General features: G+C 39.6%; 3 protein-coding genes across 4 annotated transcripts; 2 read left to right on the top strand and 1 right to left on the bottom strand.

The window, feature by feature from the left end:
* Window positions 1–60,516: 60,516 nt before the first annotated feature.
* Window positions 60,517–62,396, bottom strand: RBMXL2 (RBMX like 2). The gene has a single exon (XM_027580095.2). It carries the CDS (start codon window positions 62,307–62,309, stop codon window positions 61,128–61,130), a length of 1,182 nt encoding a protein of 393 aa, XP_027435896.1. The 5' UTR covers window positions 62,310–62,396; the 3' UTR covers window positions 60,517–61,127.
* On the top strand, window positions 61,452–94,090 carry LOC113914671 (60S ribosomal protein L39-like). Its single transcript, XM_035722959.1, has 3 exons — window positions 61,452–61,580; window positions 89,513–89,624; window positions 93,684–94,090. Exon 3 carries the CDS (start codon window positions 93,736–93,738, stop codon window positions 93,889–93,891), a length of 156 nt encoding a protein of 51 aa, XP_035578852.1. The 5' UTR covers window positions 61,452–61,580; window positions 89,513–89,624; window positions 93,684–93,735; the 3' UTR covers window positions 93,892–94,090.
* Window positions 94,091–125,993: 31,903 nt separating this feature from the next.
* Window positions 125,994–143,275, top strand: ZNF214 (zinc finger protein 214). Of its 2 annotated transcripts, XM_027580093.2 has the most exons (5): window positions 125,994–126,226; window positions 126,591–126,649; window positions 127,249–127,337; window positions 138,320–138,481; window positions 139,613–143,275. In XM_027580093.2, the coding sequence occupies exons 2-5, from the start codon at window positions 126,633–126,635 to the stop codon at window positions 141,292–141,294; spliced, it is 1,950 nt and encodes a 649-aa protein (XP_027435894.1). In that variant the 5' UTR covers window positions 125,994–126,226; window positions 126,591–126,632; the 3' UTR covers window positions 141,295–143,275. The 2 variants fall into 2 exon arrangements, with proteins under 2 accessions (XP_027435894.1, XP_027435895.1); XM_027580094.2 differs by lacking the exon at window positions 126,591–126,649.
* The last annotated feature ends 904 nt before the right edge of the window (window positions 143,276–144,179 follow it).

Raw genomic sequence — 144,179 nt, 5'->3', positions numbered from 1 at the left:
TAAAGCTGATGTAACACTGATATCAAAACTGGACAATGATGCACTGAAAAGGATGCTACAAACTAGTACAGTGTATGACTAATGATTCAAAAACCCTACATAGAGTGGGGCACCTGGCTGGCTCAATAGAGCCTGCAGCTCTTGATCTCAAGGTTGTATGTTCAAGACCCATATTTGGTGTAGAGATTACTTAAAAATAAAATCTTAGGGGTGCCTGGGTGGCTCAGTCATTAAGCGTCTGCCTTTGGCTCAGGTCATGATCCCAGGGTCCTGGGATCGAGCCCCGCATCGGGCTCCCTGCTCCACGGGAAGCCTGCTTCTCCCTCTCCCACTCCCCCTGCTTGTGTCCCCTCTCTCGCTGTGTCTCTCTTTGTCAAATAAATAAATAAATAATCTTAAAAAAAATAAATATAAAAATAAAATCTTAAAAAATGAAACAAAAACAAACAAAAAACCCCTACATGAGGAAAATCAGGTAAAATCTAAACAAAGAGTGGAGTTTAAATAGTACCAATTTACCAGTGTTAGCTCCTCCATTGTGACAAACGTAGCAGAGTAATGTAAGATACTCATTATAGGGGAAAATGGGTGAGGAGTATATGGGAACTTTCTGTAGTATCTTTGCAACATTTCTGCAAATAAAATATTCTTATAAAATTTAAAGTTTATTTAAAAATGTTTAAAACCAGGGCGCCTGGGCGGCTCAGTCGTTAAGCATCTGCCTTCGGCTCAGGTCATAGTCCCAGGGTCCTGGGATCAAGCCCCACATCGGGCTCCCTGCTCCACGGGGAGCCTGCTTCTTACTCTCCCACTCTCCCTGCTTGTGTTCCTGCTCTCGCTGTGTCTCTCTCTGTCAAATGAATAAAATCTTTAAAAAAAAATAAAATAAATAAAAATGTTTAAAACCTACTTAAAAGTCAATCATGCCACTCTTGCCTAGGGAGGGCCCAAGTTCATGCTCAGATGCATAGGCAAGTGAAACATACTAAAAGGATCCTATGACAGTCGTTCTCACTGTTGTCATGAGTCCTATTTGGCTTCCTGCTGGACCACGGCTAAAACTGAGGGATGTATACCCCTGCCTGACGTTTCTTTCTTGGATTTCTAACTACCATTGGCGCCTTTTCATCCTTACATTTTAAAATAAGTACCAAAACCCAGTGTGGGTGATAACCAGTGACTATGTCACTTGGAGTCATGGAGACACTTCCTCAAAGGACTACAGACCTCATGACAGCAAGTTCTGACTCCCTGGTCTCAGAGCAACAGAGGCATATCAGAAAGCCAGAGAGATCCAAACTCTATGTTCCAGATAGTCAGATCCACCAAACAGATGCCGGTTCCCACAGGCCTGAAAACTGGAACAACAGATGCCATCCTACCTGATTTTCCCGCCCAAGAAAATTTTTCCTGGGCTCATTTTGACTGAGCAAGAGGATCAGGCAGGAACAACAAGCATAAGCCTGTCCTCTGCAGTGGGGAGGGCCTCCTGCTCCAAGCGGCAGGTGCGCCTTCCACGTAGACACAGGGACTCTGCTACAACTTCATCCCACCAACCACTTTAGATAATACGAGGATGTGTTGTGGCTATAAATCTGGCCTGGTGCCCTGTAATTCATTTCTGCCTATGACATATATGCTTGAGTCAAAAATAGACTTGAAAGACACCAGAAAGTTCCTGGGACAAACACTGCGATTACATAATGGACCCCACTATCAATCATAGGATTGGGAACAACGGGTATGGTATCAACAGTTTCCTCCTCAATGATTATAGACACCAAAACCAATACTTGATTTCTCTTTTGGAATCTTCAGTGCTAGGCAAGGTTCTTGACACATAATATGTGTTTAATAAATGTTGTTAAATATATTTGTTTAATTTCTGGACAGAAAATGAATTGAGACCAATATTACAATAAACTTTGTATCCTTTGGACCATACAACTTGTCTTGGTAAATGAGTACTTTAACATAATGGTATTATCACAGTTGAATGAGTTGGTCTTCCCCAAGCCATGATCTCCTTAAATCTGATGACAGGGCTTGAAGGCCTTTCCGGCCATGGGTTCCTCTTACAGACAGTTCTCAGGGATCTTGTCTTGAAATTAATAAAATTCCAATCTGTATCACCTTTTGTTTAAAATAAATGAGAACAAGTGTGAATGTCCCCACTCCCCTACTTCTTCAGATGATTAGTGACCCTGGGAAAATGTTGCCATGCAGGAACACTCAGAAAAAGATCAAACAAATTTTGGAGAGAGAGGTCTACCAATCGTGACCTGAGATCCCTGAGATATCAAAGGAGTATGAAGTGGTTTAATTGGTTCCTCGAGAAGACAGCAGTTGGATCAGACATTGGCCCTCCAAACCACCTGCCATTGTTTTGGCTCACAGAGGCACCAATGATCTGAACAGGGAACTTCCTTCAATCAGCCCCTGCAGTCAGTGTGAGAACCAGTCACCCCCGTTGTTCTATCAGGTGCAGGCCGCATTTATTCCGGGCTTGCTCTTTTAATCCTCTGTGAGCCATGTGCATGGGTAAGGCCTCTGGTCTATTATCGGAGTGTAATCTTTCCACTTTTCAAAATAGCTTCTCTCCGGAGCCAGAAAGCTTAAATAGGGCACCGGAGTGCTAATCAGCTCCTGTTCGTGTGTGGAAATGACAAGCCATCTGTATAATAGCCAAAACAGAGAAGCAAAGCTGGATGCTCTTGGTGTGACCCAGGGATGCAGTAATGCTACCCTCAGCCCCTATGCCAAAGACACTTACCTGGGTTCCAGTTAGTGGAAAAGGGGGGAAAGCAGGGGTAGGGCAGAGGAGATGCACTTCAGCTGTGGATAAATAAACACAATTTCTCTGTTGCCATTAGATTACTGCTAGAATCAGAAGTTTCTGGGCTAAATTCATTACCACAACATGAAGGAAAAGATTTCTTCTGAATCATCTGTCTTTTGACTTGATATAGAAACACAAGTTTATTTTCCTAGGACATTTTCCTCCTTTAGTCAGGATTTATGCACCCATTTTCATTTTATAATCACCCAAACATTGATTCTTTTTTAAGATTTTATTTATTTATTTGACAGAGAGAGACACAGCGAGAGAGGGAACACAAGCAGGGGGAGTGGGAGAGGGAGAAGCAGGCTTCCCGCGGAGCAGGAAGCCCGATGCGGGGCTCGATCCCAGGACCCTGGGACCATGACCTGAGCTGAAGGCAGATGCTTAACAACTGAGCCACCCAGGTGCCCCCAAACATTGATTCTTTAATTAGGAAAAAAGAAAATAAAATAATAAATTTTCATACATAGTTAATCCTATTTTTCCTTAGATTGATTTCCTTAAGTTTCGTACATAGTTAATCCTATTTTCCTTAGATTTCCTATTTTTCTGGTGTGTCCTTTAGGACACACCAGAAGCCATTTCAATTCATTTTTGTTTTGTTTTGTTTTCAATTTGAGGGAAGAAAACACCTTTCTAATCCTCCTTCAGGAGTTGGAGCAAGCCCGGTAGGAGCACTTGGCAGGGGAGGCCAATGCCAGAACTGGGTGCCGGCATTCTCAATGAGGGTAGAAAGAGTTGGCCACAGAAGGACCTAAAAGTGGGTAACATCAGAAGGTGAGAATAAGCCATGTCTTGGAGAACAATAATGACCAAAGCCAGGAATATGCCATCTCCAATACTCCACATACCCAACATCCAATCCAAGAGCAAACTTTTTCAGTCATACCCTCAAAATATGTTGAGAATTCCATTACTTCTTCCTGCCTCTACGATTGCAACCTTGTCCAGGCCATCATCACTCTCTCCCACGTAATTCTGATAGACTCCTAACTGCTCTCCCTTCTTCTGATTTTACCTTCACCGCCTGAGCCTATTCTCCATATGACAGTCCAAGTTATTCTTTCAAAACATGTCAGATGATGGCACTTCCCTGCTCAAAACCCTTCAAGAGTCATAGTTTCAGGATAAAGCCAAAGTCTTGACCATGGCTGGAAAGGCCCTACATTCTATGCTCCCCTTGCCCTCACTACTGCTATGACCTTACCTCTTACCAGTCTCCTTCCACCCACTCTGTTCCAGGCTTTACACTAGCATTTCACTCTACTGAGATGTTCTTCCCACCAGACAAAGCATGATTCTCACTCTTAATTCCTTCCAATCTCTGTTCAAGTGTCACCTTATTCGAGAAGCCTTCCCTGATCATACTACATAAAACAGTAACTCCTAGTACTCCTTGTCTCTCTCATGTTGATATATTTTTCTTCATACATATATATATGTATGTAGATAGCCACATATATCTATATAGATATTTATAGATATATATTTGTTTATATTTCATCTCCACCCCCATAATCAGTATCAAAAAATAAGTTCCATTAGGTCAGGGACTTTGTTTTAGTCACTGATATATCCCTACCACCTAAAACAGAGTCTGGCATATGCTAGACATTCAATCAGTATTTGTTGAATAAATAAATGAATGAATGCCACATTTGGTATTTTATTCAGCAAGAAAGGACAGAATTATAACCAAGAGACAAAGCTAAGGACCAGAAGCCAGGAGGACACAGTCACAGAAGGACTAGGAGCTAGAGCAGAATCGAAGCGAGAAGGGCCTATGGTTCTGAAGCCTGAAAGTCACTTTTATTGCCCACCAGATGCTTAATAATGGAGTATGTCAACCTGATTTGAAGCCTGAGTGTCCGAGAACCAGGAAACTGCTGGTTTGAGGATTCTACTTCCTATTCTCTTTGGGTAAATGAGAACATTTTCTGATCTCTGGAATCTGCTCCATTCTCTGGAATTCCTCAGGCTCCAAGGAGACTACTTTGCATTGTTTCCATCTCTATATTTTGAGTGTCTGACCTACCGCCAGGCACAAGACGTGTGCTTGATAACGAATGTTGAATGACCGAACTGTGAGTGTATCAAGAATCCCCTCTGCAAACTCGTGGAAGGTGGGATGAGTCCTGGATCTGGAGATGAGCTGGGATCTCTGATGTCCATCCCAGTATCTACTGTCCCCTCTCTCCAGAGTCCCTGTGACCCTTCTCACCCTAATATGATATCTTAAAAGGCAAGACAGAACCAAATCAGGACTGCGACATCTGCTTTAGACTATGGTCTTCAAGCAGGGTCTGTTCCTTCTTAGAACAGCATCTGTTCTTTCCTGGCCTGTGGCTAAACATAAAGCCACCTTCCCCTTCTTTGCCCCACAGCAATTTTTGCAATTCTAGCAAATTTGAATGTAGTTTTTCTGGACACAATTCTCTTTGTCCTTCATTTCAATCTTATTCATACAAATGTTTATTAAGTAACTCCTCCGTGAACAGTGCACACAAGGCAGTCTTCGAGCCTCTTGGAAGTGTCCTTAGGTATCTGAGCTGAGGAGACAGCACCCTCTACAGTCTCCTCGGCATATTCATGTGCCTCTTCCTTTACCTTCTTGGCTAGTGTATTTTAGATTTGTTTTAAGGCAGAATTGTCCAATTCTCTTAAGGCCAACATTCCATTTAAAGTCTCCCACTGCAGAAATACAATCTTCCTGTCTTCTCATCTTTAGAATATCTACCACTTTCAAATCGAATACTACCCTTTCTCTTTTTCTCAATTTTTCCTTCACTGACAAATCCCTCCTTATTGGTTAGAATTAGGCCTTGTACTAGTCAGGATTCTCCAGAGAAACAGAGTATAAATATCCTAATTATTATTCTTTATGTATATATATATACACACACACACACACATAAATAAATATATTTATCATTTTTAAAAGAGTAAATATAATATTTCCCCTCTAAGTTATATATAATATTACGTAAATGATAAATATTTTTATTTCTTGAAATAAATATATATATATATGATAGAGAGTGAGAGAGGAAGAGACTGATATATCGTAAAAAATTGACTCACATGATTATGGATCCTGAGACGTTCCAAGATCGGCAGTAGGCAAGCTGGAGATCCAGGAGAGCTGACGGTATAGTTTCAGTCCAAAAGCCAGAACAGCTGATGGTTCAGTATGAGTCTGAAGAAAAAGAACAATGTTCTAGCTCAAGCAATCAGGCAGGAGGAACTCCCTTTTACTTGGGGAGGGGGGAGGGGGGTCAGGCTTTTTGGTCTATTCAGGCCATCAACTGACTGGATGAGGCCCACCCACATTAAGGATGCCATCTGCTCTACTCAGTCTGGTGATTCGTGATTCAAATGTTAATCCCATCCAAAACAGCCTCACAGACACACCCAGAACAACGTTTGACCAAACATCCGAGCATCCTGTGGCCCAGAGAAGTTGACACACAAAATTAACCATCGCTGGCCCTTAGTTGCCAGGTCCCCTAATTCTTTCTCTACTTTCAGAAAATAAAATTTCAGAGAGGAATCAAGGTCTTTTCTAACTCTTTCAGCCAGGGGTTTCCTCCAGATAACTAGTTGATTCTTATTCCCTTTCATGATGATATCCTGTCTCTGCCAGGTTCATGCTTTGCAGGAAGTATCATTCAGTCACTTATTCCAAAGCAAACATTCTGTACTGATCACCCATTAGGCACCAAGCACTGTGCCAGGAATCATGTGCTCATTTCATCTCGCCCAGGGGCCTAGGGCCGACCATGATTATTTCACTCCAGGTCCTTTTTCTTGCCCACATGGTCTGTGGAGAAGGTCCATGCTCATTCTCTGTGTTTTCTGCAGGCACATACCTTCTTCATATATAAACAGTATTTTTCTTCACTTCATGTCAGATTATTTATTTATTATTATTTTGCACTTCTGTTATGGCTTATAACTCATAGGCAAAGCTAGTGGCTGACTCACAGCAAGATAAATGGAGAGAAGAAACAAAGTCACAACCTGGCAATAGATTCACCCACCTGGACAGGGCAGAGAGGGACTAAGAGACACTCCTGGCTCATAGCGGTTGTCAAGCCATGTCCACAACTAATGGAATCTGAGCAATACTGAGTTTTGGGCAAAAAGAACCGAAAGAGCTGCCAGACCAGCAGGACGTGGAGTGCAGTGATGGAGAGTCCATGGTGGGCAGAACCTGAAAGATGGCAGAGAGGCAGCCTGTACCCAAGACAGTCATTCATGTTTGGTTGGCTGCACTCAAGTTCAGAGACAAGACCAAAGCTTCTGGAAAGAGAGTTGGCAAGACAAAGGCCTGACCTTGGTGGTTCAGAGCACAGACTTTGAAGCAAGAATGTCTCATTTTATACCCACTTTGCAGTTGAAAAATCTTGGGTAAGTTAATAAATCTCACTTTACCTTGGTCCTTTCAACTGGGAAATGGAAAAACTAACAGGACTGTTGTGAAGTCTACGTGAATATATGTAAATGAGAATACATAAAGCTGAGCACGAAGTAAGCACTTAGTTGTTATTTTATACATTGTCTCAACAGGGACTAATGCAGAAGACGAATTATAGCAAGTAAATGGGGGTGAGAATTGAAAGTGTTCTCAGGTTCAAAAATTTAGTAAAGAATGTTCAAATCAGAATAGCAGATTGCCATGGTTATACATGTGGCAGTGAAAAAGTCACCCTGCTGCACTTGGCCCAGGCCTGGAAGGCCTTGCCGAGCTGCAAGCATGGCCTTCTAAATAAGTCCAACTTCATGAGGCAGATGTCTTAGCATCTCCAGGCGGGAGGAAGCTGCTCCATCTTGGGGATTCATGCAGGGCAATCTTGAAATGTATTTAATCTATTTATCTATCAATTATTTTGTTATTTTCATTATAAAATATATCATATACTAAAGAATATATAGCGCATATGTATATATCAAATAATAATAATAAAACATACACCTAGACTACCAACCAGCAAAGATACAGAACACTAGGAATCTTCGAAACCCCCTATGTAATCTTCCTTAATAATAACCCTTTCCCTTCCCCTAAGTTACCCCTAGTTATTCCTAGCCTGGATTTTCTTATAGGTTTTTATCATCTATACCATGTATGTCTAAACACATTGTTCCGTCTTTCAGGGTTCTGAATTTTATGCACATGGAAATAATTGTATGCCGGTACTCCTCTGTAATTTGCATGTTTTTCTCAGACTTGTCTTTGACATTTATCCATGTGGATGCATGTAACTATAGATCTTTCATTTTCATTGTTACCTGCCGCTGTTAATTAATAAAAGTTACAATGCACTGGGAAGACATAAAAAATTTAAATTGTAGGTACTTAACAACATAACTTTAAAACATGAAGCAAAAGTTATTGAAACTACAAGGAAAACAAACAAGCCCACGATCGCAAGGGAGATTTTAATCTAACTCTATTAAGACAATAAATTAGGCAGAGAAAAAATCAGTAATCATGGAAGAGGCAGAAATGAACAGTTTTGTAAGTAACAAGGAGGACCTGGTGTACAGTTGAGTAAAGTATCATCAGGAGAATAATGACATGGTTTAGAGTGACAACATTATAAAAAACAGGCATTCACCAGAATATCCTTTGTATCTGTGCCTCTTGCCAGACTGGGAATAGAACCTTAAAGACAATTATAAAATCTTCTCATACTACTCCTGCCTTTCTTAATTCTTCCTAAGGAGGGACATGGTTTTCATTAGTTGGGGCCACATTCTAGTTTAGTCTAGTCTGCTTCCTATTTTTTAGTCTTCCTTGCATGTAGATATTTGACAAGGATTTATAGCTATTGTCTGGGTGCAAATTCAACGATTCCTGGGTCCCCTGAAAATTACTATAGTAATACCTATAGTTCACCAAATGTCACCAATTTTTTTTCTGACAAGGATACATTCCTTATTCTGAGTTTTCTCCCCCAGAATCTGTCTTCCTCTCCATGGGGATCACGCTGATTGTGTATCTTCAGTTGTTCATAGTTTGTTCTGCATCATCACCACCTCTAGGCACCTTTGTCCACACTTCTATCTCTTGATCAGGTTTTAATTCTTCCTCAGGTCATTAGAACCCTTTACTTTCAGATTTACTATTTGCAGTATTTCCTCAATTCTGAGAACTCTTCCTCTTCCCCATAAATAAGAGAGCAGAGGAGCTTTTCTTAAAGCCCTTTACTTCCATGAAACAGAATGACCATCCTGATATACATGTATAAAAACTGGCCCCTAGAACCCTCCTACACTGTTGGTGGAAATGCAAGCTGGCTGTATCAGCCACTCTGGAAACAGTATGGAGGTTCCTCAAAAAGTTGAAAATAGAGCTACCCTATGACCCAGCAATTGCACTACTGGGTATTTACCCCAAAGATACAAATGTAGTGATCCGAAGGGGCACATACACCCCAATGTTTATAGCAGCAATGTCCACAATAGCCAAACTAGGCTTTTTAGCCTAGCTGTCCATCAACAGATGAATGGAAAAAGAAGATGTGATATATATATATATATATATATATATATATGTACACACACACACACACACACACACACACACACACACACAATGGAATATTATGCAGCCATCAAAAAAACCCTGAAGTCTTGCCATTTGCAACAACATGGGTGGAACTGGAGGGTATTATGCTAAGGGAAATAAGTCAATCAAAGAAAGACAAGTATCATATGATCTCACTGATATGAGGAATTTTTTTAAAATTTTTTATTGTTATGTTAATCACCATACATTACATCATTAGCTTTTGATGTAGTGTTCCATGATTCACTGTTTGTGCATAACACCCAGTGCTCCACGCAGAATGTGCCCTCTTTAATACCCATCACCAGGCTAACCCATCCCCCCACCCCCCTCCCCTCTAGAACCCTCAGTTTGTTTTTCAGAGTCCATCGTCTCTCATGGCTCATCTCCCCCTCCGACTCACTCCCCTTCATTCTTCCCCTCCTGCTATCTTCTTCTTCTTTTTTTTTTAAACATATAATGTATTATTTGTTTCAGAGGTATAGATCTGTGATTCAACAGTCTTGCACAATTCACAGCGCTCACCATAGCACATACCCTCCCCAATGTCCATCACCCAGCCACCCCCTCCCTCCCACCCCCCACCACTCCAGCAACCCTCAGTTTGTTTCCTGAGATTAAGAATTAATCTCAGGAGGGGGTGGCTGGGTGATGCACATTGGGGAGGGTATGTGCTATGGTGAGCGCTGTGAATTGTGCAAGACTGTTGAATCACAGATCTGTACCTCTGAAACAAATAATACATTATATGTTAAAAAAAAAAAAGAAGGTAGTAGGAAGGGAAAAATGAAGGGGGAAATTGGAGGGGGAGACGAACCATGAGAGACTATGGGCTGTGAGAAACAAACTGAAGGTTTTAGAGGGGAGGGGGGTAGGGGGATGGGTTAGCCTGGTGATGGGTATTAAGGAGGGCATGTATTGAATGAAGCACTGGGTGTTATACGCAAACAATGAATCATGGAACACTACATTAAAACCTAATGATGTGGGGCACCTGGATGGCTCAGTTGGTTAAGCAACTGCCTTCAGCTTAGGTCATGATCCTAGAGTCCCAGGATCGAGTCCCACATCGGGCTCCCTGCTCGGCAGGGCATCTGCTTCTCCCTCTGACCCTCCCCCCTCTCATGTGCTCTCTCTCTCTCTCTCTCTCAAATAAAAAAATAAAATCTTTAAAAAAATAAAATAAAAACTAATGATGTAATACATGGTGACTAACATAACAACAACAACAAAAAAACCCCAAAAAACAAAAAACTGGCCCTAGCTGAGGGAACAACTCACCTGTTACCGCTTGTGGATAACCCAGTTGTAAGGATAGTGTGTTTGCTGTTTGCATGATTGTGAGAGGGTTAAACTTTGCAGAATGCAATATAAAGCCATGGGTCTGGGGACAGGGAGCTGGGCCAAAGTTTCACCCGAAAGTCATTCCTGGTGTCAGTCACATGAAGAATAAGCCCATTTCTTCAGATTGAAAATCAGAATTGAAAAAGTGGACAACAGATATGCAAAGTCTCTCTTTTAGACTGCACTGAAAAGTGACAAGACTTTTATGGAGCTCACCAGTGAGGGGTGAGAACAAGGTAGTCAAAATTAAAACTGATACAGAAAACTAGGAAGGAAAGGACGCAGATTTCAATGAAGTAGGGCCAAATAGAGAAATCTTAACAAAGCAGATACAATGGGATTGGACCCCTGGATTTTGATGAATGAAGTGTTTTGACATTCTATCTTTTACTGATTATTTTCCTGTGTTTTTCCTTAATATCTAACAAAAGCTTTGGGATTTTCCATCTGCCTTAGACTTGCTACAAGCAAAACCCTGGTGATCCCCAAGCCCACAGTGGTGGGAAGCTGGATGAGAGTGTCTCCAAGGAGTGGATGAGACTCGGGGCACAGGATCAACACTATTTTTAAGCAGACCCTACATTCCTAGTAATTCCTCTTCCAGAAATAAGCCATACAAGGCTTACAAATCTAAGTCTGGATTTTGTTCTATTTAATAGGAAGAAAAGCACAGCATTACATGGATTTTGGCATTTTCCCCAGGTCTCTGGTGAAATTGAAGTCCTCCAGTTCTTGAGTTCCTGACCTGTGACCTGTCTCATCCTCCATTTCCTTTCTGGAACTGAGGATCTGTCCTACTCTTGATAAGCTCAATACTGGAGTTACTTCCCTAGATGAATCCCCAGATTGGGACCCTACCTCTGTGACTGGACTTCCAAATGTTGAAAACACATGCCGAGATACCTCTGAATATCATTTGCATTGTATTCTTCCCTACTATACTTTGTCTGCATGTTAAGATGCACTACTTTCTTGGATTCGTCCCTGGCTGCTCACATGAAATACACATTTTTGGGGTCAATATTGTAATAACTAAAGACTCAGACTTTAATTAAGATACTCAAACTTTTAAATTATGACTGTTGTTTATCAATATGCTACACATAGAAAAGAGGAATTACACATAGTTCACACGTGGACGGCACCACTATCAGAAATTCAAAATATTGGGATGCCTGGCTGGTTCAGTTGGTGGAGCATATGGCTCTTGATCTTGAGGTCTTGAGTTCAAGCCCCACATTGAGTGTAGAGGTTGCTTAAATAAATAAACTTTTAAAAAAAGAGAAATTCAAAATATCAAAGTGGGAGTTGTTATTTCCTAACTTTGATGTGAATCAAATATACAGAGTTAGTTTGGGAACTTGGACAGCTATCAGGAGTCTCTTTTCCAGAACTGCCTTTCTCTGTGGTTTAGAGAGGCAGAAGCAGGGGGTTCTTTTATTCCAAGAACTATGCTTTCTTTTTCTATACTCCAGGATTTCTTGTGATATAATCATCTATGGGAAGGAGTTTCTTATGGCCCAGGAAGATTGTGGATATTTTCAGCAGAAGAAATGTGAATGGAGTCTTCGTCCCTCATCATACTCACTTTCTTGCTAATCTTAGCACTTTCTCTCCAGCCCCATTTGGTATAGCTTACTAGAGTTCTATGTCACCAGATCGTTTCTAACCAGAACTTTCCTAGAGGTCTATATGACACCAGACAAGAGAGGATCATTTGTTCATAAGACTGGGATTCATAAACTACCTGTGATTGTTTGGGGTGGGGAGGGTGGGGTGGGTAAACGTTGGAGAGAATGGAGATAACCTGGAGAGAAAACAGTGACCTCATTGGCAGGGCTAGACAAAGAGTAAATGAAGGGGTACAATGGTTCCAGAGACCTTTTAGGAAAAAACACATAATAACAGTAACCTGCTTGAGATCTTTCAAAGTGAAGTGTTGTATAATGAATGAATGGAATACAGGATGCTACACAGAGGACTTCTGGTTCAAGATGGCAGACTGAGCATACTTTGCCTTTCCCAATTCCTAAATCCCACTAAAATATTAACAACAACAACAAAAAAAACACTTTTTAAACAGTGTAAACAACAGCAAAGACAACATAAAGTAGAGGGAAGTGCGAGGATGCAGCCCCAGCAGACAAAATATTTCAACATATATCTGGAAGCAGATTGAAGAATGCTGACAAATGCAATAAACTGGAAGAAGTGATAGCCCTAACAGAGTTGTAAGGTACCATGAGGTAGAGGAAACCATATACCTGGCAAAACTCTATAATTAGAAGGTGAAAGGGGTTCTGGGAAAGATGGCAGAGTAAGAAGATCCTAAACTCACCTTGTCCCACAGATACAACTAGATAACATACACATCAGTGTAAATAACCCAGAAAATGACCTGAGGACTGGCATAATAGACTCTCTACAGCTAAATATAGAGAAAAGGGTACATCAAATAGGACAGGAAGGGCAGAGACACAGTTGGGAGCTAAGCAGACCTATGCGATTGTCACAGGAGGGAAGGACGCCACAGGCACAGACAGGGGAGAGGGTCAGACCCCCACACCAGGCACCCAGGCACAGTGAACCTGCATGATGAAGACAAATCCCCATAACATTTGGCTTTGAAAACCAGAGGGGCTGAATTTTGTGAGTTCTTACAACCAGCAGTACTTAAAACCGAGAATTTTAAAAATCAGCAGGCTTGGCTCTGGGAGAGCTGGGAAGGTGACAGGAAACTGAGTCCTCACCCTTAGAGACAGCATAACAAACAACCTCACAGAGATACAGCATAGAAGCAGCAGTTAGAAAAATGCCTGAGGTATATGGGAAGATTTATTTTCTGATCTCAGAGCGCTTCCTGGAGGACTAGGGAGCTTTAGGATCTTTAGGGGACCTGTCCGGGAACAACCGAGATGGCAGGCGCTATTTCCCTCTCCCACCCCCCAATAGACTCATAGTTACCTCAGGAACCAGTGCAGCAGCCAACACTCTCCACTTAACTTTCGAACAGCCTGCCCCACCCCATTGTTCTCCTATGGACACACCCCCTCCAGCCAGGTTTTGGCCCCAGGTCCCCTCCCACAGAAGACCCAGGTAAACCTTGCTAATACCACATGCCTCACCCCCCTCACCCCTTCCTGCACTCCTCTGCACACCTGCCCCCTCCAATAAGCTCTTGGCTGGAGTCCATCCAAAGTGATGCCACAGCCTGACAGGGTGCAAGAAGCCCTGACAGGGGCCAGCACCACTCCAAAGTGACTCCCACTCTGGGGAGAGGAAAAGATAACCACACACACCAGTCCAGCTGTGGCCCCAGCAGTGGGCTGGGGTCAGACATCTGGTCTGCCTGCAGGCCCTACTCATCAGCAAAAGCTTCTCAGGGACAACAGAGCAAAAGGACCCTGCAGGTCGGTGCTGAATCTCTGGCAAATGGCTGGTCTGACTTACACCAAACCCACAGCAGCCTCAGACTGGCACTAACAACACTGGGACCAAACCCTGTCCACAATAGGCAAAGAGAGCCATTGCAGACAATGGGATTAAAGGCAAAATCAGCTCAGCCGCAATAGCAGATGCACACAACACACATAGGAGACATTCTAGAAGTGCCAGGTTCTGGTGAAGAGGGGACACTGCAACGCAGGGCACTACAGGACCTCTTCTGGTTTTGTTGTTGTTCTTGTTGTCATTTTAGAGAGAGAGGGAGAGTGTGTGCGTGCACACATGTGAGAGTGGGGGGAAGAGGCCAGAAGGAGAGACAGAGAATCTTAAGCAGGCTCCAGCACAGAGCCTAAAATAATAACTGAAATATAAATTTAAAACATTTTTCAGTAAAATTAAAAATATATTAGATGGCATACACAGTAGACTACAGGAAGCAGAAGAATGGATCAGCAACTTAGAGGACAAAGTAATAGAGAGCAATCAAGATGAACAGGAGAAAAAATAATAATAATAAATGAAAATAGCTTGGGGAGGTACATGGGTGGCTCAGCCATTAAGCATCTGCCTTCAGCTCAGGTCATGATCCCAAGGTCCTGGGATTGAGCCCCACATTGGGCTCCCATCTCGGTGGGAAGCCTGCTTCTCCCTCTCCCACTCTCTCTGCTTGTGTTCCTGCTCTTGCTATCTCTCTCTCTCTCTGTCAAATAAATAAATAAAATCTTTAAAAAAGAAAATAGACTTGGGGAACTCATCAAGCATAATAACATTCACACCCTAGGATCCCAGAAGGAGAAGAGAGAGTAAAGGGGGCAGAAAATTTATTTGAAGAAATAATAACCGAAAACTCCCAAATCTGGGGAAGGAAATAGAAATCCAGATCCAGGAGGCACAGAGAGACCCAATAAAATCAACACAAGGAGGTCCACACCAAGACACATAGTAATTAAAGTGGCAAAAAGTAGGGATGAAGAGAGCATTTTAATAGCAAGAGAAAAGAAAACAGTTACAAGGGAAATCCAATAAGGTTATATGCTGATTTTTCAGTAAAAACTTTGCAGGCCAGAAAGCATGATTTATTTAAAGTACTGAAAAAAAAAAAAAAAAAAAAAAACCCTGCAGCCAAGATTACTCTATCCAGCAAGGCTCTCATTCAGAATAGGCCACAAAAAAAAAAAAAAAAAAAAAAAAATCTCAACAAATTCAAAAACACTGAAGTCATACCATGCATCTTTTCTGACCACAACACTATGAAACTAAAAATCAACGACAAGGAAACCTCTGGGAAGAACACAAATACACAGAGGTTAAATAACATGCTACTAAACAATGAATGGGTCAACGAGGAAATCAAAGAAGAAATAAAAAAAACGCATGGATAGAAATTAAAATGAAAACACAAAGGTCTAAAATCTTTGGGATGCAGCAAAAGCTGTTTTAAGAGGGAAGTTTATAGCAATACAGGCCTACCTCAAGAAGCAAGAAAAATATCAAAAAATCAACCTACTCTTATACCTAAAGGAGTCAGAAAAGGAACAAACAAAGCCCAAACCCAGTAGAAGGAAGGAAATAATAAGATTAGAGCAGAAAGAAACAAAAGAGAAACTAAAAAAAAAACAACAGATCAATGAAACCAGGAACTGGTTTTTTGAAAAGATCAATAATATTAATAAACTTTTAGCCAGACTCATCAGAGAGAGAGAGAGAGAAAGGACTCAAATAAATGAAATCAGAATGAAAGAGGAGAAATAGCAACTGACACAACAGAAATATAAAGGATTATAAAAGCATATTATGAAAAATTATATGCCAACAAACTAGAAAACCTAGAAGAAATAGATAGATTCTTAGGAACATATAACCTCCAAAAACTGAATCAGGAATAAATAGAAAATTTGAACAGACTGATTACCAGCAATGAAATTGAAAAAGTAACCCAAGAAACCTCCAACAACAACAACAACAACAAAATTCCCAACAAACCAAAGTCCAGGACCAGATGGCTTCATAGGTCTATTCTACCAGACATTTAAAGAAGAGTTAATACCTATTCTTCTCAAATTATTACAAAAAGTAGAAGAGGAAGGAAAGCTTCAAAATTCATTCTATGAAGCAAGAATCACCCTGATACCAAAGTCAGATAAGGACACTACAAAAAAAAAGAGAACTACAGGCCAATATCTCTGATGAACATAGATGCAAAAATCCTCAACAAAATATTAGCAAACTGAATCACAATACATTAAAAAATCATGCACCACAATCAAGTATGATTTATTCTTGGGATGCAAGGGCAGTTCAATGTTTTCAAATCAATTAACATGCTACGTCACATCAAGAGGAAAGATAAGAACAATATGATCATTTCAATAGATGCAGAAAAAAGCATTTCACAAAGTACAACATCCATTCAGAATAAAACCCTCAACAAAGTAGGTTCAGAGGGAGCACAACTCAACATAATAACGGCCATTTATGAAAAACCCACAGTGAACATCATACCCAATGGTGAAAAACTGACAGCTTTTCTCTTAAGATCAGGAACAAGACAAGGATGTCCACTCTCATCCCTTGTATTCAACATAGTACTGGAAGTCCTAAACACAGCAATCAGACAACAAAAAATAAATAAATAAAAGGCATCCAAATCAGCAAGGAAGAAGCTAAACTCTCACTATCTGCAGATGACATGATACTATATAGAGAAAATCCTAAAGACTCCACCAAAAAACTACTAGAACTGATAAATGAATTTAGTAAGGTTGTATAATATATAATCAATATATATATAAATCCACTGCATTTCTATACACTAAAAATGAAGTAGCAGAAAGGGAAATTAAGAAAACAATCCTATTTACAATTTCACCAAAAGGAATAAAATACCTAGCAATAGACTTAACCAAAGAGATGAAAGACCTGTACTCTGAAAACTATAAAACATTGATGAAAGAATTTGAAAACAACACAAACAAATGGAGAGTCCATGCTCATGGATTGCAAGAACAAATATTGTTAAAATGTCCATACTACCCAAAGCAAACTACAGATTTAACACAATCTCTATCAAAATACCTGCAGCATTTTTCACAGAACTAGAACAAATAGTCCTAAAATTTCTATGGAACCATAAAATACCTTGAAGAGCCAAAGCAATGTGGAAAAGAAGAACAAAACTAGGGGTATCACAATCCCAGATTTCAAGTTATACTAAAATTGGAGTAATCAAACAATATGGTATTGGCACAAAAACAGACACACAGATTAATGTAACAGAATAGAGAGCCTGGAAATAAACCCTTGATTATATGGTCAATTAATCTTCAACAAAGGAGGCAAGAATATACAGTGGAAGAAATATAGACTCTTCAAAAAGTGATGTTGGGAAAACCGGACAGCTACACGCAAAAGAATGAAACTGGACCTCTTACACCATACACAAAAATAAACACAAATGGATTAAGGACTTAAATGTGAGACCTGAAACCATAAAAATTCTTGAAGACAACACAGGCAGTAATTTCTCTCACATCAGCCATAGCAACATTTTTCTAGTAATGTTTTGTGAGGCAACAAAATAAAAGCAAAAATAAACTAACAGGACTACATCAAAATAAAGAGCCTTTGCACAGCAAAGAAAAAACCAACAAAAATAAAAAACAACCTACTGAATGGGAGAAGATATTTGCAAATGACATATCTAATAAAGGGTTAGTATCCAAAATATATAAAGATCTTATAAAACTCAATACCAAAAAAACAAACCATTCTATTAAAATATGGGCAGAAGACATGAACTGACATTTCTCTAAAGAAGACATACAGATGGCCAACAGACACATGAAAAGATGCTCAACATCACTAATCATCAGGGAAATACAAATAAAACCCACAATAAGATATCACCTCACGAATTCTTAATCTCAGGAAATAAACTGAGGGTTGCTGGAGTGGTGGGGGGTGGGAGGGATGGGGTGGCTGGGAGATAGACATTGGGGAGGGTATGTGCTATGGTGAGCGCTGTGAATTGTGCAAGACTGTTGAATCACAGATCTGTACCTTGGAAACAAATAATACAATATATGTTAAAAAAAAAAAAAGAAGAAGATAGCAGCAGGGGAAGAACGAAGGGGGGGAAATCGGAGGGGGAGACGAGCCATGAGAGACGATGGACTCTGAAAAACAAACTGAGGGTTTTAGAGGGGAGAGGGGTGGGAGGATGGGTTAGCCTGGTGATGGGTATTAAAGAGGGCACATGCTGCATGGAGCACTGGGTGTTATACACAAACAATGAATCATGGAACACTACATCAAAAACTAATGATGTAATGTATGGTGATTAACATAACAATAAAAATTTTAAAAAAAAGATATCACCTCACACCTGTCAGAATGGCTAAAATCAAAAACACAAGAAACAATGGTGTTGGTAAGGATGTGAAGAAAAAGGAACCCTCATGTACTGTTAGTGGGAATGTAAGCTGGTGCAACCACTGTGAAAAACAATGTAGGTTCCTCAAATAATTAAAAATAGAATTACTACACGATCCAGTAATTCCACTACTGGGTATTTACCAAAAAAAATACAAAAACACTAATTAAAAAAAAATGTACCCCTATGTTTATTGCAGCATTACTTACAAAGGGGAAATTATAGAAGCAGCCCCAGTGTCCACAACAGATGAATAGATAAAGAAGAGGTGGTACATACATATATTGAAATATTATTCAGCCATAATAAAGAATGAAATCTTGCCAGGGTGCCTGGGTGGCTCAGTTGGTTAAGCATCCAACTCTTGATTTTGGCTCAGGTCATGATCTCAGGGTCATGAGATAGAACCCTATGTCAGGATCCATGCTCAGCGGGGAATCTGCTTGAGATTCTCTTTCCCTCTTCTTCTGCCCTTCCACCCATTCTCTCTCTCTTCTCTCTCTAAAATAAATAAATAAGTCTTTAAAAAAAAAAAGAATGAAATCTTGCCATTTGCAACAACTTGGATGGATCTAGAGGGTATAATGCTAAGCGAAATAAATTAGAGAGAGACAAATACCATATGATCTCACTTATATGTGGAATTTAAGAATCAAAACAAACAAAGAAAAAGAAAAGACAAACCAAAAAGCAGACTCTTAACTATAGAGAACAAACAGATGGTTACCAAAGGGGCAGTGGGTGGGGCAATGGGTGAAATAGATAAAGAGAATTAAGAGTAGACTTAGCGTGGTGAGCACTGAGTAATCTGTAGAATTGTTGAATCACTATATTGCACACCTGAAACGAATATAACACTGTATATTAACTATACTGAAATTAAAATTAAAATAAAATTAAGTAAGTAATTTAAAAAATAAGGTGAAGGTTAAAAGTGAGGTGGAAAACAAAAAGGTCAATTGAAGATCTATATACAGAACAGACTATTCCAACCTTACTACCACAAGAAGAGCCTAAGCAGCCCAGCATTTGTCACTGGAAAAAAAGTTAATTGAACTACTAAGGGAGAAGTAGGGTGTTTAATGAGACTGCTATTTTTCACTAAGTTTTCTAAGAATTCATTTTAAGTAAAATAAGCACATCTACATGCATAGAACTCCTACTTGACACCTTCTATTCCCTCCATTCTTAAATATCAATAGTTTTTATCTACTGCTGTGTTATAAATTACTCCAGTACTTAGTAGCTTAAAATAACTAACATTTTACCTCACATAGTTTCTGAGGGTCAGAAATTCAAATGTGGCTTAGCTGGGTCATTCTAGCTCAGGGTCTCTCATAAGATTGCAGTACAGATTTTGGCGGGGGCTATAGTTATCTGGAGCCTTGATGGAGACTCAAGGAACCACTCCCAAACTCACTGGTACGGCTGTTATCCAGAGGCTTTGGTTTCTTGCTATGTGGACCTCTCCTTGTGTTATTGTAGTTAGCTTCCTCCAGGGGGAGTAATCCAAGAGAGGGCAAAACAGGAAGCAGGAAGTCAGTCACAGAGCTTTCTAAGCCCCAAACTGTGAAATTGTATACCATCAGGTCAGCCATATTCTACGAGTCACACAGACCAATCTTGATACAGAGGCGGAGAGAACAGGACAAGAGTATCAGAAGGTGACACCACTGGAGACCGTCTTGGAGGCTGGCTGCCCACAGTAGGCAAAAAAAGAATTACCAGACATGTGGAGAAGACCCACGGCATGAAAGAAAAAGACGAAGGTAATAAAAATGTGACTCCAGAGAAGCTCAAGAGGGTGCAGGAGAGAACGTTTAAAAACAAAGCAAAAGAAACAAGTTTTTAGAAACATGGATTGGTATCCTTAGATATATTTTACAAGCAGCAAAAAGGGGTGATGGGCCAAAAGAAGATGGAAGATGGCACAAAAGAAGAAGAGGCTTTCAAAAATAGCATTGCATTAGATGAAGGTATGTACAGGAGCTCTTTTCTATTTCAAGGTGCCCTGGAGAGTGGGGCACCACTGACTTAGCTCTAAGAACTGACTAGAGCTCTGAGCATAACTGCTGGAAGGCAGTGTAAGAGATGCTGGCTTCTTGTGTCTTAGAATTATTGTCTGTGTCTGAGGGTGTTTGCTCTAAGCCCCTCCCTGGAGGTCCTGCAAAACTGCAATTCAAATTGCTATTCATTTTGTTCTCATTAGCTGTGGGTATTATGGGAGTACAAAAGCATGCTTGCTCCACTTCTGAACTTGTAAATATGTATTACACAACCAAGGGTTAAACATTGAGGATATCTCACTGCTTTTCAGATTAAAGCTGCTATTCCTTTTTCTGAAAATCTATTAACATTTGAACTCCACTTCAAAGTCTTTCTATTTCTACTCTTTCTTTGTACAAATTCTGAAAACTAATGTGTACTAGGCATGGCACTAGGTGCTGCGGATATAATAATGAACACAGATTTGGAGCTTACAATATACAGAGTAGGTAGGCAATTTTCATTACTTTATCAAAAAGGCTTTGAAGGTGGCAAGTACAAGGAGTTATAAATATATACAGGAAGAGCTCCTAGCCCAGACCTTGGGAATATGCAGTCAAGAAGGGTTTCCTACCTCCCACCTCCCTCTCTATTTGATCTTGCTTCCTAAATATCTCTAAGATCTATCCCAACTTCTTCCTACCACACTGTGTGGCTAGGCCAAACGACTGTCACTGTAGAGACCTAGGGAAGGCTGCCCCAAAATGTACCACATGGCATACTGATTATTTTGAATTCAAGCTACTTGGGAAACAGCCAGTACAAGGACACTAGGACCCTCCTCTGTCCCCCTGAAAGTGGGAAGTAAATCTCCCTGTACCAGAAGTATAAAGACATCCTTATCACCAGAGATAGGGGCTTTAAAATGGAGAAAGTTGGAGAAACAAACCTTGGTATTTTTTTTCTAATCTACTACTCCAGCCTAAATTCTGCTTAGAATTCCTTATTAACTAAAGCTCCCAAAAACCTGTTTTCTTAAGCCTATCAATTCCTTATAAATTTATTTTCTCTTTGTCTAAAATGTATAAAAACTGCCTGCTTGGGTCATTTCTTTGGGTCTCAATTTCATTATTGGATCTTCCTGAACATATAATAAAATTTTGGTTTGTTTCTCCTATTATTCTGTCTCGTATCAATTTAATTCCTAAGCCAGCTAGAAGAGCTTGAGGGAAAGAAGGAAATTTCTCCCTCCCCTACATCACCAATCATTTAAACTATTCCAGAAGTCTGATAAATAAATGATCTTTCCTGAATCTACCTTTGTCCCTTTGCAATCTGTTTCCCACACAGCAGCCAGGGTGTTATTGTGAAAACACACATTTTATCAGGCCACTTTTCTGTTTAAAATATGTCAGTGGCTTTGTAATATAACTTGAAATCAAGCAACGTGATGTCCCCAGCTTTGTTTTTCTTTTTCAACATTTCTTTGGCGATTCGGGGTCTTTTCTGATTCCATACAAATTTCAGGATTTTTGTTCCAGCACTTTGAAAAATGTCATTGGAATTTTGATCGGGATGGCACTGAAGGTATAGATTGCTCTGGGTAGCACAGACATTTTAACGTTTATTCTTCCAATCCATGAGCATGGAATGTTTTTTCATCTTTTTGTGTCTTCTTCAGTTTCTTTCATGAGTGTTTTGTAGTTCCTAGAGTATAGATTCTTTACCTCTTTGGTAAGATTTATTCCGAGGTATCTTATGGTTTTTGGTGCTATTGTAAATGGAATCATTTCTCTAATTTCTCTTTCTACAGTTGCGTTGTTAGTGTATAAGAAAGCAACTGATTTCTGTGCATTGATTTTGTATCCTGCCACATTACTGAATTGCTGTATGAGTTCTAGTAACTTGGGGGTGGAGTCTTTTGAATTTTCCACATAAAGTATCATGTCATCTGCGAAGAGAGAGTTTGACTTCTTCTTTGCCAATTTGAATATCTTTTATTTCTTTTTGTTGTCTGATTGCTGTTGCTAGGACTTCTAGTACTATGCTGAACAATAGTGGCGAGTGTAAGCATCCTTGTTGTGTTTCTGATTTTAAGGGAAAGGCTCTCAGCTTTTCCCCATTGAGGATGATATTAGCTGTGGGTTTTTCATAGATGGATTTTATGGACATGAGGAATGTTCCCTCTATCCCTACACTCTGAAGAGTTTTAATCAGGAAAGGATGTTGTATTTTGTCAAATGCTTTTTCTGCATCAATTGAGAGGACCATATGGTTCTTCTCCCTCCTCTTATTAATGTGTTCTATCACATTGATTGATTTGCGAATATTGAACCACCCTTGCATCCTGGGGATAAATCCCACTCGGTCGTGGTGGATGATCCTTTTAATGTATTGTTGGATCCTATTAGCTAGGATTTTGTTGAGAATTTTGGAATCCATATTCATCAGGGATATCAGTCTGAAATTCTCCTTTTTGATGGGATCTTTGCCTGGTTTGGGGATTAAGGTAATGCTGGCCTCATAGAATGAGTCTGGAAGCTGTCCTTCTGTTTCTAATTTTTGAAACAGCTTCAGGAGAATAGGTATTATTTCTTCTCTGAATGGTTGGTAGAATTCCCCAGGGAATCCATCAGGACCTGGACTCTTGTTTTTTGGGAGGTTTTTGATCACTGCTTCAATCTTGTTACTGGTTATTGGCCTATTCAGGTTGTCAATTTCTCCCTGTTTCAGGCTTGGGAGTTTATAGGTTTCCAGGAAGGCATCCATTTCTTCCAGGTTGCTCAATTTATTGGCATATAGTTGTTGATAATAATTTCTAATGATTGTTTCTATTTCCTTGGTATTAGTCGTTATCTCTCCCCTTTCATTCATAATTTTATTATTTTGGGTCTTTTCTCTTTACTTTTGGATAAGTCTGGCCAGTGGTTTATCAATACTATTAATTCTTTCAAAGAACCAGCTTCTAGTTTGATTGATCTGATCTACTGTGTTTCTCGTTTCTAATTCATTGATCTCTGCTCTAATGTTAATTATTTCTCTTCTAATGTGTGGCTTAGACATCGTTTGTTGTTTTTTTCTGTAGTTCTTTAAGGTGTAAAGTTAGGTGGTGAATTCGGGATTATATACAGATGAATGAAACTCGACCATTCTCTAACACCATACACAAAGATAAACTCAAAATGGATGAAAGACCTCAATGTGAGACAGGAATCCATCAAAATCCTAGAGGACAACATAGGCAGTAACCTCTTTGACATTGGCCACAGCAACTTCTTTCAAGATACATCTCCAAAAGCTAGCGAAACAAAAGCAAAAATGAACTTTTGGGACTTCATCAAGATAAAAAGCTTCTGCACAGCAAAGGAAACAGTCAACAAAACAAAGAGGCAACCCACAGAATGAGAGACGATATTTGCAAATGACACTACAGATAAAGGGCTGATATCCAAGACCTATAAAGAACTTCTCAAACTCAACACCCAAAAAACAAATAATCAAGTCAAAAATGGGCAGAAGATATGAAGACACTTCTCTGAAGAAGACATACAAATGGCTAACAGACACATGAAAAAATGTTCATCATCATTAGCCGTCAGGGAAATTCAAATCAAACCCACATTGAGATACCATCTTACACCAGTTAGAATGGCAAAAATGGACAAGGCAAGAAACAACAAATGTTGGAGAGGTTGTGGAGAAAGGGGAGCCTTCTTCCACTGTTGGTGGGAATGCAAGTTGGTACAGCCACTTTGGAAAACAGTGTGGATGTGCCTCAAAAAATTAAAAATAGAGCTACCCTATGACCCAGGAATTGCACTCCTGGGTATTTACCCCAAAGACACAGATGTAGTGAAAAGAAGGGCCATATGCACCCCAATGTTCATAGCAGCAATGTCCGCAATAGCCAAACTGTGGAAAGAGCCGAGATGCCCTTCAACAGATGAATGGATAAAGAAGATGTGGTCTGTATATACAGTGGAATATCACTCAGCCATCAGAAAGGATGAATACCCAACTTTTACATCAACATGGATGGGACTGGAGATTATGCTAAGTGAAATAAGTCAAGCAGAGAAAGTCAATTATCATATGGTCTCACTTATTTGTGGAACACAGGAATAGCATGGAGGACATTAGGAGAAGGAAGGGAAAATGAAGGGAGGAATTGGAGGGAGAGATGAACCATGAGAGACTATGGACTCTGAGAAACAAACTGAGGGTTTTAGAGGGGAGGGGGGTGAGGGGATGGGTTAGCCTGGTGATGGGTATTAAGGAGGGCACATACTGCATGGAGCACTGGGTGTTACATGAAGACAATGAATTGTGGATCACTACATCAAAAACTAATGATGTATTGTATGGTGACTAACATGACAATTAAATAAAATTTAAAAAAATAAAAATAAAATATGTCAGTGGCTTCCCATTGCTCTTTTCTTAAATTTTATTTTAATTCCAATATAGTTAGCATACAGCGTTATATTCATTTCAGGTGTACAAGATAGTGACTCAACAACTGTATACATTTCTCAGTGTTAAACATGATAAGTGTCCTCTTGATCCCCTTCACCTACTTCCCTCATCCCCCCAACCAAAGCCCTCTGGTGACCATCAGTTTGTTCTCCGTAGTTAAGAGTCTGTTTTTGGTTTGCCTTTTTTTTCCCTCTTGTTCATTTCATTTTGTTTCTTAAATTCCACATATAAGTGAGATCATATGGTATTTGTCTTTCTCTGATTGACTTATTTCACTTAGCATAATACTCCCTAGCTCCATCCACATCACTGCACATGGCAAGATTTCATTCTTTTTATGAATTAAAAAGTAATATTCCAGTGTGTGTGTGTGTGTGTGTGTGTAATAAATATAAATTCCTTAACATGCTCCTTTATCAATCACTCAGCTCAAGCTGCACTGGTCTTTTGCATACTACACTCTGCATTCTGGCTGCAGGGTTTTTTTTTGTTTTTTTTTTTAAAGATTTTTATTTATTTATTGAGAGAGAGAGAGAATGGTAGAGAGAGAGCATGAGATGGAGGAAGGTCAGAGGGAGAAGCAGACTCCCTGCCGAGCAGGGAGCCTGACGCGGGACTCGATCCTGGGACCCCAGGATCATGACCTGAGCTGAAGGCAGTCGCCCAACCAACTGAGCCACCCAGGCGCCCCTGGCTGCAGGTTTTTGAACATATCATTTCCTCCTGACTTCAATATTTTCCCTTCGCATCTTTGCTTTTTTTTTCCACCTTTGCTTTTTTAACTCCACCTCTTTCTCCAAATCCCAACTCCATTATCATTTCCTGAGAGAAGTCCTTCCTGACTTGCTTATGTCCTTGATAACATAAAAAATATCTTATTTTTGTTCTTATAATAACATGCCCTTCTCTCTCATAACACTTGTTCCAGTTGTGGTATTTCTTCTATTTGTGTGATTGTTTGACTAATGTCTAGCATCTGCGCTAAACACATGCTCCATCAGGTCAGGAACTCTATGAGGAGCAAGGGAATTGGAGGAAATGAGACTTGGGGGTTAAGCAAGGGCTGTATCATAAAGACTTGTCTGTTAGCCTAGGGAATTTTAATTTGATCCTATGGGCATTTTCCTATGAGCAATGGAGTATCATATTCGAGGTAATTTTAGAATTTTACTCAAAGTCTTGTCTTTTACAACAGAAACTGACTTATGGTTATCAGATTAATCACCAGCTCAACAAGTTGTCAATCAACTTGTTATTGAACAACTGAACAAGTTATTAAACAGTAGAGAATTTGAATTTTCTCCCTAAACATGAGAAAATTTTAATTCTCTCCTTAAATGCCTCCTAAATTGGAGCTAAATTATGAGATAATAAGAAATCCATTTGTTATATTCTAACTAAGCATGATAACTATCTGACCAGAGAAACCAATTCATGCAGAACACACTAAAGAAACCTTCCAGATCCAGTAAAGGCAATCCACCATTCTCCAAAGACAGCAGCTGCCTCCTCCACAACTTCCCTCCAGAGTCCTGAAAATCAGGCATACGCACGGAACCAAACTTGCTCTGTACCACCTTCTGTGATCTCTAATCTCTCTTTCTATTTCCTAAAGTTGAAGTTATAGAGGAGACATACTCTTGCCAGCTCTCACTCCCTTAAGAAGATGAAGCTTCTTTGGGAAAAAGAAAAGGAACAACTTGCACTTTAAGTCTTTGTTGTCAAATAATGTTTCCAATTTTAGTAGGGTTCACAAGGACACCCAATAAGATTCCCTTCAAGAATCTGAACAGAAACTTCAGCTGGAGTTTTACACATTTTTTAATGATGGTTTTAATTAGAGATAATGTAAAGTTGCAAAACAGAGACAGAATGAGCTCTGGCCAAGACTTGAGCAAAACTATATTAAATGTACTAACACAAGTAACATGACAGTCTTTAAGAGATTTAGTCAGCAAAGAAGTTTAGAAAAGGGAAAGTCAAACATTGGTAGTGTCTTATTTCACTGTCAGAAGAGAATGTCCAGCCCAGTATGATGACCAACCAGGGGAGGGTGGCAGGTATAATAACCCTATGGGAGAGGTACACTCAGCAATTTTCAGGGCTTCATGACACAGGTATTAAAATCTCAAACTAACTGCTCTTTTTCTAGTTGCAGGCTCACTAAGCAGCCTTCTAATAATTAAGCTTTCTGTTTTCATTTGTCTCCAGAGAAGGCATTTATTTTTAAGCCTATAGAAAGGCTAAGCTTCTTATTTTAAATTAATTGGCATTGTATGTTTTAGTCATTGGCCTCCATGAGCTTGTGTAATGTGAGCCCACTCTGAGAAAGAGATCTAGTAGTCCTCATCATATTGACAATTATGTTTTCAAGCTGATGGCCTGAGAGCCATACTCAGGCCTGTCATGAATTTGCCAAGGAAATGCCAACCTGAAGGATCTGTCTGAATGACCAGCCAAGTTCCAAAGAGGATGCCAGGCTTTTCTCTAAGTGACTTTGCATTAAAACCGCAATAATTCACGTGGGGATCCTGGAATTCTACCCCTAGCTGACACTAACAAGATGCTTCTCTCCATCCCTGCTGGAGAAGACAGAGGAAAGACTTAGTAAACTTGAAGAGCTATAGTAATTACCTAATTAGAAGTACAGAGAAAAAAACAGATTTAAAACAAACAAACAAACAAACAAAATCTAGAGTCCCAGGAAGACAGAAAGAGGGACTGAAAAAAGTACTCAAAAAATAATGGATGAGATTTCCCTAAATTTAGCAAAAGATATTAATCTAAAGGTTTAAGAGGCTGAGCAAATTCCCAAACAGGATAAACCCAAAGAAATCCACCCAAACTTAAATTAACTACACTTCTGAAATCTAAAGATAAATGAAAATTCTTGAAAGCAGCCAATAAAGGAAAAACTACTTTAAATGACAGATTTCTCATCAGAAACCACTGAGGCCAAAGGAAGTAGTACAATATAATTCAAGTGCTAAAAGAACTGCCAACCCAGAATCCTAGACCCAGTGAAAATACCCTTCAGAAATGAAGAGAAAATCAAGACATTCTCAAATGAAGGAAAATGAAGAATTTGTTGCCAACAAATCTACCCTAAAACAATGTCTAAAAGAAGTTCTCTAAAAAGAAAGGAAATGATAAAAAAAGGAACATTAGGAAAGAAGAAAGCAGATGGTAAGCAAAAATGTTGATAAATACAATATTTATAAATATATCCTTAATGGTTTATATTCAAGAAAAGAGGGAAAGTCTCAAATCAATAATCTAAGCTGCCTTCTCAAAAACTTAAAAAAAGAAAAGCAAAATAAAACCAAAGCAAGAAGAAATAATAAAACAGAAATCAGTGAAAATGAAGACAGAAAATGAATAAAAATAATGAAAGAAAAATGGAAAAATCAATAAAATTAACAAAAACTTATCAATACTGAAAAGAAAAAAAGAGAGAAGACACCAATTACCAATATCAGTAATGAGCAAGGGATATCAATCAGACCACGCAGACATCAAAAGGTTAATAGAGGAATACTATGATTAACTCTGCACCCATAAATTTACCAACTTAGATGAAATAAGCCATTCCTCAAAAAAAATAAACAATTATAACTCACCCAATATTAAAGATAATTTTAGTAATTCTGTGACTATTAAGGAAATTGAATTCATAATTTTTAAAACTCCCCCCCCAAAAGAAATCTCCAGACTCAGATGGTTTAACCAGAGAATTCTACCAAATATTTAAAAATAATTAGCATCAATTATACATAATCTCTTCCAGAAAATAGAAGATGAGGGATCACTTCCCAGTTTATTTTATGAAGCTAATATTACCTCCATATCAAAACAAAACAGAGAGAGAGAGTATATTTTAAATATAAATCTGAAGACCAATATCCCTCATGCATACAGATGAAAAAAATCCTTAATGAAATATTTACAAATACAATTAACATTCTATAAAAAAGTTATATACACCATGACCAAGTAAGGATTATTCCAGAGATGCAAGGCTGATTCAGTATTCAAAATCAATCAATGTGGGGCACCAGGGTGGCTCAGTTGGTTAAGCCTCCAACTCTTGGTTTCGGCTCAGGTCATAATCTCAGGGTTGTGAGACCAAGCCCTGCATCAGGCTCCATGCTCAATGCAGAGTCTGCTCAAGATTCTGTCTCCCTCTCACTCCCCCCACACACTCTCTCTCAAATAAATAAGTTAATTAATAAAATCTTCAAAAATCAATGTAATCTACCATATTAACAGATTAAAGGAAAAAACCAAATGAACATAATAATCAATACAGAAAAGGAATTTGCCCAAATTCATCATCCATTCATGGTAAAAATTCTCAGGAACACAGGAATAGAGGGGAGCTTCCTCAACTTGATAGAGCATTTACAACAAAATCTATGACAAGGGCGCCTGGGTGGCTCAGTTGGTTAAGCGACTGCCTTCGGCTCAGGTCATGATCCTGGAGTCCCGGGATCGAGTCCCGCATCGGGCTCCCCACTCAGCGGGGAGTCTGCTTCTCCCTCTGACCCTCTTCCCTCTTGTGCTATCTCTCTTTCTCTCTCTCTCAAATAAATAAAATCTTAAAAAAGAAAAAATCTACGACATTATAGTTAATGGAAAAAAGCCTAAATACTTTCCCCCCAGATTGGGACAAAACATTCACCACTCATATTCAACATAGTGCTGGAAGTTCCAGCCAGTGCAATAAGGCAAGAAAAAGAAATAAAAGACATATACATAGAAAAGGCAAAAATAAAACCCTATAATGCAGAATGACATGATTATCTAGGTAGAAAATATCAAGGAATCTACAAAATTCTCCTAGAACTAGTAAATAGGTTCAGCAAGGTAATTGGATACAAGATAAACATACAAATATTACACTAGCAATGATTCCATGGACAATGAAATTTAAAATATAACACCATAGGGGCACATGGGTGGCTCAGTCAGTGAAGCGTCTGCCTTCAGCTCAGGTCATGATCCCAGGATCCTGGGATCAAGTCCTGTGTCGGGCTCCCTGCTCAGCGGAAAGCCTGCTTCTCCCTCTGCCTGCTGCTCTCTGCTTGTGCTCTCTCTCTTTCTCTCTCTTTCAAATAAATAAAATATTTAATAAATTAATTAATTTAATTAAATAAACTATAACACCATATACAATCACTAGAAAAATGACACACTGAAGTATAAATCTAACAAAACATATGTAGGACTTACATGCCAAAAATTACAAAATGCTGATGAAAGAAATCAAAGATCAAAATAAATGGGGAGACATATTGGGTTCATGGATTCTAAGACTCAACATAGTAAAGATGTCAGTTCTCCCCCACATTGATAATGCAGGTTTAATACAGCTTCTACCAAAGTCCCAGAAAGACTTTTGTAGATCCAGATAAGATAAGACTATTCTAAAATTTATATGGAAAGGCAAAGGAACTAGAATAATTTTGAAAACAAGAATTAGGAGCAAATAGTCTACTCAATTTTAAGACTTATTATATAGCTACAGTAATCAAGACTGTGTAGTATTGGCAAATAGAACAATGGAAAACAATAGAGAACCCAGAAATGCCTGGATTCCAGAGCACTGGAACCCAAAAAGATAAGCCTGATAGATTGTGGACAAAGGTTCAAAGGTAATATAGGTAATTGAATGGAAGAAAGATAAACTTTTCAATAAATGATGCTGAAGCAATTGAACATCTGTAGGCAAAAACCTTGACCTAAGTTTCATACATCATACAAAATTAACTTAAATGGATCATGGACTTAAATGTAAAATGTAAAACTACAGTATTTTATTAAAAATCTAGAAGAAAATCTTAGGGAACCATGGCTAGGCAAGGATTACTTAGATCTGTCACCATGATCCATAAAAGGAAAAATTGATAAGTTGGACCTTCATCAAAATTGTCTTTTTCTCTATACAAGCTGTTAAGAGAAAGAAAAGGCAAGTTACAGAGTAGACAAAAATATTTGCAAACCACCTATTTGACAAAGTACTCATATCTAGAATAGAAAAAGAGTTTTCAAAACTCACCAGTAATAAAACCAACAATCCAAATTAAAAAAAAATGGAAAAAGGGCATATAATAGACATTTTACCAAAGAGGATAAGCAGATGGCAAATAAGTACATGAAAAGATGTTCAACATCATTAGCCATTTTGGAAATTCAAATTAAAACAACAAAAGAGATGTCATCACACACCTATCAGAATGGCTAAAATTAAAAATAGACACCAAAGTTGCAGAGAAACCGAATCATTCATACATTGCCGGTGTAAATGTAAAACAGTACAGCCCCTATGGAGAACAATTTGGCAGTATCTTAAAAACTAACATGCAACTACCATATGATCTAGCAACTACACTCCAGGGCATTTATCTCAGATTAACACAAAAGCCTGTGAACAAATGCTTTATTCATAACAGCCAAAACAACCCTGAAATTCTTCAATGGGTAAACTGTTAAACTAACTGGGGTACATCCATATCTTGAGGTACTACTCAGCAATAAAAAGGAACGAACTACTGATACACATAAAAACCTAGATGAATGTCCACAAAATTATGATGTGTAAAAAAAAAAAGCTAATACCAAAAGGTAATATGCTATATGATTCCATTTATATAACATTCCTAAAATTACCAAATCATAGACATGGAGAGCTGTCTAGTGGTTACCAGAGGTCAAGGAAAGGGTATTCTAAACTGAGTAATCTGAGTAAAGATACTGTAAACTGGGATCTCTCTGTATTACTTCTTACAATTTCACATGAGCCTATACTTATCTCAAAATAAAAAGTTAAAAAAAATTGAAACAAGATTAATTTCATCTTCAAAGACAAGTAGAAATTTTTCTTCCAAATTTTGTCATTGCTTTATGTTTCCTATCAGAATAGGAGCAATATTTACTGAACACATTATGTGACAGGCATGCTAATAGTACTTCATTTAATGCTTACATAACACTGTGAAGCAAATAATATTATCTCCATTTTCTATTTGCAGTATCTCAGACTTAGAGAAGTTAAATAACTCATAAAGATCACACTGTTGGGGTTATTAAATAACAGAGTCAAGATTCACCTGCAGACTTGCCTGGCCCTAAAACTGGGGCTCTTAACCATCATAATTGCCTTCAAAGACAATCTACACTGAGTATCACTTGGGCAGGACTTTATTTTGGACTGAGAGTTAGGACCATGAGATTTTTATTGTTTTTCCCTCATCCAGTTGTTTTTCCTTATTATCTCCTTTCCTACATTGCTCCTCGAAGCTCTAGTGCAGATACATTTCTTGTATTCCAGAAGCATCACAAGCAAGCTGAGCTTTTTCTGCCTCACTGACTGACCTGATAAAATCCAATATTTCTTAAAATAAGCTTCTAAACAGCTCATGGAATCATTCTCAGGTATTGCCTGCAGCACCGAGTTTGTTCTGTTCTGATTCTCTCACTAAAAGTAGCTGCCTCATCCTTCCCTCCATCCTCTCTATTCTCTGATGATTATGGACAGTGGTAGCAAGTGGTTTTTAAGTTACATTAACAAAAAACACCCCACTTATGATAATTAATCAAAAATCTCACATAAGGGTGATTCCTCAGCCTGTGATACCAAATACCTTGCATTTTCATGTCTTGAAGACATTGAATTAAGTCAATACTGTGTGGATAGGACTGTCAGCCACACAAGGGCTCTCTATAGATCCAGCAAACAAAATGCCACACAAACCAGCTATTCTTCAGCAGGAATCTCTCTCAATAAGTCCCTTGGAAAAAACTGAGTATACATTAATTTAGTTATTTACCACATGCTGGGCACTGTGTTAAGTATTTTAAATGTACCCATTAAATGATTTAATTCTCTCCAAACCATCATGAAGCAAGCGTTATTATCATTCTCATTCTACAGATGAGAAAAGAGACATGGAGGGGTTAAATGACTTGTCTCAAAATCATATGGGGATGGGATTTGAACTCAGGCCATCTGATGAAGAGTCCAGAAACTTAACCATCATGTTCTACTACTCCTTTATCTAATGAATTTACTTCTCTAGTTTACTAATTTGTTTCCTTGTGCTCTGGGGAATCATTAGAAGGAACCTGTGGTCAGGAAATAAAATGAAGTAAGGGAAGTGTCAGAGAAATAGCGATTTTTTTTCAAAACTTTGTTACTTTTCAGTAATTACCAAAGCTACAGAAAGGCTGCAAGAATAGCAAAAAGGCTGCAAGAATAGCAAAAAGAACCTATGCCTTTAGCTAGGTTTCCCAACTGTTAACATTTGACACATTTTCTGCATCATTCCTTCCCTCTCTCTCCCTCACTCCCCACCCCGGCCACCACACATTCTTTTCCAAATTAGTGGAGAACAGGTTGCAGGCATGATGACACTACTGCTATTTCCTAGAGAAAAGAACACTTTCCTATACAACCACAAAATTGAGAAAATACTGAGACCATGTAATCCAGAAATCCCATTCAAATATCACAAGTTGCCCCAATAATGTATTTCAGAGCAAAGGAAAGTACAAGGATCTTCTTCTGGTTCAAGATCTATCTGGGGATCAAATGTTACATTTCACTGTCATGTCTTTTTTTTTTTTTTTTTTTTTTTTTTCTTTTTCAGTCTGGAACAGTTCCTCAGTCTTTCTTGGTTCCTGATCTTGACATTTTTGGAAAGTATAAGGTAGCTATTTTGTAGAGTTCCCCTCAATTTGATTTTACTCATGTCTCCCCAGTATTAGATTCAGGTTTTGTATTTTTGGCAGGGATGTCACAGAAGTGATGCTGTGTTCTTCTCAGGGCATCTTATCAAGAACACAATGTTGATTTGTACCATTCCTAGTGAGGCTAATTTTCATCACTGGCTTAAGGTGAAGCCTTTCAAAATTCTTCTTGATAATGTTACAGTTTTCCCTTTGTAATTAAGAAGTACTTTGTAGGGAGAGACTTTGAAATTACATTGTTATCCTATTCATCATCAAACTTTTACCCAACAGTTTTTTTATACTCTATTGATGATTCTTGACTAAATAATTACTGTGATATTTGCTAATAATGACTTTGTAACTCTATCATTTCTTCTATGTTTATTTGTTGATGCTGTACTATAAGAAAGAGCTTTTCCTTTTCCTATATTCATTTCTTCATTCATTCATTCATTTACAGACTCATTAATCCTTATGTTAGTCCATAGGTTATAATCTGTTATTGTCATTATTTATTTTGATGTTCACATTGTTCCAGCTGTTCTTCATGCTGGCTACTGCGTCTTTTTGACAAGTCCTCATAAATTTTTATCAAATTCTTGCTTCAAATCAAGATATTTTGGGCTCATCTTGTACTTTCCCTGCCCCAAACTCAGGCACACAGGAATGAGTTCCTGTTGGTGACATTCACCGAGAATCAAGAAAGTATTTTAAGAAAAGATGAATTCAGTTTGTAATCTGTTGAGTCTGAATTGCCTACTGAATATTCAGCAAGATACTGAGCTGCAGTTCCAGGGCTCTGAAAACTGAACAAGACTGAAGATAAATCTCAGGTGGCAATTTGTTGGTGGGAGTGGAATTCACAGTAATAAATGATACAACCTATAGACGTGTGTTCCGTGAAGGAAGAGAAGAGATGGCCAATGACACAGCCTAGAAATAAAAACATCCAAGAGATGCTCATTTGCAAAAGGCGCTTGAAGGAATGGTTTGAGAATGAGGCTGTGTTTGGAAATATGAATGTTTGGAAGCCAAGTGATGAGAATGACTGCCTGCCTAAAATTACCTCTGCATAACTTCCCATAATACAGTCTCCCCAACTAAATAACAAAAAGAGAACAAAAATGTACATTTAGGACCAAATGCTGAAAATTAAAACCAATACCCAATAATATCAGAATATTTTAGGAATCTCCAGTAACTTTAATCCTTAAAAACTTCCAGGCTTTGTCTCATACCACGGAGGCTCTGAAAGCCAGAGTGGAGACTAAAATATAATTCACAGACAATTTGTGACACAGTAGTCACAAACTACTCTATAACCACTTTTCTCCTGGAAAATTTTTGGATCCATATATGCATCTTTATCTCTTCCATTAGGCTGCTCCCTTCCACTATACACCTGCATGCTTCTCTCATCACATCAGACAGTGGGGACTTGCGTCTTTTATGCTCCCTTCTCAAAGTCTAATGTGCATTCAGGTCACTTAGGGATCTTGCTAAGGTGCAGATTCTATTTGTGGGTGGAGTCTGAGATGCTGCATTTCTAACAAGCTCCCAGGTGACATGCTGCAACTTATAGACTGATCAGAGGATCACACTGTGAGCAGCAAGGCTTTAGAGTACTTTTTGCCTCCTCTCCTATCTCCATCTGTATATAAAACACCTCCCTATATACCCTTCCTCAGTCTCTATCCCTTTTACTTCCCTATTGCTGCCTCTTCCAATCTCACTATTTTCTCTCCTCCTTTCCTCTGCCTCACTATGCATCATTACTTTTATGTGGCTATTTTATAGACAATAATGCTATTGTCTTCCTCACTTTATTCTTATCCCAACAAAATTTCTATTTATTCCTTCAGCTGGGCTCGACTTTGCATCAGGAAAACAAGCTGATTAAATCAAACCATACAAGGGTGTTAGTTTCTGAGAGTCAATATATGTCTCTCTGGGATATCTGTTCATCCAATCTCTTAAGAAAGAAGTTTAGTGCAGGGAGATTTTCCTTAAATCACTCGAACTGACAGCGCTGTGCAAGACCAGGCCTGTGGGCTGAAAGAAAGATATAAGCAGGATGTGGTCTTCCAAAACCCCAGAACTTTCTCTGAAATAGGTAGTTATTGGGGCACCTGGGTGGCTCAGTTGATTAATTGTCTGACTCTTGATCTCAGCTCAGGTCTTGATCTCAGGGTCATGAGTTCAAGCCCCACACTGGGCTCCAGGCTGGGCATAGCGTCTATTAAAAAAAAAAAAAATAGGAAGGTGTTGCCCCCCCCCTTTTTTTTTTCAAATTTCTCCTTCTCTAAACACTTTCTGGGGCTTGAGACTTAAAAACCCCAGTCATGCATAAAGAGACAGTGAGGATTATGGAAATTACAGTTCACAGACTATATTCTGGGACAGAGACCCCCAAGCCTTTACAACTAGTATTGCATTAAATCTTCACACAGTCTCTGTGGTACTGTTTCTTACTACAACTTTACAGTTGAGAAAACAGAGATAAAGAAAGGTTTAGAAATTTATCCAAGGTCAAGCTATATTACAGAGCTGTGATCACAAAGACAGCATGGTACTGGCACAAAAACAGACATATAGACCAATGGAACAGAATAGAGAACCCAGATATGAACCCTCAACTCTATGGTCAAATAATCTTTGACAAAGCAGGAAAAAAACATGCAATGGAGAAAAGACAGTCTCTTCAATAAATGGTGCTGGAAAAATTGGACAGCTACATGCAGAAGAATGAAACTCGACCATTCTGTAACACCATACACAAAGATAAACTCAAAATGGATGAAAGACCTCAATGTGAGACAGGAATCCATCAAAATCCTAGAGGACAACATAGGCAGTAACCTCTTTGATATTGGTCACAGCAACTTCTTTCAAGATACATCTCCAAAAGCTAGCGAAACAAAAGCGAAAATGAACTTTTGGGACTTCATCAAGATAAAAAGCTTCTGCACAGCAAAGGAAACAGTCAACAAAACAAAGAGGCAACCCACAGAATGAGAGACGATATTTGCAAATGACACTACAGATAAAGGACTGATATCCAAGACCTATAAAGAACTTCTCAAACTCAACACCCAAAAAACAAATAATCAAGTCAAAAAATGGGCAGAAGATATGAAGACACTTCTCTGAAGAAGACATACAAATGGCTAACAGACACATGAAAAAATGTTCATCATCATTAGCCGTCAGGGAAATTCAAATGAAACCCACATTGAGATACCACCTTACACCAGTTAGAATGGCAAAAATGGACAGGGAAAGAAACAACAAATGTTGGAGAGGTTGTGGAGAAAGGGGAGCCCTCTTCCACTGTTGGTGGGAATGCAAGTTGGTACAGCCACTTTGGAAAACAGTGTGGAGGTTCCTCAAAAATTTAGAAATAGAGCTACCCTATGACCCAGGAATTGCACTCCTGGGTATTTACCCCAAAGACACAGATGTAGTGAAAAGAAGGGCCATATGCACCCCAATGTTCATAGCAGCAATGTCCGCAATAGCCAGACTGTGGAAAGAGCCGAGATGCCCTTCAACAGATGAATGGATAAAGAAGATGTGGTCCATATATACAGTGGAATATTACTCAGCCATCAGAAAGGATGAATACCCAACTTTTACATCAACATGGATGGGACTGGAGGAGATTATGCTAAGTGAGATAAGTCAAGCAGAGAAAGTCAATTATCATACGGTTTCACTTATTTGTGGAACATAAGGAATAGTAGGGAGGACATTAGGAGAAGGAAGGGAAAAATGAAGGGGGGGAATCGGAGGGAGAGATGAACGATGAGAGACTATGGACTCTGAGAAACAAACAGGGTTTTAGAAGAGGGGGGAGGGGGGATTGGTTAGCCCGGTGATGGGTATTAGGAAGGGCATGTACTGCACGGAGCACTGGGTGTTATACAAAAACAATGGATCGTGGATCACCACATCAAAAATTAACGATGTATTGTATGGTGACTAACATAACACAATAAAATTTAAAAGAGTTCAAAAAAAAAAAAAAGAAATAAAAAAAGAAAAGAAATTTATCCAAGGCCACCTAGCTATCAAATTGTGGAGCTGATTTGAATTCAGGCAGTCTGACTCCAGAGCCTGCAGTTTTAAACCGCTATATTATTCTATTTCTGGCAAAGTATAACATGGCATTCTTTTTGGACCTAATGCAAATGACCAATGATTTTCAGCATGGTGAACAAGACTATCTTGAGGACAGAGCTTACATCTGATTTATCTTTTGATCCCTTCCCCACCACACCCCAGCCTTATGCGTTGGTAGTTGCTCATTATAAGAAAAAGATAACAAGAACTCTATAGTCAGTAAGTGGCAAGTACCTTTGAATGGAGAAATGTAGACAGACTTCAGTCACTAACAGAATCATTAAAAGACACGGAATTTTATTTAAGGGATAAATGGTAAAGACATTCAAATAAATTCTTCTGTTCAACTCTTCCATTAATAGCTCAGAATTCACCAACCTTAAAGCAAAATCCACGGTAAGACTGGAATTCAAAATAAGAAAGTCTGTGATTTGCTCTAACTATTCTTTAAGAGCATATAGCCTATTATACTAAAATATTTGCTCTTGGCCTTATTCTGTCTTATTACTCTAGAAAAAAAATGGAAGAAGATATGAAGGAATTGACACTTTCTTTTTATATAATTCTAAAAATATCCTAGGATAACATAATGCAAAAGCCACAAAGAAAGTCCTGTCATCAAATCCTGTCCTAGGGCTGTGGAGCCTGATGCATCTCAAGAACGATGATGCATGGCACTGACATGGCAGTGTTTCTCACACGAATTAAATTTGTCATCATTCTGTCAGCAACCTGAGCACTCTGTGGTAGTGTGATGATGTTTCTCTTATGCAGCAAATAGTGTGGAGAAAGAGCCAGGGGTGACCAATATAACAACACAGTAGGATTTAGCAATGTGGATTACATTCTAGAATAGGTATTGAATTCCCCAATAAGCACAAGCCAACAAGGACACTAATTTCTGACCCTTTAGAACTTACAGTTTAAAAATAGTTATTGGACTCATGAAGGAGATTACTATGTGTGATGCAGTTAAACTTGTCTTCTGTTTCCAGAATTATCTCTGTTTCCCAAGGTATCAGTTTTCAATATGTCTCCCTTGGTTATGCTGCAGGCATTCCTTAAATATCTGGTGATTCATAGTTGTCCATTCATATTTAATAATAAGGGAATAAGACTGACTGGGAGCTCTGTACATTGGGTGGAAATTAGCAACTGGTAGGCTTCACATCTGTTCAGATGAATTAAATCATTGGTCTGTGAGCCAAATAAGGACTTACAAAATAATTTTAACTTTACAAATTAAATTGTAAATAATTGAAATTGGGAGATTTCACATAAAAGTTGTGTTTCTGCCTTCTTTTGAAAAATAGAGACTATCTAGCAACCCTAGGCTCACGTTCACAAATGCCAGTTGGCCAAGAGTCAGTGGCTATTCTTTCAGAGATATTGATCCCTTGCCCATTAGGTCTACAATGTTATTATTTACATGTTAGCCTCAATTTACCTGGTCTTAAATCTATCCATGTCTATGATGTAAGGCAGTGATCTCATTCCATTTTCCTCAATATAATGCGTCCATTTCCAGCTAATATCTGCTGAACAGTCCTTCATTTGCTCACTGCTACATCTATTATACAGGGAGTCATACATACACAAACCTATAACTAGTTCTGGCCTTCCTATTCTGTTCCATTGTTCTTTTGCCATTCCCACCTTACCTGACTACATAATGTCTTAAATTCTGGCAAGGCGAGTCTCCTCTTTCGTTCTCTTTCAAGAATTTTTTAGCTAGTTGCAAATCTTTATCTCATTTATTTTATTATATATTTTATATACATTCTATTTTCTAATAGGAAAAGATGTAGGAGAGGTGTGCTTACAGGACAGAACAAATGCCTAGTTCTCTAGGAAAAAAGAAAAAAAGAAAAAGATGTAGGAGAATATCATATAACTTGGAACTGGAAAAATACTTTTTTAGACAAAAAGGCATCTGATGGCTTTTTCTACATCAAAAATAAGGAATCTTTTTTGGCGAAGATTGCCACAAGCAAAGATAACAGATGAATTATCATCTGGAAGAAGATATTTACATATAAAATTGAAAAGATTAATAAATATTATATTTGCATACTATATGTGTTGAGTTCCTCAAAAAAATCTATTAGAATATTTGTTCAAATCTTATTTTATTTATATGTTAACATGGAAAGAATTTTAACCTCCACAATGTTGAGTCAATATGCCTTAAAACATGGCACATCAAGTTTTCTTTAGGTTCTCATACAGCTTTTAATATTTTTCTACTTAAAGGGCTTGTGAAGACTTTGTTAGGTTAGTTTCCAGATAATTTATATTTTTTGCCATTGCTGTAATATTACCTCATTTTCTGTTTTCTAGAAATAATAACTGTCTACATAGAGGAATGGTACCTATTTTGTAAGTTGACACCCAGGATTCTTGTTTACTTGCTTAATTGTTCTATCATTTTTCTATTGATTTATTCCATTCTCTGTATGGAAATCATATTATCCACAAGTAATACACAGACTTACAATAGAACAGCAGAATTCCATCAGGCCAACCTAACCCTAATACCTAAACTTTAAGAAAAGAACAACAAACATAAACACAAACTATAGATATTAGAAAATTGAATAAAAATTCAATTTATTTATTTTATTTTATTTTATTTTATTCAATAAAAATTGAATAAAAATTCAATGTTAGAAAATTGAATCCATCAGTGCATTAAAAAATGAGACATCATGCTATGTAGGGTTTATCTGAATATATTTCTACACTATCAGTTTAAAGGAAAACATATGACCTGATTGACAGATATCCCATAAGCAGTTGTTAATGTTAAACAACTATTCTTTTTTTTTGTTGTTAAACAACTATTCTTAGTTTAAAACAAACAAACCAAAACCTCACTACTTGTAGCAAACTAGGAAAAAGTAAAAGTCCTTTAACAAACCCCACAGCAAATACCATGCCTCATGTTAAATACTAGAAGGAATCCCACAAAACAGTTAATTAGGATTCCCATTATCACTACTACTAATAAAAAGTTTATTGAGAGTTGTACCCATATCAGTAAGACAAGCACAACATAGAAATGTGAATATAAGAAAAAAGAGACAAAAAGTGCTATTTTGCAAATTGCCTCCTTAGAATATACAATAAAATCAACTATATAACTATCCAAAGTAATGAGTATTGAGTAAGTTGGCCCTATATGAGAGAAGTCTACAAAGATCAATAGCCTCCTATAGCAACCAGCAGTAATAATTAGAACAGACTGAGAAGGAAAAGCATTCATTGTATGAAGAAAAGTTGTTAAATACATTGCAATAAACCTAACGAAATCTATACAAAAAAGATGACTCTACTTTATCCAAGGGTATGAAAGAAATTTTATTAAATAGAAAAGCAAACTGTATTCTTGAATGGGAAAACTCAGTATTTTAAAAATACTAATTCACACAAAATTTATCTATAATTTTGATGTATTCCCAATTAAAATATAAAATACAATTTCAAGGAACTTAACAGGTTGATCTCCAATTTTCTCATTCAGTAAAGAAGCCCACAAGTCTGAGGATAAGGAGACAGACAGACATGGCTGTGAAGGGAAGGACAGTCATAGGCTAACAGCTAGAGAGCGTTCAGTGATCAAGAGAGTTTTTTCAGAGGCTTGAGCACATTTAAATGCTGATGGAGAAAAGCCAATAGAGGGGAAGAAGCTGAAACTGAAAAAAAAAAAAATGTTAGCATAAGTTTCCTAAATAGCTGGAGTACGGTACATTCCCAAAAGTCATAACAAAATGAACATTTACACACTGAGTAACACTGCTTCAGAATACACAAAATGGAATTCTTGCTCAGGGTGTCATCATGAACATATTAGCTAAAATCCTTCCTCCAATCCCTTCCAAATTCTCATCAAAAGGACTAAAAGGATATAATGAAGGGGGGAAAAATCAATCAGTGAGGGGGGTATGGAAGGCTGTATTTTACCTGTCAGTTACATTGAAAATATATTTGAAGATATAATGGATATAAGATAGGAAATAGGAATACCAAACTATAATTTCCTGCAAGAGGCTGAAAAGCCTGTCTGGGAATAAGTAGAAAGTAATGCCAAGTCAACTCATAATTAATCAGAGCTAGTCCCCTGTCACCTTCCCTGCACCTTCATTTGGTGCTGAAAGGAGGCCACACTTGAGCTCTTACAGGAAAGGAGGGCTACTTAATTCTTACTGGCATTTAAGGGAAAATGACATTGTCCAAAGAAAGAATCTAGCCCCACAGCACAGATTACCAGCTAATGAAGGTGAGGGCCCTGCTGTGGTGATCTCTAAAACAGGCAATCATGCTTATTATAAAAGAAAAAGTGTATAGACTTAAGGCTATTTGAACCAATCTGATTTGCTCTGGAGAGATTAAAAAAAAATTTTTTTTAAACCTGTGGACAAAGAATATAGAACAAAATAAATCCTGAATGCATCAAAGATCTCCCCAAATAGTAAAATATTATCAGCCCCAAATGTAAGTGAAGAAACTCTTGCTAGGAGGACATTTGCCAAATCCTTGGAACTTTAACAGTAGTTTCCAAGGCTTGCTTTGGCTTGGGAACAGAAGGCCAAATCCAGGGTACATTGAGGTAGGATACTGGAAGGAGAACCTCCCTGCCAAGAGCTGTACCCTCAGGGGGCGCCTGGGTGGCTCAGTCGTTGGGTGTCTGCCTTCGGCTCGGGTCATGGTCCCAGGGTCCTGGGATCAAGCCCCGCATCGGGCTCCCTGCTCGGCGGGAAGCCTGCTTCTCCCTCTCCCACTCCCCCCGCTGTGTTCCCTCGCTCTCTCTCTGTCAAATAAATGAATAAAATCTTTAAAAAAAAAAAAAAAAGCTGTACCCTCAGGGTAAGGGCAAGACAGACATCAAGCTGCTTCCCCTACCCAACATACCCTGGGGATTGCTTTGGTACTGAGCTAAGCATCCATCACACTGACTGGTACATGACTAGATGAACTATATGTTCACACAGAGGCCATGACACTTGAAAAGCAGTTTAGCACTGTTTAGTACATATCTAGGCCCAGAGATACAGGGATGTTGAGAGAGGCATTGTTCAAAATGGTCCCAAACTGGAAAAGATGCTGATATTTACAACCACAAAATGGGCAAGTAAATTATGGTATACTCATATAATGTAATGAAAATTAACAAACTACTACTTCATTCAAGAACATGGATAAATCTCACAAATAAAGTATCGAGTGAAAGAGAAAAGTCACAAAGGGAAAAAAATACAGTATAATTCACTTTACATTTTTTTCTCTAAACTATGTGTGGAAATTTCCATTCTCTTCTGCACATATGATATATTTTGCAATTAACATTAAAAAGGAAACTGGGACAAAAACAAACAAAACTAAGAGGAGGATGAGAACAGAGGAGCAGGAAGGAAAGGAGGAAAACCAAAGGCACAGAGCTCTCGAACTTGGATTGTCACAACAAACACGGAAACCTATCTTTTGAGCACCAAGACAATGCCTCTGGCTTTGGCCCCTCCTAGCTCTCAGTTTTAATTCTCCTTACTGGTGTTTGCATCTTTACAATGGCAAAGTAAAACTTGAGAAAATCTAGAATGTCTCCTTGGACGTGCTGGTGCTTCAAGTACCTGAAAGGGACCAACAGGGTCTCTAAGACCACCTTGCTTCCCCTCCGCTAAAAGAGACACCCCTCAGTAGATAAAATGAAAAAGAACAAAGATAATTCGACAATGGAAATAGTCAGCAGTGAAAAAGAGGGACCCAAGCTGACAAATCTGATCATGTCCCACCCTCTGGCTGCCCCAAGTAAACTGACTTCTTGCCCTAAAAAGAAAAATCATTAGAAAATCTACAATTCACCCACTTAACAAGATTTGGGAGTACATTACGATTTATGAAAATAGAATACAAAATTACAAGAAAAGCACAATATGAGACTAAGAGATATTTTTCAGGGTTTGAAAAGGCATGATGGCTAAATTTTTTAAATGGACATTTGCCATGAGAAAAAATTGAGGTAACAAAGTAAATACCTGCTCAACAAAAACTCTTAAACCTCAAAACAAATGACCTTGTATGGACAGAACTGACAGGAGAAAATACTAGGGACACGGAAGACAAATCAAGCGCATGAAATACGCATACAAGAAGCGTTCTTAAAAGAGAAATAGAAACACGTACTATTTCTGGTTTACTAGGAGCTTGTATCAAAATTGATATTGAATTTTCATGAGTGCTTCACTGGGATCTATGGGTATGATCGTGTGATCTTTTTTCTTCTGGGCTACTGATATAAAAGACTGTATTAATAGATTTTGAAAACCACATTCCTATTTGCTCATGGTGTATTATTCTTTAAGTATGTTGTGTGGTTCAAAATCAATTAAGTAAAAGAAAAATATGCCTGAACTAAAGAACTGGCTGAATTTTTAGATTGAAATGTTTCACTTCACTCACAGCAAATGTAATGGGGGAAGGGAAAATACAACCTCACAAAACCTGTAATTCTAAGGATGAAAAAACAAATTCAACCCAGCATTCAAGTAAAAAGAAAAGATGAACCACAAAGAAAAAATAGAGTCCTGTTGGCCTTAGATGTCTGCTCTATAATAATAAATGCCAGAAAACAGTTTAGCATTAACTACAAGTGATAGACACACCAACATTTTCTATCTGATCTTGCAAGCATCCATTTGAGAATCCACTGAAACACATTCCCAACCATAGAAGAACTTAAAATCTAACAACCACATTTCTGTCCTTAAAAGCTATTCCTGACTCTGCTTTTGCTGACTATAACTTTAAAATTTTTTAAACTTAGTAAAGGGGAAGATGGTATAAAAATTTGGCAGTAAGTATTAAAAACAAACAAAACTTATACTACATAATTTAAAAAATATCCTAATGGAATTAAATACTTGGCACTAATTTATTTCTTTTTTTTTTTGAAGTATAATTAACATATTATGTTTTAGTTTCAGGTCACTAATTATTTTTGCCAGAGAAGCTACATGCAACAATAAATATCTAAAATCCCAATGATTCTAAACTGTGAAGGACAATGGGAGGAAATTAGGGTATAGAAACATTCTAATCTCTTTTTGAAAAATGGGAGGGGTGAAAAATATGGTTTCATTCTTGACATTGAAAGCATAGCTCCTTCCTCATTTAAGCAGTTAAAAGGAAATAATCATGTTATCAGCACATTATATTTCGTTATATTTCGTCTCCTTATTTAATTCCTTTTGCCTTTTTTCTTATGCTGACACCAAAACAATACTGAATAATTATGATGGCAATGTCTCTGTCTTATTTCTTACTTCAATCAGATTCCTTCTGCTTTAGTATTAAGAATGCTGTCAGTTGAGGGGCGCCTGGGTGGCTCAGTTGGTTAAGTCTCTGACTCTTGGTTTTGGCTCAGGTCATGATCTCAGGGTCTTGGGATCGAGCCCCGAGGTGGGCTCCCTGCTCAGCAGGGAGTCTGTTTCTCCCTCTCCCTCGGCCCCTCCCTGTATGCACACATGCTTGCTTTCTCTCTAAAATGGATAAATCTTTAAATAAAAAAAGAATGCTTAAAATAGATACATTTTTATCATGTTACATTTTTGGTCTCCTGAGAGTCTGTATCAAAAATGGATATTGAATTTTTATTAATGCTTCATTGGCAACTATGGAGACAGTTGTGACTTTTTTTTTTCTTTTGATCTACTGTATAAACTACTATATCAGATTTTATAAAACTACATTCCTATTTAGTCATGGTATATTTTTCTTTCAGTGTTATGTGACTCATTACTATTATATTATTGAGAATATATTCTTATCTATACTTATAGGTGAAAGGTGCCTATAATTTTCATATTTTTCTTTCAGTGTTATGTGACTCATTACTATTATATTACTGAGAATATATTTTTATCTATACTTTATAGGTGAAAGGTGCCTATAATTTTCATATTTTTATATTTTTTTCAGGTTTTGGTAGCAAGTTTATATACTGGCTTGTAAAATGAATTTAGACATAATTAGAATTGCTTCTTTCTTTAAAATCTGAACAAGTGTGGTTTTAGAGAGTTCTTTCACATTTTAGATTACTTCCATGAACATTACTCTATTTATATATTCTATGTATTCTTGGGTCTATTTTTACAATTCATATTTTCCTACGAAAGGCCCATTTTTACTGAGAGCAGGGAAGGAACCCAGGCTGAGCTTGGCCTAAGTAAGAAGCCCTTAGTGAGGATCCAGAGACAGGAGTCCAGAGGGGAACAAGGCCTCCACCACACACAGACCAAGGACCAGAGAGCCATGCAGCACAAAGACAGAACTCTGGACATCTGCTGAGGATCCACTTGGGGCTTCAGCCAAGTGCTGACCAGTGCAGGTATCTGAGGAAAGAGTCAGAGGCTGAGAAAACACCACCCAAAAGGGTTAGGAAGGAACAGTGCCCCGCCCACGCACCAGGCTGGGAATCATGTTTTTTTGCCACAGGAGTGGATTAGCCCCAGCCCGAGCACTACTCCACAGCTACCCTTAATTATGTAGTTGTCCAGGTCAGCCAGCAGTTACACCCTTAAGACGCTGAGGCCTGGGTAATTTCATCTCTCCTGAGCCTTTTGAGGCCTACGAACATGTTCAGAAACATGTATAAAATCAGATGAGGGGTTCAACAAAGTACATCCCTCCCCCAAGGTTCATAAAGCTAGCTTTGTTGTTAATCCTTCCCAGAAAAAATGAAGCACAAAGGAGTTAATCCAAATATATTAGTTACATGTGGAGTCTTTACTCCACTGGAAATAATGAAAATAAATGAAGCAGTGTTATTACTGAGGCCATAAAATCCATTTGGCAAAAGCTAATCTTCTTAGTTTGCTATTTTAGTATATCAAAATGTTCATAGTATTTACGACTCCCTTATATCAGACTAATGATGCATCCTCAAAGCTTCTAGAAAGCAATTTTTCAATTCACTTAGTTATGTAGTCTTTTAGGAGTTCTAGTGTCAAAAATATTTCACTGGACATAAAAGAGGAAACACACAACAGCTTTATCCAGACCCTGCTTGACTTCGGCCTTTTATTTAGCTTCATTTCTGGTCTTCAATTTTCCTTCTGTTCTAAAGCAAAAGTCTGTTTTCTGCTCCTGAGGTGAAATGTTTTCATTTGTACTCTTACTACAGGAGTTGGATTACAAGTGCTAGTTTGTCTTTTTCTTCCCCCCAGACCGAGAGATAAATACTCAAAGGAAGAGACTGTCACTGTTGTCACTATCTGCACGTCTACCTGTCAGAATCATGCTTGGCCAGTCTTAAGCGTTGACTTAATCTCTACTAAATGAATGAATAGAAGGCTGAGGACAACCACAAGCATGAAGAGGCTCCTTTTCACATGCTCCATGCCCCTTCATTCCTCACCCGCGGGCTGGCCATTTTCTTGGAAACCGGAGAGCATCTGAAAAGTGGAACTACATGTCCAGCCTGTCTAAATGCCCAGACTGATTATGACCCCAGGAACATTTCCCCCATAATTAAATATACAAACAGTTCACTTTTCCAGGTCTCTAATTTTGGTAGAAACACCCATCTTAATATCAACTTTAGAAGGTTTAGAATCTCACCCAAAACTAGAATGAGGTCTGCAGGAAAAAGCTTGTAACAAATTTCCAGACTGAAAGGAAGGCTAAACCCATACTCTGCTATATGTGGCCTCAGTAATGAAATAAAACACAGATAAAAATAAGAATGTTGTAGTGATTGAGTTCTCTGGCACAAATTCAAGTCTGGAGACAGAATCTTATTACGTATCTTGATGTTATTGGAAAAATAAAAGCAAATGGTACCATAATTTAATGGGGGAAGTAGGACATCTATGTGTTTACAGTCTCAAACCGGACAAGAGTCAATGCTGCCTGTGAAGTAACCGGAAGATTCCGGTAAGGACACGATTGAACTTAGACATGATAGGGAACCGAATACTGACAAGGAGCGGTTTCAATTTACATCCAGACAACTGCCACCAAAAAGTGGTCAATTTGAAGGCAGTGCGTGCCCCAAGACTGTGACAAAGCTGAGCTTCTCCGGATGGGATACCAAAAATCACTGTAGGATCTTTGAAAACATACATTATCAATTATGATTCAAGATTCATTGTGAGATTTCTTAGTTCAAAACGGCTGTCGCAATAGGGGGATAAGATGCTAATTGTAAAGAAATTAATGATCATAGTAACGAAGAACAGGCAGTAGCCAGTAGAACGCCACTGCGACCAGCCAAGGTGTCCTCCTGCTCCATCCTGCTCATCCCGTCCTGGGAGGAAGTGTGAAGTGTGAGTTATAGAAAGATACTAACACATTGGGTGAAACTAGGGATCAGTGGAGCTTTATCTCTGTTAAGCAATCTGCATGCTAATCTTTAATGTATTTCTTCTTATTAAATATTTTCTATAATTTTGATATATGAATGCTTATTAAGTAGGAAAAGAACATTCCCCATTTAGTAAATTTTCCTAGAACTTCAAGCTGAGAAACGAGTCACTTGGATTGATATCATAGAAACCTACCACCTTCTCTAGGCCTCGCTTTCTTCATCTGTAAAATGGGTATAAAAAAGGTATCTACTGGGATGCCTGGGTGGCTCAGTCACTTAAGTGTCTGACTTTGGCTCAGGTCATGATCCCAGGGTCCTGGGATCAAGTCCCGCATCGGGCTCCCTGCTCAGTGGGGAGTCTGCTTCTCCCTCTCCCTTTGCCCCTCCTCCTGCTTGTGCTCTCTCTCTCTTTCTGACAAATAAATAAATAAAATTAAAAAAAGAAAGCTATCTACTTCCTAGGACCACTGTGAAGAGTAAATGAGGTGAATTATCTCAGTGCCTGTTCAGAGGAATCACCGAAAAATATTAGTTGTTTCTGATATTATCATTAGAGCCAGCAAGAAAACTTAGAGATCATATAGGTCAAAATTATTTTAACTCTCTCCATTTCTTATTTTTGAATTTGAAGAATATGAGGCTAAATGGACTAAATGACTGCATAATTTCCATTAGTACTCTGATATTTATCCTAAGTATATAAACCTCTTTTCTTTAATTGTGTAGTTTCTTTACAGCATTAAGTTCCAATATGAATTTATACTTTAAATTTATTAAAAGTGAAATAGAATTATAATCTATCCATTACTTAAAGCCCCACAAAACCCCTATTCTTATTCAATTTTTTAGAACTTCTTAAAACTCGTATTTCAGGTTTCCTCCACGTGATAAGCATACATGGGGGAGCTACTTCCTTGATGAGGTTACCTTATATGGCACAGGTGATGGGACATCACCATTGTGATTATGCAGATGCTATACAGATGCTATGTAAGACTAATGTTCTGTTCTGTTATTATATACAAGAGTCTACACTAGTGGACTGGAGAGACTCTCTCTTGCAGGCTTTGAAGAAATAAGCTGCCATGTTCTGAAAGGGCCTGCGAGAGGGTCACATGGCAAGGAATTGGGGGGTAGCCTCTAGGAACTGAGAGCAGCACCTGGCTGACAGCCAGTAAGAAACAGGGGCCTCCATCTTACAGTCATCTAACCACATGAAGATCAGTTCTGCAAACAGAATAAATATATATGATTAATTCATAAATTCTGAGGCTTATCTATACGGAAACTGAATTTTAATTTTCATGCAATCAAATGTATCAATATGTAACTTTTGATACTTCTGCTGTTTGGGCTTTGAAAAATCTTCCCAAACTCAAGATTATATAAAACACACCTCTATCTTCTAAGCTTTTTGTAGCCTCTGGCTTTTATACTTGAAAAGTTAATTTACTATTTTACAAGATGAAAAGAGTTCTGTGTCTGGGCAGTGGTGATGTTAGCACAAGAATGTGAATGGACTTCATGCCACTGATCTATACACTTAAAAATGGTTAAGATGGTAACTTGTATGTGTATTTAACCACAATTAAAATGATTTTAAACCCCTAGAAAAAGATACAGGATTTGCGGTTACCAGAAGAGGGGCAAGAGAGGAGGGAATATGGAAGGAAAGTGGTCAAAAGGTATAAATTTCCAGCTATAAGTAAGCACTAGAGATGTGAAGTACCTCACGGGCACAGCTAATGCCGTTGTATGACATGCAGGAAAGTTGCTATGAGAGGACTTCCTGAGAGCTCTCATCACAAGGAAAAAAATATTTCTTTCTTTTTTTTTATCATATCTATAGGAGATGACGGATGCTAACTAAACATATTTTGGTGAACGTTCCACAACATGTAAGTCAAACCATTATGCTGTACACCTTAAACTTATACAGGGATATATATTAATTATATCTCAAGAAAACTGGAAATAATTTTTTTAGAAAAAACCTTACCTAAAATGCAAGTTAATCCACCTGGACTTTATTTTGGAGTATAAAAGTGTATGTTTTTTATTCCCCCCAAAGTACTTAGCCAATTAAATCAGCATGACTTACTGCACTATTTGTTTTTCCCTACCAGTTTGAATACTTGGATACCCTTGGATATATTTCTGGTCTTTCCATCTGTGCCCAATGCTCAGTATCTGAGTCAGTGAAGATTTCCAGTTGTCCCTATTTCATTTGCATTATACCCAGAAGTAAGGTACAAGCACCACACAGCCACACAGCTGCGGGCCTCGGAGCTCAAGTTCGAGGGGGCAAGTACAGGGATGGAGCCGTGAAGCCACAATCCTTAAGCTTTTGGTGCCACCTAGTGTTCACAGTCTAGAAACACTTTCCACCACCCAGTTTCTTAATCCACTAGGGCAATTTTAATATAAAAAATGTAAGCCTTATCACGTACAGGATGGCCCCCTGCCTCCAACCTTTCAATGCGGTCCATCTTCCAGATGTTAGGGATATAACAGTCAAGTGCAGCTCAGATCACTACTCCTGTCTTCAGAAGTTTCAATGGCTTCCAATTGGCAATGGAATAAAGTAGATGTAAATCAGCAGAGAGGGAAATAAAATCAACAAAGATGAGAACAATCCTAAGATTAAGTGAAAATAGGAAAAAAAAATGGACCCAGTTGTCTCTAAAATGTATAATATGTACATACTGAGGAGGAGCTTCCCTGTTTCAGGGAAAACCTTGAAATTCACATCCTCTGGAAAGCCTTCCTCTACTCAGAATTCCTTTCCTCCCTTAGCACATTGCCCACACCTATCTCATAGCTCTTAATCTCTCTCTACTTTGCATTGAAGGTAATTTGAGGCAGAACAATCTGCCAACCACACCAGACTGTGAGTGCCTTAAGGGATAAAGACAGAATCTGGTTCATCCCGGATTCAAACAGCACTGACACCTTTAAGAAGAGTGACTTTCTGGGGCGCCTGGGTGGCTCAGTTGGTTAAGCGTCCGCCTTAGGCTCAGGTCATGATCCCTGTGTCCTGGAATCAAGACCCAGGTCTGGCTCCCCCCGCTCAGCGGAGAGTCTGCTTCTCCCTCTCCCTCTGACCCTCCCCCCTGCTCCTGCTCTGGCTTTCTTGTGCTCTCTCTCTCAAATGAATAAATAAAAAATCTTAATAAAAAAAATTTAGGGGCAGTTGGATGGGTGTCTGCCTTCTGCTCACGCAGGCTCAGGTCATGATCCCAGGGTCCTGGGACTGAGCCCTGTGTTGGGCTCCATGCTCAGTGGGGACTCTGCTTCTCCCTCTCCCTCTGCCCCCACTTCCCTGCCCCAGTCCCACTCAGTCTCTCTTATAAATAAATAATAAATTAAAAAAAGAAGAGTGACTTTCTCCAGGAAGGTGATTCAGACTTTAAAGGGTAATCACTACAAATGCAGTTCACCAGGGCATTAATCCCAATAGTCCACGCCTGTATCCCAGTTTCTACATTTTCCCTGTTAATTTTTTCATATTAGTTTGACCTCAGACTGATCTCACACTTTCTGCCTCTGTTGATTCACATTTTGGCATTCTTCTTTTGTGTTCTCCTGGTAATCAACCTCAAGGTATGCCTTCTTAAATTAAGATGTTAGCAATTTATCTGGGTTCCTTCACCCTTATCCATATAGCTTAAACTTCCAGCAAAAACTATCTCGATGTCAAAAAAGAATAGCAATAAGAACACCATAGTCCCTATTTAAGGAGAGCTTCCTATGACTACATGCTTTAATATATTGTCTCATTTAATTTTCCCAGCAATGTAGCTCTTACTCATCCTTCACATCTGAATTCAATCATCACTTCCCTAAGGATGCATTCTCCAACATCCTGTACTACACTAAACCTTTATTACTATAGTATCTCATGCACTAGGCAGCTCTCTCATAATGCTTATCACAGTCGAAAGTTTGCATTTTTTTAACTGAAGTCTATCTCTTTTGAACATTAATCCCTTTGAGGATTAATGATGTCTACTTTTGTTCACACAGTGTCTCCATTGCTTAGCTAAGAGATAAGGATTAACTTGTCCAAAACTAATCCACAGCAGATTGGCCTCCCAGAAAGAGAATGGCCTTATGCAGAGAATCAGTGGAAACTGGGAAGACCTAGTTTTCAAGGCAATCAATCATGGTCAGCTGTACAGCTTGGACCACAGTTGTCCCTACAGTTATAATGTTAGGAAAGGGCTAATCCTTTCACAATCATGAATGTTGATGTAGCAAACCCTACTGCTAGTTGGCTATATCATATGGTTTCAATTGCAAGACTTTGGTGCCATCCCCCCAACATCTCAGAAGAGGTGTTATGCAGAGTAATGCCTTCACAGCCATTATATTACAGCACCATTTATATTTCACCGTCCCTGCCTTCTCCAGTTCTTGACATCTGGGCTAGTAAAAAACCCTCATCAGGAGTCTCAGTGTCCCATTTTTTAATCAGTCTGAAGTAGGCAGAGAGGTTTTATTATCGAGACCTGGACTCCTTCAAATCCCATCCAGGAGCAGTGAGTGAGGGCAGGGTTAGAGCTAAAGATCTGTCATGACATACTGCTACTGTACCTTAATCCTGGATTATTCTAGCTAGCACTTTCTCTATTATGCAACTCAAAAACCCCAGAGCCCAAACATAGAAGTTCTTCTCCCAAAGTTGATGTCTAAATTGGAGGAATTGATATTGTTAAAATGTCCATACTACCCAAAGCAATCTACAGATCCAATGCAGTCCCTATCAAAATATCAACTGCATTTTTCGCAAAACTAGAACAAATAATACTAAAATTTGTATGGAACCAGAGAAGACCCTGAATAACCAAAGCGATCTGAAGAAAGAAGAAAAAATGGTAGGTACCACAATCCCAGATTTCTAGATATACTGTAAAGCTGTAGAAATCTAAACAGTATGGTACTGGCACAAGAACAGACATATAGATCCAATGGAACAGAATAGAGACCTCAAAAATAAACCCACAATTTATGGACAATTAATTTCTGTACAATGGGGAAAAGACAGTCTCTTAATAAATGGTGCTGGGAAAACTGGACAGCTACATGTCAAAGAATGAAACTGGACCATTTTCTAACACCAAATACAAAAATAAACTCAAAACAATTAAAGACCTAAATGTGAGACCTGAAACCATAAAAATCCTAGAAGAGAGCACAGGTGGTAATTTCTCTATCAGCCATAGCCACATTTTTCTAGATATGTCTCCTAAGGCAAAGGAAACAAAAAGATAAACTATGAGAACTACATTAAAATAAGAAACTTTTGTGCAGCAAAGGAAACCATTAACAAAACTAAAAGACAACGTGCTGATGGAAGAAGATATTTGCAAATGATATATCCAATAAGGGCTTAATATCCAAAGTACATAAAGAACTTCTATGACTTGACACCAAAAATACAATTTGATTAAAGTATAGGCAAAGGACTTGAATAGACATTTTTCCAAAGAAGACATCCAGATGGAAAACAGACACATGGAAAGATGCTCAATATCACTCATCATCAGGGAAATGCAAATCAAAAGCACAATGAGATATCACCTTATACCAGTTAGAATGGCTAAAGCAAAATGACAAGAAACAACAAGTGTTGGTGAGGATGTGAAGAAAAAGGAATCCTTATGCACTGTTGGTGGGAATGTTATTTAGTATAACCACTGTGGAAAGCAGTATTAAGATTTCTGAAAATAGGGCGCCTGGGTGGCTCAGTCAGTTAAGCATCTGCCTTTGGCTCAGGTCATGTTCCCAGGGTCCTGGGATGGAGTCCTGCATCAGGCTTCCTGCTCAGTGGGGAGTCTGCTTCTCCCTCACCCTTTCCCTCTGACCCTCCCCCTGCTTGTGTACTCTCTCTCAAATAAATAAATAAAATCTTAAAAAAAGATTTCTGAAAATATTAAGAAATACCATACGATCCAAAAATTTCACTATTGGGTATTTACCCAAAGAAAATGAAAACAATAATTTGAAAAGCTATACACATCCCTATGCTTATAGCCAAGATATGGAAACAATCTAAGTGTTCATCACCAGACAAATGGATGAGGAATACACACACATACACACACATGAGCACACAGGAACACTATACAGCCATAAAAAAAGATAAGACTGTGCCATTTGAAACAACATGGGTGGACACAGAAGATATTACATAAACTGAAACAACTCAGACTGAGAAAGACAAATACCACATGATCCCACTCATTAAGTGGAATCTTAAAAAACCAAAAACAAACAAAAAAACCAAATGAATAAACAAACAAAAAGCAGAATCAGACCTATAAATACAGAGAACAGATGGTTTCTAGAGGGGAGGGGTTGCTAGGCAAAATAGGTGAAGGGGAGGGGGAGATACAGGCTTCCAGTTATGGAATGAGTAAGTCGCAGGAATAAAAGTCACAGCATAAGGAATATAGTCCATGATATTGTAATAACACCGTATGGCGACAGACGGTGGCTCCACTTATGGCGAACACAGCATAATGCATAAACTTGCCAAATCATTAGGTTGTACACCTAAAACTAATGTAACATTGTGTGTCAACTATACTCAAAAAAAAAAAGAAAAAAAAGAAAAAAAGTAAAGAAAACTAGAGTCCCAGGTGGAGGGGCAAGGGATAGGAGGGACCTGATGTCTAATCCTGTTAGATCCCTGTGCATTCCCCCAGTATGCATCTGGGCAACCACCAACTGCTAATGCTCTATGATTCTTCCTTAATGAACATGAATTCGGCAGCCAAGTATATGTGCCCTGGTGTTGTCTGCCTTGTTCCAATATTAACATGGTGCTTGACATACAGTGGGTACTACATAAGTATCTGCTCATCACTGTATTTAATGAGTAAACAGACAGATGGACAACAACCTCATGAGGTGAGCACTCTTGTCTCTGTTTCATAGGTAAGGGAAGCAAAGCAGAGAGTTAGAAAGTAGCCCGACCAAGATCACACGGTTAGTAAGTGGTGGATGTAGGATTTGAATTCAGATCTACCAGATTCTGTGCTACTTATTTGAGATCACTACACTTTACTGCAACTCAGGGACTTCCTGGGGTGCACTGGGTCCTGGGTCAATTGTAAGTAACAATAGCTATGCTCTTTAAAACCCAGGCACTGTATTAGCTGTTTTATTTATGAGGTAAAGTGAAGTCTAAGCCAGTTATATCAGAGAGTAAGCATTCTAAACCCTACTAGATTTGAAGGAAAAAAAAGATCTTGATAACATCTATCCCTTCAGACTAGTTAGGAATGGGACACTGAGCCTGCCAGTAGAAGTTTTTGGTCACCCTAGCCGTCAAGAAGTACAGAAGGTAGAGGCAGAGTGGGGACTACAAAGAGTCAAAGATGTTTCCAAGATTTCAAGCTGGGTGAGTACATCGGGAATAGAAATACAATAAAACTCTCGAGTTGAACTTTCTGAAGACTTCTAGTACATAAGCAGTTTTACTGGTCAACAGAATGATAAATTGCAAGGGAGAGTCTGTGCTACAGCTCTGTGCAGAGCACTGTGGCACTACTGTGTAATGAGCCCCCCTGCAAGTCCATTCACTGTGCTGCTTGCTTGACATGCATTCTCGTATTTCCGACTTTCAAAATAGTTCCATCATTGCCATTTGCAAATGAAAAAAACTGAAGGTCAAAATTTTTAAGAAAATTACCCAGGGGATGCCTGGGTGGCTCAGTCGGTTAAGCGTCTGACTTTGGCTCAGGTCATGATCTCGGGTCCTGGGATCGAGTCCCATGTGGGGCTCCCAGCTCAGCAGGGAATCTGCTTGTTCCTTCCCCTCTTTGGCTGCCCCTCCCCCCACTTGTGCTCTCTGTCTCTTTCTCAAATAAATAAAATCTTTAAAAAAAATGTCCAAGTCACCTAAATAACAGAATGAAGACTCATACATATGACCAAGACTAGCTTTTACTATAATAAGCAGCCTCTAAACAACAAAGAAGCTTCACTATTTTTTTCCTAATGCTATCCCTAAGAATTTCATAATACATCCTCAGATTTTTTTCATTCTCCTTGAGCATTTTAGTAAATATGATAGTGGAATGCATTCCACAGAGTCATTGCTGCTTTGTAGTTGCTATAGTTTATTTTTTGCACTTGATACCCACATTAAATGTCACTCTCAAAGTATTTATACTGAGAATAATTTTTAAAGAGTTTTTAGATGTGCCATACTGTAAGGGAAATTAGCTTCAGAAACAATGTCACCACAAACAGAATATTTGAATTCTGAAGAGAATTCCCACTACCACTGGATTCTATATGTGCAACAGCAAAAGCAACACAACCTGATTCTGCCTGGTGAGTTCTTAAATATGTTCAAGAGTCAAGAACAGAGTAACTGTCCCCAAAAAGGAAATTTCTGTGCAAGAAGAGAAGGGAAATCACATCACCTTTCTTAAGGTAAAGGCTAAAAGGGTGGCAGCACAAACCCCAATAATCTAAAGGCTGAGAAGTATTAGAGGTCCCAGGTAGAAGGAATATAAGCAGAAAATCTTCCCCATCTTATGGGGCCTGAGGCAAGGGAGAAAGGGCAGCTACTGCCCTCTAGGAAAGAGGTCTACCTCCAGCACTCTAGGAGAGCCCCAGGACCCACAACAGGATTCAGGTTGCAATCAAAGATGGAAGATGTTCAGGCCTCATCTGGTGGGGGAACACTCAGTAATGCTGTCAGGGACCACATGGATACTTTCGATGCTCCTGGAACCCTGTTTTGGACAGAAGGAATGTGGAAATAGGGTCTCAGGAGTAGACTGAGCCAAGCTCAAGACAGAGAACACAAAGGTTTTGGTTATTGAGATGCACAGTCTTTAAATTATACCCAGTGGGTATGTCCTGCGAAATACCTGGTATGCTTTTTCTCTCATCATTAGGAAAGCAATTATAAACAAGAGTTCTCAATTGCTCTATCTCTTACATATTTTCCTACAAAAATAGCTTTATACATTAATTTCCAGTAAAGAAGCATTGAGGCTGCTTTACTGTATATGTACGAGAAATCCACAGCCTTTGTACGCTATGACCTCTTGAACTCATCTACGCTCTGCAGGAGACTTTATTTCCAAATGTTTATACCTCACTTTTTTTTAACAGTTTAATATTCAGGAGATTACTCTTCAGAAATTGGCATTTTGTTAATCGGAAAAAGGTTTTCATCGCTGTTATACTTCAGAAAGAATGTCAAAGGGAGGGGCGCCTGGGTGGCTCAGTCGTTGAGCGTCTGCCTTCGGCTCAGGGCGAGCCCCGCATCGGGCTCCCTGCTCCGCGGGAAGCCTGCTTCTCCCTCTCCACTCCCTCTGCTTGTGTTCCCTCTCACTGTCTCTCTCTGTCAAATAAATAAATAAAATCTTTTTTAAAAAAAAAGAATGTCAAAGGGAAAAACTACACTTTCCTCTAAGATTTGGTTCTCAGATATGCAAGTGCCACCCTTGAGGTTATGGTGAGCCAGCTGTGAGCACAGTCTAGGAGAGCAAGCTCTATAAACTGAGTCAAATAGAATAAGGCATCACCCATAAACAAAGCCAAGAGGCACAGTCATCGTCAAGAGTGTTACATCTGAAAGACAGTTTCAGTATAATAGTTAACATTTTTGAGTAGCCATTATATGCTGGTGCTCTGCTAAGCTCTATTTTTCATGTTAAAGTTTATAGTATGAAAGGTATCAAAATTATAGAATACCAAAGAGCTGCTAATGTACATAGAAATTTAAGATGTTGACATTGTCATTTTTGCTTAAAACCGATGTTAAACAAAACACTGCAGGTTCAGCTAAAGCCCATTCCTCATCCCACCTTCCTTTCCTCACACTAAACTTCCCGATTTCTTGTGTATCACTCCAATCACGTATTTTTTTAATACACCTGTATTTATGCAATTTGCCCTTTTCACCCAACAAATATTGTGATATTTACCTATGTTGTTACACGTGGATCTGGTTGATTCACATTGGCTTCTACATTGAACTTCATTTTAAGAATAAACCTCACGTTGATCCACTCCAGGCAGACTGGTTCTATTCTTTTTAACATTCAAGGAGTGCAGTAAGGCCCAATCTCGAGCAAATCTCCTGTGTACATGTGCAAGTTTCTCTAGGTCCTCTCCTTGAAGTGGAATTTCTGGGTCATAAGGTATGCACCCACCAACTTTACTAGGTATTGCCAAAATTATTTCCAGTGATTATGTCAATTTATACCTCTATCAGAAAGGTATCAGTCCTTTTGCCCCCCTGTTTTTTTCCTTGGTGTTTTTCTTACTGGTTCCTAAGCATTCTTTTGGAAGTTATTTCAATGCAAATAAACTCTTCCAATCTATGGTTTGATATTTCACGGTTAAGTATCCTATCATAAAAAAATATCTTAATAACTGTGGAAAATTCTATCAACATTTTCCTTCTAGGATTGTGTTTTATGTCTTAAAAAGTTCTCTACCCCAGTGTGATACATTTCTTCATTTTCTTCTAAGTATTTAAAAAATTTCCTCTTCAGATTTTTATCTTCAAACCATCTAGAATGTATTTTTGTGTATGCTGGGTTAGTGAATTTCATTTTATCTTTTTGCAAAGAGATAGCCAACAAAAACAAAAAAAAGTCCATCCTTTCATCAGTGACTTTCAAAGCTACATCTGTCATATATCATGTTTTCATATGCAAGTGGGCCTGTTTCTAGGCTCACTATTTTGGTTCTGTTGGTCTGTCTATCCTTGTCTGTTCATATCACACAGCTTAAATTACTCTAACTTTGTAACAAGTTTTGATATCTGGTAGGGTGAGTCTTTTCTAATTATTTTTTCAGAATTTCTTTGGCTCTTCTTGCTCTTTATTCCACCATATAAGCTTTAGGATTATTAGCTAAATCCCCCATCAGTGTCTTTTTCTTACCTGTTTCTTAATCATTTGCTTGTAGTGAATTGAAGCTACTTTTTTTTTCGTTTTGTGGCCGGTTGGCCAAATCTTTTACCCAGTATTCCATCGTTGATCACACATATAAATGGGTATTACTGAGAAAGAGAAGAGAGCTGTGTGGAAAAGTCATGTTGTAACTTCATTTGAAGTTGTATTGATTTTCCAAATTAATTTGGTGAGATTGAGAATAGTTAGAATAAAAAGTGTTCCCAACCATGACATGATACACACCTCCAATTTTAGTCTTCTTTTAGGTCCTTTAATAAATATTAACAATTTTTCCATAAAGCTATTACACATTTTTGCCAGATTGATTCCTGGACCTTTTTTTTTCTTTTTTTTTTAAGCTATTTCCTGCATTTGATCTTCTGGGCCACTAACGCAGCCTCTCCTGTAATTCACCTACTTTATTATTTTATCAAAAAACCATATTTTTAGAGTTGTGTATGTGAGTGTGGTACATTCAGATCTCTTTAAGTACTTTGCTGTTGTTGTTCAGGTGCTTGTCTGTTTCCTCCAGCAATTATTACGCAGAACAGGAATCCTATTTTAACCTGATCCTTTTTCTCTGGTGGCTACTAGAGCTCCTGGACTGTACAATTACCTTCCTCTCAAATAAACTGGGAAATTCCACAGGCGCTGACTGGAAAACGTGCTTCTTGCCCTGAGCTTGGGGTGGAAAGAGGAGACTGTTACATCCCTCCTGAGGCACTCTGGAAGAAGCCTCTCTGATCTTTGTCTGCTCAAGCCCTTCTCCCCCACATTAACAGTACAGAACATTCAACCCATCCCCTTGCCTTTTGTGAACAGGTAGACCCAGGTCCCTCATACCAGGATGAAAATCCTCAGATGTTGAAATGCCAAGCTCTCTCAGGAATTCTCTGAGCTTCTGAGCTCTGATGCTGCTCACTTTTTTGATTCCTCCACCCCTGGGGGCAGAAGCCTAATTCTCTCCACCAGAGCCAGGGGCTGGCTCTAGAACCAAGGGCAAGTAGTTCGGAGTTGGAAATGGAAGCCGTATGATCCCCAAATCCACTATTGGTGTATTTTCTACTTATTTCTTAGTAATTTGTTGGTAGTGAAAATAAATGCTATTAATTGATGTTTGTCTGGAATTTTTGCAGCTGTGTGGTTGGTTGGTCAAATCTTTAATTTAGTATTCCGTTCTTGTTCAACACACATGAACAGTATTTTTGAGAGAAAGGGGACAGGAGGTCCTGCAGATTCCCAAAGAAAAGGCAAAAAAACAAAATATGGCCAGCATTGTCCACTGGTTTTTTTTTTTTTTTTACTTACAAAGTGAAAAGAACTTCCTTTAAATAAGCATCTAAGTGATTTTTGTTGTTGCTGCTGGTCATTTTTTAAAAAATATTGGGAACATTGAGCCTGGGTTTGAAAGATACCCTGAAATCTTAAGAGTAGTATACACCAATTCCCTCCCACTCCTCCCCCAAAAATCTAGTTGGTTTGAATTAACAGAATGATCCGTTTTTCCATTTTTGGTGGGCAGATGTTTGTAAAAGATCTTAGAACTGTTTGTCTCATTTATCACGAAAATTTAGAAGCGAGGAAGCCTTTAGAAGAATTTTTACTTGAAAATATAAGAAGACTAGTACGCAGGTTCAAGTCTTATACTTTTAACATGAGCTTGTTGAAAGAAACGTTAACAATTCCAAAACGCAATTAAACGAGTTCTAACTTTTTCCTCCCCAAAGCACAAAAATTATGGAGAAGAAGTTAACAGATAATTCTTAAAAGGTGAAAACAACTCTTCCTTGTACTAGTCCTTGGGTAGTTTACCAGAACACAGACTCTTCTTTTCGTTAGTTTCTTTGCAAACGGAATTTTGGTCCCAAGTCTGTCGGTACTTAGTATCTGCTGCGGCCTCCCCCTCTCTCGGAACGGCTTCCCAGGCGGCCTCCGCCCCTGGGGACCCTGCGGCCAGAGCGGCTGTAAGAATCGCGCGGGGGAGGGCATCCCCTCTCTAAGGACGGGGAGAGCCCGCGGTCGGCTCTGCCAACCCGGTCGCGGCCCCTCGAGTAGCGGTCGCTCCGGCCGCCGCCGTAACTGTCGCGGCCGCCGCCGTAGACGTCAGGCGAGCAGCCGCGGTAGTAGTCGTAGCGGCCTCCTCCGCCGTAAGAAGGCGGGGGCCCCCGCGCTGCGGCGGCGCTGCGCAGGTCCCCGTAGCTCTCGAAGGGATCTCGGTAGGAGCCTCCACTCGGATGGTCCGCGTAGTCGCGGTCGCGCCCCCCGTAGCCGTCTCGGTCGCCGTAGCCTCTCGACGGGCAGTCGTCGCGGGCACTGGAGTGGCCGTAATCGCGGTAGGTGTACTCTCGGGGCGACGGAGCAAACTCGCGGGGGTCGCGGGCGCTCGGGTAGTCTCGGCTCGAGTAGCCGTCTCTGGGCAAGTAGCCCTCCTCCCGGGGGCCCAGGTAGGGGTCGCGGCGCGGGGGTGGCGGTTCCCGGCGCGGCAGGCCAGCATAGCCATCTCTCCCGCGCGCGGCCGGACCCCGCCCGCTCATTCCTCCGCCGCTGCGAGCCGGGCCCGACGGCGCGGCCCTCTTGGGGGGCGGCCCGACCCTGCGCGGCGGCGGCCCGCGCTTCATGGGCATAGGGGCCCTGGAGGGCCGCGGGTCGAAATCCCCCGCGTAGCTGCAGTCGTCCGCCGGCCCGCCCCGGGACGGGGGTCGCCGCGGGCCGCCGCCGCCCCCGCGGGTGCCGCGCAGGCCCCTCGGGCGACCGCGGCTGCGGGACGGCGGCGGCGCGCCCCGCCGCCCGCTCTCAAACGTCGGCTTGGTGGCCTGGGCCACCTTGATGGCCTTACCATCCAGGGACTTGCCGTTCATGTCTCTGGCGGCGGCCTTGGCGTCTGCGGGGCTTTCGAAGGTGACGAACGCAAAGCCCCTGGACTTGTTGGTTTCTCGATCTTTCATCAAGAGAATCTCGCTGATGCGGCCATATTTGCCAAACGCGGCCTCTAGGCCTTTCTCATCGGTTTCGGGGTTGAGCCCGCCAATGAAAAGCTTCCCGGGGCGATCCGCCTCAACCATGTCGGCCGGTCGAGGGATCGGTGGCGGGGTAGGGGGGGGGCGGGGTGCGGCGAGAGGACGGCACCCGTCGTGGCCTGGGAGCCCGCTCGCCGACGGCGGCTCCTACGGGTCAGGCAGCGCGTCGTCGCGGAGCCCCGGAACGCGGAACGCTGGGGTGTGTGCCTTTGGGTCTGGGGGCGCAGCCTGGCCGGGCTCTTTCTAGTCGTGATTTGCTGGTGGTCCCGTGGCGGCTTCGGGGAAAGTCTTTCAACTTTGGCTTCTTTGGCTTCAGTTCACTTTTTTTTTTTTTTTAAAGATTTATTTATTATTTATTTTGAGAGAGTGAGAATGAGAAATAGAGAGCACGAGAGGGAAGAGGGTCAGAGGGAGAAGCAGACTCCCTGCCGAGCAGGGAACCCGATGCGGGACTCGATCCAGGGACTCCAGGATCATGACCTGAGCCGAAGGCAGTCGCTTAACCAACTGAGCCACCCAGGCGCCCCTTCAGTTCACTTTTGAAAGCTCAGTTAACCGTTAGGTTAAAAAAAAATTTTCCCCCACGAGTCTTAATGAGAAAAATTATAATGCATTTTAATCCAAGTTACCCAGACCATTTTCAAACAGGAAAAAAAAAATCCACTGAAAAATGAAATAGCAACTTTAAAAGTTTAAAAATGCAGTTTGTGCGTAAAATGTGTTAAGAATTTTTGCACTTGTCAATGGGGAAGAGAAGACCTGATAGTCGGGTGTTGGTTTCTGGAATAGGAAAAAGAGGGAGTCATTCTTTGGATGCACCATTTTCCTGTTCACCATTTTCTACAGTTTGCCAACCTTCAAAGGGCTCATAGTTTTATGTAATATTGCCCTTTAATATAAAGGTATTGCACAGAAAGTCACCTTTAGGGGAAATAAAGGGAGAGAGCTCTTGGACATTCCTCACAGTAGCACCTGAGCAAGCAAAACAGGCTAAAGCCTTTGCCTCTTCCTCTCCGAGGAGGTACATCTCAGGGAAACAAAACATTTTAGGTTCAAACAAATGACACTATTCAGATGTGCTCCTTACAGTATTCTCTGAATGGAACTAAGTGTGAAGAGTAATTTGGTGAACATAGCTTTGCTTGAGATTCTGACATCTAAAACTACTTTCTAAAAAAAAGAAACTAAAAAACTATAGTGTGTTTGGGGGCTTTTTAAAATAATAGTTTAGATTTTTCAAAGGCTGCTATGTGAAAAGTTAACCGAATAGTCATGAGAAGTCAGTATCTGTGCATGTAATATGTGTACATGTGTTACATTGGTTTACTGCAATAGCTACATAATGTTGAAAGAGGTGGTGAAAGCAGGCATTTTTATGTTTCTGACTTTAATGCATACATTTTTAAGGTTTTAAGATTTTTTTAATGTGCATGAATGGCAGTTAAATGCATCACATCAGTTCATGGGATGAGTTGCAGTAACAGATTTTATTATTAAATCATTATTATATTTCTAAGGTAAGCCTACCTGGTCAGGATGTATTTATTTATTATTTATTTTTATTTTTTAAAGATTTTATTTATTTATTTGAGAGAGAGAGAGAGAATGAGAGATAGAGAGCACGAGAGGGAAGAGGGTCAGAGGGAGAAGCAGACTCCCTGCTGAGCAGGGAGCCGGATGTGGGACTCGATCCCGGGACTCCAGGATCATGACCTGAGCCGAAGGCAGTCACTTAACCAACTGAGCCACCCAGGCACCCAGGATGTATTTATTTTTAAATAAATTTATTTTCGTTTGCTCACACTTAGAAATTTTACATTTCTGAGCATAAAGGGCATTGGCCTATAATTTTCATTCCCTTACTGAGCTGGGAAGATTTTTGCCTAAATTTCTTTTAATTTTGAGTCTTCAGATTTTTTAAAATTTCTTCTTGGTTTTTGTAGGATACACCTTTCCAAGTTATTCATTTTTCTTTAATTTGAAATTGTATTTTATGGATAGCTGTGTTCTGTTTTGCTTTGTTTTGTAACCAGTCTCACCAGAAATTTTCTTTTCAAAGCACCCTTTTTCTTTGTTAATACTGTTTTGATTTTATTTGCTACTATTGTCCGTCTTTTCTTCTTTCCACATTCTTTGGATATACAGTTTGTATTATTGTTGTTCTAAATTTTTAGGTAAGACAGTGCATTAAGAGTTTTAAAAAATGTTTCTTCTAATTGCTGTATCTAAGTTTAAAACTTATTCTCTGTGTACTAGTTATCACCATGTCCTGCGCTGTGATACATGGTGTTTCCCTGTTGTTCAGTTCCTAACATTTTCTCATTTTCATGATTTCTTTCTTGACTCATGAATTATAAAGAAGTATGTTTTCAAATTTTCAAACATACAGATTTGGGAGGTTATTTCTTAAAATGCTTTGTATTATCTCCATTCTTTGTTTTTTACTGAGACTTACTTTGTGACCGGCTGTGCATCTGTGTGCGTGGGTGTGTGTGTGTGTGTGTGTGCGTGTGTGTGTGTATCTGTCTGTCCGTCTGTGTAATGTTCCATATATGCTTGAGTGGAAAGTGTATTCTCTAAATATTGGGGTAGAATTCTTTCCTTAGATGTTTAAATCTAGCTTATCCTATTTTTATATTTTTATCTGATAGAATTACCAATCACTGAAAATGGTTTTTAAATTTCCCATAATTGTGGATCTGGCAATTTCTCTTTTTTATTGTCAATAACTTTTTTTAAGATTTTTTTATTTATTTGACAGAGAGATAGAGAGTACAAGTAGGCAGAGCGGCAGGCAGAGGGAGAGAGAGAGAAGCAGGCTTCCCACTGAGCAGGGAACCCGCTGTGGGGCTCCATCCCAGGATCCTGAGATCATGACCTGAGCCGAAGGCAGATGCTTAACGACGGAGCCACCCAGGCGCCCCAATTTCTCTTTATTTTTATGCACATTTTTGCTTCATGTAATTTAAGATTGTATTGTTGTATATATAAGTTGAAAACTGCTCTGTATTTCTGGTAAATGTCTTTATTATGTAATGATTCTCATTATCCATATATCCATAACATTTTTATCTTAATCTGTTTTGTCTAATATTTATATAGCTCAATATTTTTCAGATTTCCTTCTGTCAGCTTATTGTGTGCTGTTAACCACACCTTCCTTGCCTCTTTTTTTTCAACTTTCTTGCATTCTCTTGTATCAAATGGTTTGTCTTTATTCCTTTCTTTTTCCTCTACTAACATGGAAGTTTTGCCTTCAACTTCTATTCTTTGAATGTTTACCTTGAATGTTTTTATTCAGGGCTAACTTATAAACACTAAGTTTATAAGTTTATTTATAGAATCTTATATTTTATGCCTGATTTTTACATATGGTGCAGGAGTGGAGAAGAGTAGTTTTTGGGGCTCCTAGACAAGGGAACCTTGTGCACTGCGGTATCAAAACCCATTGGTGCATCCCTAACAGGAGCTGTAATCAGATCAAGAGAATATAGACATGTTAAGTGTTGATAGGATTAAAGTAGAGATTTGGGTGAAAACTAGAATGTTTACATGAAGTGATTGGATCTCTATTCCTCTGAGTGTATTACATGGATGGATATTGTGTCTGGTAATGTTTCCCCGCCCCAGTATTGTAAAACTCCAGGCATGTAAATCCACCCTTCATGCAGTATTAGTTAGACATTGCTAAATGGGAACAAATAAGATTGCCCAAGCCCACACAGTATAAAATAAAAAGTGGAGTGCTGTTATGGGCGAATTCTGTGTACCAGAGACCCATGTGGAATACAAACTGGAGCTTATGGCAAAGCCTGTGAATGCCCCACAGTAATGACTACTGGGACTTTGGACTAGAGGGTTTCCATTTGAGGGGCAGTTACTAGCTTGCTATTAGACATTAGTTGGCACTGCCCCTATGACTGAAGGATATAAATATTGTATAACCTCACACCCATTAGGATGGTTACTATCAAAGAACCAAAACAAACAAAACCCCAGAAAATAATAAAGGACATGGGGAAATGTTGGCAAGGACAGGGGGAAATTGGAACACTTGTACACTGCTGGTAGGAATGTAAAATGGTGCAGCCACTGTGGGAAACAGTATGGTGGTTTTTCAGAAAAAATAAAAGTAAGATTACCTATATGATGCAAATGTTCAGAATACTATAAAAGAACCATGAGAGAGGAGACTGCACCAATTTGGATCAGCAAGTCCTATTTCTTCAGACCAAGGAACATGCTTTACAGCCCATAATGTCCAACAATGAGTAGGGAGGTATCTTCCTCATAGTAATAGTTTGACAGAGAATTGGAATGGGCAATTAAACATTGTTCATCTGTAACAGGGAGATACATACATGAAGGCTGGCTTACATGCCTTCACGAGTATTTGCTCACACTCAACGTAAGGAGGGCTAAGGGAAGATAACTAACGACTGTAATTTTTCTTTTTTTTTTATTATGTTAGTCACCATATAGTACTTCATTAGTTTTTGATGTAGTGTTCCATGATTCATTGTTTGCCTATAACACCCAGTGCTCATTGCAGTATGTGCCCTCCTTAATACCCATCACTGGGCCAAACTGTAATTTTTCTTTCTTCCCCTTATCACATCAACTTTCTTTTTCTTACCTAATGGTTGCAGGACCAAGGCTACAGCTATAAGTTCCAGAAGCAGGGATGATTCCTAAGTAAGAAACTATATTTTAAATCCTTATGTCAGAATTCCTAAGGACCTGATGGAATGTACCTTTACCCTATTTGGGAAAACCATGATTAACAGTGAATGCAGCTATGTCTAATAGTAAAAATAGCCCACTAATTCTGTATCTGTGTAACCCTACTCTAAATGAATGGTAGTGGGCTGAGGGGGAGGTACCTCCTAGACTAATATTGCTGTCTGCAATCTAGAGCTGCACAATGAGTGAACTTCATGTCCCTTCGAAAGGTGGAAAAGTGTGGGTATAAATGGAGAGAAAAATAACTTTTATATAATGAAGGAAACTCAAATTCATTAACACTTAGAAAGAGGCTCAAAGCAGGAGATGATACTATGTCTTAGCTCAATTATATCAGATGCCTGAAAGAGTGAAGCTATGTAGTACTGAGGCCACTCCTGCTTTTGGAACCTGCCAAGATCAAATGAAAGCCTGTAAACATGAGTGGCCTTATCCTAGGAGATATTTTCATACAGTATGATGATGGCCTGGACTGAATGGGACTCTAATAATAGGCCAGTATCTTTTTTTTTCTTTTAAAGATTTTATTTATTTGTCAGAGAGGGAGAGAGAGCACACAAGCAGGGAGAGCAGCAGGCAGAGGGAGGAACAGGCTCCCCACTGAGCAAGGAGCCCAATGTGGGGCTTGATCCCAGGACCCTGGGATCATGACCTGAGCTGAAGGCAGACGCTTAATGACTGAGCCACCCAGGCGTCCCATGGGCCAGTATCTTTTGACTTTTATTTTTCAGATTATGTTTACCATAATGAAATATGGTCTTATACCTACATTGTTGGTAAAATTATAATACTGATATTGATGGCCAGATGTATTGGGAAATTGAGTTAAAAGCCTCCTATTCCTACCCCACATTGACTCTTCCAAATGTTGCTGTTATCTGTTATGTTCAGACAGATATGATCTTTTTTGCTTATATATAAGGATCCATGGTTAAAGACTAGGGGGTGGCCTGGAGCACAATAAAAAAACATACTTAATCTTTGTCTAAAACCCTTGGAATTTCCTAAGCAATAGAAGTGTCTTTTGTTACCCATAAACTCTTTCCACCATACCTAAGTTTATGCTAATGGAGTAACTCCTAGAGGGGCCCCTAACTAGCTTCATTCAGGATGGTAGCTGGTCACTAGAGGAACCATACATGTGATTAGAGGGTTAAAACCTGACTCTGGAAAGGGGAAAGGGCCTGAAAATTGGGTTCAATCACCATGGCCAATGATTTAATTAATCATGCCTCTGCAGTGAAAGCCCATATGAAAACCCTAAACAGCAGAGTTTAGGGAACTTCCTGTTTGGTGAACACTTGGATGGGCAGAAGGGTCACTTGCCTGGAGGAAGCTGCAGACCCACTCCCTGAACTTGCCTTATGTACCTCTTCATTTGGTTATTTGCATCCTTTATAATAAACTGTAATCATAACTACAGTACTTTACTGAGTTCTATGGGTCTCTCTAGTGAATTATGGAAACTGAGGGGGTTGTGGGAATTCCTAAATTTGTAGTTGGCGAGGAGGCTATTGCAGTAATCAAGGAGAGATGGTGTATCATTTTCTAACAACAGTTCTCAATTCTTTGACAACAGTGGGGTGTCCTACAACTCAACTCACTTCTGACAGTAATTCCCCGGAGTTAACACAGACCCCACAGCTTAAGGGCTCAGGTCCCAACAAAACTGCCAGTTGCACATGGGATCCCCGGGCCACCTGAATTTCTGCCCTGCTAAATTACAGTGAAGAGGTTCTAACATAATGGTTGTTTCAAGTTCCAACACTCGGGTCTGGGCCAGCCACTTTACTTTGACTTTTTTTTAAGTAGGTTCCACGCCCAGTGTGGAGCCCAGCCACAGGGCTTGAACTCACAACCCTGAGATCAAGACCTAAGCTAAGATCAAGAGTCGGGTACTTAATCGACTGAGCTACCCAGGTACCTCTCATTTTGAAATATTTTTAAGTAATAATTACAATTTTTGAAACTGCAAAATGATAATGGATGAGTATTTTATATGTTTACAGCTGTCCACCAGGTATCCATGAAAAAGAACGCTAATACTATTTTTCACTCCTTTTACAACTACTGGCAGCAAACTATAGTAGATCTTAATAATGAAGATGTGAATACGGGTGGACAGGGAAGGGTACATCAAAGAAAGGAGAGCCAGGCAAGGGGTTGCAGAGGCATTCCCTATGGAGTATCACACTAGCTACAGAACGGGGACTTAGCGGGTAGAAAAGCTCCAAGATGAAAAAAAGAAATCTATATCCACTATCAGAGAATAAAGATGACATTTCAAGAAAAAGAAGAATCACCCTTCTCTAGTAACGATAATAATCTCTACAAAGGGCTGTGCCCTGACAAGGAAGAGTTGGAGAGTACAGAGTAACTGCTATGAGGTCCCCATTTCCTCAGGGTAGAAAGGAGAGTCAACTGAATGAGATCCCCATCCTTCCTAATAGGAAGGTCAGGGGAATATCTCTGGAAGCAGCACCAATGCTAGTGGACTGGGACCCTGATTCTAGTTCCAGTGTCTTCACAGGGACTGAGTTCTGGTCCAGCCATCCAGACCCATGGAGCGATCCCGTAGCGCTATACTATGCCAGGAGCTCCTTCACAGAGAGGAGGGAGCTTCCCAGTCACTCTGCAGGTTGGGCACTGCCTTTTTTTAATTTTTAAAATTGTGGTAAAATACACCTAACATAAAATTTGCCACCTTAACCATTTTTTAGGTATATAGTTTAGTAGTTGTGATGTTGTGGTTTATTCTATATTTTGGTGTTGGTCCATGATTTCTCTTTCATAGCTCTTAAAATCCTTGGCATTTCCTGAGGAATAAGAACAATGGGAGCATCTTTTTGCGTATTTAGTCTTTTGTCATAGATTCCTGAAATAGCTCCAGGACCATAAAGGTGAAAGGAGTGTCTTGTTATTCATAACAAGCCCCTTACAACCACACCTAAATTTATGTTAATGTGGCAACTTTTGGAAAGCGCCTGAGGATGGTGGCTGGTTGCCAAGGAAACCAACCTCATGATTAGAGGGTTGGAACTTCCAGCCACACCCCCCCCACCTCTCTGAGGAGGAGAGGTTATGGAGATTGAGTTCAATCACCATGGCCAGTGATTTAATCAATCACATGTATGTAATGAAGCCTCCATAAAAATCCAAAAGCACTGGGTTTGGAGAACTTCCAGGCTGGTGAATGAGGAGTTGTTGGGAGAGTGGCAGTCTTGCTCAGGAAGAGCATGGAAGCTCTGCTCCCTTTCCCCATACCTTGCCCTAAGCATGTCTTCCATCTGGTTGTTTCTGAGTTATACCTTTTTGTAACAAACTGGTACTCTAATATGTAAAATGTTTTCCTCAGTTTTGTGAGGCACTCTAACAATCAGGAAGATGGGGTCTGGGAACCTCTGCTTCACTGCTGGTGGGTCAGAAGCACAGGTACAGTCTGGACTTGTGATTGGCATCTAAAGAGCGGGGAGGAGAGGCAGTGTTGTAGGACTGAGCTTTCAACTGGTGGGATCTGAGGCTCCCTCCAGGTGGGTAGTGTCAGAACTGAGCTGAATTGCAGGACACCCAGCTGGTGCTGGAGAATTGCTGGATGTGTACACATGTGGTGACCAGAAGGGTCAGAAGTAGTGTAGCATTCAGAGTATTGTGTTTAATGTAAATGAAAATAAGTTTTTCTTTACAGTAGCGTTAAGTACATTCACTTTGTGAAACAAATCTCAGAATTCTTTTCATCTAGCAAAACTGAGACTATACCCATTAAACAACTCCACATTCCCTCCAGCCCCTGGCTACCACCTTTGTACTTCGGGTATGAATCTATTAGTACCCCCCCATTTATTCAAAGAATATGAACCAAAAGACTATTCTTTTTTATGTTCCTCTTGATTCAAAGATAGTTATATTATTTTGGTGAATGATAACAGGTGTCCATTTCTGGGAAATCCGTTTCTGCCCAACTTTACGAAAGTGGCCCCACAGATTGGGATCTCAGCTTCATTACAAGTGGCGATTTGCCCCAGCGGCCTCTAAGCGCTGTCCAGGGTCCTGCTTTCTCTGGCTTTGAAGACCAGGGTTGGGGTTGCTTCCTTTTCAAGCACTTCCATGCCGCCAGTGGAGCCCCAAGCCAAGTTCTGAGGGTGCCTGCCTCAGGGACACAAGCTCCAGGAGCGGACTACACGACCTGCGACTTCTGCTCCCCACAAGCCTGGTCAGGGCAGCCTGCACCCCCCCCCCCCCACCTGCCAAAAGCTAGGCCTGCTGGCAGCACTGTGCCCCTGACGCATCTGTGCACCCTGCTCTGCCCTTCCCATTCTGCTGAGCTGGCCTTCTCCCCTCTCCACCACAAGGGTGGACATTGCACACACTCCACACAAATCTCCTGGCCCGCCTCACTTCCAGGCTTCGTTCCCAGGACCCGAGGGCAAATTCACCGCTCTTAATAATTCACAAAAGCCAACTGGAAATAAGCGCCCTCCTCCCCACCTTGAGTTGGAATCCAGGGACTACAGTGGGATGCAAGAGGATGCAAATCCAGGAGTTTCCTAAAAGCTGGGCGTTCCCAAGCTGTGGGAGTCACAACTTCACTGAGTTGCTAGTAAGTTGGAAAGTAATACAGATGCCTTCAGGAGGAGTGGGATATTTTTGCTTTCATTCATTCATTCATTCATTCATTGAGAGACCACATTGCGCAAGACACTGCACTGTGGGCTGGAAATAGAACAGTAAGGAAAAAGCCATGGTTCCTGCACTCACTGAATTTACACTGTGTTGATGAAAACAGATAATAAGGAAATCTTTGAGAAATCATAGGAAAGAAACACGTATGCTCTGTTAGGAAAGGGGGGCAAGCAATGGTATTTCAGATAACAGTGCTCAACCAAATTTTTGACAAGGGATATTCAAACTGCAGTGCAAAGGATGGTCAAGAGTCAGCTCTGTGGAAGAGCAGAGTGGACAGAGAGGATCACCAGTGCAAAGGACCGGTGGTGAAAAACTTTTAACATTCAAGGAATTGAGAAGAAATCACTATGTTGCTTGGTGAGAGGGGAGAGTGACATATTGGAAAGTGGAACCAAATTAGGCTGCTTTTTGTTTTTGTTAAAAATTTATTTTAGAGAGCTCATGCGAGCATACGAATGGGGAGAGGGGCAGAGAGAAAGAATCTTCAAGCAGAGAACCCTATGTGGGGCGCAGTCCCAGGACCCCTGAAATCATGACCTTAGCCAAAACCAAGAATTGGACATTTAACTGACTGAGCCACCTAGGTGCCCAAATTATGCTGCCTTTTAAAGAAGGAGAGTGATCCAGTTCTCTCATATCATTCATGTACTTTCATTCATTCAATAAATATTTTTTAGGTACCTATGATAGGGCAGGCACTGTACTAGGTATTGGAGATTCTGAGGTGAAGACAAATAGGAAAGGGGCTATTTAAACAATTACATCTGAAAGACAAAAATATTAACAATATGTGAGTTCATAGTCTTTCTTCCTCTTATTGCTATAAAGGAACCTGCTAGTTTCCACCCTTTAAACTGCTCTTAGATCTAACTTATCTTCTGGTAAGGGACCTAGGATTAAAAAAAAATGAAGACAAAAATATTAGAGGGAACCATATGTGCAAAAGGAAGTGGGGACAAAATGATAAGCTGAACACAGTATTCTGTTTGAAATAACATTGTCAATGGTTTACACTGTTTAGGGGTCAAGAGATGAAGCTGAATGTAAAGCATTAGAGGAGGAAGGAGAGGGAAAAGAGACTTGAATATAGTTTTCTGTTTTGTTTTTAAAGAAAACTACTCTGAATGGTGTGGAGGACAGAGTAGAATGCAATAAGGGAGAAGCCGGGAGACCAGACAGGAAATGATGACTTAAAATAAGCTGTACTAATTAGACTGGAAAGAACATATCTTTTCAATCTAGTTTTCCCTTCTCTCTCTCACTCTTAAAGAAGTATATTTTTTTTTAATTTTTTAAAAGATTTTATTTATTTATTTGACAGAGAGAGACACAGCGAGAGAGGGAACACAAGCAGGGGGAGTGGGAGAGGGAGAAGCAGACTCCCCGTGGAGCAGGGAGCCCGATGCAGGGCTCGATCCCAGGACCCCGGGATCATGACCTGAGCTGAAGGCGGATGCTTAACGACTGAGCCACCCACGTGCCCCTTAAAGAAGTATATTGACCATGTTAAGGTACCATGTGTTTTTCCCACACCACCAATTAATTCTCCTGAGACACTGACTGAATATCCTCCAAATTTACTCACCTACCTAGAAATAGCATCACATTCCACACATTAATAAGAACTGAGTCCCACAAGACTGTCCCCACATCAGATGCCAATTGGAAGCCCAGGTTATTAATCTGTGCTTCGAACTGGCTATACATAAATCAGAGTGTCAGCGACCCCTCTTCCTCAACTACAGACCCCCAACAGTTATTTCTTACTGCACTTTCCAGAGGCATTGACGATAACTGGAGCATTCGAATGGCCAGACCAGAAAAGCCCTGACAGTAACGGAATGCCGAGAAGACCACACCCCACAAGTCCACTTCCCTGCCCAAGATCATGGGCTGAACACATACAGACCCCCACCCCGATCACGTGCTCTCTGCCTGCTCTCTTGCAAGTACCACCCCCCTCCACTCTTAAACCTGTCTGCAAAACTGTAGGTGTCCATCTTGCTGTTGGAGAGGTTGGTTGTTAAGGCTTGAGCCTGTCACCTCCCTCAGCTGCACCCAAAATAAATTTCTCCCTTTTTCTTCCTAACCCTTGTCTCTTAAGTTACTGACTTCTCTTATCACAAGTTTATCAGAGTTTGTTTGGCAACAGTGTTGGCAAACCCAGCCAGGAGCTATGCTTTTGATGTGTGCAACCCCCTTGAGATTCCCTGGAAGGGAGCAATTGGCCGTGGCAGTGGGCCGAGGTCACCTGTTCTTTTTCTTAGTGCCTGTAATAGTTTGGTAATACCATGGCCCCCTCCTTGGGTTCCATTAACTTGCTAGAGTGGCTCACAGACTCAGGAAACCAGTATACTTACTGATATGAAATGCTGGGGCTTGGGATTGAAGAGTCAAAAAAGAACTGAGACATCTTTGATGCAAAAAGGGTGTTTTTATTAAAGCATGAAGATAGGACCCGTGGGCAGAAAAAGCTGCATTGGGGTCGTGCAGAGTGGCCGATTATATACTTTCAAGTTGGGAGGGGTTTGGGGATAGCATAAGTCTCTAAGGAATTTGGAAGCAAGGTTTCCAGGACCTTGAAGCGCTATTGTTAGGAAAAGGTCATTTATTACTGTCTAGTAAAACTTATCAGGAGACCCCTCAGAAGATTATCAGTGGGCCATTATGCTTGGAGGATGACTGCTAACATATATCTTGGAGGTGGGGGTGGGGGCAGGGTAGAGATAAGGAAGTTCCCAAAGAGATTTTTACGGGATCCTGGAGGTCGGGCTAACATCGAGCTATGGTTGCCTCTTGCCTCTAACAAAGTATTGACATTGAGGCAGCTAAGCAATGAGGAAGGTCACTGTCTCAAGTACTTGTCAATGGGCTATAAGTTGTAAGGAAGTTTAATTTCTTTTACCTTTGTTCTCCACAGCACTTACTATTACTGGATTATTACAATACTACAGAAGTAGTATACGAACAGCCAGATGAAGAGATATGTAGGGCGGGGTCCCTAAGAGCAGGAGCTTCTGTTCCCATGGAGTTTGGGGACTAGCAGGTTTATCATTCAGGTTCACCATCCCGGAAGTTCTCCAAACACTCTTGGGTTTTTATGGAGGCTCCGTTATATAGGCATGATTGATTAAATCACTGGCTATTGGGGATTCAACCTCCAACACTTTCCCCCCCCAGCCCCGCCCTCATCAGGGGCTGTGACTGAAAATTCTAACCTTCCAATCAGGGCTGGTTCCCCCAGCAGGCAGCCAGCCTGTCATCCTCAGGGGATTTCCAAAGGTCACGTCATTAACATTAACTTGTCATTGGAAAGGGCTTCTTATGAATAACAAGACACCTATTTCACCTTTATGGCTCTGAGGCAATTTCAGGAATTGAGGAAGAAAGACCAAATATTATAACAAAAGATGCGCCCATTGCTCTTCTGACAAGGGTTTTCTTAGGAAATTTCTAGAGCTGTGAGCCAGGAAGCTTGAAGACTGAAATATATTTATCATAAATCATAGCAGGACAGTTGGGTGAAGACGGGTGTCCTGCCTTCTTCTACACCTCCCTCACCCTAAAGTTTGTTTGCTCCTAGACTAAGATTCAGAGGCGTTAGTAAGACATAAATATCTTTTAGCCTCCGTTTTAAAGATAACTCAATTGAGGTAATGAAAATCATAATGCTTCTAATATTGTAGCAGCCTGTTGTAGAGAGCAAGCAAGATGGCATCACTCATATCGAGCAGGGGCCTGTGTCAAGCAGTGACACAAGCACCTGGGGCATTTCAGCTGAGACCAGATATTGCCAAATTAGCACCGGCTGATGACACTGAGAACTCATAACCCGCAGAAACAGGAGGTCTGCGGGGACCCAAGATTGACTAAATACCTTTAACGAAGTAGGATTTTTGCAGCAAACTGTTAGACTCTCCAAGCACTGACCCCTTTATGTTTGACCACTTCAAAAAGGTAGCTGCTGCAGAAGGTTCTGCCTGATTGATCTCTGCAAACAGCGATCCCTCACCACTTGAATATAATAAGCAGTAAGTGCTAAGAGCCAACTTACGTGTGGCCAAGGACTAAATGTGCTGACTTCACATTTGGTTTGTTAACCTCCTGCCCCCTGTTCTATTTTGTTTGTTGTAGGACTTGTCCTGTACATTGCTTTGTGTGTCTTATAAGAAGCCCCGTTAATCACATGATGAAATGTCATTGGGTTTGGAATCCTGAACCTCCTTTATAATTATGTTAACTTTGCTTTATGATTGAATAGAGCGTACTCGTGTGTGCGCCTTCATAGCGTGCTAATGACACTAAGCAGATCAAAACATAAACCTGTAAATGCCTCAAAGTTAAATAGAAACCTAAGGACAACCAATCACAAATAGCCAACTAGCCTTTTCCAAAGAAAGTTTATAATGCTTAAGCTATCGCCATTCAAATAATTTGTTTTGCTTTCACATCTCTATTAAGAGACTTTCTCCTCGCTGTTTTTAGGTGGAGCCCTTCTTGCCACTTCGTTTGATGCTGCATAGTTCAAATTGATTTTCTCTCAAATAAGCCTTAAAGAGATAAACTGAGGCATATTAAAAAATGTAACAGTTGACTCTCAATTTGCTATTTGATCAGGAGATTCACAACTAAAGGGGTAGAGATTATTTTGTAGAAACCTGATAGCATTTTATGTAAATAATTTTTGTGAGCTAGCAGTGCAAATGATTTCTGTAGGATTGAAAGACAATCCCAAAGGTTACTTATTACCTTGTAGGACATTTAAAGAAAAAAAAAGTGGTTAAAGATTTTGAAAGAGAATACGATTTGGGGGAGGGACAGAGGGTCAAGCCCACTCCCCCCCGAGCTCTACTCGGGTACCTGAGGATATGACGGAGTCTAGAGTCAAAGTCAGAGGCCCAACCAACTAAGCCACCCAGGCACCCTGGACATTAACCAGTTTTATACTTACCTTGAAATGTTATTCTGACTATTTTAAAAAATGCCATTTCTGATGGATATATAAACCTTTCTTCCTTAAAATGCTTTTTAGAGCAACACCTCACTGGTTCCTTTACTAACGTGTTGATAAGTCTTTGACAAGTGCTCATGGTGCATTTATATTAAGAGCCATGATTTTAAATCCCTGAAAAGTATATTTTACTCCACCACTGGATCCATAGTGGACCAATTGGAGTCTTTGAAAGACATTTTAAACCAAAGCAGTATAATAAAAGATATCTTTTCTCCTTGGTTGCTAAGCTGACAAAAAGGCAAGTTCAAATATGCCTGTGACATAATTCTGTCACATTTACTGGATACCATGGCCTCAAAATATCTAAAGCAAAACTTTAAAGTACAGGAAAAAAATAGAAAATTCTATCATGTTAGAAGATTTAAAGCAAATATTCTCAATAATTGATAAATAGCAAAAATTAGTACAAGAAGATTTGAACTGCATAATTAAAAAGCTTGATTTAAGGGGTGTGCATGTATATATATGTGCAGGCACTCAGTTATGGGAAAGTATACATGCTTTTCAAGCACACATAGAAAACTGATCAGACAGTAGGCCATAAAGTCTGTTTTAACTAATTTCAAAAAAATATTTTCCAACAGAACATGTTATAACTCAGTTAGGTTAAAAATAACAAAGATAACTTTAAAAGCCCTTAAGTCTGGAAATTACAAATACTTCTATTTGACACATGGGTCACAGAAAAATAAATCCCAGTGTAAGAAAACATTTGGACACGAATGCTACTGAAAATACTCCATATTCAAGCACGGGAAATCAGCTAAAATGCAAATTAAGGGAAATTTATACCTTAATGCGTGTAATAAAAAGGCTAGAAATCAGTAAGAATCTAACTTAAGAAGTTAGCATACTGACAGAACAAATTCAGATGTAACAGAAGTAAGAATTTACAAAATAAATTTATTTAAAAGAAGATGTCAAAAATCAAAAGAAAAAAAAGATCCAACAAAGCTAAGGTTTATTTTGATCACCCTATTTGGTTCTTTGACTGTCCTTTGTGACTCCTTAACTACACTACTTGAAATTGCAAACCCTTCCTTCTCCAGGGCCGGATTTAGGATGAGGGGAGTAACTTGGGTCATGCACAACTTTAAGGACATATGGAAAGACTCTAATCAAGATAAACATTTTAGTGGAATATTTTGTAAGTCAAAATTAATGCAAAATATCCATGATAACCGAATGCAAAAAATTTAAAGACAATGTTTGACCCTGCACTTGCACAAGGTTGGCCCCAGCCCCCACCCGCCTCCTGTAAGTACTTCACTCCCCTCACCCTAATCCTGGCCCATGGATTATAGGATAGCAGTGACACCAGGTGTATTTCCAAAGTTTCAATGACTGTGCTTCTAGTATCCTTTTATAGTGCAAGGTAAAAATTCCTTATCATGTTTTGAAATAAGTACCTGACCAAAAAACAAGACTGAATTTTATTTAATGCCTCATCAACATACCCTGAAGTGATTATTTAGTCTTTCTCCATCAGTCGATTGATATCATAAATTATAACATTCCTAATATTTGTCTTCTCATCCTTCTGTTCTAAGTTATAATATATTCACAGTATATATTTTTTAAGATTTTATATTTATCTCTACACCTAACGTGGGACTCAAACTCACCACCGTGAGATCAAGAGTCACATGCTCTTATCAACTGAGCCAGCCAGACACCCCTAATTCATGGTATATTTAAATTGAATTTTGGAATTTTCAAATATTTATATTTAGTCTTTGCATATATATTCATAAGTAACATACGACTAAACTTCCTTATAGTGCTATCTTTTTGAGGTTCTACTGTCAAAGTTTTAAAGCTTTATAAAAGAAAATGGTAAAGTTACCTTCCTCAATGATGCTCTGAAATGATTTAATAGTCTTTCACAGAAAATGTTACTGTGTCAGCTTTCTGTCAAATGGAGGAACATGTCTTTAGCTCTAATCCCAATAATCCTATATCTACTTATATCTTCACAACAGGCTACAGAATATGTTCACTGAGGAAGTGGACTCCCATTTCAATTGAGACCAGCAATTCTCAAATAGTAACATATCTAAAAGTTGCCTGGGAAATAATTTAAAATACCAGTTCCTAGAACCTTCATCCAGCTATTCTGATTAAGTCTGATATGGGTCTCAAGAATCTGCATTCTAAGAAAACACAAGTGATTTAGACCCACTGGTCCCAGGAACACAAACAGAAGTATTCAGTCAAACATGCCAGAACTGGTGAGGCTGTGAAGTTAGCCATCCGTGTGAGGGAAAGAAAGGAAACCAGATGCTCTAACATAATCTGCCCTGGTCTGGTCCTCCAGTCTCATTTCCAGGCTTCTCAAATCTGAATTCTTAAGCTCTGCATCCAGTTAAACACATGTTATACCTTTCACAGAGCTTTATGTTTTTCATTTTATTTTAGTCTCTCAACCACCATGTGAAGTAGAACAGACATTTTACAGAGAAGTGACTCCCCTACATCTAACAGACATCAAACACTGGGCACAAAGCATCTAAAGCTAAGACCCCCAAGCCTTGTCACTCTGAGGCCTTTACTTCACTTATTAAAAGAACACCAGGTTCTTCAAATCAGGGACACCGCCACCAGGAACCATCTTCATGTTTGTGATTATAATCATGCTTAATGATAAGGTGTGGATTGCTAACTCACACAGCTTCCAGCAGCTTCTGGACTTACTCAAATACCTCTTTGCACACCCTGAGAAAACAAGGGAACACCTCTTCTTGTACTCAGCTTTCCCACAGTCCTGTAATTTCTCTGAAGAATTTGTTTCTCAGAGAAAGACTGTTGAAGTAGAGACAAATGAACACAGGAAATGGAGCAAGGAAAGTGTGAGGGATACACTAGGGAATGCAGCAGGTGAAGAAGGAAAATGGACTATAGAGTAGAAATAGAAATAGATTAAAATTTAAGAGGATCCTCCAAGAGCCTTTTTCTACTCAAGCGCAATAGTACTACTCATGATGACAGCAGTTAACACTAACACTCTTAGGTGTTACATTCACGGTTCTAAATACAGGTATCATACCTCTGCTTTTCCAAAGGTCGTGGCTGCACCACTTCACCTTTATGAGAGAACTGCATCAGCACCTGTTTTTGATAACTGAAGCAAGTCCAAAGATTTTTGTGTTTTAACACATACACAGGTAAAAAGCAAAAATAGCATTTGGCATTTGGGTTGCAGCAAGCCATTACAGAGGCAGCAGGAACCCAAGCAGCAAGAGCGGCCCAAGCTCCTTCCCCAGGACCTACAGGGCACCTCAGCACCAGGCCACCACAGCTTGGAACTGTGTCTGTGGCTATCTGTGCTTTCTATCAACTTATTTTTTGCATAGGTCCTAAGGTATCAGAAAAGCCTAAAAGAGGTTATTTTTGGGGTCCAGGAGTGCTCAAAAAAATTTCCATTTAAATTAATGGTAATTGCTTCTCTGATTTACACCATTTTGGCTTATGAAAGGTTTCATAGGAACACTCTACCTTCACATAGTAGGAGGACACCTGTACTGCCTTACTGATCAGCTGATCAATCCTCATAATAAACCATTGTAGATATTATCATTTCACCCATTTATAGATAAGGAAACCAAAACACAGAGATTGGAGATTAGTGTAAGTTCAAATATCTAGTAAGTTCCAGCTAGATTTCAAACTCAGGTAGTCTGGCTTTAGAGTTCTCAGCTGTTACCACTTTGCTACAGTAGGTCTGTCAAAATTCAGTGTCCTATGGGAGAAAAACAAATAAAGGCCTCAAAAACATGCAGGGATCCACAATCAGGTTGATCCTTAGGCCTGCAGTAAATAAGCGGCTTCCCAAACCCCTTGTTACAAGAAACTTTGGCCTTGAGAAGCCAATGAAGACTTACCCTAGAACTTTCAGTTTACATTCAGGAGACCTCAGGCTTTCACATAACTTCATCATTCCTTCATGCCCTAAATTCTGTCTCAGGTTTATTTTTATCAGGTTTTGGTTGTTTCTAAGAGTAGAGGAGAGATCCTGACAACACAGGGAGGTCAAACCACAGTATTCCAACCTGAAGGGAAGAGAGACTAAAGATAAAATTAATTTTACCCCAGAAAGCAAGCACGTAAGAGATCTGTGAGCTGGGAGTGTAGGATGAGTCCAGAACCTTAAAAAAAAAAAAAAAAAAAATGGGGGGAGCACAATTAGGGTAAATTCAAAGAATGTAAGTACTTATAATACTCATTATTACTAGATATTTATAGACTGAATATATTCCTTCCTAAATCATGAATTGCAAGTTCATAATTATAGTTCAAGAAATAAATAGGAAAGCACACTAAGAAAAGCTGAGGCAGTTGAATCTTTGATCATTAAAAATATAGATACGTAAGTAGACTTTTGAAATATGATATTGAGTATTTCAAAAGCAAAGTATATAGTGAGGTCTCTTAGCACCACGCCATTTATGCAAATAAAAATGCATACACCAAAAAACATTATATCTTTTACAAGGATACAATATTTCAAACACACTAGGCCAGCTGCCTATACAAGGGAAGGAGAACAGTTAAAAGGAGATAGATTAACTAATTAACCAACCAATAATCATTAGAGGACCCTTGCATAAACCAATGATAATATAATAATACCATGAACTGAGGAATTATGTTAAACTCAACCTTCTACGCCTGATGATGTCCCCAACCAACTAATTTTAATTTAATTTGCACCTATGTTTACCAAGCCATTCAACAACTGAGTGCCTATATAGGTGCTGAGTATAAAAAAAAAAAACTAAGTTACTGCCTACATGGAACTGGCATTAATGTGGTAGAGCAACTCCCACTATTTATGACACAAGATAAATATCACACAAAATAAACCATAGGGTAAAAAGCACTATGAGACATAAAAGGTTTCAAGGATTCATCAGGAAACAATCATTCTAAGTTTGTAGTCACTAAAACTGGTCTCAAAATAAGAAAACTAAAACTAACAGAACTACAAAGTGAAGGACACAACTCTACAATTATAATGGAGATTTTAACATACTTTTCACAGCAATTGATTGAATTATCTGGAAAAAAAATCACTAAAAATATATGATTTGAATAACAGAATTAATCTTAATTAACTCATATAAAATATGGCAACCAACAACTCTTCATTTTAAGTGCATTATGGTACATGTATAAAAACAGATTACATACTGGGTCATGAAGCAAATAACAAATTTCAAAGAACTGTAATCATGTACAGTATGTTCTCAGACCACAGTGCTAGAGATTAAATATAAAAAGATGACAAGAAACCCCTCTTATGTCTGCAAATTAAGGAATACACTTTAAAATAACCAATGGGTTGAAGAAAAAAATCATAAGGGAAGTTAAATATTTTAGCCTCAAAAATAAATGCTACATACAGTATCAATTATAGCATGGAGTTAATGCAATAATTTGAAGGAAAAGTCACACCCTTAAGTGTTGGAAAAGGAGGAAATATTTATGAGCCAAGCATCCAGCTCAAGAATTTAAGAACAGTAAAATAAGGATGCCTGGGTGGCTCAGTCAGTTAATCCTCTGCCTTTGGCTTGGGTCATGATCCCGGGGTCCTGGGATCAAGTCCTGCATCAGGCTCCTTGCTCAGTGGGGAGTCTGGTTCTCCCTCTGCCTGCCACTTCCCCCACTTGTGCTCTCGAGCACACACACGCACACGTGCGCATGCACGCTCTCTGATAAATAAGCAAAAAATCTTAAAAAAAAAAGAATAAGATAAACTCAAAAGGAGAAATAAGATAAAATAATAAGGAAATAAAACGTATACATAGAGAAGATCAATGTTGTGTTCTTTGAAAAGTAAAATGAGAAAAAGCTCAAACTGCCAATATCGGGAAAAGAGACATCACCAGATGCCTAAATCACTGGAGATGATCAGAAGCTGAGCAAACAATAAAATATCAGACACCTCTTTCGGCCGGAACCACCATCTTCCAGTAATTCGCCAAAATGACCAACACAAAGGGAAAGAGGAGGGGTACCTGCTATATGTTCTCTAGACCTTTTAGAAAACATGGGAGTTGTTCCTTTGGCCACATACATGTGAATCTATGAGAAAGGTGATATTGTGGACATCAAGGGAATGGGCACTGTTCAAAAAGGAATGCCCCACAAATGTTACCATGGCAAAACTGGAAGAGTCTACAGTTTTATTCAGCATGCTGTTGGCATTGTTGTAAACAAACAGGTTAAGGGCAAGATTCTTGCCAAGAGAATTAATGTACGCATTGAGCATATTAAACACTCAAAAAGCGGAGACAGCTTCCTGAAGCGTGTGAAGGAAAATGATCAGAAAAAGGAGGAAGCCAAAGAGAAAGGTACTTGGGTTCAACTGAAGCGCCAGCCTGCCCCACCCAGAGAAGCACATTTTGTGAGAACTAATGGAAAGGAGCCCAAACTGCTGGAACCCATTCCCTATGAATTCATGGCATGATAAATGTAAAGAAAATAAAAGACCTCAAGACTGTAAAAATGTTAAAAAAAATATATTGGACACCTGCCAATAGATTTTAAAATTTAGATGAAATGGATAAAATCATAGGGAATAATCTTACCAAAAATTACTCAGTAAGAGAATACTTACATAAATGTATGATTATTTTAAAAATTGAATCAGAAGTCAAATCTCCACATAAAGGAAATTCCGGATCATATAGCTTCACCAGAAATTTCTACAAAGTTCAAGGAAGAAATAATTCTAATCTTACACAAACCCTCTCAGGAAAAAGAAAGATCACTCCCGAACTCATTTTTTGAAAATACGGTAATCTGGATACCAAAACTTGATGGAGGCTGCACAAGAAAATTATAACCTAATCTCCATTATAAACAAAGATGTTAAAATAGTCATATCAACAAATAAAGTGCACAATATATATAAGAAATATCATGACCAAGTTGGTTTTGAGCCCCCAAAAAGATCTAATATATATAATAAAAATCAATGTGATTGACCACATTTGGCACATTTCATAAAGCTCAACATGTATTCATAATTTAGAAAGAAAATAACAAATTCTTAGCAAACTAAAGATAGGAACCTTTTTAAATTAATAAATAAGAGAAACACTGAAATTTTGCTTTTGACAAATTTTGCTTTTGACGTTGAAAATAACACAGGAAAGCCCACTATCTCCAGATGTATTAACATTCTGTCATGTCTTACAAGATACTAAGGCAATAAAAATAGAAAAGAAAAAAAAACTCATTCCCAAAAGAGAGGACTCTGTACCTAGAAAATCCAAACAAATATGAATAAGCAATTATAATCAACTAGAGGATGTGATAGGCTACTGGATGTTAAATTAATATACAAAACCCAACTGTGTTTCTATGTATAAGGAATAAATAAAACGAAAAAATAACAAAAATACCCATTTCCGGGGCACCTGGGTGGCTCAGTGGTTTAAGTGTCTGCCTTCACCTCAGGTCATGGATCCTAGGGTCCTGGGATAGAGCCCCACCATAGGGCTTCTTGCTCAGTGGGGAGCCTGCTTCTCCCTCTCCCTCTGCTTGCCACTCCCCCTGCTTGTGCTCTCTTTTGTCAAATAAATTAAATCTTAAAAAAAAATACCCATTTCCAAATAGTATTGCAATATAGCAAGTACTTAGAAATAAAGTTAAACAGCAAAATAGAGGGCCACTACAGGAAAAATTACTAAGCTTTATGGATAGAGCTAAGTAAACAAGGATCTATCATAATTGATAGATTCAATGCAATTCCAATCAGAGTGCCAGCATATGGGTAGGTATGGGTACATGGGGAGGTTCATGTGCAGTCTGTGTAACTTGGTAAGCCGATATTTAAAATTTTGTTTGGAAATGCAAAGGGAGAACCCAGCAAAAGACCCATGCACCAGTGAAGACTTGATTTATAACAAAGGTGGCCCTGCCAAACAGTGAGGAAAGAAAGAGAGTCAATAAATTTTGCCAGAAGAGTATGCACATAGGAAAAATATTAAATTGGACTGACCTCCAACCATATTTTAAAGTCTCAAATGCTTCATAAGTTGCCTTTTACATTTAGAAAATAGTAGAATGTCTTTGTAATCCCAGTGTCAGGAAGAATGTCCTGAACAATTACAAAAAGCACTAACAATCAAAGAATAATCTGATGTTACAATTAAGTTCTTCAGTTCCATAAAAGGCACCATAAAGAGTGGAAAGAAAAGCCCAAGTTATTGTCACATATATAAGTGACAAGGGCTTATAACCAGAATATATATTTTTAAAGATTTTATTTATTTATTTGAGAGAGAGAGAGAATGAGAGAGAGCACAAGAGGGAAGAGGGTCAGAGGGAGAAGCAGACTCCCCACTGAGCGGGGAGCCCGACGCGGGACTTGATCCCAGGACTCCAGAATCATGACCCAAGCCAAAGGCAGTTGCCTAACCAACTGAGCCACCCAGGCGCCCTAACCAGAATATATTGAAGGAAAAAAAAACCCCTACAAATCAGTAAGGGCAAAAATGGCTCACTGAATGGAAAAATGAACAAAATAAGTGAAAGAGGAATTTGACAAAAGAGGAAATCCAAATGGCTATTAAGCACCTGAAAAGGTGTTGAACCTCTTTAACAAAACACATATAAATCAAAACCACAATGAGATGCCAAAACACACCTGATTCACTAAAACTTTAAAAATAAAGTCAGACAAAACGGCAAGAATAGAGAACAGGAACTATCATATGTTACCAGGGGCAGAATAAATTAGTACCATCTTTTTGACAATATCTGATCAATTTAAAGACCTTTTCCCCATGATGTAACAAATCCACCCCTATTTACCCTAGATAAATATATACGTATGTGCCTCAGAATTCATTACTGAAATATTCATCAGCAGCACTGGTCATAAAATAAAGGAAAACAACACAAAAGTCCACCTATAATAGAATTGGTTACATAGTTTATGGTATGGTCATTCACTGAAATACTTAACTGCTATAAAAATGAACTAACTACAACTACATGAAACAACTGGATGACAACGAGCAAAAAAAAAATCATAACACAAAAGAATATAGAGTACGATTCCCTGTATATAAAATGCAAAACCTGGCAAAATTCAACAATATACTGCTTAGGACTATATACACTCACACGCACTGTACAGATAAATAAATAATGGCCACAAAACTCAGGATAATGGTTACTTCTTAGGGAGGAGGGAAGATGCAATTTATAAGGGAGGAGTAAGGGAATTTAGTTTCCTGGGCAAATTCAATTTTCTGACCTGGATGAGGTTATGCACATTTTTTTAAAACAGTTTTATTTGCTTGTTTGTATGCATTTTATATTTCATAGTGAAAATGTTTAAAATATGAACTTGGCAGATCTTTATTTTTTTTCTGTGTATAAACATTCTTTTTTCTTTTTTATTTAAATTTCAGTTAACATACAGCATAATACTTGTTTCAGGTGTAGAATTTAGTGATTCATCACCTACATACAACACCTAGTGCTCATCACAAGTGCCCTCCTAATATCCATCACCCATCTAGCCCATCCCCCACCCACTTCCCTCCATCAACCCTGGGTTTATTCTCTGTCATTAAGAGTTGTTTTACGTTTGCCCTTCTCTCTTTTTTTTTTAATCTCACAATCCAGCAATTGCACTACTAGGTATTTACTCAAAGGACACCAAAATACTGATTCAAAGGGATACATGCACCCCGGTGTTTATGGCAGCATTATCAACAATAGTGAAATTATGGAAAGAGCCCAAATGTCCATCAACTGATGAATGGATAATGAAGATGTGGGGTGTGTGTGTGTGTGTGTGTGTGTGTGTGTGTGTGTGTGTGTGTACACACCAGAATATTACTTAGCCATCAAAATGAAATCTTGCCATTTGCAACAATGAATGGAGCTAGAGAGTATTATGTATGCTAAGGGAAATAAATCAGTCAAAGACAGATGAATACTGTAGGATTTCACTCATATGTGGAATTTAAGAAACAAAACAGATGAATATAGGCAGATCTTTAGAGGTGATTGGAGAAAAAGCCAAGTTAAAGGCAATGGGAATGGGACACACTGATTTCACGACTGTGGGGAAGAGCAGTGACACCAGCACCTGGGGAAGGAACATCTCAGAACCCGGAAGGTGCAGGGAGTAGGAAGAACAATTAATGACTTCTTTTCCTTCCCTAGACCCAACAACTGCTGCCTGGCAAAATCAGGTGGTCTGCTTCAGTAGAGCTGCAGCTGGCAACCTGATCCACTGCCAAGTTTGTCCACATGCCGTGAAAATGCAAAATCTCAAGTGGACATGGCAGGTCCTAACTATTCTGCTGTGCCTGATGTCATCATTGGCAGTCCCCAAACCTGGACCCGTCACATGTGTACAAACACAACCAGTACAACCTTGTTTCAGTCTGACTGATACAAACTCATAAGCTTCTCCTGATGCCAGTACAGCTCTGAGTTATGCCATGTATGGCTAACAAGTCATCTGTAACTAACTAGTGACACTGCCCACCTACCTGACATGACCAAACCACTGTAATGGTGACCCAAATCAGTAGAACAACACATCCCACACTGGAGTGAGCTGTTTGTTATATGTGGAGGTATGGACCCCTGAATTCTCTTTATTGAGGATGGGACTGGTTTGGTCCAGTTTTTTGCTCCCTTTATTTTTTTTAAGATTTTATTTATTTGACAGACAGCGAGAGCAGGAACACAAGCAGGGGGAGTGGGAGAGGGAGAAGCAGGCTTCTTGCTGAGCAGGGAGCCCAATGAGGGGCTCAATCCCAGGACACTGGGATCATGACCTGAGCCGAAGGCAGACGTTTAACGACTGAGCCACCCAGGTGCCCCTTTTGCTCCCTTTATTACCAACGATACCAAGATCAGCAGGTCAACCTAAACCCCCTTTCATGAGTTGTAATCGATAACAAAATCTATTCGTCCTCACTGGGTCTCATTCAGTTGGCTGAATCCAGGATGCTGAGGGCATAGCTGAAATCAACACTGCAATTTGACCTCATCCTGCACTTGGAGTCCTAATGATGGTGGCCCTAATTAAACTGTGTAGGAGACAAATTGAACAGATTTGGCCCCAGCTTCTGTTGGTCAGATTAATGAGAGTGGCCAGTGGAAGGGCATATCCATGTGAAAATTAACCAAGACTGTACTGTGCAGAGAAAAGGGATGAATATTACGGAGAGTATTTTGCTCTCTTACATATTTCATTGACAAAAATGCAAGGCCCTGACAACTCTTCACCTGGGCCATTTCCTAGGGTGTGTGTGCAGTAAGCAGCCTTGAGGGATGAGGTAATGTCTCCCTCCAGGACAAAGCAGGCTTGCTTAGTGCCTGCTATAAAATGGTGGGTCTCCCAAGCTCCATGTTTCTCTCCTAGGATGCAACCCACTACCATGTGCGGGTGTCCATCCGAGCTGTCCACATCCATCCTGTGGGACTTGGGGGACAAAGGAAATGGGCACAGAAACAGTAGTGCTTATGCTGTGATGCTAGGAGTAATAAAGTCCTCGGTCTCTGATGGGATTCTCTGTTTCCTGCCAGTATCCAGGAAATACTGATAGGCTAACTTACTAGGTTATAATGCAGGATAAAATTAAATTCCAGACCCAATAGTTATAGTATCATTATTGTGATAAAAATATATAAACAGTCAATGGATACATAGGTAAAGCAGCACTTTCTTATAAGAGTCAGGGAGACATCTAATATTTGGGTTTCCCACATATGGAGCAAAAATCTTGACCCAGAAGTCAGTAATTCATGCTATATAAGTAAAAATGTACTAGCCAATATCTGTTCAAGATTAAAAAAAAAAAAAAAAACCTAAACAATCTATGATTGAACATAAAAAGTACTCAAAACATAGGATAAGGTTTTATTAGACCACAGGCTCCTTAAGAGCATAAATAGCAGGGTGCCTATGTGACTCAGTGGGTTAAGTATCCAACTCTTGGTTTCAGCTCAGGTCATGATCTCAGGGTTGTGAGCTTAAGCCCTGCATCAGGCTCAACGCATGGAGTCGGCTTGGGATTCTCTCCCTCCTCTCTCTCTCTATCTCTCTCTCGCTCTCACTCTGCCTCTGCCCCACCCCCTGCTCATTCTCTCCAAGATAAATAAAATCTTAAAAAAAAAAAGGATAGCATTTTTTCAGATAAGATTTTGCCAATTATTTTGTTTTGTTTTTGTGAAAAAGCGCATGTGTGAGAGATCTAGCACAAGCTAGGGTGGGGGAGGCGGGGCAGAGGGAGAGATTGAGAGAGAGAATCTGAAGCAGGCTCCACACCCGGTGTGGAGCCTTACTTGGAGCTCAGTCTCACGACCCTGAGATCCTGACCTGAGCTGAAATCAAGAGTCTGGCACTTAACCAACTGAGCCACCTAGGTGTGCCCCAAGATCTTCACTTTAATTAGAAAAATTCAAAGACAGAATAGCTGAAGAATGATAGAACATGGAATACCTTAAAGCAAGTACCATTTACTTAATACCTACTCTGTCCAAGGCACTAAGGAGGACACAAAGAAATGTGAAATATGGCTTCAATACTAACAGCACATAATACACATTGATCCATATATTTGAAATTCAGATTCTCATTTCTGAGAGTAACTTACTTTCTCTCCCATTTATCATCCTCTCTCATGTACTAAATTTCTTCTAGCCACACGAGCCACCAAATAGGTATCATTTTCCTGATGGAAAACTGAACTCACCCAGGCCTCTGAATATTGCAGTTTGGATGTCTCAAAGCCTCATACAGAATTTTTACTCCATCATCCTGCAGGTATCCAAGGTCCAGGCTCTGCAGGTGTGAGTTGTTCAGAATAGCAGAAGCCAGATCCAGACAACACGTACTAGTAAGAACAGCCCATCAGTCTGCAAGAAGTACAAAAGAGGTGAGACCTTCAGTTGTGAAGCTTCATTAATTTATTCCTAGGAGAAAAGCCGAGGTATTTGAGCCTTTTTCCTGACCCTTTTCTCTCCACAGTCCAGGACGCACAGAGGAATGTCTAATATTACCAGCAGAAACAAATGGGATTTCTTAATGAGCAGGAAAAAAAAACAAAAACAGTGGGTAAAGCTGCTTTCTCCCACAAATAGGTTATTATCCACCAAGCTTCCCAAATCAAGGGTATAAACACTTTTTCCTGTCAAAACTAAAAAAAAAAAAAAAAAAATGGATAGAAGTTTACCCAAGGAACCCACAGATCTCTGTGCTTTCAGTTTCTAATATATTTTTGAAATAAAAAAAAATTTCCAGGAATCTATCCTAAAGTGCTGTTTTCCAAGAAGCAGCAGACTACATATATGAAGATATATCCTTCAATCCTCTGTAGGGCATTCAAGAGCATTCACAATCTGCCCTCCAGTGTTCACTTTCCATATTTCATCCCCATCCTATTCATCAAGCATACCCATCTTTTTTTTTCCAAATCTGCCACATCTATCTTCATGTCCCTTCTCTCTTCCTACCTTCTGCCAACGATCTCTGCACCCAACAAAATCCTCTTCATCTTTCAAGGCTAAGGTAACTCAGTTCCCTCTGTCCCACTCCTTGCTCCTTGGGGCTTTTATCTTATAATAATACGTGGACTATGTTATAATTGGCTTTGCATTTATTTCCCTGCCATCAGCATTTGATGAGTTACCGAAGGGTAAGTGCAGCACCTTAGAATAATCTTTAATGCCCTCAGAATGTAGCTTATATTTGTTGTAAATTTTAGTCGAGAGAATTGGCATGGCCTGCATGGAGGCTATGAAGGTAGCTGAGAGCACAGATTTGTCTATGTGTTTACAGGATTGGTAAGGAGAGAAAGTGAACTAAGCAAACATCTTGTGTGTATAGGTCACTTAGAAATTGTGGTTAAAATAAAGGTATTGGATTTAACGATAATTTCCATAAAGTAAAATTTTGTCTTCCAGTTGAATAATAATCAAGGAAACTTCAGAGAATCACATTGTATATGTTTTCCTAAAGAAAGTACAGGTACTTATTGGACCCAAGGGTTCAATCACCTTGGTGTTTGCCAATGTAACAATCAACTATTAGGGGCACCTGTGTGGCTCAGTTGTTGAGCGACTGCCTTTGGCTCAGGTCATGATCCCGGGGTCCTGGGATCGAGCCCTGCGTTGGGCTCCCTGCTCCACGGGAGGCCTGCTTCTCCCTCACCCCTGCTTGTGTTCCCTCTCTCACTGTGTCCATCTCTGTCAAATAAATAAAAAAACTTGGAAAAAAAACCAACTATTAAACTCTTGTGGAAATTTGGTTATCCTGAGTCAGTCCAGTCAAGGCAAACACCTCTGGATATACTAACCATCTAGAGTTTATTGTTCTAAAAAAAAAAAACAAAAAAAAACAGTGCTGGAGGTTAGACCCTTAGTGACTCACCTAGGTGACTAGTCCCAGGGGAGGCCCTGGTGGGAAAGTGAGTTGAGATCACTGACACCTCTATGTTGCTTCACTCTAGCCACAGTATTCACATAATGAAATATTAAATACTAAATATAGTGCATCCATTTTTCAATAGGATATTGAATATGTATTCAGTAAGATACTGATATATATTGAATATATTCAATATCCAATAAGAGAACTGTAAGTATTTCAATGATTCTGAAATACTGTCTTATGTAAAGGAAACCCCAAAGTCCTATCTATACAGTAATCACAGTTACATATACACATACCACCTATGTGTGTATACCCACCCACAGAATAAGAGAGAACATAATAAGAATAAAAGCAGTTGTTTAATGATGACTGACTTGTTGGTATTTTTAAAAAATTCTCCTCCTAGTGGGTGCCTGGGTGGCTTAGTCTATTAAACATTCAACTCTTGATTTCTGCTCAGGTCACAATCTCAGGGTCATGAGATAGAGCCCCACATATGGCTTCTTGCAGGGCATGCAGTCTGCTTGAGATTCTCAGCCTCTGCCCCGGCCACGCCACTCGTGCCTGCATACTCTCTCCAGAAGAAAAAAAAATTCCCTTCCTAGTTTCTTTAGAAGCTGACCTAGTTATACACCTGAACCGAAGAAAAAACAACTAATAGAGCACAATTTCTGCCTCATGGATGTAAGGCAGAAGACACACAGTAGACTCATTGGGGGTACAACCAAAAAAGTACATAAAATGGCTGCTGTTCAGTCTGTTGTCTCTGGTCCTCCTTCCCTGAGGGAGGTTGAATTGCTGTAGTAACTGTTTAAGAAAAATCTGATGAACATACTTCCCCAGCTTGTCTCAGGCAAGGGGAGAGAGAGGGAATCAGCTGTTTATTCTTTTTTTTCTGACACTCAGCTCATCCCTTCTTTGCTCACCTCCCCTGCCCTCACAGTAGTGAAAGTACCCAAAGGAAGGTCACAGAAAACCTACTCCAGGTCCTGAAAGTGACAGCTTGGATGCTGAAAGGCATCGCACAGAAGCTTTACTCCATCATCTTGCAGCCAGTTTGACCCCAGATCCAGATGTGTCAGGCTCCTGTTGCGCAGGAGAGCAGATGAGAGATGTTCACCGCTAAGGGAAGTGAAGTGGCAATTCCTCAGCCTATAGGAAGGACAGTGTGAGCAAAGATGGAATCACTGCTTTACTGCCCAGAGGTTTTTATCTTTGAGAAGATTTCATGCTCTGGTCCCTTATATCTATTTGCCAAGACTTATCAAATACCCACTTCCCTTATTACCTCTTTGCCGGTCTCACTTGGGATACTTAGGTTTGCACCAAATTGCACAAACTGGATCCATGTTCTTCAGAATGTTTCTTACTATAAATGAAATGTTTACCTCTTTAAACTGTGCATAAATACAGTGCCCTATTGCAGAAGTAGCTACATAGAGCAGAAGAGCAGGCATATGGAACAGAATGAGAGTAATCACAATAAAGTACTTTCTGTACATACAATCAGTAGGGAAAAGATCTATTATACCATAAATAAATTGGGAAGGCAGACCTGACATATGGGGGAAGTTAAACCTTATAACAAATTAGGAATAATTTAATATTTCAAAAATTAAACCATAAAGTATATGACAGTTTTTTTTTTTTTAAAGAAAGATATTTTCAATTACAACAAAACTTTGAGAAGTCATGAGGAGGAAGATAATTTGACTTCACAAAAATTTTAAACTTCTGTACTCTAAAAATGATAAGTTAGGAATACAGCAACATGCTAGGTAAATTATTTGCAATATATAAAAAATAATGGTTATAATGTATATTTACTATTAATAACCATAGTATATAACATACATAACAGAAAACATCCAGAGGAAAATTGAGCCTATCAAGAGGCAATTCCTAGAATACTAAAGGCCAAAAACATTTGAAAAGATGCTCAAAATCAAATTATTTTTAGTTATTTTCAATTATCTAAATAACACTGATAAAAAAAATAGTAGATACCCAGTGAAGATGTTAAAATACAGGCCTCTAGACTGCCGAGGAAATATGAACAATCTGGAGAAAATTTAACCACATCTGATAAGATAAAAATTTTGGCTTATCAATTCCATGTCTAAAATTCTCTAAGAGCAATGAAATAATCACTGATCCAGCCATACCATGGGATGCTACAGTTCTGTTTAATGGTGTTCATATGTATTTACATATGAACATATGTATGTTCTAAGCCCAGAATATGGAGCTGGACAGACAGACTTTAGTCCTGAATCCATGATCTTATGAGCATTAGGCAAGCAACATAATCTTTCTAAGCCTCACATTTCCTACCTGTCCAATAAGGCACTTAGAACTCAGGTGGCCAATTTGACACCAACAGGTACTTTTGTACAGATTAAACCAATTTAGCATAGGGCCCAGCACAGAGTAAGGACAGAATAAATGGCAGTTATTAATACCATCATCCTTGTCATCTTCATTACCATTAATGGATAACAGAAGGGAAAAAGCAAGGGACAGAATATGTTCATAACATTCTCCCTTTTAAAATATATTTCAGCTTTTTTCTCCTTTTCGCTGTCATCCTGGTGTGTGGTAGACCGTTCCTCGCCATGTCTTCTCACAAGACTTTCAGAATCAAGAGATTCCTGGCCAAGAAACAAAAGCAGAATCGTCCCATTCCCCAGTGGATTCAGATGAAAACTGGTAATAAAATTAGGTACAACTCCAAGAGGCGTCACTGGAGAAGAACCAAGCTGGGTCTGTAAGGCATCACACTTCATGAGATGGCACACGTGTTTAAGCTGCATGAAGATCACATGTTCCTTTTTCTCCCCACGTGTTCCTATTCTATCACTCTGTAAACATCCCTCCTACCTGGCCAATACACGTTTTATCAGGGAAATGATTTTTCTCTGTTACTATGCCTCTACCCCAGTAAGTTGGTTCAGTAATAAATGTGAGACCTTTCAGTTGAACTGCTGTTGTGTTCTGATTTGTAAAGTACTGAATTCCCCCTCCTGTCAGATCTCACATAGCACTGTCCCAAAGAACTTTCTGCAGTGATAGAAATGTCCCTCCACAAATACTTAAAGTGTGGCTAGGGGGTGCCTGGGTGGCTCAGTGAGTTAAGTGCCTGTCTTTCACTCAGGTCATGATCTCCGGGTCCTGATGGAGCCCTGAATCAGGCTCCCCCGCTCAGTGGGGAGTCTGCCTCCCTCTCCTTCTGCCCGTCCCCCTGCTCGTGCTGTCTCTCAAATAAATAAAATCTTAAAAAAAAATAAGATATATTTAAAAATGTAATATACATCAGAAGGGTGAAAACTAGTAGACTCTTACATGAGGCTCTGGAGATTGCACTGTGGATTTTTCAAAGCATCACTCACAAGCTTTACTCCATCATCTCCCAGGATGTTGTCCACCAAGCACAAGTGTGTCAAATTTTGTTGCTGATGAGAGCCAAAGAAAGAGCCTCACAACCAGCTACTGTGAAGCCACAGCTTTCTAGGCTGAAGGAGAAACAGACGGGAAGGGATCAAATCCCAAAGTTCCTGTTTCTCTTCCCCTTTGCAGGGACACTAGCTGGTACTTACAGCCCCTACACCTCTCCCATACAATCAAACTTTTCCAACCTACTGAAATTACAGATGCCACTGCAACTATGTACAGGGGAGGGGAGAAGAAGGAAAATAGTAAAAATAAGCAGTCATGAAGAAAAGCAGCATTTAAAAGTCAAATAAAAGAGGAAGCAAAGGCGGCCTTCATGTAGAGTTCATCCAGGCTTGACAAATGAGCCAAGTGGTGTCAAGGCCCAAGCTGTTTGCCCTTTCAGCTCTTCACTAAGCCACACAAGACTGTACAAAAGGACCCCAGGGAAAATAAAGAGACAGGCCTCCTACCCCTCATCTAGAGAATATCTAGGTGACACTTGGGATGTCCTAAGGCCTCACACAACAGCTTGATCCCATAATCCAATAGGTTATTGGTCGACAAATTCAGAAATCTCAGGCTCTGGCTTCTGACGAGAGCCTTAGAGATATTTAGACAGCAAACTGTAGTTAGGTCGCAGGATTCCAAGCTGGAAAACAGCACAGAAGAACAGATGACCCTCCTCAGAGAAGAACTATGAGCACCATTCACCCAGCCAAAGGGTGTTGTCTCCCAGGCATTGTGACCCATTCTGAAGCCCAACTTCCCTACATGGAGTGAGCTCTTTAACTAGCACAAGGCTCTGATAGAACATCAAGAAGGGAGGGGTAGGAGGCCTGTCTCTTTCATCCCCACCTCCCCAGTTCCCTATGAAAATACATATGAACACACCAAAAGTATTTTTTAAAGATTATTTGAGAGCAAGAGTGTGCACATGGGACAGGGGGAGAGAGAAAATCCTTAAGCAGACTCCCCACTGAGGGGCTTGATCCCATGAGCCTGAGATCATGACCTGAGCTGAAATCAAAAGTCAGACGCTTAACTGACGGAGCCACCCAGGGGCCCCGTAAAAAAATTTTTTTTAATGATACTCTTATTTTAAGCTAGGAGGACTTTCCTCCAACTACAACATGGAAGGTGCACTGAAGGATGCTGTGTCCTTGCACTCTGACTTCTGAAACAAATGGGCAGGAGCAAAAGCTGTGATTCCCACAGTAAGAGCTCACCTATTCATGGGAGTCAGGAGTCAATTCATGTTTAAGTTCATGTTTTACTCTTAAGGAACCCAGTCCTTAAGAGTAAAAACAAGAAGAGAATCAGAAATAATATAGTTTCTAAAAATAAAGAAGGGAAGCAGAAGAAGAAAGGAAGAAGTGCATGTAGAGCCCACATTCTTAGAGACTCCTATTTAGAGACAGCTTGGGCTGGGAGAAGGCTGGGCCTGATACCAGCTCTCAAAAAGAGGAGTTCCAGGAACTTGGAGTTGCTCTAGTTACTTCTTTGAATCAAGCACTTATCAACTCAGTCCCTCCGGAATTGGTTCTCTTCATCAAAATAAGGGTGTACATAGGAAAGAGAAGCTCCTTCCTTAGTCCAGAATTAGACCTCAATGGATGACTTAGGACACAGCCTAAGGCTGAAAACCTCAACTTGCCCTGAAAAGGTGTTACGGACTGAACTGTGTTCCCCAAAATTCATATGTTGAAGCCTAAACTCCCAATGTGACTGTATTTGGAGACAAGGCCTTTAAGGAGACAATTAAGGTTAAATGAGGTCATAAGAGGGGCCTCCTGATCCAACAGGACCGGTGTCCATGTAAGGAGAGAGGCACCAGGAATGCGCACACACAAAAAAGGCACGTGAAGACACCGTGAGAAGGGGCTTACCCACAAGCTTGAGAGAGAAGCCTCACCAGAAATGCACCCCACTGGCACCCTGATCTTGAACTTCCAGGCTCCAGAACTATGAGAAATAGATTTCTGTTTAAGCCACCCAGTCAGTGGCATTTGGTTATAGCAGCCAGAATAGAGTGATAAAAAGGGAGATTATACCAGCAGCCAAGAAGGCAGAGAAACAAGGGAGACATTGGGTTTGGACAGAGCTCTTCTAGAAGGAAAAAGAGTCCAATATTATGGGGGCCTGTGGATAAAATATTAAAGCTTAACTAAGGGACAGAAAATAAGTACATTTATGAAAAAGAGAAAATGGGGAAACAGGAAAATGTTTAGAACGGCTTGCTTTACATTTTAAACATACATAAAAAGATGCAAATTCTCTGAAAGAAGAGCACATCCTAAGTGGAGATCAGACTGAGAAAGGGAGCAGGTTTAAGATAAAAAAGAGTGCAACAGATTTAAAAAAAAAAAAAAAGAAAAACAAGAGAAAACTGAAATCCATATTTCAAGCAATAAAGAAAATCAATGACAATTTGAGAAACACCCCAAAAAGGAAGGGGAAAAAAGATTAAAATGACAAAGTAGGGTGCCTGAGTGGCTCAGTTGATTAAGCATCTGCCTTCGGCTCAGATCATGATCCTGGGATCCTGGGACTGAGCCCCTAGTCCCTCCTCAGTGGGGAGCCTGCTTCTCCCAATCCTGCCCCTGCCCCCTTCCGTGCTCTCTAATGAATAAAAAATCTTAAAAAAAAGAAATTCTTCTGGGCACGAGGTGTTACTCGTATGCCCAAGATTATTGTTTTTTTTCCCTTATTTGCTCAACATACTTTTTTTTAAGATTTTTTAAAATTTATTTATTTGACAGAGAGAGACACAGTGAGAGAGGGAACACAAGCAGGCAGAGTGGGAGAGGGAGAAGCAGGCTCCCCGCTGAGCAGGGAGCCCAATGCGGGGCTCGATCCCAGGACCCTGGGACCATGACCCTAGCCGAAGGCAGACACTCAATGACTGAGCCACCCAGGCGCCCCTGCTCAACATATTTTAAAAGCTACCCTAGGGGTGCTTGGGTGGCTCAGTCGTTAAGCATCTGCCTTTGGCTCAGGACATGATCCCAGGGTCCTGGGATCGAGCCCCGCGTCGGGCTCCTTGCTCAGCGGGAAGCCTGCTTCTCCCTCTGCCTCTGCTCCTGCTTGTGTTCCCTCTCTCACTCTCTGTCAAATAAATAAATAAAATCTTTAAAAAAAAATGAAATCAAAGCTACCCTATTATCAGGCCCACATGTGGAAAAGTTATCAGGACAAGAATAGATCTTTCTCCCCTACCGGAGGGGAATATTTAGTAAATATTACAGTGAAATAGTCACATGAAAATTAGTGATTATATGTACTTTTCCAGTATACTCATGTACAAGGGATAATAGGAGTCTCTCAGCAATTTAAAGTTTTCTTAAATGCTTTAAATTTGCAAAGTTCCTATGGTAATTGGGGATATTTTGTGAGGCAGCCTGGCAAAGACCTACTAATTTGTCAATACTCTCGCTGCTCACATCATCTAGAATCAGTGGGAAACTAAAATATCGACATGCAATTCTGCAGTGTTGAGTTCAGCATGATCTATGCACAAACCAGACTACTGTGGTCAGTCAACTGTCCATAGCTGTTATGCGGTCTAAAGCAAGCATAAAACTGAAACTTTTCCCAGAGTGTTAATAGGAGGTCTATAAGACTATCAATTACTTCCAGTGGTCAGCCTCAATGGGAGAACATCCAATCCTACATAATACCATGTGCAAGGATTACAAAGCTCTGATGACTTCTGCTGCCAAAACATTTTGTTTACTGGTACAAGGAGCCCTAACTAATTGGCCCAGATGGATGGCTTCCTATTTGAAAGCCTGCTAACTGGGTCTCATCAAGGCTCATCAGTGGAAAACACTGTTCAAATGTCAACTGATGAAAAAGATCTTACCAAGTCCTGCTGCTCTGTCAAGTGCCAGGGCATTCTGTCTTGGACCCACAACTCCCACCGTGAGAAAACATCTTCCCCTCCATTTAACAGCTTTTTGCTACTAACATGTTAGTAGCAAGAACCAATGACCTACTTCTCACCTGGGCTCCAGACTAGAGGTGGCAGGTTACTGAAAATTCCTCACAAAGTCCTAAAACTACTTCACAGACAGTAAAACCAATACCCCAACCTGGTCTGCTGACAACTGAACTCAAGCAATGTTCAAGAAGCATCCAGCAACTTTCCAGACATGCTCTAAAGTGAATTTCATCCTACAAAACCCGGTGAGATTTAAAGAATCTCCAGAGGTAATATAGTTCACCCACCTATTGTCAAAAAGGTCTTGTTCCTTGTGCTTCCTACGTATAGTTTATAATTTGCTTCTGACAAATACAGACCTATCTTGGCCTTTCATTCATCAAGGTTCTGTCTTGCCCCACCCTCCACCTTCCCCCACCCCCAGTGAATCCAGGGATTATAAAAACTTCTAAGGTAAAATTTACTGCAAGGATTTGTTTTGTTTTGCTTTTGGTTTTATTTTGTAAGAAACTGAATTAAAAACCTTTCATTGGAAAATAAGATCTCCCTTGAATTCGGTCACACAGTGTGGGGACCAAGTAGGCTTGCCAGCCCTCTCACTTTCAGAAAAAAAGCAGACCCACCACTAGGCTCCACAGTGTGTGAGGGCACTGGAGTACTGTGCCGGCTGCCAGGTGCCGTGCTCTTCCTCCTCGGCCTTCTGTATGGGTTACCGAGTTGCAATTATATGGTGATGGTGATTCACTATCAAAACAAATAAAGCTCATCTTCATTAAAAAAAAAAAAAAAAGGCGGGGGTGGCACCTGGATGGCTTAGTTGCTTAATGTCTGCCTTTGGCTTGGGTCGTGATTCCAGGGTCCCTGGGATCGAGTCCCTCATGGGGTTCCCTGTTCCACGGGGAGCCTGCTTCTCCCTCTGCCTCCCTGTCTGTCTCTCATGAATAAAAATAAAAAATCTAAAAAAAAAAAAAAAAGTAAAACTGAGCCTGCTTAGCATTGCCCCCAGTTACCATTAGTGCATTCTTTCCTGTAAGCATTCAAAGATACAATGAATACACATACGGCCGCACTGAAATATGAAAATTTTTAAATCTTTATAAATTCTGGGTCTTTTTGTTAAACTTAGGAAAGGGAGAGATGGAACTGTACAATGAGGGGCGTCCTCAGTGAAGGGATGGGAGCAGTTAAAAGTCCTATCAGGAGGAAATCACCCTGAATCTACTGATTCCTGCTATTCCATGTCGTGAAAATAGATTGACGCTGGCCCAATGAACAGCAAATCAAGGCTGTAAGATTCTATTTGGACAGACAAAAGTCTCAATTATAACAAAAATAACTCACGACTTACCTCAGATTCTGTAGTTTACAGTCTGGGTGTTTCAAGGCTTCGCATAATGACTTTACTCCATTGTCCCCTATATCACTCCCTTTCAGATCAAGATGCATCAGATTCTGGTTGTGAGTCAAAGAACTGGCGATATCCTGACAACCGCCAGGGAAAGAAAGAAATCTCATCCTTCAGAGGAAAAACATGCAGGAGGATTATCTCTGTCCTGGTTACAGCATTCCCTTGCCTTTCAAATCCAACTTTTTGATATCTAAATATTCCTCTCATTTCTTATCTTACTTTGAGTTTCTCCTATTTCACGGGTGGTTATAAATCAGTTTCAGGACGCTGCTTAGTAAAACAGTTGGGTTACAACTTAGATGTCCATTACATCCTGACAACTGATACTCTCAACTTCTTTTGACCTTGAAGGAAAAGAAGGTAATAACATCAGGAAAAGCAGAAGGGGAGTTTTTGAACTCAATTCCAGTAAGAACTACCTCAAATAATGGGGAATATTCCAAATATTTCAATTACAGCATTAATTCACAATATTTAATCCTTAAAATAACCCAAGGTGAGTTCGTAGTTAATATCAACTGTTTGAGATGCATCATTAGCAAAACACATTACTGCAAAATACGCTGTCATCTCATGGACTTTGTTAGATGTACGACGATAGCCCAAAGCTAAATATGGGAGGAAATCCAATACGCCCATCTTTCTTCCCAGTTGTCGTCTGCTACTCAGGCACTGTTAGCCATATTTGATTCTTCCCTAAGTGCCTCTGCTAGCCCCCAATGCCCAGCATGTTCACAGTGCTAACTATTCAAAACATCCCTTTGTAATATCACCTCTTCTCCGTTCTGCCTAGCACCTACCCTTTACCCTCACCCTCCTTCTGGCTAGGCACAAGGAAACAAAGCTTTTACCTGTTAGAGCACTAGCCATCATCATCTGGTAAAAGTGCCTGAAGCACTCACTAAATACAAATTGAAAGTACAATTTCAATTTCATGTGTTAAGGAAAAGGGACTTGAGAAAGGAAGGCCACTCTATGGTGGGAAAGACTAAGTGCCGCCTTCATGGTGTCCTCCCCCAAGGAGCCCTCGCATTCTAGAAGAGGAAGCCATTTAGCCCAAAAGAAGGTAGTAGCTCTTGTTAGGGCTTCAGACTGGTGACATTCAGTGAAAGGGAAATGTAGGGGAGAGGTCTGGGGGCGAAGGAAGAGGATTTCCAGGAACCCCCCCTTAATCAAGACTAAATAGGATCAGTTCCAGCTCCTAGTACACCCAGTAGACAAGGAGAAAGATGTGTAAACCAGCCAATGTAAATCAGTGATAGGGTCTGTAGAATCAAATTAAGATGTAATAAAGACTGAAATACCAAACGTTGGCAAGGGCGAGGAGCAGCGGGGACTTCCACATATTGCCGGTAAGCCTGAAAAATGGTACAACCACTCTAGAGAGCTAGTTGGCAACTTCCTATAACAAGTTAACATCCATCTGTGAACTAGTAATTCCATTCTGAAATATTAGCCCAAGAGATGAAAACCTGTATCACACACAAAAAATGCATCCAAGAATAGTCCTAGCGGCCTTATTCATACTGGCCAAAACCTGGAAACAGCCCAGGGGTCTATTCAAAAGATAATGAAGGAGTTGCAATCTATCATACAATGGCAGGCTCATTAGCAATATACTATCGAAACATGCAACTACCTATGTGGGTAAGTTTTTAAAAATATTTTGTGGAGCAAAAGAATATTGACACAGCAATGACATACTGACCATATGAAACAATCTCAATCATTTACAGGAACAGCACAAGCTAACCTATAGTGATAAAAGGTTAGAAAGTGGTTGCTACGGAGACTGCATAGGATAAGAAAAGTGAATAGAAGAGGGTAGAAGGAAACTTCCAGAGGTGATGTGTTTTCTATCTTATTTTGAGTATTGGTTACATAGGTATATGTAATCATCAAAACTTAACTAGACATAACTGTGCATTTTATTAAATGTAAATTACTCAATAGAAAAATTAAATAGTATGCTCCAGAACTTAGCTTTGCAAGCGCTCTGTTGAGTTGCCTATGATGCCTTAGCTCTGTGTTGTTCATCTAGAAAATTCCTTAGCAAGCCTCAAAAACCATGTCAACAGCTTCTACACTCCAAGCAATCTTTCCCAGAACAAGCTAGTTATGCCCCCACATCCCCTGAGGTTTCTACTGTGGGTGTTCTTAGAATATTTTACACAGTGGATTTTAAGTGTTTATCCTTGGATTTCCCTAATAAGTGTAGTGGGAGGTGGGACAAAGAAGTTGAAATACTCCATGAAATTTTCTCATGCCAAACTTACAAGTTTTTGTAGTTTACAGTTTGGGTGCCTCAGTTCTTGATAAAAAGTCTTCATGGCTAATTCATCGGGGTTGCTATGACACAGGTCCTGTTCTCTCAAGTGCTCATTTGTATAAAGCACAGAACAGAGATCTTGCCAGTAATGAGTAATGTGACCACCATCCCTTCGCCTAAATAATCAAGAAAAACACAAGATCAATGTATCTATTTCAGCCCGGGCAAGTCTCAGAAGATGGTATTGGGTAGAAGTTGTTTTGTTTTTTGTTTTTAAGATTTTATTTAGTTGACATAGAGAGCACAAGCAGGGGAAGCGGCAAGCAGAGGGAGAAGCAGGCTCCTCGCTGAGCAAGGAACCCAACACGGGACTCGATCCCAGGGCCCTGGGATTATGACCTGAGCCGAAGGCAGCCGCTTAACTGACTGAGCCACCCAGGCGCCCCTGGGTGGAAGTAAGTTATTCTAGAAATGGCGAGTGCATCAGTGCAGGTCTTGTGTGGGCACAGTCCACCCAACAGTCTTCCTCTTGGCACTCCAGGAGGCTTTGTTTGCCCAATAACTCCCTCACCCCTTCAACACAACACACAAAGTTAGCCTAGAGAGACTTCATTTTGGAGGACGAGACTTAGGAAGGACGACAGAGGTCTTCAAATAGCCAAAGAGCATGTATCAAGAAGAAAAATAATCTAAGACCACAAAGAGTAAGCATAGGCATAGTGGGCAGAGATCCAGGCACCGGGGTGGAGATTAAGAACCATGGGTACGAGCTGCAGTTCTCCAGTTTACTAGCTACCTGACTTTAGGTAAGTCATATCAGTTCTATGAACTCTGAGCTTTCTTCATCTATGAAATGGGAATTCCATCTCCCTTCACAGGATTGTGAGGATCTAATAGTCAAGTGTAGTGCATACACAAAAGCACTCTGTAAATCTGTAAATGTTGTATAATTTAACTATTAGGCATATTTTCAATAAGCTCATTATAAACAAAGGTTAATAAGGAATAAAACAGATGATTTATGATTATAAGCATAAGCTCTTATAACAAAAGAGTCTTGAGTCCCAACTCTGCCATTCACTAACACGGGTGATTCTAGCAGTGCTACTAACTTATGTGAGCCTCCGCTGCTTCTTAAACAATGAAGATAATAGTATCTATTTCTTAGGATTACTGTGAAGATTAGGACAGTCCACAGAAAATGGTTGGCAAATGTTTTCCATTATAAGTGCTTACAATTGGTAGCTGCCCTTATTCATATTAAAATATATAAAAGTCTAGCCTGTTGCCTTATACAAACAGCTGCTGTAGGAGAGGGAAAAAGTATCTTTTTCCTTGTGCCCTCCTAGCTTCTAGGGGGGCCCTGTAAATTGGACTGACAAAAGACAGATTAACAAGAGAAAAGCATACAAATTGTATTAGCATGTGCATTGTGGGTGAAATTAGTGAGGAGTAATTTAAAGGGATAGACAGACTTTGGGGTTTATATAATTCAGCAGGAAAAAGGCAGGGGGATAAAAGGCACTTGTGGAAAAAGTGTTTGTGACAGTGTCTGCCTGGGTATGGGGCCAACTTCTGTCTCCAAGAAGAAGGTAGAGAAATTGCTTCCAGGGAGGGGATTGAAGATAGTTGAGTTCTTTTTGGAGGTTCTGCTTCTAGGCAGGTAAGGGGTTTCAGGAACTCCTATGCCTTCAGCTCAAAATACTTCTTATGGAAAAGTGACATATTTTGGGGTAGCATATCCTGATCTCAGTCACTACTCAATAAATATTGATTCCCCCATACCTTATCTTGGATTGAATAACATTGCAGAGTGCTGATCTCTACATCAACTGAGGTCTTAAATTTGACAAAAGTAGGCAATAAATCATTCAAACATTTAAGTGCTTACTATGTAGAAATGCCATAAGGTTTAATGGTGAATAAGACAGACATACTGTTAAATTTACAATGTTGTTATGTTATAGAAGACACTGACCGACCTATAATGTGCCTCTTAAAGCACTGGGTTCTCAGACTTACTTTAGCAACAATGCCAACTCTAATATTAGGTAACACTAGAACACAGGTGAGGGGAAGGTAGCATGAGGACTAGCTGTATAATGGCCAGAATGCCTTCCTAATATTATTAGGCATAAAATACATTCTAATGCCCTGGGTTCAATCACAGGTCTTAACAGAACCACTAAGTCAGAATTGAGGAAACAGACTAAAGGAGATTTACAACACCCCAAGGACAGTAAAGGTCACAGCATCCCAGCCTACAGTTCTACTCCCACAGCAGAAGAGAAATAAAAATGTAGGTCCTTATAAGAGACGTGGTTCTGCAACTGTACGTAATGGCAAGGAGGCAGCGTGGGTCAAGCTGGAAAACCAAGGACTTGACAATCAGATGTGTGACCTCAGTCAAGTTGATGTCTTCTTGGTACCTCAGGGTTTTTACTAGTAAAATGGAAATAACAGCATCTTCCTGGGATTGTTGAGAGATGACTTGAGGTGGGCCTCAGAAGACTGCTGGGCATGTGTCAAACAGATGCTAGCTATTATCTGATGTGTGCTTGAATCAATAATGGTACACTTACTTTCTAGGTGAACTTCTCTGAATCGCAGTTTGGTATTCTCAAAAATAAATTGAGATATGCTTTTGACCAGCATCAAATTGGATAACTGGTTAAATATCCCATATACTATATAACTATATACCGCATAGTAAGCCCTCAATTTCAGTTAAATCCAGAGGTAATCCCATAGTTCAATTCTTCCCTTAGACGTAGATGGATAGAGTCAGAAAAGGCAACTCATGGGAGAGGGTAAAATAGGCATCAAACACTTCACTTATTTTAGATTATTTAGATTCATTTATTCTTTCAAAATATTCATTCAGCTCCTACTATTTCTTACCCAAATCAGACTCTCCTGTTAGGTGTTAAAGGGCTGAGACCTTTCATGAAGTACGAAGCAAAGGCTGACCTATGTCTATGCAATGGGGAAGGTGAGGGACGTAGCCCAGACAGATGCCCTGTGTCAAATAGCTTCAGCAAGAAATTCCTGGTCCCTAGTCCTTCCAGAATGCATTCTTTTTAAAAGTTAAATATACGTACCATAGTGGATCCAACTTTGTGCTAGGTCACATCCCTCCCTGAGGACTAAAGATTATTTCTAGCTGTTAAGAGTGTTGCCAGGTGATTGCTCTCAGCCATGCCCCTTTCTTGGGATTGCCCTCAGGCCAAGACAGTCACTTCAGGCAAGTTTCTGTCCTTTCCTCACCAGTAGCCATGACTGGTCAATGAGGGATTTTAGTGTTTGGCTTCCTTGCCTCAAGGTGGGACAACTCTGAAGGGTAATCCTAGCTCTGGGACCTCTGCTAAACAATTCTCCTCCCCTCCCACTGATAAAATTTCCTTTCCTCACTCCCCTGACAGGGCACTTCCCCACTTACCAAAGTTCAGCTGGGGGGCTTGAGTTTAACATCTTCTCAAATAACACAGTTACAGACAGTTTAGTGGTCCGTAAACATTGGCAGGGCTTAAGGCAGATTGAAGACACAAGTAAATGGACTTTTCCACAAACATCAATGACAACCTTTTGGAAAGATCTCATTGCCTGGCTTATAAAGGCTTCATCTTGAGTCTCATACAGATAGAGGAACAACTCCAGAAATTCTAGCTGTGCTGGAAAATGTTTGCTGTTCCCCAGTATCTCGAGCCACTGAAGGATCTTCCTTTTTATCTCCAGTGACATTTTACAGTTCAAAGTTGTTTCCAGTTGTTTTACTAGATCGTCATTCAAAAGGCCAAACAAAAAGCATTTCATCCGCATCAAATGGGGATCTTGATCACTGTTGCTTTCAAGCAATAGCTTCAAATCTTCAAAAGACTGAAGGGAATTGTCCCTGGTCCCCCAGTTGTCTTTCAACATACAGAACATAGCTGCAAGAAACTCCTGAACATGCAGGTGGGTGAACACAGCAATTTTCATACTCTGTGTCCTTTTGAAGAATATTCATGTCCAGGAAAATCGACACATCCAATTTAGTTAACTCATGCTTTCTGAGATCTTCCCTGTAGAACACAGATATCACAGTCCACACTCCTTTGGCAGCCAAGTGGCACAGGCTCCTCAGTTGGGTTTGCTTGGATGGACTAGCACAGTTTCCATCTACTGGTGGGAAGAGGCTAGAGATATAGCAGGTGAACAGAGCTGTGGCTGTTTTGCAGGTTAATGAGACATCACTACCCATCTCCATCTGCTACTCCAGACAGGTGCAGATGGCCCAGCACACCTGGGGGACTTTGCATATGCTGAAAAGCATCTCATGCTTCTTAGTGAATTGAATACTTGCAAGGCCCTCTTCTTGTCTTCAAAAAACTGGTAAATATACTCCTTTCTTGCAACCTTGGACATACCCAGCAGCTCTACAGAACGTTGGTTCTTCAACAAAGGCTTTAGTTTCTTACAAGCTGTAGGTCTCTTTGTCACCCATAAAGATGACTCAGGGAGCATCACTTTCCTCAGCAGACTACTCATAAGGAAGGACACTGGGTGCACCTGGGTCGTCTTTGCATAGCACAAACTCAGGTTCCTTAAAGGCGAAGTTCAGTTCATCAAAACTATCAATAATAAAAAGACTACTCAGCTGGGACATTATCCTTTCAATGGAGCCTTCCGGGCTGGGCCAGTCCTTGGATACCATTTGAACAAAGCTTCGTTCTCTCAACTGGTTGATTTCTCTTGCATTGAAATAAAAAACATAGCTAAACTTCTGATAGAGACTGCGCTGGGCCCAATCTACTATTGCTTTTCTCACAAAGGTTGTTTTCCCAACTCCAGCAGCCCCCTGGAGCACGACTGTCTGTGGCTGCTCACAGGTTTTCATATCCACGTGGAACAGATGTTCCAACAGTTCTCAATCTTCCTGAGCAACTCCAGGATGAAAATCTTCAGGTTCTCCCAACAAACATTTCTTATCCCACATGATACAGAATTTTTCCTTTATTTGGATTCTGTATTCCGTTCCATCACCTAAGTCAGAATACAGCATAAAAAAAAGAAAAAGAAAACAAAGATACACATGATCAAAGCAAATTCTATGAAATGCAGTGTTAAGAACACTCAGCTCGGCTCAAATCAAAGTGCAGCTGGTTTAGAAAAGAATGTAAGTAAAACAAACAAAGGTTCCTGTAGATTTAAAACCCGCATAAGAAACTGAAAAAACAAAACTGGTCGTGCAGAAGGATGAATTTGGGGCGGAAAGTAAAAATTAGATTCACACTAGAAATATGTTCTCTTAAGACAAATACATATGATTTCACTCATATGTGAAATTTAAAAACAAAACAGATGAACATGGGGAAGGGAAGGAGAAATAAAAAGATGAAAATCGAGAGGGAGACAAACTATAAGAGATGCTGGACTCTAGGAAACAAACTGAGGTTGCTGGAGGGGAGGGGGGTGCGAGGGATGGGTTAACTGGGTGAAGGACATTAAGGAGGGCACTTGATGTAATGAGCACTGGGTGTTTTTTTTTTTTTTTAAGATTTTATTTATTTCACAGAGAGAGACAGCAAGAGAGGGAACACAAGCAGGGGGAGTGGGAGAGGGAGAAGCAGGCTCCCCGCTGAGCAGAGAGCCCGATGCGGGGCTCGATCCCAGGACCCTGGGATCATGACCTGAGCCGAAGGCAGATGCTCAACGACTGAGCCACCCAGGCGCCCCGAGCACTGGGTGTTATATGCAACTGATAAATCACTAATTTCTCTTCCTGAAACTAATAATACACTGTATGTTAACTTGAATTTAAATGAAACAAAAAAAGAAATATGTTTTCTTTGTACTTTTCCTCTACAGAGAAAAAAAAGAGGACTATATGGAGAACAGAGTCATCACCCAGATGAAAAAAGAACACAATTAACAGTGACAGCCAGGGAGGACCTGAAGATATATCTGAATCCACAGATCAAAATAATCCACTTTATAGTAAAACGTTAATAGAAATGAACATTGAAGCATAGCTTGAAGAATATTAAAAAAAAAGTATTCCCTTTTCTAGATATGTCTTCTCAGGCAAGGGAAACAAAAGGCAAAAATAAACTACTGGGACCACAGGAAAATAAAAATCTTCTGCACAGCAAAGGAAGCAAATCAACAAAACCAAAATACAACCTACTGAATGGGAGAAGATATTTGCAAAGGATATATATGATAAAGGGTTAGTACCCAAACTATATAAAGAACTCAGGGCACATGGCTGGCTCAGTCGATGGAGCATGTGACTGACTCTTGGTTGTAAGTTCAAGCCCCATGTTGGGTATAGGGATTACTTCACATTAAAAAGAACTTCCACAACTCAACATCAAAAAAAAAAAAAACAACAAATAATCCAGTTAAAAATGGGCAGAAGACTGGAACAGACATTTCTCCAAAGAAGACATACAGATGGCTAACAGGCACAAGAAAAGATACTCAACATCACTCATCATCAGGCAAATGCAAATCAAAACCATATTGAGTTATCACCTCACACCAGTCAGAATAGCTAAAATTAACACACAAGAAACAACAGGTGTTGGTGAGGATGTGGAGAAAAAGAAACCCTTGTGCACTGTTGGTGGGAATGCAAACTGGTGCAGACACTGTGGAAAACAGTATGCAGGTTCCTTCAAAAATTAAAAACAATTACCATATGATCCAGTAATTCCACTACGGGGTATTTACCCAAAGAATATGAAAACACTAATTCAAAAAGATATATGCACCCCTATGTTTTATTGCAGCATTACTTGCAATTGCCAGACAAGGAAGCAGCCCAAATGTTTATTGATAGATGAATGGATAAGTGGTGTATGTATACAATGGAATATTACTCAGCCATAAAAAGAAATTGTGACATTTGCAACAACATGGATGGATCTGGAGAATATAATGCTAAGTGAAATAAGTCAAAGACAAATACCACATGATTTCACTCATATGTGGAATTTAAGAAACAAAATAAATGGACAAAGAAAAAAAAGAGACAAACCAAGAAACAGACTGTTAACTCTAGAGAACAAACAGATGGCTACAGGGGGGCGGGGAGGGGTGGAATAAGCGAAGGGGATCAAGAGGACCCTTGTCGGGAGGAGCACGGAGTACTGTGCAGAACTGTGGAATCACTCTATTGTGCATCTGAAACTAATATAATACTGTGTGTTAACTGTCCTGGAATTAAAATTCAAAAAATATTTCCAAGGGTCCAAGCAGAATGAAAACAGTTTCACCCTAGTTGAGTCTGATTACTTCTTCAGAGCTTAAATGTCACTGTCTCAGAGAAACCCTCTGTGAACCCCAATGCTAGAAGAGTCCTCTTTCATATTTCTCAAAACATGGTATATTTTTCACAGCATATCTCACAAACTATATTTTTTAAAGTAAGTAATTCTTTTCTTTGTTCTACCAGGGCATTCAGTACAAACATCTAACATAATTCGTGTCGCACTAGCTGATGCTTAGATCTCGTCCAGAAGTTATGTACTGCAAGGCAGATGCTCTCTGCAGTACGCTATCTCGTACAGTGCAGTACTCAAAAGAAAATGGGGGTTAGGAGGATGATTTTTACTTCCTTCATTATATTTTTATCTATCTTCCATCTTCTAACAGTTAACTTCTATGAGGTGGAATCCTGATTTCCTAAATGTATGGCCAGTAATAAATACCATAAGAATAAACTTCCTTATACCAAATCAGAAATTAAGGCCAAAGCAGAAAGTTATCTTCAAGATCATCTAACACAATAAGCAATTTTTATTTATTAGTGCTTGGAATAAACTAGGTCTCAATTACTTCTTGAATGAAATAATGTGGCCCGTCAGAAAACAGCATAGCTGGGTTAAGAATGATTTCTCACCTGGTCCAGTTTTCTTTCTACTGTAATTCTATTTATACAAACTAGAATTCAACTATATAGAATATGAAACAAATTAGGGGGAATGGAAATGGTATTGAAGTAAGACTAAGAAGACCTGGTTCTAGAAATTACATTCTATATGGACCAGTTGGTCACCACTCCTGGACCTCAATTACAGGATCATTTCTAAAGGAAGAAAGTGGTTGTGATAAACCCAACAGTCCTTTCCAAACTCAGGGACTCTTTAATCTGTAAAATGAGACATGAATATACCCTTCTTCATCAGACTGTGAACTTCCGGCTGGGCATTTCCAAACACTCCCCTCACTGAGGCCCTGAATTTACATGGCCCTGATTCTGACCTTGGCCAGACAGCCAGTTTTGTTGACTCTTTTTGAATAATCATCAACAACTGTCCCCTGGGGCATAAACCCCTATTACATTTCAAACCCTCAAGCTCCTCCCAAAGCTGAAAACAAAACACATCTACTCACCCTCCACTGCCTCCTGATCATCTTGCTCCTCTTGTGTCCTGGCATCCTCTGGCCCCGTGGTCTGGGCTGTCCCTGTGACAGGTTCCAACAGGATTGGGAGATTCACCAAAGACAAGGGGAGCTTTAGTGATAGCTAGAACAGGGGCCAGAATTGTCCTCAGCAGTCCAATTCTATGAGATTTGGGCTTAAGAAAACTGGAGTCAGCAGAGCCTCAGACTCCACCAGCTTAGCTAAGGGAGAAGTGATGTGGTATCAACAGCACTGAAGCAGGGACCTCTTGCCAGACCCTCCATCCTGTAACTTGAGGGCAGGTGCCTTAGTCTAAACCTGTTTCCTTGTCTACACTGACCTCACAGGAATATGGTGAGCCTCCTGGGAAATAACGAATACAACTTTGTAGCTGTAAAGCCTTGTAAAGAACACAAGAAAGAAATTTTTGATGTTTAATATTTCATACTTAGGAATGACCAAAAATATCAGCTTGGCTTATGCCCCTTAATATTTTGCCCATTCCTCATACTTTAGCAAAGATTTTAAATCCTATTTTAAGTCATTTAAAATTTAATGCAACCTATGACTATTTGCAGTTCAGGCAAAGGAACACTAGATGGGACAATTCTTATCATTCAATTCCTTTAATCATCCTAACTGGTACAAGATGGCTGAATTACCCCCAATTAAGGAGCCAGGCTGAGTACTGAAAACCCTCCTGCCTCTTCAGGGTTTCTCAAATGATCCAACAATGGTTTAATCCCCAAGTCCCTTTCAGAGAATCATGCCGATGGGCCTCAGGAAACCCACCCTTCCCCCAGCCCCAGATAGGTCCCCAGCATCCCTCACAGTTGATCTCTGCTGTTGCTCTCTCACACAGATCCTTCAGGCTCATCTTGCCAAAGATTTTGAGAGCCACAACTCAGGCTTGCTCCCCAGGATAATATTTTTTCATCAAATTAGCCAGATTTTCTCAATCGGCCTTCGTTACCTCAGCCCAGAGTATCTGGCAGTCCCTGGGCTCCACAGTCTCATTCTTTAAAAGTAACTTGAATTTATTCAATTCCTCTTTGTTTAGCTCTTCCAAATACAACAGCAGCCCAAAGTCAGGAAAGAAGGAAGATGATGACCCATCTGTCATCTTGCTCATGGATCAGTATTCAGGCTTCAGTGGGAGAAAAACAATCCGAAGAACATGGATAGGGGCACCTGCGTGGTACAGTCTGTTGAGTGTCCGACTCTTGGTTTCTGCTCAGGTGGTGATCTCAGAGTCGTGAGACGGAGCCCAGTGTAGGGCTCTGAGTTCAGTGCAGGGTCTGCTAAGACTCTCTCTTCCTCTCCCTCTGCCCCTCCCCACTGCGCCCTCTCTCTCTCTCTCTCTGAGGGGGGAGGAGAGAGGGGGGCGGGGGGCGGGGAAAAGAAGAGCTAGGGCGCCTGGGTGGCTCAGTCGTTAAGCGTCCGCCTTCGGCTCAGGTCATGGTCCCAGGGTCCTGGGATCGAGCCCACATCGGGCTCCCTGCTCATCGGGGAGCCTACTTCTCCCTCTCCTGCTCTCCCTGCTTGTGTTCTCTCTCTCTGTCAAATAAATAAAATCTTAAAAAAAAAAAGAGCTAAAGTTAAACTAAAAAAAAATAATAATAAAGAACAGGTTCCTCTAAAAAAAAAAATAAAGAATATGAACAAACAGGACTGATGGAAAGGATTAGAAAACAAAATGCCTATAAAATACAGATTAATTCCACAAACAAACACGTGCTGAAGCCCCAGTGTTAGGCTCTGTATTTAGTGTCCCCTGTACTACATTTGGGGTTACAAAAACATTCCTTTAATACAGACCACTGTAGGTTTCTTCCACCTTCCCAAAGTCCCTCCCAGTCCCACAACTTATGAGCTGTAAGAAGTAAAGGCAATTCATCTCTCTGAGACTCAGTTTACTCTCCTGAAGTGAGAAGATTAGAATCACCCTCAGAGAACTGCAGTACGGATTAAATGAGGTAGAGTTCATCTATCACCTGGCACAGACCAGGCTCCTACGTACTGGCAACTCTCCTCATGCCTTCACTCCCTGACCAACACCCAACATGTATCTCAGCCCATAAAACATTGTTATTGCCCCCCACCAACACATAATTACTCTTGAAGAACAAACAACTGGAATATGCCACCATCTAGCTCTTTTTGTCCTGTCATCTCTGGTCACAAATCCATACATAGCCGGTGAGGGTCTGCATTTCCAGCTCACGAGCTCCTTTTACACCCACTCCCCAACACTGCACATATTCTGAAAGTGTTCCATGTTAAAGCTCACCCCAAACCACATTCCCCCACATCACTGACCTCAGCTCCCATGACCATGTTCCACTCCAACATTTCATTCTGTTGCTCACTCCAGACTTTATCAGCAAGGACTACTCCACACTTAACCCGCAGGCTCCTATAACCCATTCTCTCCTAATTCCTTCCAGGTAAAGGAGCAATTTCTTGCCCTCCCTCCCACTGTGACAGTTCTTCAAATACAATCAAATCCTCTTCTATTGAGGCCTGTTTTCCTCTTATTTATCAGCCACCTAAGAGCCTTATTCGGTTTCTTATTCAACACAGGTACCTCCAGTTAATCACTTAAACTGTGTCAAGTGCCTCATCTCCTCTTGAGTAACTGGTTAGAGAGACAGAGCTAGTAATACAGACAAAACTGAGATCCTTCCCTCCTCCAAAATACTGACCCCTAATCTTGCTAATGGGCCTGTAAAAGAAGGATGAAGGAAATAAAAATGTACAGAAGGGGGATTTTACTTCTTAAGCAGAAAGTGAATTATCTCAAAATTACATAGTAAATCAGGACTTTATCCTACAGTAATTAGGGAGCAATCAGCTATTTTAGGAACTTGTCTTTTTTTTTTTTTAACTGCACTGAAGAAATATTCCAGATTCTAGATTAGGATGTGACCAAAACAGGTTCCACAGTAATTTTTTAAGAAGAAGCAAAAAGGAATAAATTTGAGGAAACTTCAAAGGAACAAAGGAGGAATTTCTCCAGGACCAAAAGGCTTCTCCCTGACCACTCAGTGGTCTTAATGACATATAAACATGTCCAACTCTAGTCTTACATAAATGTTCCCTTTACTCCACATCTGCTTCATCTTCATGCTCAAACTTCTTCAGAGTCTTCTATATGTAACCTATTATTCCTCCAGAATCCATTGCAATCTCACTTTTGCAACCAGAATTCCACTGAGATAACTTATACCAATTACCACCCTGTTGCAAAACCCAATAGGTATTTATTTTTGGATTCAACAGTCATATCTATAAGCAAGAAAATAAACAGTCCCCACCTCTGCAAAGATTAGAAGTTAATGCATGCACCTAACTTACAGGGTGCCATACATATAATAATTGCTGTTTTAACAATGCCTTACTGCTTGATGCTCTCTTTCCCCTTGGCTTTCATAATACCACACTTTCTTCATTTTCCTCTTGTCTTTTCAGGTGTCTCTGTGAGCCAAGATCTGTATGGTTCTGAATCCTATTGGGTTTCTACTACTACATGAGGTCTACTATTCTGATAGAAAGTACCATATACTCTGGCCTCCTTCCCAAAGGTTTTATGTTGTTCTTAAAGGAACTGTTATTTTTGTTCTGTGGTCTTCCTTTGTTTATATTTTTGGGAAGAGGAAAACTCTGGGATTGCTCTTCTTATGTCAAGGCATATCATAAATTCCAACATATTCTGAACTAAAATGGGAATCAATGGTCTAAGAGGATTTATTTCAATTTGCAAATTTATTGGTGTAAATGTTTGCCCCTTATAATTAAAGCACATTTGTTCAAAATATTCATTCAGTGCATGTTAATAATGACATTTGTTGAGGATGTACAGTGTATAGGTTCTTTATGAAAATTTTCTTTAGTCTTAAAAATAGTCCTGAAACTTGCCTAGGTTACAGGGTTGACAAGTAGCCAATCAAACTACAAAGCTCATTCTCTTTCTACTAGGTAACACTGCTTTTTAATTTCACTTTATTTTTCTAGGCACAGGGAATTCGGGGTTAAATGCCATCTGTGTGACCATGTTCTGTGATACTGGACCCTGCGCTGAATACTGGGCTTTGGGAAGAGGAGGACCTCTAAATATGTAATGGCAATTTTTCTGAGCTCTAGTAGTATTCTAGAACACGAAGGAGGGATTCTTTTCTAGAAAGGGTAGAGATGAGGAAGTTTGGGGGAAGTGACATTTTATCTAGAAAACAGGGTATTCTCACCCTTTTCCTACACTCTTGCCTGATTTTCTTTCTTGGTTGCTCTGATGGAATCTCCTATAGCGGTTTCTCAACCTTACTACTAACATTGTTGGCCAGATAATTCTTTATTTGAGGGACACTTAGATGCACTATATGATGTTTAGCAGCAGTGCTGGCCTCTACCCACTAGATACCATTAGATTTTTCAGTCTCCCACAGTTGTGACAAAGTATCTTCAGACATTGCTAGATGTCCTCAGGGCAGCAAACTGCCCTAGGTTGAAACCACTTCCAAAGCCTTACCCTCTATTGCTGAATATGTAACTCAATCAGTCCTTCTCTATGATGCTACCATAACAAACAAATCGAAGAAGCAGTAAAGTAGATAACTCAGGAAAAGACAATCTGATAAGATTTTATGTATAACAGAAGGAATACTGTAATTGAAAAGGGAAGCATTTCAGTGCAGATTATTAGGACACTGGTAAACCATTCAGAAAAAATTAGTATCCTTACAGAATAAAGCTCAGAGCAAATCAGTAAGCCATTAATAATACTTCATATCAGAGGGGGGAAAGTAGCAGAGAATATTCATTACAACTTAGGAGAGGACGGACTTACCAGCTTGGGCACAATAAGGGAAATGATTGAGAATCTGGATGACTATTAGAAGATACAGTTAACTATGTTGAAATTAAAGCCTCTTGTCCATAATAAAAAAAATTGCAAAAAATTTTAAAGGAAATTTGGCAAATATAGTTGGAGTATAAACCAGTAAAAACCACTTCAGAACTGTTGACATTAGATCTTGGTTCTAATACTGTTCTCCAATAAGAGGAATCAGGCCTTCTTGGAGAAACTGCAGATTCTACGACTAGGAATATACAAGATGAGCCTAGAGCTTATAGTACCAGAAAGGAAAAAGGATGCGGTAGGTCAAAAAGACATAGCCCAACTGGAAAGAGCTCCCACTGGCCAAAATAACATACTATTTTATTTTAACCCAAAGCAGAAAGCAAATATCCACGAATACATACCGATATAAATGACTGAATGAATAAATGGGGGGAAAAGGACCAATCTCTCTTACGGAAGAATTCCAAATATGTTACATAGATATTCCCTCCTCCAGGAAGTAAATCTTAACCCTATTCCACTCCTACACATGAGTGTGGACTGTGCTTAGCAATTTGCTAAGTGGGGAAACCTGATAAACATGGTCTCAGCCTGGCGATCAAGCTTATCAGTCATAGGTCATTGTTAATAGTATGTACCATTGATAACTACATGATGAGAATATGTCACCACTGTCCTATTACTCCTCCAAACCCTAAATCCCAGTCCATACATGAGGAAAACATCAAGACAAACTCAAAATGACGTGCTACAAAATACCTGACCGGTACTTCTCAAAATTGTCAGGGTCATCTAAAAAAAAAAAAAGGCAAGAGGCAGAAGAGAAATCAAGGAATCAATCCCATTTACATTTGCACCAAAAACCATAAGATACCTAGGAATCAACCTAACCAAAGAGGTAAAGGATCTGTATTCTGAAAACTATATAACACTTACGGAAGAAATTGAGGAAGACACAAAGAAATGCAAAAGCATTCCATGCTCATGAATTGGAAGAACTGGAAGAACAAATATTGTTAAAATATCTATACTACTCAAAGCAATCTACATATTCAGTGCAATCCCTATCAAAATATCACCAGCATTTTTCACAGAGCTGAAACAAACAATCCTAAAATTTGTATGGAATCAGAAAGGACCCCGAATAGCCAAAGTAATGTTGAAAAAGAAAACCAAAGCTGGAGGTATCACAATTCCAGACTTCAAGCTCTATTACAAAGCTGTAATCATCAAGACAGTATGGTACTGGCACAACAACACACAGATCAATGGAACAGAACAGAGAACCCAGAAATGGACCCTCAACTCTATGGTCAACTAATCTTCAACAAAGCAGGAGAGAATATCAATGGAGAAAAGACAGTCTCTTCAACAAATGGTGTCGGGGAAATTGGACAGTCACATGAAGAATGAAATTGGACCACTTACACCATACACAAAAATAAACTCAAAATGGATGAAAGACCTAAACGTGAGACAAGAATCTGTCAAAATCCTAGAAGAGAACACAGGTGGCAACCTCTATGACCTTAGCCATGGCAACTTCTGGCTAGACATGTTTCCAAAGGCAAAAATGAACTATCGGGACTTCATCAAGATAAAAAGCTTCTGCACAGCAAAGGAAATAACAAAACTAAAAGACAACTGACAGAATGGGAGAAGATATTTGCAGATGACATATCAGATAAAGGGCTCGTATCCAAAATCTATAAAGAACTTATCAAATTTGGGCACCTGGGTGGCTCAGTTGGTTAAGTGACTGCCTTCGGCTCAGGTCATGATCTGGAGTTCCAGGATCGAGTCCCGCATCGGGCTCCCTCTGACCCTCCCCCCTCTCATGTACTCTTTCTCTCTCATTCTCTCAAAATAAATAAAATCTAAAAAAAATTTATCAAACTCAGCACCCAGAAAAACCAAAAAAATCCAGTCAAGAAATGGGCAGAAGACATGAACACACATTTCTCCAAATAAGACATACAAAGGGCTAACAGAGGGGTGGCTGGGTGGCTCCATCAGTTAAGCATCCGACTCTCAATTTTGGCTCAGGTCATAATCTCAGGGTCCTAAGATTGAGCACCCCATTGGGCTCTACCCTCAGCAGAGAGCCTGCTTCAGATTCTCTCTTCCTTTCCCTCTCCCTCTGCCCCTCCCCCTGCTCACTCACATGTGTGCACACCCTCTAAAAATATTTTTTAAAAATGTCCAACACACAAAAAAATGCTCAACATCACTCATCATCAGGGAAATACAAATCAAAACTGCAATGAGATACAACCACACACCTGTCAGGATGGCTAAAATTAACTCAGGAAACAACAGATGTTGGTGAGGATGCAGAGAAAGGGGAACCCTCCTACACTGTTGGTGGGAATGCAAACTGGTGCAGCCCCTCTGGAAAACAGTATGAAGGTTACTTAAAAAATTAAAAATAGAACTACCCTATGACCCAGCAATTGCATTACTAGGTATTTATCCAAAGGATACAAAAATAGTGATTCAAAGGGGTACATGACCCCCAATGTTTATAGAAGCAATGTTCACAACAGCCAAAATATGCAAAGAGCTCAGATGTCCACTGATGGATGAATGGATAAAGAAGATGTGGTGTATATATACAATGGAATATTCCTCAGCCATCAAAAAGAATGAAATCTTGCCATTTGCAAGGATGTGGATGGAACTGGAGGAACCAGAGGGTATTATGCTAAGTGAAGTCAGTCATTTGGAGAAAGGCAAATACCATATGACTTCACTCATGTGGAACTTAAGAAACAAAACAGATGAACACAGGGAGAGAATGAAAAATAAAATAAGAAATACAGAGAGGGAGGCAAACTATAAGAGACTCAACTATAGGGAACAAACTGAGGGTTGCTGGAGGGGGAAGTGGGAGGATGGGGTAACTGAGTGATGGGCATTAAGGAGAGCAGTGATGTAATGAGCACTGGGTGTTATATGCAACTGATGAATCACTAAATGCTCCCCCTGAAACTAATACTACTAAATAAAACATAAAACTATGTTAACTTGAATAAAATCTTAAAAAATAAAAAGGCAGGAGGGGGTGGGAGGACTGAGAAACTGTCACAGACCAGAGACGACAAGACGACCAAATGTAATAAGTATGCTGGAAAAGATCCAAGAACAGAAAAAGAAAAAGAACTAGGAAACACTAGTGTAATGTGAAATAAGCGTGACTTAGTTGATAGTCTTAATTGCCTTAGTGGTTTCAAATCTACCATAGTAACACAAGATGTTAAAATAGAAGAAATTGGGTAAGGAGTATATAAAAACTCTTTCTGCAAATCTGAAACTATTTTAAAATAAAATAGTATTTTTATTTTTTAAAAACTTTTAATTTATCTGACAGAGAGCGACACAGCGAGGGAACACAAGCAGGGGGAGTGGGAGAGGGAGAAGCGGGCTTCCCGCCGAGCAGGGAGCCCGATGTGGGGCTCGATCCCAGGACACTGGGATCATGACCTGAGCCAAAGGCAGGTGCTTAACGAGTGAGCCACCAGGCACCCCTAAGATAGTATTTTTAAATTGGAGTTACACATCCCTTACAGCCTAACAATTACAGTCTTCAGAATACACCGAACAGAAATGTGTGTGCACAATATTAAGAGACATATAAGAATAGCCACAGCAGCATTGTTTGTAATTCCCAAGTACTAGAAAAGACCCAAGAGCCCACCTATAGTAGAACCAGTAGGTAAATTGTGGTAAATTCATACAATATAATCCTATACAGCAATGAAAATATACGATATGCAGCTACCTACTAGGATGAAGCTCACAAATATAATTAGTGAAAGAAGCCAAACCCAAAAAGATTATGTACCATATAATTCCATTTATAAAAAGATCAAAATTAGAGGCACCTGGCTAGCTCAGTTGGAAGAGCATGCAACTCCTGATCTCATGAGTTTGAGCCCCACGTTGGGTGTAGAGATTACTTAATAAACTTTATAAAAAGATCAAAACTGAAAAAAAGAAAGCTAAATTATACTGTTTATGGATGTATGTATAGGTGATAAAGCCATACTTTTTAAATGGGCTATGGGTAAGGAGGTAACTACTTACACAAGGTGATTTAACACCACCTCTGCAGGGAGGGAGGTGCTCATGATCAGGGAGATGCCCCTGGGGTGCGTGGGCACTGGCAACATTCTTTTCCTTGACTTTTATTGGTTTACGGGAATGATTACTTGGAAATCCCTCACTAAGCCGCACATTTATGTTTAATTCTTTCTTCTATATGAATTATAGTTCACACTAAAATATAGTTTTAAAAAGGATCACATTACCAGAAAGATATAATACAAATAGATTAGAAAAGCACTAAAAGCAAACTATTGCTAATAGCCTATATTCATACAGGGGGGAAAGAGGTAAATGGCTAACAAGTATTTCAGAAAATGTTAGAGCTGAAGGAGAGATCAAAACTAATACAAACCAGATGATATCACTTCACAATTGCAAAAATATTTAGCTGTAAAAAACAATAAAATATGACGATGAGAATGGAATGGAGCAGATATTGTTAGCATAAATGTTAATAGCTGCACTCTTGGAAAGCCTGTTGACTGTACCTGAATTTGGCAGGTGGGAGCTCACTGGCAACCACTTTAAGGGGGGCAGTTTTAGGTCACTGCTGAGGGACAGGGGTGGGAGTTATTTAAAGCCCCACTATTGTGGGTAGAAGTGAAGGAAGAAAGCATGTGCTATTCTTTCTCGAACTTTGCTAGTTAGGAAGAGAGAAACTGGTAGCGTGGAGCACAGGGTCCATAAAGTTTTTGGTTGGTTGTTTCGTCTTCGGTAGGAAGAGGGGCTGAGAGAAGGCACACAGTGGAGGAACAACAGCGCAGCCCAGGTGGAGGGAATATTCTCAGATTGAAGGCTACACACCTGTTTCCCGGGTAGGGAGGTGAGAAGCGTGCCCGAATTGAGAAAGTATGGCGAAAGTGAGGATAATCATACCACCTGCCCTCAGGACGTTCAGAAGCAGGTACTGCACAGGGGTTAAAGGCCACACTAGGTCCCCACCCGAAGTGGTCTCTTTACCCACGTGCGCACGTGACCGCCAGCCCCAGCATGCCCGCCGCGTTCTCCACCCAGACTCCTGACAGCTTCTTCTCTTGGACCTCTGGTCGGGGTCTCCATTCCGTTCCTTGCCTTCCAGACGACTGTGGGCGCTGGGAAGACCTTCACCGGACCTAACCTATTTTAGAGCGAGCAAAACACCCCCAGAGAAGAGGAGGGTCATTCCATACCTTGGGTCACAGAGGGCGTCGGGGGCGAAAGTTAAATCCCAGCGCTGAAATCCACAAACCAAAGAAGGAATGGAAAAGGTGAAAGAAACTCTTCAACAAGCACCTGCTGCTTGATGCGAAACGGGAACTCACTCTTTGGCCTTTCCCAAGCTCTCTCCGCTGTGGGCAGAGGGAATGCTCAGAGAGCAGCGCCAGAAGCGTGCGCCGAGGGACCCTCGGGGCCGTCCCGGGAGCCGCTCTTCCTATTGGCGGGGGGGAGGGGGGGGAGGGGGCGTCGGGTCCTCAGGCTTGCCCTGCACTCAGCGCTCTGCGCTCAGCACACCTGTGGGTGCACAGCCTTCTTGCTTTCCGGATGACCGAGAACACGCGCGAAAGCGGGGGTCTGGGAGTTGGACTGTGGCTGCGGAGGACCTTTCCCAACAGGCTGACTCCCAATAAGCTGCATCCCTTTACTCATCCATCCAGTAAACCATGTAATTACTGAGCAGCTACCAGTAAACCATATAATTACTGAGCACCTACTTCGGGCCTGGCAGTCTTCTAGGCCCTTTCTAGCTGGGAATAAAACATCCGAAATTCACAAGTACATACATCTTAAGAGGAAGTATGAGTGTTATAGGTTTGGGTTCCAAAGCCGTTTCTAACATGCTTATAAAACCATGAAATAGAACATAGTCATTCCATGAAAAATAAATTGAGGAGACAGAGTAACAGTTTTAGAAACTGAGGGTCCCAAACTGTGCCTTAATAAAGTGAATTAGACTTTTCCCCCCTTTTCATTTAATTTACATATACCTGGCATATTTAATTTTGCAAAAACGCTTAAGTATTATACATCTTAGTGCCATCTTTTTTGCCCTACCATAGAGAGCAACCTCTGTGAGGAAGAGCATTCCTTGCCCTTTATTGCATTATCGTTAAAGAAAATTCGGTTTTGTTGTTTCCCTATTTTGTTAAAATTTAATTTTTCAGGCCTTCTTTGTCTTAAAACGCTCAATAATAAAATGGAAAATGCAAGTCTACTAATTTACAAGTACTAGCAAGAAGGCATCTTAGAGAAAAATTTTAAGATGTCTCTTCATGCCCTTGCAGCTGGAAAGAGAGACACTATTCTTCATAAAACTAAACTAAGAAGGTGGGAAAATAATAAAGGCAATTAAGAGCACATTCATCATATGTGAATGAGGATGGCAAAGCTCTTAATTCATTTTTGTTAATTTCCTATGGACACAAAAATATGTTCTCTCTTCTAGGGATATAAGTTTCTGTATAACTCTTAAATCAAGATTTTTATACTATTCAATTTCTGTAGGACTTTATCTTTTGTCCCCTAGATGTAACCTTGACACAAATGTATTGAATTTTCCCACAGGACTGTATTTAACAAGTTCTCAGATTTATAAGTTTTTGCCCTATGTATTTAGCAGGCTGGATACTATTATACTTCCTCATAAATTGTGCCTTTTTTCAATGTATAAAATCCATCTCTGAGTCTGACCTTTCAATTAGTTTTCTGCAATTTGTTTGTTGTTTGCTTGGCAGCTTATCGACCAGCCTCACAGGTGTTTCTGGTGAACAGCATATGTCTGGATTTTGTTTGCTTGACCCAGTGTGTCTCTGCCTTTATATAAGAAAATTCAGTCCATTCACCTTTAGCACGTGGACTGAAAATTTATTGCATTCTTTATGTTACTTTGGGTTCATTATTTTACATCATGGATTTCTGTTTCCTTTCCCATAATTTTTCTGACTTATCTCCATCTTTAGTTTATTTGTTATTTGTTTAGAGTCCTTTCTTGAACTGTTTCTTCAGATGGAAGAGACCTGGATGATACAGACTCTGAATTCTTGCAAATCCTGAAATACTTATTTCATGAGGACAGGTGAGTATATTTTGGCTGATGGATTGCAGCCCCTTTATTTTACCAGTTAATAGCCTCTGTTTTCTAGTTTCCAACATTACAAATGAGAAGTCTAATGTTATTTTTCTTTTTAGATAACTTGCCTTTTCTGCCTGAAAGCTTATGAGTTTTCTTTTTTTTTCTTAGCATGTAGGAATGACATCTGTATATGCCCAGTGTAAATCTTTACTAATTAATCCAGACTGGAACGTAGTGAGTTCTTTAGATCTAGAGACTCAAGCCTTTAAAATTTTTTTCAGCCCAGAAAATTTTTCCATTATTTTGTTATTTATTTTTTCACTTCTATCCACTCCTTTTTTCCTTCTGGAACTTCTGTGTCTGCGTATTAGGTCTCAGAGATCTATCCTTTAAACCTATTATCTTTTTTTTTTTTTTCTTTATGATTCCTATCTCTTTCTTTTCCTCTATGCTTTGGGGTATTTCTTTAAGTTATCTAGGCTACTTCTTGGGTCTCAAAAGTGACCATTTCAATTCACTTGCTAAATTGATGAATTAGGAAGATATAGGTAGATAGAGATTTACATATTTTTAAATTTAAATTTCTATTTTAAAAAAGTATGTATATATATACACACACATACATATATGTGTATTGCATATTTGTTTTGTTTTGTCATTTCCTTGAGGTTTAAGTCTGGTTAATGGATTATTTTAAGTGGTAATAGTCCCATAGATAAGGGAAGACAAAGAGGTAAGGAAGCCTTTACTGCAGCTGGCTGTTGAGTAAGAAGCATGAATCCTGCCATTTTCTTACTGAGGCACCTGGATAAAACCCTCTTGCTTTCTTTCCTTTTTTTTTTTTTTTTTTTTAAAGATTTTATGTATTTATTCGAGAGAGAATGAGAGCATGAGATGGGGTTGGGTCAGAGGGAGAAGCACACTCCCCACTAAGCAGGGAGACAGATGCAGGACTCCATCCCAGGACTCCAGGATCATGACCTGAGCCAAAGGCAGTTGCTTGACCCACTGAGCCACTCAGGCACCCCCAAACCCTCTTGCTTCCTAGTCTACTTAAAATCTCTCAGACTCAGCACAGGAGACAGTCAGCTTCAGCTTCTTCTGGGCCTTCTTCAAAGAACCCCAGTAAATTTATACAGATCTCCTAAGGGGTCCACAGACCTAAGGTCTAGGCTCTTTTCAAGAAACCCCACTTTCAAGTCTGCACACCTAGTCTCTGATGTTGTTCTCCACATTCTTATCTAGCCCATAAAGAAGGGGATGGAGAGAGATCCAACATCAGGTTTCTAAACCAGTGCTCTGAACTCACGTTTCTCTCCATAAGTCCCAGTTCTCTGGTTTAGGAGAAGCAGACATCAGAATAGGGAATAGAAGCGCTCATTACAAATCTCCTTCATGATCCACATCTAACTTTAGTAGAGAGCTTGCTCTTCTCTGTGAATGACCTTATGAGATGGGAGACCCATTCACTTTCTTATATATGAAAAAGCCCAATGGAGAAGACATGTGTCTGGAATGAAAGGTCTTAAGGATTCCAGTTGTTTGAAACAAAACTCTGGTTTCACTTCCCTCTCAAAATAAGTTCAAAAAAGCTCAAAATCCAGGAGACCCAGTCACACCTCTGAGATCCTCTGATATACAATAGTTTAGTCTCAAAGCACATTTAAAAAATGAGACTATAGGGGCATCTGGGTGGTACAGTGGGTTAAGTGTCTGACTCTTGGCTTGGCTCAGGTCATGATCTCAGGGTTGTAAGATCGAGCCCCATGTACAGGCCCACCTCAAGCCCCACATCAGGCTCTGCACTCAGTGCAGAGTCTGCTTGAGATTCTCTCTCCCTCTGCCCCTCCTGCTCATGATCTCTGTAAAATGTGTGCATTCAGGATCTTAACTAGAACTATTTAACCATATTAAAATCTTCATCTTACAGATGAGAAAACTGGGAGCAGAAGATTAAATAACTTGCCCAAAATCACTTAATGGGTAACACAAGGGGTTTTAAAGTCAGTTCTGTTAGACAGCAAAACCCCAGCCTTTAAACACTGCCATATAGACTCTGAATGTGTAAGCCAGGGAAGGGTCCACACAATGATTTTCAAATGATCTTGGGAGTCCTAGAAATTCAGTGTTCATTTCCTGGTGGAGGCCAGAGGGGTAGGCCCTGGACCACCTACTTCTGCTAAACTGCAAACATAGTTAACATATATAACTTCCTATGTGCCAGGGACCGGTTTAAGCATTTTGAGGACATAAACTCAGTTAATTCTAACAAGTCTGTAAAATAGTTACTATTATTGTGCCTATTTTTTTAAAAGATTTTTTATTTTATTTATTTGACAGAGAGAGACACAGCGAGAGAAGGAACACAAGCAGGGGGAGTGGGAGAGGGAGAGGGAGAAGCAGGCTTCCTGCTGAAAAGGGAGCCCAATGTGGGGCTCGATCCCAGGACCCCAGGATCATGACCGAAGGCAGATGCTTAACGACTGAGCCACCCAGGCGCCCCTATTGCGCCTATTTTAAAGATGACACAAAAAGATTGTCATTTAGCCAAGATCACATCATGAGTGTGTGGTATTGTCAGAATAGAATCCAAGGAGTCCCTTGCTTTTAAAGACTACCCTAAAAAGCATTCCTTACCTAATAGTTTAATACTACTGATCCAGCCTAAGTTTGAGGAGAAGTGCTTTAAGGAAATGAAAACATTTTCCTAAGGGAACATTGAACAAGATAATAAAAGAGCAAGTAGTCGGATCTCTTTCTGGGGCTCTTTCCCATGGCTCCGCCTCGGTCCCACCTTGTCTTTCTCCTCTCTGCCTGGAGTCTCCAGAAAAGTCCAGGACTTGGCAAGAAAAGAGGGAGGAGGAAAGCGCGACCCCGCCACCGTGTCAGCAGGAGCCAAGCGGGTCCCCGGCAACAGCAACCTGGAATTTGAAAGGTCCTCTTCGCGGCTGCGCGACTCCAACCTCGAGTTTAGGGACATTGCTAGGGCCAGAGCTAGTGGGGTGTCTATTCCGCCGAGGGCGCGGGACAGCAGGTGCAACCAACCCGCGCTCCCAAAGGCGAAGTGACAGCAGTTGGTTTCCCCAGATTCCTCTTGGGGGGTTCCCCACTTGCGGGTTCTGAGAGTCCCAGAATTCTTCGAGGTCAGCCGCTCATGGCTCAGAATCCCCAGCCCCGCCCCCTTCTCAGGGGCCCTAAAAGCTCCTAGAACAGTCCTATTTCTTTAGCACTGGGGGAGACTGGACCCCAGCCTCTGTTCAGAGCGCAGAGAGCACAGGTCTTCTGCCCACGAACGCCGGTGGCTGAGAGCCGGACTGCGCCCAGAACCTTCTGGCCAATCAGGAGCCACGTTCTCAAGCGCTCCTTTCCCGCCCCGCCCCTCCGGTCTCCATGGAAACGCTCCGAGTGTCTACTCCGAGGCCTCGGGCTTCCATTTCGGTCCAGCGGGGCTGCGGCCATTGTTTGTGTAGACCGACTATTTTGGCCGGTCCCGTCCCCCTCAGAGGCTCCATAAGTGACGCGGACTCTCGGGAGCACCGAGCCAGAAGCGGACAAGGGCGGGGAGAGCTGTGGCTGAAGAAAGAGTGGCAGAAAAGGGAGGGTGAGGGGCCGAGAATTGGCTCCGGCTTAGAAATCCCGAAGACACCAGTGTAGGTGGGTCCTTCACAGCCGCCCTCCTCAAGTTAAAACCGAATATGGGGAAGGGGAGAGGAGGACAGAGGCAGCTTAGACCCTGGAGCCGGGGTGCTCGGGGTTGGAAAGTGTTCGGGTGGAGCTCGGGTCGGGGGGTCTGGACGTGGAACGGAGGCCGCGCGGATCCGTGGCCTTGACGCGGGCAGATCCCACTCCTTGAGAACCGTTTGGGTGTCTGAATCCAAAAACACTCGGGCAGCCCGTGGCGCATTGGGGGAGCCCAAACCTGTGCTGCTCTTGAAACGGCCATGAATCGCCCCCCCCCCCCCCCCCCCCCCGCCTCGCTAGGGAAAGAGGGCTCTTAACTGTTTATCATTTTCCCCAGGGACTTGTGATCACCAAGGCAGGACCAGGGTAGCAAAGGCTCATGTCCCCATTTTACAGGTGAGGAAAGTGAGGCCCTAGGAGGTCTAGAAGTTTGGTCATTTTCAAAGTTCTACAAGTGGTTAGTAATAGACCTGAGACTGATCAGGTCCTGGGAACGCTAGATCTGGCATCCTTTAAGAGTCTAGGTACTCTGATAATAAATCCAGTATTTCTGTTGTAATAAGTACAGGAGAGCAATGGAATTCTCTTTCTACTTTATTGATTGAACAAGAAAAATACTTTTAGAAAAAAACTAAGTGTCGTATTTCTAGTTTATTATTCTTGTTAATAATTAACTAAGAAAGCTTTGAGACTCAGGTTAAATTACATAGAGAGCATCTGCATCCCTGGAGGGACTGTGAGATCAAATTCTGTTTTCATGCCCAAACTAGAATGGTACCTTTGAAGTTTTTAAAGGTTCAGAAATAAAGTCCTGGGTGCCAATTCTCACAACTCTCCTATCTGGCCCTTGAAATGAAACAGAAATGTTCTTGTGTTCTTTCTGGCCTCTAAGAGGTTTGGGGGGGGGTCACACCCAGTTAGTGCATGGGGATCGTAGTGAGTTTGGGAATTGCAAGGCATGCTCAATCTTTCATTCCTCCTTTCTTCTCCCTCAGCTCAGACTCCTCAAAACTCCACCCTTGCCCAAAAGAGAAGCATAAACGAGGAAGGAATGTTCACTATTTTCCTCATAGACTGATCCCAGGTGAGTAGGATTGTCTGTTCTCATTTATATAAATGCCCCTGAATTCTCCACAGGTGGTGGGAGTAAGAAGAAGCAGCAATGGGGATGGATGGACCAGATAGAATAGAAAATGTTCCTCACTTGACTGAGAAGCTTCCAAGCCTCCTATGTAGCATTTCTCTGCCTCCCATCCAGTGTCTTTTTCCAACATTTACTCATTTATTCAGCCATCATCCAGGTCTGTTGTATAATATTCTTGATGCTCTGAGGTAAGGAAATATGTAAGAATGGTCTTTTCTTAACATGGAGATAAGCCATATGAGGTTAATAATAATGTCTCAAGTTATACATTAAACAGTGTCAGAATGAGTGGCACTTAAAAGACAGAAACAGAAGCTCAGGTTTGAAAAATCATCATGAACAGGAAGATATTATTCTAGACAGGAAGATGATCATTTAGTCTCAGGCAGAAATTGAGGGGAGAATAAGAAAACTGAGCTAGTAACTGGAGAGTGTTTAAGTATGCATACATGAGGTGAGGCCACATTGTGGAAGGCTATTCATGTTTAATTGGTTACTTATTGTGCACCACTCAGTCCTCTGCACTTCAGAGGCAGCCATTACTGACATTTGGATCTATTTATTTACAGGCTTTTATCTAATATTTGATATACATACATAATCTGTACAGACATTTATACATATATATACATATATGTACACATACATATAACTGTAGACACAAAGGTAATCTAACATACATGTATGTAGAGAGATTAGTATATATAAAAAAATTTAACATGATAAATATGTTCCATGAGGGCAGAGAACATTTCCAGTACATAGAACTATGCCTAGGGACGCCTGGGTGGCTCAGTTGGTTAAGCGGCTGCCTTCGGCCTGGGTCATGATCTCAGAGTCCTGGGATTGAGTCCCGCATCAGGCTCCTTGCTCAGCGGGGAGCCTGCTTCTCCCTCTCTCTCCCTCTGCTTGTGCTCTCTCTGTCAAATAAATAAAATCTTTAAAAAAAAAAAACTATGCCTAGCATGTAGTAAGCCCTCATTGAATATTTGTTGGATGTATGGATAGCTGTTATATATATAATTTTTTCATTGTTAAATATATATTATATATAAATATAATTAACATTTTTTCCAAATATTTTTTGGTAGCCTGAGTTTTAATGACTATATAATATTACATTCCAAGTATGTATCATTCCATCCCAGATATATGGGCTTTATTCTAGGTATATATGTTCCCTTCCAGCCATATGTACTTTATTTAAATCATTTTGGGGGAAAAACGTAAGTAATTCTCAATATTTTGCTGTCATAAAATTTTTCTATTAAATATTTTTATACATAATTTATTTAGTGTATCTCTTTATAACCTCAAGATATGCTCTGAGAAACAGGATAACAGTAAAGGAATAAAAACATGTTTTAGACTTTTGAAAAACTTAAGTTCCTTTTTTAGAAATACTACATGAATTAACTTTTTTTTTTTAAAGATTTTATTTATTTATTTGACAGAGAGAGACACAGCAAGAGAGGGAACACAAGCAGGGGGAGTGGGAGAGAGAGAAGCAGGCTTCCCGCGGAGCAGGGAGCCCGATGTGGGACTCGATCCCAGGACCCTGGGATCATGACCTGAGCCGAAGGCAGACGCTTAACGACTGAGCCACCCAGGCACCCATACATGAATTAACTTTTATAACCATTTGAGGAAAGATATTATCTTTCTGAACCTTTACCAGCTTTGAGTATTAAGATTTTGCTTTGAATTGCATCCCTTTAATCTTTAGTAAGGTTGACCATTTTTTACATACATTTACTGGTCATTTGCATTCCTTCTTTGACATACGTAATGTATGCCTCTTGACATGCATTACTTTTTTTCCTACTAAATTTTCTGTTTGTATTTGATAAAAGATATTCTTTGTATGTAAAAGATATAAACCATTTGTTAAAGGCTCTGTTTCTCCAATTGTTTGCCTTTTGCTTTTAAGGACTTCTTTGTTTATAGGAGTTTCACATTTGTATAAAGTGAAATCTTATTTCTTTTTATTTATATAGTATTATGCTTTGAGAGCTCTTCTTCACCCCCAAATACAATACATAATTACTTTTGTTTTTCTCAACTGTTTTTTATAGTTTCAGGTATTTTAAAAGTTAACTCTGAAACCTGTCAGGTATTTATTTTGGTGTGAGAAATGACAGAACTTAAACATTTTTCCTCCCACTTATTTTTTTCTAGTAACATTTACTTTTTCCATTGATTGTGGTGCTACCTTTTTATATGCCAAATTACTAAATTTTTTACATAAACATACACATATACAAATGTACACACAGACCACTTTAGGGGTTGTCCTGTTTCATGGACCCATCTCTCAGTTCTTATACTGCTATCCAAGTGTAGTATGCTTAATGGGCAAAACAGAGGAATTTAGCCTTTCTTTTTCCACATTTAGGGATAAAGAAAAGGAAGATGCCTCATTTTAGAAAAGAAGTAAAAGTTTCTTATAATAAGTTTTAGATATTGAATATATTAACTTTTCAGTATTTTTTTTTAGTATTGATTATTGGTCAAGATACAGTCTCTGGACCCATTATCTAAGATTGTTTCATGCCTCTACCACTTCTGAGTTATGTGAAATAGATTGCATTACTTAACCAGTTTCTCAGCTCTCAAGTGGGGAAATAGAACTTACTAGGGTTAAGATGTAAACATGTAAAAACCAGCACAGCCTGACAAACAGAATCACTAACAATGGTTACTATTATGTTAGCTATTGTGTAAAATATAATGCATATCTGATACAACTCTCTCTAGTCACTAAGACATAAGAATTGAGGCAGGGAATCTAGCCTTTTTTTTTTTTTTTTTTTTTTTTGCTAAAGGCTAGTCAGATGATCCAGCATCATTAATTATATAAGCCATCTTATCCACACAAATTTGATATTACCTTTACCATGTTTAGAATTTACTGCTATATTTAGGTCCATTTCCAGATTTCTATTGATCTTCTCTATTCCTGTGTCAACCTCATGGTGTTATAATTAGAGCTACAGAGTTTTAATATACCATCGGGTTAGTCTCCTCTCATTATTTCTTTTTAACACTTTTCCTTTTCCTCACAAAAGTACTTGAAAATCAGTTTCTCAGACCCTCCCCCAAACCTATTGTATCATTGAAAATGTAGATAAGTTTAGTGATAACAAAATTATGTTTATTTCTCCTACCTAAGATTGAAGAGTGTTTTCTAAATTCAAAAGCTACATTTATCTAGGTTCTAAGTATTTTTGTTAAGCTTGTAGGAATTTTTATATTTATTTGAGAGAGAGACAGACAGAGTACAAGGAGGGGGAGAGGCAGAGGGAGAGGGAGAAACAGACTCCCCACTGAGCTGGGAGCCCAACATGGTTCTGGGCTCCATCCCAGGACCTGGAGATCATGACCTGAGCTGAAGGCAGACGTTCAACAAATCTGAACCACCCAGGCGCCCTGGGATTTATATTTTTTAATTGCTATTGTAAATGTCATTTTAAAAAAATTTATTAGAGAGAGAGCAAGCAATGGGTAGGGGCAGAGAGAAAAGCAGACTCCCCGCTGAGCAGGGATCCTGATGCAGGGCTCTATCCCAGGATCCTGAGATCATGACCTGAGCCAAAGGCAGCCGTTTAACTCCGACTGAGCCACCCAGGCGCCCCCATAAATGTCATTTTAAAAACACCTTTTAAAAGCGGCGCTTGGGTGGCTCAGTCGGTTAAAATACCTTTTAATGATTATGTCTGAACTTTCTAAATTATATAATTGTATTTTACATGGTTAACTAATTTGAACTTGTATTGTGATGCATTACATGCATACAAAAGAATATACTAAAATGTTTTATATAGACATGTAGACTATCAATATTTTTAAAAGTCCCCCTACTGACCCCACAATTTCATTCCTTCCTTTTCCTAAAGAGGCAACTGCTATCTTAAATGTTGTGTTTATTCCTTAAATGGAATCACTGTCTATATTCTTCTGTGATTTGTTTCTTTAGTATAATGTTAATTTTTACAGTGCATCCTTGTTGATTTACGTAGCTATAGCTTTTTTCACTGCTGTGTACTGTTTCACAAAATGACAACTTATCCATCCTACTGTTGTTGGGCCTTTTGTATTGCTTCTAGTTTTTTGCTATTACAGCAGTTATACTGAAAATGTTGTACATATCTTCTGGTATGTATGTGTAAGTTTCTCTAGGGTACAAACCTAGTATTAAAATTTCTGGGACATTGATTTTCCTTATAATTACTAATGATTTTCAGTTGATTTTCTTGGGTTTCCTACATACAACTATATCCTTCATAATTGTCTGCTTGTATTGTCAAGTGCTTTCATTAGTGGTTTAAAAATAATGAATCTGCAGTATCTTTAAAGGTTGTTTCCAGTGTTAATGGGAATGCTTTTAATGTTTTACTTTTGGATATGAGATATATTTGCATGTCTTCATTTTTGTTTTGCTAACTTGCTTTGTTTGTAGTTTTAAATGAAGGACCCATGTTGCATTTTAAGAAGGACCTTTTTGGCACTGATTAAAATATATGACTTTTCTTTTTTCTTTTTATTTTTTTATTGTTATATTAATCACCATATATTACATCATTAGTTTTTGATGAAGTGTTCCATGATTCATTGTTTGTGCATAACACCCAGTGCTCCATGCAGAACATGCCCCCTTGAATACCCATCACCAGACTAACCCATCCCCCCACTCTCCTCCCCTCTAGAACCCTCAGTTTGTTTTTCAGAGTCCATCGTCTCTCATGGTTCGTCTCCCCCAATATATGACTTTTCTTATTTGACATTATTATGGCAGAGTTAATAGATTTCTTCCTTTGGATCTTTCTTTACCGTTTGGAATAAACCATCACTCCATCATGCTATAACATGCTTTGGTATTATAGCAGATTGCATTTGCATTTTCCAAAGGTGGCCACACCTATAACATACCTGACTCTTCATGCTTGTTTTACAATGTGACTTACTCTTCCCACCAAAAAGTAGGATCTGTGTCCCCGCTTCTCAAATCTGGCTAGGGCTTGTGATCACCTCAACCAGTAGAGTACAGCGGAAGTGATGCTATGTGACTTCGAGAGCTAAGTCATAGAAAGGATGCAGCTTTTGCTTGCCTCCATGTTGAGAGGTAGCCCAGGCCACATAACCAAGTACAAAGAAACAGACCTTCCATCAACAGTCACAACCAGCCTGCCAGCCATGTGTGTGAGCCACTCTGAAAGTGAATCCTCCAGCCCAATCAGACCACTACTCAACAATCTCATAAGGGATCTGAGCTAGAACTGCCCAGCCAGGCCATTCTGGATTTCTGACCCAGGGAAATTATGAAAGATAATATTATTGTGTGAAGCCACCACATTTTGGAGTAATTAGTTCTGTGGCAGTATGTTATAAATAATAGGTGTTGCTGGATTTTATTAGCCTTATGTTTTCCTTTATTTATTCTTGAAGTTTACATCAATATTCATTAATAATATAGTATAGATCTATAGTTTTCTGACTTTTATTATCTCAGTGTTTTCCTGAATGTTTTAAAATTTTTGCTAGTTTTTCTATATGTTTGGAACAATTTAATAACTCCAAATTTGTTCCTTGAAAATTTGAAAGAATTTATGTAAGAAAACTTTTGGGTTGGTTATTTTTGAAGGTCATAGTTCTTTGATAATTTGAGCAATTTCTTTCATAAAACTGACCTGTTCAGGTATTTTCTCTTTATGACATATTGGTTTTCTAGGAAAAAATATATTTCCTATTAAGATTTATTTTTAAAGAGCTGTGGAAAGTGCCCATCTAACATTCAGTTAGATTTTTATCTGTTGCCATTTCCCCAATGTCAATTCTAACTTTTTTTCTATTTATGCTCACTTCTTTCTCCCCCTTTGGTTAGCTAGCTGGTAATTTATCTATTTTATTAATATTTTTCTTCTAAAGAACTGGCTCTTGGATTCATTTCAGAATGGTAAATGTTTTTCAACTCTACCATTTTCTTTTGCTCACTCTATAGCTTTCCCTTTAAAAAAAATATTTATTTGGGAGACAGAGAGCACAAGCAGGGGAAGCAGCAGAGGGAGAGGGAGAAGCGGGCTCCCCACTGAGGAAGGAGCCCGACATGGGGCTCGATCCCAGCCTCCTGGGATCATGACCTGAGCCGAAGGCAGCCACCCAGGTGTCCCCACTTTAAGTGTTTAATCCATCTAGTGTCCAGATTGTATATGATACTAAGTTGGAATCCACTTTTATTTTTTTTCAGTTACTCAGTTTTCACACCACCATGTAGTAAACAATCCATTCTTTCCTTTTATTTTTAATGCCATCTTTATTATTAATGTGTCATATATAAACAAGCACCATCTGAATCTTCCATGCTGTTCTACTGGTCTATTTGTCAGTTCTGATTTTACTGTTGTAGTTTGGCAGTATGTCATTATTTGGTAGGGCAAGTCTTCCTGCTTGGTTTACTTAAGTCTCTATAGTATACCCTTTTTTTCTTTCCCTGTAAATTTTAGGGGGAAAAGTATATTGCATTCCTCAAAAAAATCCAGTTGGAATTTGGGGGTATATTGAATTTAATTCAACCCATTCAAGAACATGGAAGGATGCATCTCCTTTTATTTAGGTCTTCTTTCTGCTTATTCTAATTTAAATGTTATCTTCAAAGAGTTCTTTATATTCTTGGCTTAGTGTTTTTGTTTTTTTGTTTTGCTTTTTGTGAATGGTGTCCTCTATTTTCTAGCAGTTGATTGCTGATACAGTAATGCTTTTTTGTATCTGGTAATTTTGCTGAGCTCTGATTAGTTTATGGTTTATCTGTTTTTCTAGGTAGATTGCCACAATATATGCAAATAGTTACATTTTTTGTTTTTACTTCTAATCTTTATGCCTGTTGTTTCATTTTCTTACAGTATTTGTCAGATCTTTGGTACTATGTTGAAAGCAATGGTGATGGTAGTCACTCGTACCTTGTTTACCATAATAAAAGGAATACAAAGTTTGTCCATTCAGCTTAATGTTTGATATAGGTTCCTAATATGTAACCTTTACCAATTGAGAGGGTTTTTAATTCCTACTTTGCTAAAAGTTTTTAAAGACCATATAAAGGTGTTGCATTATAAACTTTATCACATGATTTCTCTTCATCAGTTAATTATGGTTTTCTTCTGTAGTCTATTAATATAGTAAATTATGTTGATAGATTTTCTCATATGAACTGTCCTTCCTTCCTATAATAAACCATGCTTGATCATGATGCATATTTTTAATATATTTCTGAATTCAATTACCTAATATTTAGGATTTTTATAGATTTATAAAATTTACAAATGGGATTCTAATCTAACTTTTTTGTATTGTCTTTATCTGGTCTTGGAGTCAAGATTACATTAGTCACATAATGAGCTAGCAATTTTCACTTTCTATTTTCTAAAACAATTTGGTTGTAATGGTAATTAACCGCTAATAGAATGTTTGCTAGAACAATAATACTTATGCATAGCAAATTACACTTAGCAGTTTAAAATAACACACATTTATTATGTCACTCAATTTCTAAGGGTCAGGAAGCTGGGAGCAGCAATAGCTGTGTGGTTCTGGCTCAGGGTCTCCCATGAGGCTGCAGTCAAGCTGTCAGCAGGAATGCAGACATTGGAAAGCTTCACTAGGGCCAGAGGATCCTCTGCTAAGATGGTTTTCACTCATGTGGCTGTTGGCAGGATGCCTTATTTCTCACTGAGGACAGAAGGCCTCAGTTCCTTGCCACATGGCCTCTTCACAGGACTCCTAAGTGTTCTCCCCACATGGAAGGCAGCTTCTCCAAGAGTGAGTGAGCTAAGAAAAAGGGCAGGGAGGAAGCTGCAGTACCTTAAGAACTAGTCTTGAAAGCTGCACACCATTACTTCTTCCCTTCTGTTTTTTTATATAATATTCACCAGAAGTGAGTCCTTCAGTCTAGCCCACGCTCAAAGGGTGGGGAACTGGCTACACCTCTTGAAGGGAAGGGAATCAAATAAATTGTGGACATATTTTAAAACCACCACAAATAAGATAGACCTATATGTACTGAAATGTGAAGTTGTACATTATATATTATGTGAAAAATGCAAACCAGGGTTGTTATGTCTTTGTTAAGAAAAAAATGTCAGTGGGGTATGTATATTTGTGGGTATGCCTGAAAAAAAGTCAGAAAGGACCGAGTAGAAACTATCCTTCACTAAGCCCTAGTGAAGCTTTCCAGTGTCTCCAAGTTATTTGTGGAGGGTAGGCCTTCAGTTTTTACTTATATTACTTCAGAATTATTTAAAAATTTTATGAATTTCTTTTCAGTAAGAGCAACTAGACCCAATCTCTAGTATATATTTTTAAGATTTATTCATTTATTTTAGAGAGAGAGAATGCATGAGCAAGGGGAGGGATAGAGGGAGAGAGAGAATCCTCAAGCAGACTCCCTGCTGAGCAGTAGCCTGAGGTGGGCTCGATCCTAGGACCCAGGGGTCCCGAGCTGAAATCAAGAGTTGGCCACTTAACTGACTGTGCCACCCAGGTGTCCCTCTAGTATAATTTTTTAAAGAAATTCTTAAATATTTAAAAAAAATAAAGCCAATAACAGGCTGAGTTTAATTTTCTGTACTTCTTACAAAATAAGGAACCAGTGACTTCATTTCTGTTCTGTTCTGACTCCAGTTTTCAGTCCTACAGTCTGGGCTTCTAAGCATCCCATTTTTCTTTTCTTATTTTATTTATATTTTCATTTGTATGTGTTAAAATAGACGTATATTTTAAGTTTTTAACATTTATTTTATAAACATTTAAAAATAGCATTGAATTTTCTCATTCTTGAGTTTTTTTTTTTAAAGATTTTATTTATTTATTTGAGAGAGAATGAGAGATAGAGAGCACGAGAGGGAAGAGAGTCAGAGGGAGAAGCAGACTCCCCGCTGAGCCGGGAGCCCGATGTGGGACTCGATCCCAGGACTCCAGGATCATGACCTGAGCCGAAGGCAGTCGCTTAACCAACTGAGCCACCCAGGCGCCCTCATTCTTGAGTTCTTATTTGTGGTTAGTACTTCATTGTTTAGGCATGGATTTTCATGTAGTTTATTTGGAAAGCAGTACCTGGGTGGTGTATTTTGAATCCTTGAACATTTCAGTACATCTTCCCATTGTCCTTTTGTTAACACAATAAGGACGTACATGGAAATTATTTACAACCCTTTACCAAGTTGTTTTTGACTCCTCTGACTTCGACTTAGTAGGTATGCCACTATTTTGTAACTGCATGACCTTGTACAAGTTACTTAATCTTGTTAAATGTTGGTTTCCTTATTCCTTTAGTGTTGATAATTCTACCTTATAGGATAGTTGTGATAATGAAATAACAGCCCTTTTCATATAACTTCTTGATAATATTTAACTGCTATGATTATACTGATTGATAGCTATGATATTCTAGTTTTCCTCCATGAAAAGTATCTTTTTTCTTTATTCATAGTATTTACTAAACATTTATTTTTATTGAACTTTAGAATTGAGAATGTCATCAAAGAAATTAAAAGAATTTGTCACATAGCCAATTTATGAGCTGTTCTCTCCACTAAAAGTATTTTTCGGCAGTTTGAATACATATATTTATCTCTTCTTTCTAAAACTTCATGATGATAGTAAGAAACTAAAAACTGTATGAACCTGCAATGATGAAGTAAAGAGCCATCAGCAAATGAGGAATTTCTACAAAAACTTGGAAAGGTTACCTGGGTGCCTCAGTCAGTTGGGCGTCTGGCTCTTGATTTCAGCCTAGGTCGTGATCTCGGGGTGGTGGGATCAAGCCTCACCTCAGGCTCCACACTCAGCCCAGAGTCTGCTTGGGATTTTCTCTCCTTCTTCCTCTGCAACCCCACCAACCCCCACGTGTACACTCATTCTCTCAACAAATAAATATATAAATAAATAAGTAAAACAAAAAACAACAAACAACCCAAAACTTGGAAAGCAACAGGAGCAACAGTGATAAGAACTGCAAAGGGCTAAAAACGTGACATCCTGGAATGCTCCACAGGGGAATAAGCACAAGAAGGATTTGATAAGCCCTGTGAACTTCAGGGAAGCTGAGGATGCATCCATACCACTGGAGGCCGAGGGCCAGTCAAAAGAGGACCCTAAAATATTTCCAGAGAGCAAAGAAAAAGTTGCTTGCAAAGGAATTAGAGTTAAAAAAAAAAAAAAAAAGGTCTTAGAAACAACAGTGAAGGCATATGAACAGTGAAGCAATTCTGAGAAAAATTCTTTTCACTCTAGAATTTGATACCCAGCCACTTGTGAGTGATGATAAGGACTTCAAGCATACAGTGTAACCATGCTTGGAGATTCTCCTTTAAACCAAATGTGTGTCCTGAAGAAAACCTTGCCTGTTTCTCACCTTTGCTTTTTTTCAGTGGCCATGGAATTAACATAAGCTTGACTGAACTCATTTGGGTGTATACCTCCCAATTAATGGAGTAAATCACAAAAGGGGAAGAAGTACATGATCTTGAAAATGGAGCACTAAAGAATAGCCAGCCCAGATTGGAGCAGGAGGATGAACACTTCCAGAATAAAAAGGGTTGGGGGATCAATTGACTTAATCTTTTTCAATCATTACTTGCTAATTTTTAAAATTGGGATAATAATGGTATCTACAAGAGAGGGTGGCTGTGAGGACTACTTGAAATATATGTGAAGTCCTTAGCCCAGTGGTTAGCAGACAGATGCTATATAAATGTTTCTGATGACTGTGATGGGCTTCAGTGACTGGATACATTATTTAGCCATCCCTGTGATTATGTCTCCTCTTAACCTTTCTTGTTTTTCTTCATTATTGAAGTTCTTTCTTTTTTTATTTCATTTGTCACTTATGTTACCTGCTGAATGGCTGTTTCTTTGTCCATCTTCTCCCTTAGATCTCTTCTTCCTGGAAAACCTGATCTTTGACCAGATGGCAGTAACATTTGAAGATGTGACTGTTATTTTTACTTGGGAGGAGTGGAAATTCCTAGATTCTTCTCAAAAAAAGCTCTACAGAGAGGTCATGTGGGAGAACTACACAAATGTCATGTCAGTAGGTAAAGTTATCCCAGCTCTTAGGTAATAGAATTAGTTTCTTCTGGGACCAGTTTTGTTGAGTATTTTGGTTCTTTATCTAGGTATTGTATTGAGATAGAAGAAATACGACCCTCAGAAATGGGTCATAAATCGGATGACAGAAGGTAGAGCAAGACCTCTCCCAAGACACCTAGGCTATGTAATTAATAGGTATTTGTGATTTTTTATTCTTATTTATTTTCTGGATTACACTTAAAATACAGATCTCCACACGTAATCAATTTTGTGTGGTCCTAAATTTGTTCTCTCTTCATACTATTTATACAAGTTAGCTTTTGCTGTATAACAAACTACCCCAAACTTAGTGACTTCAACATTATTTTTCATGATTCTAATTGGTTAGATGGATCTTCTCTCATAGAGTGATCTGACTGGGGCTCGATGGTCTAAGACGAGACTGGACTGTCTGACTTACATGTCTGGCAGTTGGTTGATATCAGTGGGGATAATGGGAATGTGTTGACCATATGTCCCTCTTCAAGCAGGCTAGCTCAGGCTTGTTTACCTGGTGGTGGTCACAGGATTTTCTAGTGAGAGAGAGGGCAAGCCTCAGTATACAAGCACTTTCAAGTCTCTGCTTGTATCACTTTTGCTATTGTCCCATTAAACAAAGCAAACTGTTAGCCAAGCTAAAGTCAGCATGGAAGGGGAACACCCAAAGGTACAGAGTTCATGCAGCCATTTTTTCACACAATCTGTCACACTGTGCTAGAACAGAAAAATAGAAACAATATTTTATTTCTTATAATAATGCCCCAACTAGAGTAACCTAATTAAATCTCAGTTTTTAAGATGATTTCCATGAAGCATTCAGCCTTACTTGTTTATTTCTAACAGTACTTGGTAAGTAGTAGATGCTCAAGATATATCTGTGGAATGACTGAATAAGTGAATGAATGAATACATATATGAATGAACAAACACATGAATTTCAGACCAGATATGGAGCAGCCTAAGTCATAATCCTTTCCCACTCCCACACACACATATATTCCTATAATTCTGGAAGTCGATACTTGAGATACTTGGAAATTTTTTTAAAACCACCTTTATCTCACCAGTGGATTATCTGCTCATTCTTCTTATTCCAGGAAACTGGAAAGAGAGCTACAAACCCCAAGAAGAAGGATTCAGATATTTAGAACATGAAAATCTTCCCTGCTGGCAAGCCTGGAGGAATGCCAGTGCTCAGACATATGAGAATAGAAACGATGTGGAAACTGTCCAAGGAACAGATTCCAAAGACCTAAAGCAACGAGATCTTTCCCACCATCCAGAATGGTTAATACTCTCCACCCAAGTACCAGGATATGGGAACTATGAAATGACTTTTGAAGGTAAAAGTCCCAGGAACTTAAAATATACAAAGTTTATACCTTGGCAGTCCTTCGAAACAAAACATACCCCTCGACAGTATGCTAGAGAAATCAATGTGAATGATTCACACGGTTTTCAAGGAAGCAGATGCCCTCTTGGCATATCTAGGAAAAATCTCTCTCTGGAAAAAGAACAGAAGCTTATAGTTCAACATTCTTATGTCCCAACAGTAGAAGCCCTTCCGGAGTACACTGGGGAGCTATGTCAACATGACCTACTGAAAAACTCTATGGAAGAGGAATACTGTGGATGTAATAAATGTAAAGAAATTTATTATTGGAACTCACAGTGTGTTCTCCACAAGAGAAATCAACGTGGAGAAAAGTTCTATCAATGCTCTATTAGCACAGCATGCTTCTCTCAGAGATCAGACCTATACAGACATACAAGAATTCACATAGGTAAGAAGCTGTATGGATGTGATGAAGTTGATGGTAACTTCAGTCAAAGCTTAGGTGTTCACTTTCATCAGAGAGTCTGCACAGGGGAGGTTTCTTACATATGCCACGTGTGTGGTAAGAGCTTCAGTCAGATCTCTAGTCTTCACAATCATCAAAGAGTGCATACAGAAGAGAAACTCTATAAATTTGAGTGTAATAAGGACCTCAGTAGAAATTCATTACTTCACATTCACCAGAGACTTCACATAGGAGAGAAGCCTTTTAAGTGTGATCAGTGTGGTAAGAGTTTTAGTCGGAGTTCAGTACTTCATGTTCATCAGAGAGTCCACACAGGAGAGAAACCATATAAGTGTGATGAGTGTGGCAAGGGCTTCAGTCAGAGCTCAAATCTTCGAATTCATCAGTTAGTCCACACGGGAGAGAAGTCCTATAAATGTGATGACTGTGGTAAGGGCTTTACCCAGCGCTCAAATCTCCAAATTCATCAAAGAGTACATACAGGAGAGAAGCCTTATAAATGTGACGACTGTGGGAAGGACTTTAGTCACAGCTCTGATCTTCGTATTCATCAGAGGGTCCATACTGGGGAAAAACCCTATACTTGTCATGAATGTGGGAAGGGCTTCAGCAAGAGTTCGAAGCTTCATACTCATCAAAGAGTACATACTGGAGAGAAACCCTATAAATGTGAACAGTGTGGTAAGGGATTCAGTCAGCGTTCACATCTTCTCATTCATCAGAGAGTCCACACAGGAGAGAAACCCTATAAATGTGATGACTGTGGAAAGGGATTTAGTCACAGCTCTAATCTTCACATTCATCAGAGGGTCCACACAGGAGAGAAGCCTTATCAATGCACGAAGTGTGGCAAGGGTTTCAGTCATAGCTCAGCTCTTCGAATTCATCAAAGAGTCCACGCAGAGAAACCTCTTAAGTGCCATGAGTATTATAAGGGATTTGATCAGAATTCACATCTTCACAATAATCACACATGAGAAACCTTATAATTACATTTAGGTAACCGCTTTAATCAAAGCTTAACATTATCCCCAATAAATCCTGCTGGGAAGAAAATTCTATAAATTACCCAAATAATCCCAAGCAACATTTATAGTTTCCCTCAACCCCCACTAAGAATCATTTGCTTCAAGAAGAAATCCTTAGGGGGATGCCTATATATTCAAAATGAAAGTGTATTTACTTTTTCTATTATATCATACATATCCATTATAAAATATCTGAAAGATTCAAGGAGAAAACTCTTCATCCTGTTTTATTCTAGCCTTTTTTGGTGCATTTTCATGTGTATGAAATCGTACTGTATATTCAACTCTGTATTTTCACTGACTTCAAAACATTTACTTACATTTTGTTTTAAATGGAAATTGGCTATCTATGAAACAGCACTCTGACTCCTCTGTAAAGTCCCTAGGAAGCCACAGGAAAAACACAAAACTTGAAACTCAAACTGGTAGATAACCTATTGCTCAAATGTGGAAGAATCAACTATAGGGAAGGACAATTCGATTGCTTATGACATAAGAAAGCACTGCATGACCCTTTATCTGAGATAGGATGTCTCAGGGATGTTATCTCTGTCAACCAGAAAAGTCAGGAACCAAGGAACCATCTTTTGCAGGGGTGCTGCACTTTGAGGTTACCACGGTGCACTCTCACAACCCCCTCCCCAGGATTCCACATTGATTCACAGCTTCAGACAACTACATAACAAGAAGTCCAATATTTAATGTCTCTAAGTAGGGTGTGAAAGATGTCAGCAAAAGCTAATAGAAGTGGATCTTCAGGAAACTGAAGATATTCCATCTGTTCAGAATTAGAGATTTAAGCAGTAGACTGATTTATTCTCAGAACAGAGAGGTAACAGAGAAATAGAACTAAACTCAGATCTATGTGCAAAACTGAACTAATAACCTAATTATGGAAGAAGAGAGAATTTGACCATTGTAAAATGGAGTAGAGTCAGCTGGAATACACAAGTCCTAACTATTGTTATATAAATATTTATATATAAAAATTTATATTTATATATAAATATATAAAATATAAATATGTTTAGACATCACTGCCCAAGAGAAACTAAATTAAGTGGACTTGTTCAGGGAAATAACAGGGAATTGCAGTACTAAAGAAAGAACACCACCATGAAGAATTAAAACCCGATAGCCCTGAAAATTAGTTATTTCAGTCTCCTGAAGAAATTTTCAAAAAACTGGTGTCTTGAGTAGCATGACAGAAAACCTGAAATCAGTGAAACTAGAGCAGAAATCCTTAAGTAGAGAAGAGCCTATAAAATAAAAATAATGAAAAATGACTACAGGGAAATTTAAAATGGATCAAAGTGAAAGGCAACAGAAGCAGAATATCAAATACTGTAATGAATAAACTTGAAATGATCTTCAATGTATACAAAAAGGATAATGAGATGGAAACAATGAAAAAATAGAGATAGGAAGTGCAAAGAATGGAGATCCAATGTAGGAATTAAAGGTGTTTCTAAGGGAGATAAAAGAATGTGGAATAGAATCAATGATCAAAGAAATTAAGACATTTTACCTGAACTAAACGTATATATGCTCACTAGATTTTAGGCAAAACCAATATAAAAAGCATGCTTAGGAACAGCTTAGGGAAAAGAACAATTGAAAGCATGCAGAAAGAAAAATTCTGGTTATCTACAAAGCCAGTGAAAAGAGAATGGATAAAGAACTTCAAAAGTAAATGTCAAAAGATGGTGGAACGACACCTTCAGAATTGTGAGATTAAAAAACCCATTATCACCTATGGTATTTTTTTAATCAACTAAATTGTCATTGTCTAAATTGTGCAGGTAACAGATTAGATAAGAAAACAGGAAACATCATACATTGTTCCTTTTTTTTTATGTTCAGTTAGCCACCATGTAGTACATCACTAGTTTTTGATGTAGTGTTCAATGATTCATTAGTTGCATATAACACCCAGTGCTCATCACGTTCTTTTTTTTTTAATTTTTTTTTTTTTTATTCATGTGACACAGAGATAGAGAGGCAATATGAGCAGGGGAGAGAGGCAGAGGGAGAGGGAGAAGCAAACTCCTCACTGAGCCAGGAGCCTGATATGGAGCTCAGTCCCAGGACCGAGATCATGCCCTGAGCTGAAGGCAGACACTTAACCATCTGAGCCACCCAGGCGCCCCTACATGTTCCTTTCTTAAAGAGAGCTCAAGAATGTGGAAATTACGGCCTAAAACTGGTAATGAGCACTAACATCAGTTAAACAGAGTAACTTAATTTGTTTACAAAATGTCCAAAATTTTATTTTTTTATTTTTATTTTTTTTAAAGATTTTATTTATTTATTTGAGAGAGAGAGAATGAGAGATACAGAGCACGAGAAGGAAGAGGGTCAGAGGGAGAAGCAGACTCCCCGCTGGGCAGGGAGCCCGACGCGGGACTCGATCCCTGGACTCCAGGATCATGACCCGAGCCGAAGTCAGTCGCTTAACCAACTGAGCCACCCAGGCGCCCTGTCCAAAATTTTAAATAGCTGTGCAAAAAAAATATTTAATATACAAATGCTGAGTATAAAAGGAGATTATATATAAATGCCTGAGAGGGAGACTATGACTGTCAGACAAAATACACGAGTTTAGACTTCAGATCTACAATGAATATTTTTTTAATATAAGTATATCCCAAATATTGAACGGGACTTACACTAAGAAATTATTTGCTTATATGAAATTCAAATTTAATTAGGCATCCTGTGTTTTTATTTGGAAATCTGGCAACCCTATGGGGGTAAGAACAGCAAAGGAAAATGTGCTACATTTCTGATCTTAAATAGCAGGGACTCTACATCTTCTTTAACAATTGAAGAAA

This window comes from Zalophus californianus, chromosome 11 (assembly GCF_009762305.2).
Source record: "Zalophus californianus isolate mZalCal1 chromosome 11, mZalCal1.pri.v2, whole genome shotgun sequence".
NCBI lineage: Eukaryota > Metazoa > Chordata > Mammalia > Carnivora > Otariidae > Zalophus > Zalophus californianus.
Note: the sequence above shows the minus strand (reverse complement) of the source record. Positions and strands in the feature narration are given on the sequence as shown.

Coding starts and splice junctions, on each gene's coding strand:
- RBMXL2 (XM_027580095.2), bottom strand. CDS start 62,309: ATGGTTGAGGCGGATCGCCCCGGGAAGCTTTTCATTGGCGGGCTCAAC.
- LOC113914671 (XM_035722959.1), top strand. CDS start 93,736: ATGTCTTCTCACAAGACTTTCAGAATCAAGAGATTCCTGGCCAAGAAA.
- ZNF214 (XM_027580093.2), top strand. Junction 127,338..138,319: donor TCCTCATAGACTGATCCCAG/GTGAGTAGGATT, acceptor CTTCTCCCTTAG/ATCTCTTCTTCCTGGAAAAC. Junction 138,482..139,612: donor CACAAATGTCATGTCAGTAG/GTAAAGTTATCC, acceptor TTCTTATTCCAG/GAAACTGGAAAGAGAGCTAC.